Raw genomic sequence first — 143,456 nt, forward strand, 5'->3', positions numbered from 1 at the left:
GCATGAATCCAAAGACAAAGTCCCTGCTCTCATGGAGAAGTCTGTTCTGGTGGATGGGCAAACGACAAAGCAAGATAAGGGGTAGAGAGTGTTCATGAGGCTGTTCACATTCATTTAATTATCCATTCATTCCCAGGTCTCCAAAGTACTTACTAACCACCTACCACAGTCAGGCACTGTGCTGGGATGCAGTGATGAGCAACAAATGGACACAGAGTACTTATCATATAGAAGAAGCACATATGAATCAAATGGTCACCTAAATAAATGCAAAACTGTTAGCCTGTGGTGCTTGAGATAGTGCAATGGCACAGATCCCTGTGAGAGCATCCCAGGGAGACTTGACCTTGTCTGAAGCCTTGAGAAGGCCTGGGATGGATCACAAACAGCAAGCCAGAGGCAGAGTGGAAGAGAGGAGCAGCGGGGAGGCAGAGAATGGGATGGGCAGCTCTTGCATGCACTCCCAGACTCGAGAGGTCCTTATCCTCTGAACTGGAGCACCAAACAAGGGGTCTGGCAGAGGAATAACGTGGCTGGATGTGTGTGTTTCTAAGATTACACTCTGAGGTTGGCTGAATAATAGCCCCACCAAAGATGCGGATGTCTGAATTTGTGGAAGCTGTGACTGTTCCCTTACAAAGGGGACTTGGCAGATATGATTAATGAAGTATCCTGAGATGGGTGGGGGATTATCCTGGAGTGTCCAGGTGGGCACAATGTCATCACAATGGCCTTTATAAGAGGGAGGCAAACAGAGATTTGGTTATAGGAGTGTCAGAGTGATTCGGTGTGAGAAAGACTGAGTAGTTAGAAAGATGAGGAAGCAGCCATGAGCCAAGGAGCTGGAAAAGCCTTCATTTGTTCTAGCAGCAGTAGGAGATCAATACACATTAGCATCTGTGAAAAAACACCCTAGAGGTAAAGAGGAGGGGAGGCAGGGACCAGCTGGAGCTCACTGTGTTAACCATGCAAGCAATGTGAGAGTCCGAACCACAGTGGGGGGTGGCAGTGGTGCAAAGGAGTTGAAAGACCCCAGGAGAAGAGGAGTTAGCCAGTCAATGGTCTTGCTGCAACCTGGCAGATGGTACTGGAAGGCAACATCAGGTTTCTTTCAGGCTCAGGATATGGCGGGCTCATCCTGGGCAGAGCCCAGCACCCTTTGTAGAAGTAGGAAGCTGCACCAGGCTGTAAGACCACTCCTGAACTCACTTAACAGGGATCTGCCAACCCGATTTCCACAAAGGAGTCCAGCAGGTTCCAGGAACAAGCTCTAAGAAGTAGCAGCCTGGAAATTTCTAGTGGACAAAAGGTAGCAATTGTTTCTGCCAAGCATTAGGTCTTGTAGTGGACATTTTTTTCTTCCAAACAAAGAGATTTCATAATCCTAGAAATGAGCCATCCAAGTTTTAATACACACATCTCCAACTTAGGTGATGCATAACCACAATTAATCCAACATGTGGAAATGTCATAGTTAGTACAGTAATACAGAAATTAAAGAAAAAGAATAAATAAGAAACTAGGAGACCCTCTCTCAGCATCTATTCCACTCCTATTTAATGATCCAGACCACTGATCAAGTGTAATCCTGATTGGTTCTGCATAATAGGGCTACTGAGGCAAAAAAAATGATTCCACAGAATTTTAGATATATTCTGTCTATTTTACTGCAAAAGTAGAAGCGTACACCCACCAAGACCAAGTATTGTGGAGTCTACTGAGGGGTGACAAGGAAGTCTTGAGGGCACTACTCTCCCTCCCCCTAGGTGGCTTTGCATCCGGCCTCAGGGACTTAACTGATTCTAGGAGCACATACAGACCCAAAGTACCAGGCATTCAGTTCTGGCAATGTTGGAACACGATAATTAAAAAGTAGATATATGTATGAAAGTATTGTTTTTCCAGTGACAGAGTGTCATATGTTTATTATTAGAAAATACAGGTGTCCTGTAGTCCCAACCAGCCAGAGATAACTTATTTAGAAATATTTTCTTTCAATCATTTTTTCAATAATTTTAGTGTGTGTATCTACATATCTATATTTTCTTTTTAAAAATATTAGGATACTGTGTATATTTTCTTCTGCAACCGGTTAGTTTTATCTAGCAGTATATAATTTTTCCATGTCATTAAATATATATTTTTTGATAGTTGGCAGTATTCCATCATCGAAAGGTATCAATATCACTTTACTAATTTCTTATTGCTGGACAACTGAGTGATTTCTAACATTATGATAGTAGAAGTCACACTGGGAGGAATACCTCCATGTATAATAACACCCCCACTTAACATACAAGCTGTGTCTGAAAGTCTGATTAGTCCTTTGAGTCACTTTTTGCACATTTCAGTCATCCATACATCACCATTACCAGTTTGCCATAATTATATACCATCTGTACCATACTTCACATTTCTCTTTATATCAATTCATTTTTACCTTAAGTAAATGTATTTTAAAAGCAAACCTTATTTACTTTGGTAAATGAAAAACCAGCATCATATATGTCATAAATGAAGGCAATTATAGAAATAAATCTAATGGAAAACAAAACAGGGTGGTGAAAATTTAAGATACTGCTATACCGTCGCCCATTCTTTTATATCAAAAGGGAGCTTCAGAAGGTTTAGAGAGGTATTAAAGACATACCAGCACCAAGCTGAGATTTTTCTTCTTCCCTTGATCAGAAGACTGAAATTCAGGGAAGTAACCGCACCATGTGAGTCAGGTTTAGAGAGTGCCGCAAGTATGTTCCATCTGAATTATTTTGCACCATCTGAAAAAGCCTCACGTGGGAAACAGGCCCTAGGAGATATTACTTGGAAGTAGAATTATTGGGATTACAGGTATGCAAAGTTTAAAAAGCTTTTGATAAACACCATCCAAGTTAGTTTTACCATCATTTTACTATGAGAATGCTCATTTTACTTCACCCTCAAAATTGTATGATTAAACAAAATGTTAAAATGTTAAGCTGTTTTGTGTAACTGAGTCAGCAGCTACATTTTCAAAGCTATTCTCTTAGGCCTTCAGCCAGTCTCTGACTCTGGGGCAGGGCCATTACATGAACCTTCAGTGAGTGGTAAGTCTACACAAAAGTGACTGCACTTTTTAATCAAGCTAAAGTAAACTCAGTAAAACATGAGGAAGTGACTCGAGCACATGCAAATATTTCAGAATGTTTTTGTGTCAGAAGAGTCAGATGAGGACCAGAATAGCATGGATTCTAAAGTATGCTTTTGAGAAACCAGAGACCCAGAGAAGCATTACTCATGTGACACAAATCACTGCAAATTTTCATTAAGTCAGTGAAAACACTAAAAGAAACACATGTTGAAGCCTTCCTATCTGGGTATGATAGGCAACTACACAAACAGGTTATCGATTAATGTGGTTGAAAATGGAAAAAAGAAAACTATTGTGAAGCATAAAGAATTAATAACAATGGGGAGCTTCCAGATAATTGCAGTAATTCCTGGGCAGACAACCATGTGTGTCTGTGCCCATGGGAGAAAGGTAGGGGAGGAGAAGATGATTAAAAACATGCTGGAAAATTTCTTATGTTTGGAAGGAGATTAGAGATTCTGATTAACTTTGGGAATTCACAGGAAAATATAAGTTTATCTATGCTTAAGAACTTAATGAGAACTCCTAGTAAGATACAGAATTCAGTCACTAAATAAAAAGGAGGGAAGGAAGGGATGGGGACCAAGACACCTGGATGAATCCAAAAAAGAGTCACAAGAAAAAAGGACAAACTCATGATAAATATATGACAAAACAAGATAGCCGAAAGAAGGCCACACTAATCAGTGACCAAAATAGATATGAATGAATTATATCCCACTGTTAAAAAACTAAGACTTTTTATTTAAATGCCCCATAATAGAAAAATGGGTAAATGAATTACGACATTCTGTTGTAATGGAGAGACCCATGCCCTACATAGTTTAGAAAGTTGTAGAAAAATATATAAGTGTAGAAAATAGTACAGAAAAATATACCACGTTGGTAACTGTGGCTGCTTAGAAACAGTGGAAATATAGGAAAAAGGAGTGGGCTTTCCTGTCTAACTTTATGAGTGTCTACATTGTTTGAGTCTATTACAAGCACCATGTAATCAGAAAAACAAGGTGAAGTGAAATAATAAAGGAAGAACCAATGAAATAGAGAATATAGAAGACAAATAAATAAATAAAGGTGGTTAATGAAACCCAAAGTATTTCTTTGAAAATGAACAAACCTCTAGGGAGACTGATCAAGAAGAACTGACAAGATGGAAGAAAAAAAACCTCACAGAAAAAGAGGAAATTACAAATATAGCAGACATTTTAAAACATATAAAAGAATAATAGAAATAATTATATAACAATACATTTTGAAAACAAAACATAGATGTAATGCATACATTTCTAGAAAAATTTCCAAAATTGGTGCAAAAATGATAGAAAGTGTGAATAGCCATTTAAGAAATTGAAATAATTTGCCTGACCAGGTGGTGGTGTAGTGGATAGAGCATTGGCCTGGGACACAGAGGACCCTGTTGTTCGAAACCTCAAGGTTGCTGGCTTCAGCATGGGCTCATCCAGCTTGAGCGGGGCTCACCAGCTTGAGTGCAGGGTTGCTGGCTTGAGTGTGTGATCACAGACATGACTCCATAGTTACTGGCTTGAGCCCAAGGTTGCTGGCTTGAGCCTAAGGTAGCTGCTTGAGCAAGGGGTCACTCGCTCTGCTGTAGCCCCCCAGTCAAGGCACGTATGAGAAAGCAATCAATGAACAAATAAGGTGCCACAATGAAGAACTGATGCTTCTCATCTCTCTCCCTTCCTGTCTGTCCCTCCCTCTGACTCTGTCTCTGTCTCTGTCAAAAAAAAAAAAAAAAAAGAAAGAAAGAAAGAAAGGGAGGCAGGGAGAGAGGAAGGAAGGGAGGGAGGGAGAGAGGAAGGAATTGAAATAATTTTAAGAACATCTTCCCCATAAGGTCTCAGGCCCAGAATGTTTACAAATGCATTCTACCAACTTCTAAGATATAGAAAAATCTCTTATATGTGTTGCTTCACAAAACAGAAAAAAGAGAAAATATGGCCCAATTTAGGGTTACCATAATTTTGAAATTTCAAATACAGTTTCTCTTATAAACATGGATGCTAAACACCTAAATATTATCTAATCAAATTAAAAGTGTATTGAGACTATAATATGACAAAACAATAAAAGAAATGGTTCAAAGTCAGAAACTTTTTCAATGTATATCACTACATTAATGGATTATGGAAGAGGTTAGTATTGCTCACCACCTCTCTGTTCTCCTTTCCTCCTGGGAACACCATTATACTCCCCAGCCACCCTACAACTAGGTGGGACCATGTGACTAGTCCTTGCCAATGAGATACCAGTAAAAGTGATAATTGCCACGTCTTGCAACATAGGATCCATTGAAGGACACAGGTCCTAGCAGCTGGAGAAGCAACTGGCTAGAAAAAGCACGGATTCCTGAACAACTAAGTGAAGGCCCACCACCTCATCAATACCATTGGACTGTGTCATGAGTGATAAGTAGCTGTATTGGCTTAAGCCACTGAAATGCTTAAGTTGTTACAACAGCTAAAATTATATACCCTAATAATACATGGAAAATTGGGGCAGGGGAATCACATGATCATCTCACCAGATACAGAAAGAGCATTTGACAAAATTCAATGACTAATTCATGATTTAAAAAACAACAATAACAACTTTTAGAGAAGCAGAATTAGGAGCTCCTGTCTTCCCCACCACCTTCTTTTCTTCATAGCTGGATTATTCACCAGTTTAGCTACCACATTTTGTTACTATATTTTTCATTAGAAAGTGGTGCATGGGATTTTATTTATTTTTACTGGTGTCTCAGATCTTAAGGAAAGAGACTTCCTTTACTTGATGAAAACTATCATCTATAGACTTATAGCTAACATCATACTTAATAGAAAAACTATATCTATTTTCTTTAAGGAATGGAACAAAACAAAGATGTCTGCTATCACCATCACCATCACCATGTAATACAATTATAGAGGCAGTAGCCACTATTAGGAAATAATAAAAAGAATAAAACCATAAAACCAGAAGGAAAGAGACACAAGTTATCAGTGTTTGCAACTAGCGTAATTATTTACTTAGAACTCTCAAGGGAATCCACAGAAAAACAATCAATTGCATTTCTGCACACCAGCAGTAACCAACCCTCACCCCCTCCCAAAGAGAATATATATAACAGTGTAATAGGCAACAATGTAACAAAATAAGACCACTTATAATAGTAATATTGAATTTAGAAATGATCTTAATAAAGAATGCATGAGTCCTGTGCGGAATTTTATTTTATTTTTTTAAGGTGAGAGGAGGGGAGGAAGTTAGTGAAGCAGCCTCCCCCATGCCCCTGGATAGGGATCTACCTGGCAACCCTTCTAGGGAGGATGCTCGAATCAACTGAGCTACTTATAGTAATGAGCTCCAGGAGCTATCCTCAGAGCCTGGGGCCACACCCGAACCAATCCAGCCACTGGCTGCTGGAGGTGGGGCGGTGGGGGAGAAGCAAATGGTCATTTCTCCTGTGTGCCCTGACCAGGAATTGAACCTGGGACACCCAAATGCTGGGCTGACGCTCTATCCACTGAGCCACCGGCGAGGGCCACAGAAAAATTTAAAACTTGACACAGGTCATATTCATGGGTGAGATGACTTGACATTGAAATGTATCAATTCTTCCTAGATCAACCTTGAATTTCAATCAAATTCCAATCAAAATTTCATGAGAACTTTTTGTGAACTTTCCAAACAGATTTTTAAAATGTTTACAGAATAACAAGTCAATGACAAGAAGAGCTTGAAAAATAAGAAAAATATTAAGACAAATAACAAAGCCATAGTAATAAAAACAAAATCCAATTGTATTAAAGATGTAAATGTAGAAGAAACAAAGTCAGTAAAAAAAATATATAGGGAACGACATTTTTTTTTAACAATCTTTAGGTAGGCAAGGATATCTTAAATAAGATACAAATACCACAAATTAAAAATAGAAAAACAATGGATGTGAATGTATATATAAAGTTTAAAGATTTATGTTGAAAAAAAGAGGAGTAGACCATAAGCCTAAAAGTAAGAGTTAAAACTATAAAGTTCTTAGATGAAAACAGAGGTGTGGTTCTCCATGACCTCATATTAGGCAAAGATTTCTTAGATGTGACACAAAAAGCACAAGAAATAAAAGAAAAGATGGATCATTTGGACCTCAGCAAAACTGAAAAAAAATTTTTACTTCAAAGAACATCATCAAGAAAGTGAAAAGACAATTCACAGAAAGGGTGAAACTATTTACTACTTATATATGTGATAAAGGACATGTATCAAGAATATATAACCTTGGCTGGAAAATTCAGTTGGTTAAAGTGTGGTTATACTATTCCAAGATTGCAGGTTTGATCCCCAGTCAGGGCACATACGAGAATCAACCAATGCATGCATAAATAAGTGGAACAATATATTGATGTTTCTCTCTCTCCCTTCCTCTCTCTCTAATCATTTTTTTTTATTTAAAAAGACTATATAAAGAATTCTTGCAACTAATAAGTGATAAATAATCCCATTATAAAAAATAAATCTGAATAAACATTTCTCCAAAGAAGATAGATGAATGACTAATAAATATATGAAAAAATGCTCAACATCATTAACCACCGAGGAAGTGCAAATCAAAACCACAATGAGCTACAGTTTCTCACCTGCTGGGATGGCTATAACAAAAAGACAGACAAAAAGTACTGGTGAGGATGTAGAGAAATTGGAATCCTTGTGTGCTGCTGCTAGGATTGTAAAATCTTGCAGCTGCTTTGGAAAACGGTCTGAAAGTTTCTCAAAAGTTTCAACAGAGATAGCACGTGATACAGCAATTCTACTTTTAAGTATATACACAAGAGAAATGACAACATGTTCACACAAAAATTTGTACATCAACTGATGAATGAATAAACAAAGTGCTGTATGTCCATATGATAGAACATTACTGAGCAATAAAAATGAACCAATTACTGATACATGCTATAATATGGGTAAACCTCCAACATATTATGCTACCAATTACATACTGTATAATCTCATTCATATGAAATGTTCAGAAATAGGAAAATATATAGAAACAGAATGAAGTAATAAAAACATCCTAAAATTAGATTATGATTATAGTTATACACTCTCTAAATATACTAAAAACCAATGAATTGTATACTTTAAACAGGTGAATTTCATGATATGTAAGTTATATTTCAATTACCCTATTACTACTAATAAAGTGGACACCATATATGAAGTTACAGATGGGTGACAAGACTTAGGGAAGATTTACAACACCTACATTTGACAAAGGATTAGCATTTTATTATGTAAGGATATTAAAATGTAAGGAACAAAATGAAAACCAGACAGAAATATATCAAAAACCCCAAAGAAAAGAAAGGCAAATGAGATAGCGAGGCAATTTGTAAATGGCAAGATAATATGATGAGATGCTCAGTTAAGAAGAACTGGAGTACTGCTTTAACCTATCAGTTTGACAAAAGTTAGTTAGATAATAGTAAGTGGTGACAGATGCTGGAAAAAGAACTCTTCACACATTCCTGGTGGGAGGAAATGGGTGCAGTCATTCTGCAGCACAAATTAGCAGTTTTTTTTAAAAGACATCATGCTTGACCAGGCAGTGGTGCAGTGGATAGAGTGTCGGACTGGGACGCAGAAAACCCAGGTTCAGAACCCCGAGGTTGCTGGCTTGAGCACAGGTTCATTCGGCTTGAGTGCAGGCTCACTGGCTTGAGCATGGGATCCTAGACATGCCCCCATGGTCGCTGGCTCGAGCCCAAGGTTGCTGGCTTGAGCAAGGGGTCACTCGCTCTGCTGGAGCCCCCCGGGTCAAGGCACATATGAGAAATCAATCAATGAACAACTAAGGTGCCGCAATGAAGAACTGATGCTTCTCATCTCTCTCCCTTCCTGTCTGTCTGTCCCTATCTGTCCCTCTCTTTGACTCTCTCTCTCCGTCACAAAAAAAGAGAGAGAAAAGAAAAAGACATCATACAAAGGATCAGAAATCTGTCTATCTATCTATCTATCTATCTATCTATCTATCTATCTATCTATCTATCTCAGAGAAATTCTTGCACAAGACCACATGGAGACACCTGAATGGAGTTTGGTGCAGCATTGTTTACAGAAACAAGGAGTTAAGAGACCACCCAATGTCTCTTTTCAGGCAACTGGTCAAGTACTTGTGGTGTACACTTTTGATAGAAAACCATGCAACAGCCAGGAGTAATGAATTAGACATACATATAGCAATATGGTTTGATCCAAAAACATAACGCTGAAGTGAAAAAAAAGGAACAGTATGAGATTGAGCACATATTATTTATTTAAGTACAACTAAAGCAAACATTAGGTATCTTTCAATTATACACACCTTTTTTTTTTTTTTTTTTTACAGGGACAGAGAGAGAGTCAGAGAGAGGGATAGACAGGAACAGAGAGAGATGAGAAGCATCAATCATCAGTTTTTCATTGCGACACTTTAGTTGTTCATTGATGGCTTTCTCATATGTGCCTTGACTGGGAGGCTACAGCAGACCAAGTAACCTCTTGCTCGAGCCAGCGACCTTGGGTCCAAGCTTTACTCAAACCAGATGAGCCCGTGCTCAAGCTGGCGACTCGGGGTCTCGAACCTAGGTCCTTCCGCATCCCAGTCTGATGTGCTATCCACTGCGCCACTGCTAGGTCAGGCAAATATGCACACTTTTTAAGAAGATGTAATGAAAGGTAGTTTGTAAGGACAAACAACTATGCCTGCATAGCTGTCTAAGTTTGTGTGTGCCTGTGGAGGAGAATGTGGAGAAAAAAATGGAATATAAAGGGAGGAAATAACAAAATGAAACAAAACAAAAGAGACTGAGGAAAAGAAATAAAATGCCTTCCACTACTATCTAGTAAAAAATATAAGAACAAAGAAGCAAGAACCTGGGGTGGGCCCTGGCCGGATAGAGCATCATCCCAAGTCACAGATGTTGCCGGTTCAATCCCAGGTCAGGGCGCATAGAGGAACAGTCGATGTTTCTGTCTTTCTCTCTCTCTCCCTTCCTTTCTCGTTAAAACCAATAAGTAAAGATAAAAAAGGATGCATACACACACACACACACACACACACACACGAACCTGGGATGATGTCTACTGTACTACCCTCCTCTGACCTGCAGAGGGAATGTATTCAATAGAATAGGGGGTGTAAAAAAATAATTTTTCTTCCACATTTCAAAGTTCTTCTGAGTGGATTAATAATCAAATCAACATGAGACAGATTAACAGGAGCAAATGTCCAAATTTATTGCATCTGAGGGTTCCCTAAGAGTATAAGACTGAGGGTGCACTGGGCAATTGAGGCTTACGTGCCATTCTAGACTAGGGAGAGGGAGGTAGGGGTGCAGGTTCAAAGGGAAAGTAGGCAATTCACAGGTAGGTGAAAAAGAGCAAACATTTGGTCAATAAATTCTTGCTGGCCTACCCAGAAACAACAGGACACAGATGGGAGTCCAATGAACAGGCTTTGCTATATTTCTCCCAGTCTGCAACTTAGGTCATAACATACTAAGTTGAATATATGATACTAAGGTCAATATGCTTCTGTTCCCTTCCAGGAGCAGGCTTTTCTATCTGAATTCCTTCAGGCAGAAAAGGGTCAAAGGTTCTGAGTCTTTTGTTTCTTCAAAACAGTCATCTTAAAATCAATATCCCAAAACTCCTATTTTGGGGTGGCAAACTTTGGTCCCCCTAATGAGGAAAGGGAGAGGACCATCCATACAGTTAAAATGTAGTGAACAGGCGGGAGAGACCAGAGCATTAGGAAATTCAGAAGAAAGGAAAGGAATAGCTCAGGTAAGATGTCACAAAATAAAAAATCTGATTTTCTGGCTCATGATAAAGGCAGCATTTTCTAAAAGTAATGCATACTACCACCCTCCTGGGGCAGGGCAAAGGGGGAGTCCATGTTTTAAAAATTAGGGTTTTGAGCCTGACCTGTGGTGGCACAGTGGAGAAAGCGTCAACCTGGAAATGCTGAGGTCACCAGTTCGAAACCCTGGACTTGCCTGGTCAAGGCACATATGGGAGTTGATGCTTCCAGCTCCTCCCCACCTTCTCTCCCTCTCTCTCCCTCTCTGTCTCTCTCTCTCTCCCTTTCTCTCTCCTCTCTAAAAAAAAAAAAAAAAAAAAAAAAAAAAAAAAAAAAAAAGGAATAAATAAAATTAAAAAAAAATTAGGGTTTTGAGTCATCTCTTTTCAAACTCAGATGGCCATTTTCAAAGTTAAGAACATTCCAGTTTTGTTTCAGTAATGGATCTTATGATCACATCCATGTGATTGAGCCGAATTCCTTTTTGAGACAAAAGTAGAGTAGAAGGGGGCGCTTGGCTACAAAACTGGCATCACTCAAATGCAAGTCAAGTACCTGTAAATTTTGTCACTTTACTTTCAACACTTAGTGCCTCTTCCACACAACTGACCTTGTGAGCAACTTGCTGACATACCTTCTCTTGCTTAAGGAAGGGGACAACCCCAAAGGCGGAGGCTTTCTACAGCCTTGAGGTGGCGCCCAATTCTCTCATATCCTGAGTGAGCGGTAGAACTGACCAACGTCAAAGACCAGGCACTCATCTTTCACTCTTCCGCTGGCGGACGCAGTAGGCAGAAAGTTTCTTGGTCTGGCAAAGGCTGGGTCCCTGAATGCACCCATCCCTGGCCGTTTTTTGCCAGCCCTGGGGTTGGAGTCCCTGCAGAATGAGCCCCGGTTTGCACATAGGCAGGGCCTTGGGGAGGAACAGCATCCTGGCCTAGCTGCTCTCCAAGCCTATGACCAAGAGAGCAGAGCTGCCAGTCTTGGAGGACACCGCAGGGCACCCAAGTGCACCAGATCTGAGAAACGCAGAAAGCCAACGACCCGAGGGACATGGCCCAGCGGGGTAGAGGAGGGGTCTGACGGCTAAGAAGGCATGAATGATGAGCTCCGTCCTGCCCGCCGAGCTCAGGAGAGGCGCTGTGATCGGCATTTTACACGCATCCATCCTCCCACTGCTATTTTTCGAAACCCGGTTTTCCGGGGGAAAGCGGAGGGGAAAGGTAGTTCGGTGTTCTACAAAATCGAACCTGCCTTGCCGCGGTCCCGCCTCGACCCCAGGCTGTCCGGTCCTTGGCACGTCTGTCGGAGCTCCCGCCCGTCTCCCAGCCCTGCCCGGAGGACCGAGCCCCGAAAGCCCCCCGAGCCGCGTCTCGGGCCCTCCCAGCCCCGAGAAAGGACCCTGGCCGGCTGGCCCCCGTCAAACCACCGCCTGGCAGCCCGCCCACCGGTCCGCGAGGAGGAGCCCGCGAGGCGAGCGCGGAGTGCTTACCTCGCCCGGCGCGGTGCGCCCGACTCCGAGCTCGAGGCCGTCGCCGCCGCCGCGCTCTGCGCCCCTCGCCCCGACGGCAGCCGCGCCGGCCCTGGCTACGGCCGCTTTCATTTTCCTCAACTATATCGGCTGGAAAGCGAAAGCGAAAACCGCCGAGAGGCGGGCCCGGCCCGAGCGCGCGGAGAGCGCCGAGCGCGGGCCCGGAGCCAGAGGCGGGGGCCTCCGGCTGCGCGCGGCCTGGCTGGGGCCGCGTTCCGCGGGGGGCCGGAGTCGAGCGGGAGCCGCGTTCCCCGGGGGCCGGGATCGGGCGGGATGCCCGGCGGCGCGGCCACAAGCCGACGGGCCTCCGCGCCTCGGCCCGCCGGGGCTGGCTGCTTCCCCTTCAGTCGGCGCCTCCTGGGCCTGTGGCTGGCGACAGCCGGGCCCTGACTGCGGGTCCCCCTCTTCATGGGTTTCTGGCCTGAGGAGGTGCGCGCTGGCCAGGCGACCGGGAACGGGCGTCTGGGGGTCTAGGGTGGCGGCAGTTCCGCTCGGAGACCCCAGGGATCAGGCTGGCTCCCTCGCCCAGGCACGCGCCCTGGTCCTTCTGCCGAACTGGCGCGCCATCACCTCTAAGAGCCTCGGCCTGGCGTCAGGTACCGGGCTCTTCATCCTGCATCAACGGAGAGATCAAAAGTTAATGATGTGAGGGAAATGAGGGACCCCTCTTCTGATGAGAAACAGGGGAACAGCAAGCTTACGGTTTAGACCTCTAGTCTTAATGTTTATAGAGACTCCAGGTTTCAACCCCTGGCTCTGTGATTTTGGACAAAATATTTACTCCCCTTAGCCTTAGTTTCTTTCCCTGTAGGATGGTGATAATAAACATAACTTCCGCAGGGTTATAGGAATTAAATGAAACTATATAAGATAAAAAAAATATTTAGTATTTTATCTTAGGCTCTAGGTGGGTTCTTTGAAGACAAAGAGCAAGTCATTGTTTGTCAGGATGCTTGATAAACATTCTCTAAGGATGTCTCTGTGATAATAGGAAATTTTTTCTTCAAAGTTTGGAAGGAGTTACTTGATTTGGAAGGACTGAGGGGCACTGCAGTCTTTTTGGAAGGCATTTCACACTTAGCCTGACAATGAGCACCTGTAATTATGCCACTGGACAGTTTTTATTAGAGTAGAGCCACTGTTCCAAACAAAGGGGAAATCCCTATGGCTCTGTCCAGCATCTGTCTCTGAGATTTGAAAATACTTTTGTAGGCATTTCTACTTGGAAAACATTGACAAGACTCCATACTCCAAACACAATTTGTCGTGTGTTGATTTGTTCATGTTTGTCATAGAGCAACAGAAAAACAAAAACTGCTTAGTCTTCCAGTCACTTCGTTTGCCTGTTTGTAATTTGACCATGTTCCCTGCATGTTGGAGGCCTTCAGATCTGCGACTGATATTGTGGTTTTCAATGTGTCCTTGCAGTATTGTCCTCAGTAGCATGTAAGGAAGTGGGGGAGGGCCAGTGATGGTCTTAGAAAAACAGAAGCCCATGCTTCCCCTCTAGAAGATGTTTTTTTCTCTGTTGTATGAAGGAAAAAGAAAAAAAATCAAGGCAAGTCTTGGAGCCTCTTCCTTATTATAAACAATAATTTTTTACTCCAGGAAAGCAAAGTAGAGCAAAATCTGCTTCTGCATAAAAGTATTTCTGGGAGATGAGAGTCAGGAAAAGAAAGGTAGAGATGTAAGAAGATAAAGCCAAATGCTGGTGGCCTGTTATAGCCATTACACAAGTGAGCAGAGAGGAGGTGAGGCCAGCCTGGATTCCATAATCTTGCTGATTTCCTAAGGTCCAGATTTGGTCCTTGATCTTGTGGGATCAAAATTTTTATCTTTTCAGTGTTCCAGCTTTGATTAAAAGTCAATATTATAGGCCCTGGCCGGTTGGCTCAGTGGTAGAGCATCGACCTAGCGTGCAGGAGTCCCGGGTTCAATTCCCGGCCAGGGCACACAGGAGAAGCCCATCTGCTTCTCCACCCCTCCCCCTCTCCTTCCTCTCTGTCTCTCTATTCCCCTCCTGCAGCCGAGGCTCCATTGGAGCAAAGTTGGCCCAGGCGCTGAGGATAGCTCTGTGGCCTCTGCCTCAGGCGCTAAAGTGGCTCTGCTTGCAACAGAGCAACACCCCAGATGGGCAGAGCATCGCCTCCTGGTGGGCGTGCCGGGTGGATCCCGGTTGGGCACATGTGGAAGTCTGACTGCCTCCCTGTTTCCAACTTCAGAAAAATACAAAAAAAAAGAGAGTCAATATTATATAAAATTAGTGTCAACTTACTGATGTCATTAACTATTTGCAGCCCCTATGCTAAATGTAATTTTCCCAATAATCATGCGGTATACTGTGATTTTTTTTTTCAGTTGGGGGCAAAGTTGAAGGAAACTCCCAGCTGGGGTGTATGTTAGTAGTAGAGTTAGGGTTCAGATAATGGCCAACTGATTCTAAAACCTAGAGCTTAACCATTCCTGTTAGAAGCAAAACTGTCAGAAACATTGGACACTTGAGGTTACATGACGAGTGGACTCCCTTCTTGTAACTGCAATTTGTAGCCTGTCAGAGGTAGCATGGAAAACTTGAAATCAGAATCAGAAGAGTGAATTCTCTGACTTAAATGTTTCTGATATTAGTCCCTGGCTGCTGGCTCAGTGGATAGAGCATCAGCCTGGCATATGGATGTCCTGGGTTCGATTACCAGTCAGTGCACACAGGAAAAGCAACCATCTTCTTCTCCCCCCCCCCTTCCTCTTATTCTCCTGCAGCCAGTGGCTTGATTGTTTCAAGTGTGGCCCAGGGTGCTGAAGATAGCTTGGTTAATCTGAGCATCAGCCTCAGACACTAAAAACAGCTCAGTACTCGAGCATCGGCCCCAGACAAGGTTGCTGAGAATCCTGGTCCGGGGGCATGTGGGAGTCTGTCTCTCTAGCTTTCTTCCTCTAACCTAAAAAAAAAATGTTTCTGATATCAGCCTTGGGCAGCCTAGAGTGTCTTCCTCCACATTGAAGGTCAAACAACCTGCTGGGAGGACTGGTCACTCATTCCTGCTGGCCTGGCTGGTCCTTCTCCATGGGAAGATGACCGGTGGATACTCCATCTGTGTTGCCCAGCCCCTCTTTATTATGCTACCTGGGCTGCCCCTCCTCAGGTGGACACATTTCTTTTCTTAGATAAAGTAAGGCCTGACAAAGTGTAACAGTACTGTTAGGCTCCTGGAGTCCTTATTTCTCTTTATGGAAACATTTTGTATATATCTTTGCTCTGATTTGCTAGATATATAATCAAACTTTCAAAGAGCAATTTTGTATCCCAACACTTAGGAGGAAATCCACTTTCTTTTCCTTCCTACTCTCCCTCACTTTCTAGTTCTAGAATGAAATCTTGTGCAAATAGCAAGTTCTGGAACAAGCACTTTCTCCAGGCTGCAACACTCATCAATGAAGGCCCAAAATTCCAAGGCCAAGGCCAGTCCTCAAAGATGTTGTTACCATTAGGGGGCAAGGTGGGGGCAATCAGGCAACACAGCTGGAGAACAACATCAATGAAAAGAAAGAATATTCTGGTTAGAAAACACCTGGTGTGTGATTCAAATAAAAAGAAAGAAAATGTCAACCCTTTTATAGACTCCATTTATTCAACAAATATCTTGTGAAACTACAAAATGTAGCCACTCTGCTAATGCTACCATTCAGTAATGAGCAAAAATAGACATGGTCTCTATCCTCAGGAAATAATACCTCAGTGAGGCAGTCAGATAGACACACATTCAGTAAAATATAGAACACTATCCTAGATGCTACAAAGTGGAGTTCATTCTATGAGAGGGAATAACAAAGGATTTGAACTTGTCTGGGAGTCAGAGAAGTCTTCCCTGAAGTGTTTGAATTGGGAGCAAAGGAATGAGGATTAATTAACTGAGTAAAGGCACATGGGGCTGGAGAAGAGAGAAATGGTGGTGGTGGAACAGCATGTGCAAAAGTCCTCAGGCAGAAAAGAACTTGGAGCATTCGGGGACTGGAAGCAGGTTGTATTTGAACCATTATCTTCTATCTGATTCCCAAAGGTTAAATGGAGCAGAGAGAGTCCACAGGAGGCTGGAGAGTAAGGCAAAAACTGTAACAGTTGACTCTTTAAGGTCATGCTGAGGACTTAGGTCTTTATGAGCATTGATGTTATGTAGGGTTTTATCTTCTGACCTGTGTTCTGAAAAGACTGCTCTGTTTGCTGTTTGGCAAATAAATTCAAACATAGTCACCATTTGGGAGCAAGATGATTGTGGTAGTGGTGGAGGAGATGAAGAGAAATGGACAGGTGAGAGAGATTTAGAAGATAAAATGATCAGAAACATGGTAGCCTAACCTGTGGCGGCACAGTGGGATAAAGTGTCGACCTGGAACGCTGAGGTCTTCGGTTCGAAACCCTGAGCTTCCCTGGTCAAGGCACATATGGGAGCTGATGCTTCCTGCTCCTCCCCTTCTCTCTCTCTCTCCTCTATGAAAAAAAAACTGAATAAGAAACATGGTAAGGGGTTGGGTGTTAGAGATATAGGAGAAGGAGATATCAAGCACACTTGAATGGTTGTGGCAGCCATGTAGGGACTCAGCTCTCTCTTCAGCAGAACCTTCTACAAAGAGCATAGTTAGCCGCCAGCGGTCACACTTTCCCATCTCTGCAGTGTTCTCACAAGGCCACACTTTTGGGCTGCTCCCAGCCAATAAATGAGCATGGGGGAGGGCAGAGCTACATCATTTCTGCCCAAGGTGGGACTCCTCTAACAGGCAGCTTCTACTCTAGGGGTCCCATCAGTGTGGCCAGCACTTTCTCAGAACTGCTTGGTGTCTGCTCTAGGAGGACCCAAACTAACATCATGATGCCTTTTATTGAGCTCAATGATCTTAGAAAAGGACCAGGTTTTGGAGGGCTTTAATTTTGCCCATGTTGGGTAATGTATCACGTGGGTAGGGGACCTCCATATCTGCTTTCCCACTCATAAGATATGTGTTTGTGCTTTGCTATGAAACTATCAGCTATGTCCTCTGTGTGCACCAGTGTCTGGTCTTTGTGAGATGCTTGTTGCATGGATAATTTCCAAACTTCAATTTGGACCTCGATACTAGAACTATCTGCCTCTAGAAAAATATGACTTGCCAATAGCAAACATATTTTGTAACCTCCTTGAGGAGAAGGCAAAAGTAAATAAATAGAAAGGGAGTGAGCGATTATTCTTGAACAGTCAAAGGTAAATAATTTTGCTTCGGGGCTAGTTTTCTGGGAAAAGGAACAGTCTTTTAAAAGCGTTCCTAAAGAAAAGCAATTACATATTTGGCAACACAGAGGGAAACCTCTGTTATATTACGTGAGAAAAAGGAGCTAGTAGTCCAGAAGGTACTCTTGCTCTGCCATCTGTCTCCCTGAACAAGGTGCCTTTGTAGAGCTTGGTGGCATGGGATGACCCTTACACAGAGACTGCAGTCACGACCAGCCTGTCTGGGTGAATCACTGTGAGAGGGCGGAGCTGTTCAGGTCCAACGTTGGCTCATCCTATTGAAGCAGACTTGAACAAGACCATGATTGCTATATGATATTTGAACACTGAGCGCTCTCATAGGCCAGACATTTCCTTCACTAATAGCAGACCCCAGACAGCCCACGTCCATCTCACAGTGAGGTGTGGAGGCTGTCAGAAGGTGAGTTACACCTTTTGTTAGCACTTTCAGGAAGCCCAGAAACCATTAGTCTGCTTAGACTGAAAAAAGAAAGAAGTAGGTGTGTAGGTGTGGGCATCATGAGGTATGTTTCCTGGGGACTTTGTCTCTCATTGAATGATGAATGAGTCAATATGTGTGTTAAACTTTAACAAACTACCAATTTAAAGTAAATGTACTACCTAACCCTTAGGGACAGGAGACCTGTTTTTTCTCACAAAGGTAGTTACAATGTCTCTCATAGAACCAATCAGACTACAATAAGGAGGAATTATTTGTAGAGTCAATAATTACATTAGGGAGGTCAGAAGGAAGAACAACACTATTAGTGTTAACACAAATTTAGTACAGTCCTGCTAAACACTTTACATACATGATATAATTTAATCCTTTAAAAACCCAATGAGATAGGGTATCTATTTTACATGTGAGGAAACTGAGTCTCAGAGGAGAAGCCTACTTTTGGACTGCATGGATCACATATCTGCTCCTGGTGTGGGCACTTCAACAATTAGTCATAGTGCCTCCCAGAACAAATAGGTGCTTGAGGTGAACCTCGAACATGGGTAGAATTGGGATAATCTGAGACAAGGGAGGGCAATATGTGGATGGAGTCAGGAGTGTCAAGGAGAAATATAAAACGTCAGAAGTGTGTCGTATCAGGAGTTGAATGAACTACATTAAAAGTACGTGGGCCCTGGTGGGTGGCTCAGTGGATAGAGTGTCGACCTAAAGTATGGACATCTGGGTTCGATTCCTGGTCAGGGCACACAGGAGAAGTGACCACCTGCTTCTCTCCCTCTTCCCTTTCCGTGGCTCAATTGGTTCAACTATGGTCCCAGGCACTGAGGATAGCTTGGTACTCAAGCATTGGCCCCAGACAGGGTTGCCAGGTGGGTCCTGATTGGGGCACATGCAGGAGTCTGTCTATCTCTCCTCCTCTCACCTAAAAAAAAAAAAAAAAAAAAAAAATGAAGGTTTGGGAAAGGATTGGAGTTTTTAAAAATACTGAAAAGTACACAGAAGAAAATAATTCATCCTTGTCCTCATTTTGTATATTTACTTCATTATATTTTTATTTAGAAATTAGATTTAATGGATTGACATTGGTCCAGTTTTACTTTTTAATTAAAAACTACTAACCTTATGCATGCTCATTATAAGGAATGTAAACACTATAGAAAGTACAATATATGCTTTAAAAGCTCCTCCCAACTCTGACCATCTAAAAATGAGTATTATTGTTAGAAAAATATGAGATACCTTTTCCTTTGCATTTATACAGAAGAGAACGGATAGGTGAAAATGATATCTCAATATACTTCTCGTATGTATTGCTCTTATTAGGAAGGAGGTACAGGACTTTTTCATGTTTAAAAGTTACCCCTATTTCAATTACTGTATATTATTTATATCTCTTGGGGTTGTTGATTTTTTTCTTAATTATTTGTAGGAGTTTTTATTTTAGGCAAATTGGCTCTTAGTTATGAGTTGCAAATATCAATAGATTCCTTTATTAATGAGCTGTATTTCATTTTTAAATACTTTCTTTCAAAAAGGATTCATGGTTACCTTATAGCTTGAATTTAATGTTTAAGAATGTTTGTTTATTGCCCTTATACAGTACATGAACATTTTTAAAAATTAATTGTAAAGTATTCATAACATAAAACTTACAATTTAAACCATTTAAGGTACATATTTCAGTGGCAATGAGTGTGTTCAAGGTGTTGTGCAGTCAATACCCCATGGACTTCATCATCAGCTCAAACTGAAACTCTGCACCCGCTTAACACCGACTCCCATCACTTCTTCCCCTCAGCCCCTGAAAACCATTATTCTACTTGCTCTATTAATTTGACTATTCTAGGTTTCTCAGATAAATGGAATCACAGGATATTTAGCCTTTTGTGTCTGGTTTATTTCACTTAGCATGCTTTTAAGGTTCATCATGTGTGGCATGTATCAGAATTTCATTGCTTTTTAAGGTTGAATAATATTCTATTGTATTTATATACCAGAGTGTTCATCCATTCATCCATTGATGGGCACTGACTTTCTTCCACCTTTAGTCTATTGTAAATAATGCTATGAACATAGGTGTTCAAATAAGTTTGAGTCCCTGTTTTCAGTTTGTTTGGGTACGTACCTTGAAGTGGAATTGCTGGATCATATGGTAATTGATTTTTTTGAGGAAATGCCACACTGTTCCCCATAGCAGTTGTTGCACCATTGTACATTCCCACTAGCAATGTATAAGGGATCCAGTTGCTCTACATCCTTGCTAATACATGTTGTTTTTTTAATAAATATTTTCAGTAACAGTCATCTTAATGGTTGTGAAGTGGTATCTTACTGTGGTTTTGCTTTGCATTCCCTAATGATCAGCATATTTTTTCATGTGCTTATTGAGTATTTGTATATCATCTTTGGAGAAATGTCTACTCAGTCTTTGGCCCTTTTTAATTTTTTTTGAGTTGTAGGAATTCTTTATATATTGTTAATATTAACTCCTTATTAGATAGTTGCAAATACTGATACTGATGCATGTGTGTAGCAGTCTATCCCTGCCGTCCTCCACACATCCACGAGGAGGCTCTCCTGTGAGACTTCTTCTAGGGTAACAAGTGTCAGGTGCCTGGCTGCTGCCCTCTGGCTATCTCAACAGAGATGTGATGGTCCAACGTCCCTGGTAGCTTCTGGCACTACTGTCCTTTACATTAGGTCCCTTCTTCCCAAGGTGAGACCGTCTGGGGTGGATCTGCCTGAGACTTCAGTGATTTCTGCTGAGAAACATCTGCTTCTGTCATCCTGGGCATCTTTCATCAATCTCATTGGATTTTATGAAGGGCAAATGAGAAAATAGTGTTTTGTATTTTCCAAAGTACTTTTTCTATAGCAATGGCACACAACATTAGGTATTGCTAAGTTAGTATTGGATCGAGCCTCTTTGTTTCAGCCTAAATTGCATTGAGCCTCTTTGTTTCAGCCTAAAAGCCCCTCTAGGGAAAAGAATGAAATGAAACACCCATGGAGAGATGTGTTGTGCTACTTCCCAGCTGACAGAACAGGCCCTCTGCCCCACTCATTCACCATCACTTAGACTCAGTGCTGAGCAGAACAATTCTCTTTGGCAAACATCAGCCCTTCTGGAACTCATGAGTATGTTCAGGGAACTCTGATGGAGACAAAAATTAGTTCCTAAGAATAGGAAAAGATTGAGGTAAACCATTCTTTTTACTATGATGTGGTAGATTGTTAATTGTATTTAAATTCTTTTATCTTTCCTTTCCTTTCCTATTTTTAAGTGAGAGAAGGAGTGATAGTGAGACAGACTCCTGCATGCTTCCCAACCAGGATCTACCTGGCAACCCTCATCTCGGGCCGATGCTCATATCAACAGAGCTATCCTCAGCACCTGAGGCTGATGCTCGGACCAACCAAGCCACTGGCTACAAGAAGGGAAGAGAGAAGAGGGAAAGGGAGGGGTGAAGAAGGGCCACTTCTCATGTGTGCCCTGACTGGGAATCGAACCTGGACATCCATTTGCTGGGCCAGCCCTTTATCCACTGAGCCAGCCAGCTAGCCAAAGCCTGTTAATTGTATTTTAAATCTGAATTGTTTCTCCACCTCCTTTGCTTTACCCTTCTTATTTCTATGGGTATCCTGGCTTCCAATTCTTACAGGTATTAACTGAGCACCTCATTGCTTATCAGCCATTCCTGTGACTATAGGTTATGCATACTTCTCTTCCTGAGGGTGCTCCCTGGTCAGGATAACTTGGTCAGTCATCCCCAAGTCATGGCCCTGATAGAAACAAGCCACACATGAGTCCAGGTGGTGGACAGAGGCCTGGATTTCCAGACACTTGATTCATCCCAGGGAGTAGTGACTTAAGCCACTATAAGATCTCTAAGCACTCAGGTAATTATGATTTTTTGCTCCCAAAGGCCACAAATAACTGGGGTCAGTGACATTGAGAATAAGAAGGAAAACTCAGAGACTCTTTATTCATCAACAGGAGAAAGAGGAGCAGGACTGTAATCCATATTCTGAGCCACTGCATGGTTAGTGATCAGGAACCCAGCACAGGGTCAGGTCTGAGAGTGGAGAAACCAACAATGTTAGAGGCGACGAGCTTCCTTCCTTCCCACCTGAGTTTGATGCTGCTTTTGTTTTGTTACATAACACATCATCACATCTTTTGAGTTATTTATCCAACATTGGAGCTTTTTTACTGCGATCTATCCACATATCCTAGCTCAAACTGCTCTGTGACAAATTATAATATATATGTGCATGCACACCATGTCTCACCCTAGTCCTCTCAGCCCCACCCGCTGCTGTTGCAGTGACCAGTTCATAGCAGCTCTGACCACTGTAGTGCAGTCTGATGGGGCATCACCTCAGGCCTGCCATGGATTACCTACTGCTTTCTAGGGGACAGGACCTGTTGGGACTTATGCGTGTACAACCTGGAAATGTGGGAGCTGACACCTATGGGGTACCTTTGATGCATGAGGGATGGAGGCCGTAGGCCATATATAAATGCTTCCCCCTTTTTACCTATGTGCAGGTACTTTTGAGATATATTTCATAAGGTTCCTCAGACGTTCTGGCTGGATGGAGCCCTTGGTGCTGGTCAACCTGATAATACATCCCTGTGTTGGTTCTTGCTCCTTCCCTGCTTCCTCCCCTTCTCCTTTACTCCTGCTCCCTGGGATGCTGTCCCCAAACACCAATGCAGAAGTGTGGTCTCAGTCTCTGCTTTCAGGGGAACACAGGTTAGGACATTTATGTGACAGGTTGGCTCAGGCCACAGTTAATAGAGTGAAGGCTTCTAGCACATAGAGATGAAATCTTTGCCTTAGAGACTAATCACAAACCTCTGCTAGAATTAGCTCAATGTGAAATTGAGAAAAGTCAAGTGATGGTGTGGTATGGCTCACCAAATTGTGGAAAGAAAGGTTGTGGGCAGGTGCTATTATTAAAAAAATCATTTTATTTATTAAAACATCTTAATTTCCCAAGGCACTTGAGTGTCTTTCCCCTAAATGTGGTTTTTTAACCAGCTTAAGCCTATGCTATTGGAGTACCATGTTAACAATTACAAAAGACAGTAACACTGAACACAAAGGATTTCCCCATGTCACATGACTGAAGTGAGCTACCCTGAAAGACTGTGAACGTGATCGAACTTTCTTCTTTGTAATTTTCTTCCAGAATTAGGTATCACAAAAGGAATCCACACAATGATGTCATTTTGGACACTCAGAGAAGTGCTAGTGGCTACAGTTGGCAAAGCTTTGCACAAGTGACAACTGCAGACCACTGCCAGTGACTCTGGGTTGGAAAAAAAAAGACACAAATGAAGAGGCTAAGGAACCAGTCTTTTCTAAGTCTATTCTGAAGGGCAAATAACTTAAGGAGAAAAAGAAATAATAACAAATAAAAAACAAATAACACACATACAAACAAAACCCACATTATAGTTTGAAAGACACAAATTTGCTGGTCTCTTTTTCACTGATACACTTCCTTCAAACCATACTTCGAAACCACAGTAGCTAAGAGGTTTGATTCACACAGCATGAAAACAAGAATAATAGGTTCAATGATGTATTTGTTATGAGCCTGGACAAGCCCAGTGCTGTGATCAGATGTAAACAAGTCTACTTAGTAGTCACACTGAGTGGTCCAAGAGCTCACAGTCAATGCACTGGCCTGTGTTTGGTACCTGCTCGGTCCCCTTCATGTTAATCACCTGCAGGTTCCCCAGACCTGGGCTCTCCTGTGCTGGGGAAGCAACAATCTCAGTTAATAACCTTTGAAACTGAGAAAGTGTGAGAAACCAAACTCCTTGTGAAATGATTTCTTTTCCTCTAAAGTGCACCATTAGAAGGAAAGGGAAAAAAGATTTGAGGGTTGAGATTTAGACTGCCAGTTTTATCAGGGGGCCTTTTCAGAAGTCTGAAATTAATATGTAAATTTAACAGATGCCTCTCATATTCTTCCAAATCCCACTGGTTCTAGTTAACTTCTTAGGAAGTGTCCCACCCATCACTGTATTAGGACTTCTCCAAAGTTGACTGTCGGCAGCCACAGTGTCACTGGAGGGAGGGGGCGTTCTAGGACCACACACAGTCTCTTGAGTCCAGGTGCCCATCTGCGAGCAAGTCAGACAAAGGGTCAGCAGAGTGATCAGAAAAGACCTTTGTCACTGAAGGGCCTGGCGTTTACACAAACCATTTCTGATGAGACGCAATCTTTCCTTTTCACTTGCTCACTCCCAGGAGGTTGTTAGAAGGCTGTGCTCTTGAGGACTGTGGGGCTGTCTTCACTATCTTTTAACATCCTCGTGTGGCTTGGTGTTTGCCTGTATTTTATTCTATTAAAAACAAGAAAAACAAATGTTAGTAACAACTCTTAAGATGTCCACTAGTCTCTGCCTGACTGGTAGTGATGCAGTGGATAGAGCATTGACCTGGGATGCTGAGGGGCCAGGTTTGAAACCCTGAGGTTGCCGGCTTGAGCATGGGCTCACTGGCTTGAGCAAGGGGTCATTGGCTTGGCTTGAACCTCTTGGTCAAGGCACGTATGAGAAGCAATCAATGAACAATGAAAGTGAAGCAACTCTGAGTTGATGCTTCTCATCTCTCTTCTCCCCTTCTCTCCCTTTCTGTGTCTCTGTCTCTAAAAAAATAAATAAAATAAAATAAAATAAAATAAAATAAAATAAAATAAAATAAAAAGATATCCACTAGTCTCAAACCAAATAAACAAAACCTAGAACTGAGGATAGCTCACTCAAGGGGAAAACCATACAGCAAATTCTGAATGGTTTCTCCTATTCTCTGTACCATCCCAGAGTTCCTGTTGCCATGGAGATGGACATGACGACATGGTGGTCTGTGGCAGATCAGAGAGGAAAGAACATAATATCCTCACCATTTCTAACCCTCTGATGGCTAAACTAGTCCATGGCGTTTGTGAGAGTTTGAGGGGAACTCTCTGCCAGGCCCAGACCCAGTGCATCAACATGGTGAAGAAGGCCTCCTTACCCTTTGACCCTTAGCATCTGTTCAATGGTGTCTGGGAGGGGGGTGCCGAAGCTCTCTGGGAGGAATAAGGTGAGGATGGCTGTCAGGATGGTCAGACTGCCCATTAGAATGTAAGGCAGGAAGCGGTCATAGGCACCTAGGGCAAAGCAGACAGAGCCCCAAGCCGGGGGTACAGTTAGACGCTGTTTCCCTCTATCCCGTTGTGCTCTCTAAAAGGGATCACCCACTCTCTCAGCCTCAGCATGTGCCACAGTCTGAGCTGCCAGATGGGAGTCTGGCATGTAGACAGGTCTCAGATCCCAGTGGCGCCAACATGCCCAGAATTCCAGCAGTGCCTCATGGTGCAGGGGAGGGGAAGGGAGCCATAATGATTACTATTCCTGTTTCCCAATGCTGGGTTTCCACAGAACTCAAGATACCTGTCCAGGGACAAGAATAGCTCCCTCACCCCTCCAGATGTGTTACAACCCATTCGATTTGCCTACAGGCCAAGCAAAAAGGTGTTTCTGCTTGTCAGATCTATGGAGTGTGTTCACCAAGCATTCCGGGTACTCTCAAGGTGGGTGCACCCCTTCCCTGAGATGTGCCAGCGAGGGACGTGCAGGGCACAGCAGCTGTCAGGAGAAAATAACTCTGAGAAAGAGAAACAGTGCTCAGCTACAGCAGATGGCACTTCACACAGGATTAAACCAGTGTGTCACATGCTCCAAGTCACAAAAATTCTCAGTTCATCAGAACTTTTAAACGGACATCTTTCCTTCTTTCTGTTCCTTTAAATTCTGATTCCAAGAAAAGATTTCCCCAATTAAGCACACTGGCTCCCGAAGCCACTCTATAGTTTCTAGGATAGGGGAACTCTGTTCTCCAATGAGGTAGGTAAACCAGGAACAGTACTTCTTACTTTTCTTGCCAATTTCTAGGTAATCTATAGGCTGTTTTCCATTTACAAGTGGGTGCCTCCCCCACAGCACACACCCCTGGACAGAACCTTCTCCAGGCACAGATCCAGTCTCAGATGGATCCCATTTGCTGTGTGTGCTGTTTTCCTGTTACCAAGCCGCCTCCAACTCGTATTAAAGCTCACCAGTGCTTCTGCCCCATCGCTCCTGCGTGCCCTCGGCCCATGGGACTTACCAAGGTAAACGAAGTAGGGAGACAGGATGCTGCCCAGGCGGGATGCCGTGGAGCTCACTCCCACGCCCATGTTTCTGACCACGGTGGGGTACAGCTCAGCTGTGTACACATAGACCATGGAGAAGGCAGCAGTGACTCCAAACTTGCCCACCATCACCAGGACAGTCGACAAATAATACAGGTCTGGAAAAGTAAAGGGAACAAAGTATACTGATCACAAAAATTAGGGGATATTTTATTGCTTCATATTAATTTTGAAATATCCCCTAATTTTGAGCAGTATAGAAGAAGGAACCAACCCAAGGTACATTGCTATTGAGAATCTCATTTTTTTTCCCCCAAAACAAACACATTTTCTCCCTTTTGCGGGGGGCAGTTTCTGTAACTTCCTATTATTGGATAAGGGGTTACAGCCAAGACATCCCTCCAAATTGTTACTTCTGAGGAGGTTGGGACCTATAGCTGTGTGAGGACATGCTCTTCCCCTCAGCCTGACGACCACCAGAGTGAGCCCCTCAACAGCCCCACAAACCTGCTTCTAGCCAGAAGTCATCAAACACACATCTGTCAAGGGGTCAGTTGCGTCTGGAACTAAGGGCTCGTGAGGACTGGGAAGCTTGGTTCTAACCTATTTCAGGCTTTTGTTCTATTCAGACAACAAGTCACAGACCCGCAGATCCCCAGAATGGCCCTCCAACCTGTCCTGCCCATCGTGCTGACGAAGAGATGCTGTGAGGGACTGTGGTTGCCCTGAGCTCAGACATGAACCTGCACACATTTCTGGGCTCCCGCCATGCCACAGTGGGGGCTGTGCCTGTGTCACCAGCCCCAGGGTCCCACAAACGATCCCACAAGCCCCCAAATCCATGGGTACACTGACAACTCTAGGTACCATAGTGAGTCCATCAACTGTTCTATGAATTGTCGAAAATGGCTGTCTCTCTCATCTCTAGGGACACTGTCTATGACTACTCTACAGAAACTGGCTCTCCAAAGCCCTTTCTCATTATTGTAAAGGTGACAATAGCCTGCACTCTATTAAGCCTTGTTTGTTGCCAGTCTTCTCAACTAGAGTGCAAGCTGCAGAGGGGCCTGGGGCTCTGCCTGACCCTTTACTCCAGCACCTCTGGCCCCAAAACCTCAGTGCCCAACAGGCACTCCCTAGCTACTTGCTGAATAAATAAATGCCTCAAGACCATTTTAAAAGTAATGGGGAGGCTATCTTTCCTTCCTCTGATTTTTTAGAGAAAAACAAGTATGCAGAGACTATCCTAGGTAGAGAAAAAACTAACGACCAGCCCCACCTGGTTGCTCTGCTCACTCCCCCCAAGCCAGGCCATGACAAGTGTCTGGTCTCAGGAGACACTAGCTCTTGATTTTTGGGCCAAGAATGAGGCTATGCAGGTGAGCTGTGATGGCATGCTTTTATCTGCCTTATTAATTGGGGGAGACAGCTCCCAATTGTAGAGACTGAGTGACTCAACGAAGACCCTGACCCCAGATGCACATGATCCCTACCTGAGGGCACCAGCTGCACGAAGAGGAGAACGCTGCCACCCAGAAAGAGGGCGGTGGCCATGGAATAGCGCCGGGGCAGGTACTGCAGCAGCAGCCAGGCCAACACGTACGCCGGGACTTCAACCACTGCTGATAGGAAGCAGTTCAAATAGACGTCGCCATGCAAATTTGGAGTGTCAAGGGAGAGCCCGAAATAGCCCACTGAGATGGTCATCCTGAAACCGAGTGCAAGAGAAAGCTTAAAGGGCCACATCCACCTGGGTGCCTCCCAACCGGGACAACTTTTCAAATACAATTATTGCAGGAAGTTCAAAATGATCCCTACAGGAGGACAGCATATGGAACCAAGTCTTATTTCTTAGAACAGAAGGTAACTCCCCCAACCCAGTGTAAACTTGGGGCAGAGCATTTTCAGAGCGTCCCAAAGAGCAAAAGGACTTATACAATTCAGACAGATATATTTTGTTGGGGAAAAAAAACAACACTCCAACTCGAACCTGCCTACTGGCTTTAGAAATTTGAGACTGAAGCTCTCACAAAGCCCACTTCCCAACTCTCTGGACCTTCCCAAAGGCAGCAACTGCAGAGGAGCTGGACTCATTAGTCAAGAAGCAGACTGCAAGTGGGTTGGGATAAGATTGAAGGGATAAGATCAAATAAGGAACAATCAGCAGGTAAAACATTTGGAGAAAGAGCCCAAGCAGACCCTCTGTGGCAACCAGCCAGGAAGAGGCTGGTCAGAGGCAGCTGACCCCAACACCACCATGCTCGTCGAGAGGAGAGGGAGCTCCCAATGGTGGGGCCTCATCATCCCTCATCTATATGCTCCCTGGTGTCCCTGGCCTAGTCCCTGACCCTAGTAGGTATTCTCTCTGGCAGACTGGACCTTTATGGGCTAGACTGGACTCCTCTGTAGGTTGGAAGCACAGCTAGTCCAATCCAGGAACAGGGCACGTACAGAAGCCTGGGAAACCCAGGGCTGCAGGAGTGCGGGGTGAACCCCAGAGCGGTCACTGTCAAGTCTGTGGTACAGACTGTCTGAGACCAGCTACTGGGCATTGCCCTGGGGGACCCTGGGCTATTCTTTGGATATGGGTGACTCATTGTAATCTCTAGGGAACAAAATGGCTGGTTTCCCAAAGACTAGTTGACTCTAGTAGTAAGACTCTGAGGTAAAGTCCACCTTCCTCACCAGAAGGATCAGGTAGTGGCCTCTAATCCCAAGGGTCTGGCCACTGAGCAAATGCTCGTCCGGCACTCAGATGTGTTCCCTCTCTGGGCAACTCAGCTCTCCTCCTAATCCACTTGATGAAATGCCTGTGAGAAAGAACCTGACAAGGACATCCAGGCTGTGGCTCTGCTTCCGGGACAGTGTTCAAACATCATAGGAGAGATCCTGCTTCCACATATATTTCCAGAAAGTACTTAGCATCCTCTGTAACTGAAAGAACATGGTCTCTTCACTTAGAGTCTTCCTGAAGGCTTCACCTGGCTTCCTCTATCACGCCTAAGGCACAGGGGACAGGTACAACCCAACTAGGACCCAGAGTGAGCAAGGATTTGCCACAGGGCCTAGAGGAATCCCCAAAGGTCCCATATTTTCCCAAAAAGCCTTCACTGCAGTTTTTATTTTCCTTTTCTGAGATTCCATCAAGAATTGTGACATGTCCATTTCTCTGATGGCAGGACATATCCCTTTCACTTTATGATGACGTGGGCTTTCAGTTTTGGTCTGGGACACATCTGCCAACAAGAGGAACGGTAGCCACTGCTGAAGGCTCTGCATGGAAGCCTTAGGCAGTCTCACTTACGCACCACAGAATTATGGACATGATGGTGACCATTCGGATATTCCGGGTTCGGAGGAGATCCAGAATGCTGTGGGACTGCTGCTTCTTGGAACTCAGGTCTTGGAGCTGTAGACATGAAATGACAAGAGTATAGGAGGGAAAGAAAGTCAGAGACTCAGAGATCCAATATCAGCCCCCAAACTCTGGCATCTTAGCTTTCTGGTCTCTGAGTTGGAAAGTGATTTATTTCTTTCTTGAAAAGAAGAGTGAGTATAGTGACTGTACCATGGGCAATGGAAGACTTCCCCGACCCTGTCAGTAACAAATTAGTGATCAAGAATGAGGAGGAAAATAGGTGACCAGTCTTTCAGAGGTTGCAGCCAGGCTGGAGGCCCAAGCTGACTGCTCCCTCGGGGCGCTGCCCCATTAGTGGCCACCTTCCTGGGAGACCTCTACGCGTTTCTTCTCAAGGCTGGACCACTGCCCTCACTCAGAGAGAGAAACTGGCTGTGCAGTTTATTGATCTGCTATTTTAAAAGAATGAATGTTTTGAGTCTTCATACCATGTAGTTACTGGTCTACTTCCAAAAACAAAAAAACATTTCAGATAGAAAAACAGGAAAATTGACCTTAGCTTCACCCAGAGTAACTTCCTCTGAAATTCGGCACAGCCAAGGACATTAATAAACCACACGTCTAAACACACTGATGTTTCTTTCTTAAGCAAACCCAGCTTTGGAGCTTGTTTTTCCCGAGTTAGCAGTTCAACAAAAGGTCAACTTTGGACTTAATGGATCCCCTGAAATAGCCTCATTTCCTCAAGGGTGCCAGTGGGACTTAGGGTTTACCCAGACTGACCCCTCACTGAAAAACTCTCTCTGCCACCTACTCTTGCCCGACCTCTGCACCAGAGCCCTTTCCACTCCACTGGGAGGGAGTGGCTGCAAGGCTACCACTTAGCTGTGAGCCAGGCCAGGCTGGCGGCTTCTCTGCTGCGTGTCAGTGGTCTCTCTTTCCCAAGCCCCACGCCTGCATCTCGAGTCCCAAGTGTCTCTAACATGCCTTCCACACACATGACTGCCGGTGACTATTCTCACAGCCAGTCCCCTTTCTTCCTGTCAGATCAGACACACATTTCAGACTGCAGCAGCCAGCAATGACATTGTCTGACCTCTCACTGTCACAAGACTGAAGAGAGCTTCCTTCTGCAGAGGGTGGAGAGTTGGAGAGAATAGGAGAAGCAATGCCCAGAACAAGGCGGAGCTTGGAGGTCGCTCATGGCGTGAGAACAGGGTTTGCAAGGAGGGCTGGGATGGGGCAAAGGGTCTGACATGAAAAAGGACCTCGCTGCAAGATCATGCAACCACTATCCACTAGTGGTGGAAGGAGACAGAACACTTCTAACTGCAAATCTGTGTTTGCTTCAGACTTTATGTACTGCATTTTTTTACAATGAGAAACTACCTAATAGCAATTTCCAAAAATGTCAAATTCATGAAAGGCCCATTACTCATAAAAAATGCTTATTATTAAAAGTAATGGCCCTGGTCGGTTGGCTCAGCAGATAGAGCATCAGCTTGGCATATGGACATCTTGGGTTCAATTCCTGGTCAGGACACACAGGAGAAGCGACCATCTGCTTCTTTCCCCCTCCCTCATCCCCTCTTGCAGCCAGTAGCTTGACTGGTTCAAGTGCTGGCCCTGGACACAGAGGATGGCTTGGTTGGTCCCAGCATGTCAGCCTCAGGTGCTAAAAATAGCTCAGCTGATTGAGCATTGGCCCCAGATGAGAGTTGCTGGGTGGATCCTGGTCAAGACACATTGAGAGTCTGTCTTACTATCTCCTCTCTTCTTACTTAAAAAACAGTAAATAAAAAAAAAAAAAAAGTAATGGCAAAACTATATGATTGCCTAGAAGTGTATAAAGTAGAAAAACCTAAAATCCACAGAAAAGATGAAGAGATTCAGGCAATTGCACCTTTTCCTCAGCTTCTGAAATGTAACAGGGCCTGCCGGGGGCGGCTGGGGCTCAGGGGGAGAGAACTGGGCTCCTGTACAAATGGAGGGCTTCTAGCCTTTGTAGTGCTGCCCTCAAATCATGGTCACCAAGACCCTCCCAATGGCTCCCATGCAGTGCTTACCTCACTTGGTTCAAAAATGGTCGAGGGCACGACAATCCCATTGATTTCAGCAGCCCTGTGGATGATCACCTCCGCCTCTTTAAATCGTCCCTGAGAGAGGAGCCATCGGGGGGACTCGGGGATGAACCTGAAGGACAAGAAGCAATCTCACTGAGGCAGTCCTGCCAGCAGACCAGCTGTGGCATGAGTGGAGGTGGGAAATAGGATCTCAGAGCCAGAGCAGAGGTGGGCCGAACCACACCCAGTAATGCTCTGAAGTGTGTGCTTTTGAATATACTGGAGTGCACAAAATTTGGATGGGACTGCTCACCAGGATGGGAGCCACCTCCATTTCTGAGGAGCGGTGGTGCCACCTGCTGGACACTGAGGAAACCTGGCAGGACGGACTCCTGAAGCCTGGCTTCTGCAGCGGGCTCAGCCCAGCCCAGGTCCTTGCCCACTTGTACTCCCTGCTCATCTCTGGCATCTACAGAAGTTTCCACACTAGCCTCAAGTTTTCCCTCATCCCCACCAGATTCTCTACCTGTACAATTGACTTGTCAGACTCTCTACCTGTACTTATCAAGGCACCTGGTGCTTTGAGATTATGTGGCTCTTCTCTACCTCACCAGGTGGCCACTGTCCTGTGGTGGTGACCAGGACCCATGCTGTGCTCTGCATCCTCTCCCACTATGCTCTGAATGTTTGCTGTGCCATGTGGGGCAGTGCTCTTACCACCCCACCTGCAAGGGGCGATGCCGCCTCAGGCCCTCTGCTGTACCCCCTCCCTTGGTAAGGACTGGTCTTCTCTGGCCGGCCCAACTCCTGCGTCGGAGCTGGCTGCCTCTGTGGAGCCACCTGGAAACTCCCACTTCCATTGCCCTTTCTCTCCTCCCAGTGCCCGTGTCATGAGGCCTTGGTGGTAACACAGCCAGAAGCGGGGCCCATGCGGCCTTGTTCTGCTGTCTGGTAACTTCCTGGAGGTCATGGAGGACCCCATCCAATCGCAGAAACTGCTTCTTCCTCTCCCTAATTCAGATCAACCCAGCACAGGGCTGAGGACAAAGCTCCTGATGTCCTGAGATTTTGTTTTGTCTTTTGAGTGTGGAGAAAACATTCTAAAACAACTTATAAATAATGTATGCTTCCCGTCTCTGGGAGCTCAAATAGGGATTTGTGGGTTACTGCTGCCCCCTAGTGAAGACCAGGCAGAAGATACCCTGTTGGTGGTCACCCTTGGGCACAGGGCCACACTCACCACCAGAGCGCTGCGCACAGCAGCCCCGGCACCGTCAGCGCCAGCAGCAGCATCCGCCAGTCTCTGATGAAGTAAGCAAACAGTGGCAGCAGCATGTAGCCAACTGCATAAAATATGCACACTCCTAACGTAGAGAATATAATACGCACTGACTTGCCAAGAATTTCTGTTCCTGTTCAAAACAAGGGAGGAGTCACGTTAGGATTTTATTTACTTCTTTATTAATCTTCTCTCGTATAATTGTCAACATAAAGACAAAAAAGCAGCCAGAATAACCTCTAAGTTTTCTAAGCCCTTGTGAGGCATGGAATTCTGAACCCAGCCCAGTCCGACCATCCGCCAGGAGTGCCTCATTGTGGCCCCTCAGGCCCCTCACTGACACGTCTCATGAAAATTTTATCACTTCCTGAAGCCCTATGTAAAGATGCCACATTAGGGCTCAAAATTTAATCCCCACACGAATAAAAACTGATTAAAGGAGAAATCATTACTAAGGCTATGCACACTGACTTTTATCCTTTAAGGAAAAAGTATTCTGTTAAATGTGAAGAGAAGAAAATAATCCTTTCAACAATAATACCCAAGGAACCCAAGACCAGTAGCTAGAATTAGACTGCTCCAAATAGTAAGGCCGGTCACTTTTCAGTGAGAACAGGCAAAGCTCTGAATGGTGAACTCTGAATGAAAACCCAGAGGTCACACGACTAAAGCCCACTACTCTTAATTCCTTCTTGCCAGTCGATCTCACTGGCCACAATGTTTTGCAGAAGAGGCAGTTTACTTCCTTGGCTCTTGTTCCTCATGTCATACCTTCCTTTCTCCTTGGCCAGCTCAGCCCTGGGCAGAAAAAGTGGCAGGCCCCTTTTTCTTTGATGGAGGATCTTGGGTGAGCGCTAGTAAAATGGCCTTCAAGTACTAACAAGACCAAGGTGCCACATCTTGGAGGCCAGGAAAGAACTAGAATGCAGCAGTTAGGCTACTGTGCTTCTGGGGACCCAAGGCTGGGTAACTGGTAGGCTCAGTTTCTCTGGGTCCTCCAAGAAGCTCTCGTCAGTGATGCTAGAGACCACTTCCCCTTGAGGGGCATCACAGCTGTCTCTAGAAAGTGGTGGTAAGATGATGGGGAAACACGGTTCAAGTACTCAACTCCAACTTGATGGTCATACCCAGGACAAATGCTGCAACATAGTTGGAGATCTGGCCCATGCCTACAAGGACAAACAGCAGAGCAAACATCTCGAAGTTCCTGGAGAAGATCTGCAGGAAGCTGAAGCCTGTCTGCATGCCCATGGTCACAAATAGCACGTTCTTCCGACCAAACCTGGGAAGGAAAGGGGAGTGGCAGAACCAGCTGGGAGAAGGCGGATGGGCTCCACCAAGAGGGGCTTTCCCCAGGACCATTCAGGGAGGGGTCATGGACCGTGCTGCCAGAGAACCTGGTGCACAGACAGTGCCAGACTGCCGGCCCCTATGCTGCTATCCACCTTGCACTCCCCACCTCAGGACTAATATGCAGCCTGGGCACCAGAGTGGCCCAAAAGGCAGTGCCACAATTATGATAATAATTGCAAAGGATTGCAACACATTTATTATGCTTAAATCCATACATTCTTAATGCATTTAAAAAAAGAAGTCGTTTACTTTGCAGGGTGATGGAGAAAAAATTCAGTATAAATGAAAACTGGTAAATAAAGGGAAAGAAACATTTGTCTTGACTTTCCTATGTAAACTCTTTGAATAGTATCCAATCATAGATGAAGGGAAGCATTTTATAAAAGTATTCCAACTATTAAATGAAAAACAAGTGATCAAATTAGAATATCACTATTTTACAACCCCCAATCAAATGAACAGATATGGGCATTATGTTTTAACGACTGTTCACATCATAAAAAAAGACAACTAAACATTGTGAGACTCCTATAGTCTTTCTAAAAGGACTGAACCTGAATCATATCAAGTCTCTAGATCTAGCTGCCAATCTGCAAGAAATAGAAAAGAGGAATATACTGACTGCACCATATTATGCAATCAGCCAAAACCAGTCTGGGAAATTGTAGAGGTGGAACAGCCCAGGGTTCTTTGGAGGGAGAGTCTCTAGATTGAAGTGATTATTACAAATGTCAGGCTAGTGGTTAGTAATGAGGGAAGGACACATGGACAGGGCCCCTTGGTGGCCAGCAAAGTTCTATTTCTTAATTTGGTGGAAGTTATGAAGTTCTTTCCCTGAAATAATTCACCAAGCCACATATATGTTCTGTGTAGTTTTCTGTATCTGTGTGTTCACTTTAAAATTAAAAAAAATAATTTTTTTTCAGCAAGAGAGAGAGAAAGAGAAACAGGAAGGGAGAGAGATGAGAAGCATCAACATATAGTTGTGTTACTTTAGTTGTTCATTGATTGCTTCTCATACGTGCCTTGACCAGGGAGGTCAAGGTGAACCAGTGATGCCTTGCTCAAGCCAGCAGCCTTGGGCTTCAAGCCAGTGATCTTTGGTTAAGCCAATGACCATGGGATCATGTCTATGATCCCACATGCAAGCCAGGTGAGCCTGCACTCAAGCCAGTGACCTCAGGGTTTCCACCTGGGACTTCAGTGTCCCAGGCTGACACTCAATCCACTCTGCTACCACTGGTCAGGCTGGTTTGTTTGGTTTTATTTATTTATTTATTTATTTTAAATTTAATTTATTGTGTTTACATAGATTGTGTCACCCTGAATGTATCTCCCCTCCCCACTATTCCCCTCAACATCTCCCTTGCCCCCTTCCCATTATCGCCCTCCCCCCTTCCCTTCAGGTTTATCCCATCCTACCATCCCCTTTCCCTCTGTCCTCTTTTCCTCTGGTCTCTTTGATCTCTCCTCTGTCTCAATTCCATTCCTCAGTTCACATTGTTCCTTGGATTCCTCAAATGAGTGAGGTCATATGATATTTTTCTCTTTCTGCCTGGCTTATTTCACTCAACATAATAGTTTCCAGCTCCATCCATGTTGTTGCAAAAGGTAGTATTTCCTTCTTTTTCATGGCCCCATAGTACTACATTGTATATGTAATACAGCTTTTTAATCTACTCATCCACTGACGGACACTTGGGCTGTTTCCAGATCTTTGCTATTGTGAACAATGCTGCAATAAACATGGGGGTGCATTTCTTTTTTTGAGTCAGTGATATGGTGTTGTTGGGATATATTCCTAAAAGTGGGATGACTGGGTCAAAAGGCAGTTCCATTTTTAATTTTTTGAGGAATCTCCATACTGTTTTCCACAGTGGCTGCACCAGTGAAATAAAAGACAGGATAAACAAATGGGACTATATCAAACTAAAAAGCTTTTGTACAGCTAAAGACAATAAGAACAGAATAAAAAGACAAACCACACAATGGGAGAACATATTCGACAATATGTCTGATAAGGGGTTAATAACCAAAATTTATAAAGAACTTGTAAAACTCAACATCAGGAAGACAGACAATCCAATCAAAACATGGGCAAAAGAAATGAATAGACACTTCTCCAAAGAGGACATACAGATGGCCAATAGGCATATGAAAAAATGTTCAACATCAGTAATCATTAGAGAAATGCAAATTAAAACCACAATGAGATATCACCTCACACCAGTCAGAATGGTGCTCATCAACAAAACAATACACGATAGGTGCTGGCGAGGATGTGGAGAAAGGGGAACCCTCCTGCACTGCTGGTGGGAATGCAGACTGGTTTGTTTGGTTTTAAAGACAGTGCCCAACTGGGGAGGATTAAGTCACCCTGATGGGTTCATTCAACCCATCAGATTCAGCTTGAATTTGGCCAAGGCAGGCTGACACCTATTTTCATTCAATGAATGCTTATTTGAACATCTATTATATACTAGGCAGTAGGGATATATCCGAACAAAAAAGGATGCTGTTTCTGCCCTTGAAGGTGGTAACATAGACAGTAATCACATTTTAATCAAACAGCTACATTACTGACTACACAGGTGACACACTAAGACAAGCACACTGAAGGAGCAGTTCCCAGGCCCATGAGGACACAACAAAGGAACCTACGCTGGCCTGGGAATGCAGGAATTGAGGGAAGGTCTCCCTGATGATGGGACACTGAGATGAGGCCCAAAAGGAAAGTATTTGTTGACAATGAGGAGTAGGGATTGGGACCAAGCTTCCAATGCTATTCATAGGACAGCGGGAAGACCAACATTAATCACATGTGTACACCTTCCATTCAGTAACTTCGGAAGGTTGCTTGGAAGGAATGGCACATGGAACCAGTTAATGTAAATCAGGGACCCTGAGTTAGCCTGTAGGGTCAAGAAAGAGCCTGGGGTTGGGGTGAAGAATGCCTCAGACAGAGAAGCACATACAACTGTGGTTGGAAGGGGCATGACAAACACAAGGGGCCAGTGTAGCTGGAGCCAGCTCTTCACCAGGAGACTGCAGAGGTGAGCAGGGGCCATGCTGCAGAGGCCTTGCAGTCATGTTAAAGACACTGGTGCTTCTACTTACTGCAACGGTGTTGCTTTGTTGTTGTGGGTTTTTTTTTTGGGGGGGGGGGGGTTGGGTCTGCTGGCATCTAGTAGGCAGAAGCCAGAGATGTTTTAGACATCCTAAAATGCCCAGGATAGCTCCCCACCCCAACAAAGAATTCTCTGGCTCAAGATATCAATAGTGTCAAGGTGGGGAAACCCTAGCCTAGAAGACTTTGTCCCCTCTACCCTCGCCAGTGTTTCTTGTTACAGAGCACCTACATGCCAGTCCCTTATGGTATGCAGAGCCAGAACCTCTACCCTTGCCTTCCCTGCCTGGAATGGTGGGGAAGAGAATGACCTAGGAATCCCTGACATAGCAGCAGTCCCTTGGCAGTCTGGGGTCAGAGCCAGAAACACTCACTTTTAAGTGAGTCAACAAAACACCAAACACATGCATGCCTACAAACCAGGAGTTAACAGTCTACTTCCAGGTGTGCCTCTCATAAGTCATGCATAGCAAGGTAACTCAATGTCAGATAAAAGGCTTTGACAACCCAGGACTATTTTAGAGTTCTTGAATTTCAGCCTCATCCACACTGTCAGACTGAAGGCTAACCCTCTGTCCCATATACAAAGTTACTCCTGGTATCCTAGGCAACAAGTTAAGGTGATGAATTTTTTGCTCTTAGGTAATCTGTTTGACTAAGTTTTAAACTGGCTTACTTAGAGGTAACGAGAAAAACTGTCCCACAGAGCCCTGTGCCCCCCATCGGGTGCAGACAAGCCTGAGGAGTGGCGCTGGAGCTGGCAGCGGGGGCTGTCATATACTGGACTCACGAGTCATACTTAAAAGAAGTCTGCTGACAAAAAGTTTTAAAGTTTTAAAAAACACTGTCAAGGACTTCTGAAGACTAATGTAGTCTTTAACATAGCCCTTAATTTTGTTTGTTTCCTTGGGAATCCAAACACTTTCCTCAGGTGATCAGGGTGGTACAGGCTAATCAGGGTCTTAGGCTAGCCCACAAAGACCTACCTAACCCGTGACACAGCTAGCCCAGAAAAATGCACAAAACAGAGGAGCAAGCCTCTCTGGGCCCAAACCCTAGCTCTGCCACTTGCTGGCTGTGTGATACTGGGCAAGTCATTTACCTCCCCTGGGTTTCATTCTCCTCTTCTGTAACATGAGAATACTAACACTTCCTGCTTCATAGGATTATGAAGTTACTATTATTTAATTTGTACAGTGCTTATAAGAGTGTCTGGCACATATTAGGTGTCATGTGTTTGTTAAATAAATATCAGTAGTCAGCTGAGGCTTGCTGCTAGGTTGAGGATCTGGGGGAGCACAGCCTTTCCCTCAAAGGAGCGAGTGTCTATGGCTCACCTGGAATCACCAATTGGTGATCATGGCCTACTTTTTTTTTTTTCTTTGTATTTTTCTGAAGTTGGAAATGGGGAGGCAGTCAGACAGACTCCCACATGCACCCGACCAGGATCCATCCGACATGCCCACTAGGGGGCGATGCTCCGCCCATCTGGGCCGTTGCTCTGTTGCATCTAGAACCATTCTAGCACCTGAGGCAGAGGCCATAGAGCCATCCTCAGCGCCCAGGCCAACTTTGCTCCAATGGAGCCTTGGCTGCGGGAGGGGAAGAGAGAGACAGAGAGGAAGGAGAGGGGGAGGGGTGGAGAAGCAGATGGGCGCTTCTCCTGTGTGCCCTGGCCGGGAATCAAACCCGGGACTCCTGCACGCCAGGCCAATACTCTACCACTGAGCCAACTGGCCAGGGCCCATGGCCTACTTTTAATGCTCACTGGTGACTATAGGAATTTGTCCCTTTTTTTAATCACTAGATGATACTCTAGAAAAGGCAACTCTAGTGAGAAATGCGCGTATTTCTCATGAGGAAAGGCTTCTCAGGTAAGAACAATAATCCATAGATGTAAACATGCCAAAACATCACCTGAACGTGTGCTACAGGATAGAGTGGCTTTGTTCTTATGTAGTGTGACATTCCCATCCTGAACTTCTCTATTAGAGACCCCAGCCAGCTGGGACAGCACACTGGGTGACACGGGCAGCCAAGGACCTTTCTGAAAGCACTCTTCTTGCATGGGTTTCTCCGACAGACCCTGAAGCTCTGGGCTAGGGAGGTAACAATATAACAGACCCTCTGAGAGCTCCACAGACACTCAACTACTCTCCAGAAAAATGCTCACATACAATCTCTAAAATTTTGCCAATAATTTCAAGAGTATATGAACTCCCTACGTCATGAATGGACTGTGAGTTAACAGCCTTGGAATTCCATAAAGAACCTGCTTATGGGTGAAAATAGCACACTTCCTGCTTGCTGTGAAGTGAATGCCATAGTCACAGGCCTCCTAGCGAAGGGGCATCAGTGCTGTGGACACGAGTTTTGCCTATCACGCCACTGCTGGCTACTGAGATTTCCTCTAACCTTGCAGAGAGAGCAGTGGCTTTGGGAATACAGAGATAAGTGGTATATCTTAAAATCTACAACACAATGTATGTGGTGTCCATCTCACCCATGTGTGGGAACATGGAAGAGTTACACTCACCTAGGGAGGGCCAGCCAGGCTGGTATGGAAGTGAATCATGGCATATTCCCTGGTCAAATTTGGTTGATTCAGCATGGATACACTCCGCTCAGGTTGTTTTGTTCAGCAAGAGTTAGGGAGAAGGTTGTAGCTCTCTTTACTACAAACTGGGCTTCCCTTAGGCTCTGGGCTGAATGAACACTACCATTTGAAGTCACGGGCCAGGCACATACATACTCCCTGGGCAGTGATGGGGTCCCCTGCAACTGCAGGAGACAGACATCTACCTTACCTGTCTGAGAGCTGCCCCGAGATGAAGGAGCCCACCAGCACTCCCACGAAAAACAAGGAGACCGTGAGCGGGGCCTTCCAGTCATCTTCACACACCAGGTTCCACTGTAAGAAGAGCAAAGGGATGCATCACTCACTTCTTTTAAAAATGTTTTAAATTTAAGCTTTCTTGGAATATGAAATCAGAACATCCTGCATCCCTGCACTCTGGTTTGTTTAGGCAGCAATAGCTGATCCGGGCAGCAAGGCAGGGAGTGGGCTCCCCTCACAGGGAGACTGGGCTCCCTCCCTGTCCTGTTTTTTCATAGCTTTTAGCCCCCAGTGTTTCATTTTTAATTTGAGGAAAAGAGAGGCAGGAACTAAGTACTCTGCCCATGCTCCCATCCAGAAGGCAAGGCCTCTCATGGGCAGTCTGAAGAATCTGGGCAGAGCCCTGGGCTGTGGAATTCAGGTCATTGGCAGGACGGCACAAGAATGGGTCTGGAGCAGGGCTCTAAGGGTCAAGGCATTCAGCAAGGAACCGAGACCAGAGGGCCTGAGATGTGGCATCTGGATCTGTCCCAGCTCTGCGCAAGCCCCCGCCCTGGGCCATTGGCTTCTGGGTCCTTCTGGTGATGTTTAGAGCTAGGATCCCTGACACTCCATTAACACGTGGCCTGACTGCAGCCAGACCTCTGAGCTGGGAGTCAAGAAACTGGGTTTAGCTTCTATTCTATTGTTAACTGGTTAACCAACTTCAGACAAGGTCTCCTCACTGTGCCTTAATTTCTTCATTTGTAAAACACAAATTGGTGCAGGGAGTAGGCTATACAGATTGAGTTTCCTAGCACCCAAAGTGTAGTTTCATGTACGGTTATTATAAAAAGGTCTACAGGCTTGGGGAAGCAGCTGAACACCCAGATGTGAGGTCACTCAAGCCTAATAAGGAGCCAAAAGGAGAAAGAAAGACCAAACAGGAAGCTTGGTGGTTCCCAGAAAAATGTTTTCCAGAGCACAGAGATGGTGTTCTGCAAGACCCAAGAAGGCCACCCACCAGGGAAGTCAGACCCCTGCTTGCCTGGCGCCAGGCTGCTGGCCAGCCCTCCATGGAGTCTGCAGGCTCTGCAGTAACAGAGAAGCAGGGGACATGTGTGACTCTCAGGCACAAAGCACCTCTTCCAGGCCAAGTGACAGAGGGGAGCAAGTCTCCTTCTGTGCTTGCTGGGTATGTGTGCACACAGCCTCTGGGCGCCTTACCTCAGTGGGGAGAGCAGCCCTCAGGTTGAATGACAATCCTACACCCTGGCCACACAGCTGACTCTCCACTCTGGGCTTTTAGATGGGCTAAGAAAAGGGTGGTATTCTCACCCTGGGAAAGAATTGGGTGTCTCCAATTCCTACATCCAGTGGAAGTCCAGTCAAGCAGAAGGCCAGAATTTCAAGCATTATGGCCTGAATGCTCCAGCTATGGCCGCCTTCCCTCCGCGGCAGCCTCAGGCAGACAGGGCTGCTAGAGTCAGGATGGGAGCGGCAGGGGAGTCAGAGCTGAGGGCCTGGTGATGGGTGCTGGTCTCTGGATATTAGGCAGAGTGTTATGCAGAGCTTCATGGGCCAGATCATGGCACTGCTGCTTTGAATGCAAAGGGAGGTATTCCCAACTTAGCACACATTACTCTTGTAGCAATGGAGATGAAAAAAATGAATAAAGATTTGAGTAGCTGTTTCTCAACAAGTTTCTCATGAAGACTGGGCACTAATACAGCTAAGCTAGACTAGAAAAATATAAGGGCTTCCGCAGTGAGTTCTGGGGGGACAGTCCCCCCAGCCCTTGTCAGGTCTCCCAGTATAAGCTTTCAGAGAAATCTGGGCTGGCGAGGAGCCAAGGTAACTAGTGCTCATCTTGGGACAGGTCCCCAGCTTACGTCTCCAGCTCCAGCAGCTTCACTAATGCCACTTGGTCCAACCTGTTCTTACTCTGGGCAAGCGTGTAACTCCCTGGAGTAATTGGGCTCTCTATCCACCATAGACAATTCTGTTTTCTTTTTAATTTTTAAAATTTATTGATTTTTTTTAGAAAAAGAAGGGAGGGAGAGGGGGAGAGAGAGACACACAGAGAAACATCAATTTGTTGTTCCATTTATTTATGCATTCATTGGTTAATTCTTTTATGTGCCCTGACTGGTGATCGAACCCATAACCTTGATGTATCAGGACGATGCTCCAAACAACTGAGCTGCCTAGCCAGGATCACCACTGACAATTCTTGACCATTCTCGGGGCCTGGCTTTGGATCGTCCAAAAGCAAGCATGAGTTAATACTTCCTACTAGCCACAGGGGGGGCTGTGTATAGGGTTGGGAAAGGTCTCAAAAAATAAACACGCACGGATTAGGTTCCACCTAGCCAACCTGTCCACTTACCTGTCAATCACCAAATAGATTGCAGTGCGCTCTAGGACTGAGCTTGAATTATCCTTAGGAGGGGTGGGATGAGAAGCCTGTAGAATGCAGGCTATGTACCCCGGGTTTGTTGTATTTACAAAGGAATCTAGGGTTCCTGCATTGAGTTCCTAGCTCCAGACTAAAGCATAACACTAAAGCAGCTCATCAATGCCTCCACCTGGTACAGTGAATGGGTTGGGCTGGCTGAGGATAACAGGTATCAAAGCTAGAACTAATGTGTGGGTTTAAGATTCACGTCATGCTTGACCAGGTGGTGGTGCAGCGGATAGAACATTGTAATGGACACAGAGGATCCAGGTTCAAAACCCCAAGGTCGCCAGTTTGAGCACGGGCTCATCCGGTTTGAGTACAGACTCGCCAGCTTGAGTGTGGGATCATGGACATGACCCCATGGTCGCTGGCTTGAAGCCCAAGGTCCCTGGCTTGAGCCCAAGGTTGCTGGCTCAAGCAAAGGGTTATTTGCTCTGCTGGACCCCCCCACCTCCATCAAGGCACATATGAGAAAGTAATCAATGAACAACTAAGGTGCCGCAACAAAGAACTGACGCTTCTCATCTCTCTCCCTTCCTGTCTGCTCCTCTAGCTGTCTCTCTCTCTGTCTCTGTTACAAAAAAAAAAAAAAGATTCAGGTCATGAGTCTAGGCATCATGACCCCTCAGTTTGGTGAGCTGTGAAAGGGGGATTCTGAGGACTCAACCTGAAAAAATCTGGACATGATTCTAGCATGATTCTAGACTTTTTCCTTCGAAGAAATGTGCCTTTCATATCCATGAAAGTTTTTCATATTGTACATTTTAGCTATGTGCAGTTTATTTGATGTCATTTATACCTCAATATATGATAGTTGTTAAACAATTTTTTAAAAAATTATTTAAATGAAGGGAGGAGAGACAGAGAGACAGACTCCTGCATGCGCCCTGACCAGAATCCACCCTGTGACCCCCATCTGGGACTGATGCTCTGCTCATCTGGGGCTCAAGCTTGCAACCAAGCTATTTTTAGTGCCTGAGGCGGAGGCTCCACAGAGCCATCCTCAGCGCCTGGGACCAACGTGTTTGAATCCAGCAAGCCATGGCTGTGGGACCGGAAGATAGAAGAGAAAGAGAGAGAGAGAGAGAGAGAGAAGGGGGAGGTGGAAAGAAGCAGGCAGTCGCGTCTTCCGTGTGCCCCAACTGGGAATTGAACCCAGGACTTACACACGCTGAATTAACACTCTGCCATTGAGCCAACTGGCCACGCCTATTAAAGTTTTTAAGAGAGAGCAGTGTGTCTTTTGTATGTAGTACACAGTTGGTGCTGTTTCTTGGTTATGGTAAGTAGGGAGATGATGTTTCCTGGAACTGTATGTTCTTACCTGTGACTTGGCTGGAAGGGAAAAGAGATAAGATCAGTGCCCATAAGGCAGAAACTCTTCTGTAAGACATATCTAGCCTGACCGCCTCAATAGACAAGTAAACTGGTAGGCACCACTTGTTACTGAAGGCCGTGTATTCCTGCTGCAATTAAGGGCAGGTCCTTGCCCCAAAGGCTGTCAGGGCAAGGAGAAGAAGTACCTGCTACCACATCCTCTACAATGTCTGGCAGTGCCCTGTACAGGTGAGGCTCAGTAGCTGTTTGGTATATAAGTGAGTGAAGAGATGGACAAAAAAGGGCTGTGAACCTTCAACAACACAGGATGCTTCGGGCTTGGGCTTTGGGCTTGGCTGCCCAAAGCCCAGATGAACCCTGAACTTCGATCTCTAGAACAGATTTTCTTCCATTCCTCAGCCCCTTCTCTGTGTCAACCAGTTGAACTTTGACCCAGGGTGTAAGGCTCTCAGCTAGCTAGAGAGGAGCCAAATCTAGTTTTGGTGCCAGATGGGTCTGCTAGGACTGCACGTGCACAGGGGCCTTGCTACAACTGTGTGTGCACAGGGCCCTTGTAACAACTGTATGTGCACAGGGGCCTTGCTATGACTGTGTGTGCATGGGGCCTCAGAGACCCAGCAAGGGGTTTCTCTGGCCGGCCATGAGGTGCAAAGGCAGGGATAAGGGTCTGCATTCCCCTTAAGTTAGACAAGTCAGCAAGGACATAGCAGTGAGGTACAAGCTCCATGTCTGCCCTGATTCTCCACCCCAGAGTCAGCCCAGCCCCACCTCCCCAGCTGATGTAGCCTTTCTTCAGGTGATGTGGGCTAGCAGGTGACAGTGGGGACTCTCCTATCTTACAAGACTATCTATGTACGATATGGGCTGATAGAAAAGCTAGTTCAGAGAAAGAGGCTTTCTAGGACAACAGAGAATGAGTCAGAGTCCTGCCAAGGCTAAGCCAGGGGGCTTCTGGGAAGCAGAGACAGGCAGGGGGTAAGGGGACAAAGAGGACTGCCAGACCTTAGCTGAAGAGACTCCAACTCATGGGTACCAGAGCTGGAAGTTTCTAAAGGAACTTTTCTGGCTGCAGGTTGGGCTTTGGAGACACCAAAAAGTCAGTGGCCCAGGAAGCCTGAGAAATCACCCAGGTTGCCAGAGGAGGGGGCAGTCCTTACTCAAGAAGCACTCAGGGATAGGAGCAGTATAGCAAGGTGGGTGCTGATTCCCCAATACCAGGGATGACTGAGAGGCCAGAGAAGGGGCCAGCAGAGAAGCACGTGTTCCTGAAATGTGGGAGAACAACCTCTTTCATTTCATAAACAGTGTTGTCTTCTGTCTGCCAGTCCCAATGCTTTGTTATAGATCCACACAGGTGCAAGCCCCAGTCCGTGGGGTGAGAGATTACATTTCCTTTAAAATATTTCAGTCAATGCTTTTCAACCACCTTCAAGTTTCCTTTCTATGAATGAAATGGTTCTCGCTTCTTTAGTTTTCAAACTTTTGAAAAGATTTCTTAAATTATTCATTAAACCATTCAACAAGAATTTTCCTGATTACCCACCCTCTGTATCCAGCATCACATTAGGACCTGCAGGAGATGCAAAGATGTCAATCTACCACCAACTCCAGCACTTACATGTACACACTTTAATTTCAACAAAGGCAAAAATCAAACAGGAGATCTGAGGTTTTCATCTTCTGTTGAAAAACATGACTAGAAATTCAATACCAGTGTTCTTATAACACCCTTACATGTGATGTGTGACAGAGGGCAGGCCTGGGGACACTCAGCAGGCGCAGGCCTAGCTGTAGTGATTAGCACACCAAGTCTATATTGAAAGAAAACAGGCCTTCAAAAAATGGAGTCGGAATGTTAATGTAACAGCTTCTAACAGTGACTGTTCACCTGAAGGAATGAGCAGCCCTGAATGTTAAATCAGGCATTCCAGCATCCCCAAAGGCCTAAGTAAGGTATTAATTTGGCCTCCCAGCAAAGACTGACAACCTGTCAGTAGGTAAAAGGGCACACAGCTCTTACGAAACTGCTAAGACAGTGAAATAAATAGGCTAAGTATAAAAATGGAAAAGCTGACATTGGCAGCAACACAGCTCAAGGACCCTTCTGGCACAGTCAGCCTTGGGGAGCTCATCAGTGTCACCACCACTGTCAGCTGAGGGCAGGATGACAGCAGCAAGGCAAGAGCAAATAACTAGAGTAAGGTGAAGGATCCTAGGAGTCAGGGTAAAATCCAGAGATGCCATGAGCTTCTTCTGAATTCTTCCTTCCACAGGCAACTAGAAGTAAAATTTGTAGGGACGCCTGTGTTATGGAGTATAGCTTCCCTCTGTGGTCTCTGCCTGCAACTAGAGGGACAGTCTCTGCCTTCACAACTCTTACGGGCTTCTTGGATGGTGACGGACTTCTTGTGAGGCTAGGAATGAGGAACTGTGATGAGGGGAAGTTCTGATTCTCTGTGTACTCTTGGATCACAAAGCACAGCCAGCAACCTCTATTCAGTGCCTCTTTTGTCAACACCTCAGGATACCAGAATGATGTCACTAGCTGTGAGTTCCCAGTGGGGTTCCCCTTCAGCCCCCTCCCTCTTAACTCTGCCCTACTTCTAGGTTGTTTCTTGCTGTTCCAGACTTTGCATCTGCTGAGCTGACTATCCCAGACTCACCCAAAGGCATCCTATTCCAGGAAGCCTCCTCTAATCTGCAAATCCCTGGTCCTGATACTCAGTGAACCTGGATGCCCTAATGCCTAGCAAGCAGGTCTCTTTCACTGCCCTGCCTGCTTAGTTCTGCTTGGACTCCAGGGACTTAATGCCAGTGTCTGATTAAGATGCAAAGTACATCCACACTCATTCATTAACATCATGTCATACATCCAGCTCTAAATGACTAGGGGATCACCATAGGATTGACAAAGCCATCCAAAACAAAAATCCAAGGGGCTGGGGAATGAGAAAGCCTTTTCCCTACTGACTATGAACTAAGGTTGTGTGCTTTAGCTATAACATTTCAAGACAACAAGTCACCCTGAATGCATCTTCAGATGCATGAATCCTCTAACAGGTTAATAACTAATCAGGAGCAGAGTAAATAATTCCTTACATGACGTGATCAGACTGTCATTTTGCGGTGAGGGTGGGTGGGGAAGGAGTAACTGGAAAAAGGAGCAGAAATCAGTTTTAAACACACACTTCCCTTAACTTTTAAAGTTTAGTAAAGAAGTATTTCCCTTCTCTCTGAACAAGTTCCAAGAAGCATCTGTAAGAAAAATGGTGACAGTCCCTTGGCCTAAGCCCTGGTTCTGCTCCTCAACACTCGCCGACAACAAGAGGAAGTCTTTGACAACGCAGGGCCTTCATGGCTCCCTCTCCAAGATGACCATCAGGATAGATGGCCAGCTTGATACCCTGCGGTAAGAGGGCATCTCTGGTTTCGAGCCATCTGTATGTTGAATGGATGACCATCACCTGTGTGCAGTGTGTTGGAGGAATGGGAGTGACAATAATAGCATGCACCTTGCGCGGGGCGGAGTGCGTGAGTTCCAAGACTGCGAAGATCCTCCCCACACCCCGGTCCTAGGCACCGGCGCAGGACTGGTACCCACCTCGGTCACGATGGTGGACAGGTAGACGTCCTGGCTGAACTCCCAGCCATCCAGGCAGCCCTCCTGCTCCACCTGCTCCAGGTCTACGTCGCGCCCCGGCTCCAGCCCGAGCGCCGAGAAGTTGGCGATCGCCGCGAGCCGGTAGCGCCGGCAGCTGTGAGGCACCTCGCGGCCGTCCTGCAGCCGCAGCGGGACACTGTGGTTGCGCCAGGCGCTGCTCAGGTTCGCGGTGTCCGGCACCCGGCAGCGGTGCTCCGGGGTCCCCGCCAGGAACACGGCCGATAGGCCGTTGAAGCCGTTGGGGATGATGCTGGCGCTGAGCAGAAAGAAGATGAGGCGCTGGAAAGGCCCCCACTCGCCCAGGAAGGCGGTCACCTCGTCGTAGTCCCGCATGCCACCCTCGGGACCGTGGCGCGCGGCGCGGGGTCGTGGGACGCGGCGGCGCGCTCAGGTGGGGCGCGGAGGGCGTGTGCGCGTGTACACCGGACGTCCACCGCGCGGCCGAGCGAGGGACGGACCGGTGCCGGCCGCCGACCGTTCAGGCTCTGAGCTCCCGCCGCTGTGACGGCCCCGCGCAGCCCCGACCTCACATTGAGTGCGAGGACGTAGAGGGTTCTGGGCTTGGCGGCAAGGCCCGCCCCTAGGCCGCAGTGCGGCGCTGGCGGGGGCGGGGCTGGGCGGCGCGTGACGGCAGGTGGGCGGGCCCGGCCGCCGAGTGCACCTGCTGCTCGGCGCGGGGGTTCCAGCCCCAGAAGCCCTGGCTCCAGTAGGGAAGGCGGGAAGACGGGTGGTCCCCACGTGGAAGCTAAGAGCGCTGCCCACCGCGCCGGGGGGCGGAGAAGATGGGGGCCGGCACACGGTGGCTAGCGGGTAGCGAGACTCAGTTACAGTTTTAAAAATACCGCCCCCCTGGAAGGAGACTTGGCTTGGGTTAGTGACCATACAATGCAATACACCTATGATGTATTTATTATAGAACTGTACACCTGAAACCTACATAATTTTATTGACCAGTGTCACCCCAAAAAATTCAATTTAAAAATACCTCCCTCACCCTACAACTTTTTGCGGAGGCTGACAAGGGAACTGGGACTGGCCCAGGGTCTCACTGTAGTTAGCTGCTGCTGACACCCATATATGAGTGACAGGGGTTATTTTCAAACCGGAACCGTTAACTACCCAAATGGAGAGACTGGGAGCAATGACTTTGAATTCTACGTCGTGTCCTTTTCATGTTTTGGTCTGTAAAAAGTCCTTTTGTTGTCCTTTAACGTGTGGGAACAAATGTAAAAATTTATCTTCAAGGTTATTGTCTATCCTACCCTAGGATTCTTCTCAGATTAGTTGTTTCTGCACAGATGTTAACTCGGCAGTTACTGGCAATTAAAAAACACAAACAAAAAACCAAAAAACCATAAGGCAATTCTAAAACTTCACTGTCCAACAAAGTAGCTAAGTTTGTAATTTAAAATTTTCTAGTAGCCATATTAACAAAGTTACCAGATTTAGCTACTAAAAATATAAGACATAGTTAAAATTTGAATTTCAAATAAACAATAAATAATTTTATTATATTAAAATATATTAAGGAACATATAAAACTCAAATGAAACTGGGAATCCTGTATGTTTTCTGGCAACCCTACATATTAAAAAAGTAAAAAGAAATGGGTCAAATTAATTTTAATATACTTAATATGTCCACAATATTATCATTTTATCATGTAATCAATATAGAAATTATTGAGACATTTTACATTCCTATATTAAAAATATTGATCAGCCTGACCAGGCGGTGGCACAGTGGATAGAGCATTGGGCTGGGATGAGGAAGACCCAGGTTCGAGACTCCAAGGTTGCCAGCTTGAGTGCGGGCTCATCTGGTTTGAGCAAAGCTCACCATCTTGGACCCAAGGTCACTGGCTCGAGCAAGGGGTTTCTCGTCTGCTGAAGGCCCGTCTGCTGAAGGCCCGCAGTCAAGGCACATATGAGAAAGTAATCAATGAACAACTAAGGTGTTGCAACGAAAAACTAATGATTGATGCTTCTCATCTCTCCGTTCCTGTCTGTCTGTCCCTGTCTATCCCTCTCTCTGACTCTCTCTGTCTCTGTAAAAAATAAAAAATAAAAAAATCAAATATATATAGGTCAAATATATATAAATATAAATTTTATTTATATATAAATAAAATCACACACACACACATATAATGTCAAGAAACCAGTGTGTGGTTTTATAGCACATTTCAATTTGGATTAGCCACACTTTACGTGCTCAGTAGCCACATGTAGCTAGTGGCTGTCTTATTGGACAGCACTGTTCTAAAGCCTGTAAGAATTAAGGCTGCTAAATTTAAAATTGCAGCATATTCCTTTTTATAATAACAGTGGCTTAGTGATAGAAAACTAAATGTACATTTTGAAATGTAATCTGTTGGATAAACACTTCAATAGTGATTATATTCTAAATTGAAAATAAAGAGAGAATAGGAAGGTAACTTTGCCAGTGTGTTTTACACAGGAAATATTAACATTTCCATAAAGCATAGTAGATTTTTAAAAATATTAGGATAAAAAATGTTAATACAGGTTTTAGTCATTTTATTTACATTTACTGTTCAGTATTCCTGCTTCCTGAGGGTGGTTTGCTATCTCTTCAGAAATGTACTTCTTTCCAACATCTTATCTCAAGTAACAGTCTTTTTCTGGAACTAACTGAAAAGGAAAACCAAGCTACTTAAACATAAACTTGTTTCTTGTATGGACTGTCAAATTTACTTGACTATTTCAAAATAAATGAAAGCTTCTACCAGAAGGCTGCTGATCTCTGTTCAGACTAAGGGGTAGAGTGAAGAAATATGGTCAATCTGCTAAATCACTAAAAGCAAGTAGGTTGAGGCATGAGGCAATGATTCTGTTGTTGTTCTAATAGATGATGGACTTGAACATTTTGAAATTTCTAGTCCCCGAGTCAGTGCCTGGATATACATCTGGATGTATAACAGACCTTCAGAAGTCCCTCTAATTACCCCCCCCCCCCAGGACCTAACAAGACCATCTGACATCCATTATCCCGACCACCTGGCATCTGACTGAAAGCTGTCTGGGACCAGTCCTGGATCAGCGGGTAATTTGCACTACAATAAGAACTTTTAATGTTTCTTTCTTCTTTGGGTCGCTTCTGGGCTTTTTGCCTAGCTGTGTTCCTATTTGCAAACTCTAAGACCTTTGAATAAACATCATTTATTTCTAGGCAAAGCCTCCAGACTCCGAGTCTGATCAAACAAGTTGAAAAAAATCTTATTCTAAGAAATATCAGTTGGGCAACAGAAAACAATCCTGAAAGGGTCTGAAAATAATTTGATAGGCTACCAAAGAAGAGGCAGATCTTTAGAAAAGAAAAATTTGTCATTGATGGCTTGTCTACCTGCACAAAGAGCAACCTGGGAAGGTACCTTCCAGTTCTTGGTGGGGCAGTATTTGAAAGTCTTATTATTATTACTTTTTGTAAGAGAGAGAGGAAGGGACAGGAAGAAGAGAGATGAGAAGCGTCAACTTATTGTTGCTTCACTTTAGTTGTTTATTAATTGCTTCTTATTAATGCCTTGACTTGGGGTCTCATGCCAAGCCAGTGACTCCTTGCTCAAACCAGTGATCTTGGGCTCAAGCCACAGACCATGGGCTTCTAGCTAGCCAGCAACCCCATGTTCAAGCTGGCAAGCCTGCATTCAAGCCGAGGAGCTTGGGCAACCTCAGGGTTTTGAGCTGGGGCCTTGAACATCCTGGGCCAGTGCTCAATTCACTGAGCCACCACCAGTCAGGTGTGAATGCTATTATTATTTAAATTACATTTTTTAAAAGACAGATTGAATTCTGAATCTGAGAGACTCAGTTACCTGAGGCCCCTTAACCTTTAAGATTTTGAATTAGCACGTTCTTATCTTACACAGAGAGAAAATAAAACATATACAGTGTGTCTGTAAATTCATGGTGCACTTTTGACCGGTCACAGGAAAGCAACAAAAGACGATAGAAATGTGAAATCTGCACCAAATAAAAGAAAAACTCTCCTAGTTTCATACCTATTCAGTGCAGTTCAATGTGGACTCATGCACAGATTTTTTAGGGCTCCTTAGGTAGCTATCTCGTATAGCCTCTACAGACTCGTCACTGACTGATGGCCTACCAGAACGGGGTTTCTCCACCAAACTGCTGGTTTTCTTCAACTGCTTATCCCACCGAGTATTGTTATTCCTATGTGGTGGCGCTTCGTTATAAACGCGCCGATATTCACGTTGCACTTTGGTCACGGATTTGAATTTAGCGAGCCACAGAACACACTGAACTTTCCTCTGTACTGTCCACATCTTGACTGGCATGGCCCTGGGCTGCTCCGCTGTATACACGGTGTTACGTCATCATCTGCGCATGCGCACATGCTGCCACATCATCCTACAGAAACTTGGAAGGGTTTTCCTTTTATTTGGTGCAGATTTCACATTTCTATCGTCTTTTGTTGCTTTCCTGTGACCGGTCAAAAGTGCACCATGACTTTACGGACACACTGTATATGCAAAGAGCAGATTCAGGTTTAGAACTTTAGATTAAATGGATTAAAACTCCAGCAGATGTGGTAGTTGATCTTCAAGATAGCACCCAATGATTCCTGGTATTCATACCCTTGTTAGGTCCCTCCTACTTTGTACCAGGATTGGTGACCAATAGCATTAGCAGAAGTGATATTTTGTCACTTCAGTGATAATATTTTAAAAGATTTCCCCTTTCTCTCTTTCTCTTTCTTTGGGAGAAGCAAGGTGCCATATAGGCCCATGTGGTGGCAAGAAATGGAAAATCCTGCCAACAGCCAGCGAGGACCCGAGGCGTCTGACCATCACGTAGGTGAGATTGTTAGAGCCACTTCAGCACTTGAGTCTTAAATGGCTGCAGCCCAGTCAAGAGCCTGACTACAACCTCAGGAGAGACCATGAGCTGGAACCACCCAGCTAAGAGGTGCCCACATTCCTGACCTTCAGAAACTGTGAAAGATAAAAAATATTTGTTGTTTTAAGCTGCTAAATTTGAGGGGGTAATTTTTTATGCAGCAATAAATCACTAATACACAGATTATTAATACATTGAATTAAAATTAGCTATACTTATGAGTTTAATTTTGATTATTGAGCCTAAAGAAGCACCTTATGAACTGTGTTCTCCATAGATTTGGATATGTCCATAGGTTATATGGATTAGAGCAGTCAGCAGCTACTTGCCTGAGGAAGAGGAAACTTGCCAAGAAAGAACTGCTCTGGGAAAAGAGAGTAGAGATTCCAGACTAAGCCCAATATTCCAGCTTCAGCATCAGAATGGAGGATGATGCAGAAGATCTGGCTTGTCCAGCTTCTGCTGCTGATCTCAGAGTTTTTGGAAAGTGGACCTTGAGTAAAATCTGAAATATCTATTTTTTTTTGTATTTTTCTGAAGTTGGAAACAGGGAGGCAGTCAGGCAGACTCCCGCATGCGCCCGACCGGGATCCACCCGGCATGCCCACCAGGGGGCGATGCTCTGCCCATCTGTTGCAACTAGAGCCATTCTAGCTCCTGAGGCAGAGGCCATGTAGCCATCCTCAGCGCCCAGGTCAACTTTGCTCCAATGGAGCTTTGGCTGCGGGAGGGGAAGAGAGAGACAGAGAGGAAGGAGAGGGGGAGGGGTGGAGAAGCAGATGGGTGCTTCTCCTGTGTGCCCTAGTCAGGAATTGAACCCGGGACTCCTGCACGCCAGGCCAACGCTCTACCACTGAGCCAACCAGCCAGGGCTGAAATATCTATTTTTGCTAAGATCTCTCTGAGACATTGTTTGCTGCAGCCCCAGAACATTAGCGTAGGACCCAAGAATGGAGGAACAGGAGTCTGTCCACCTCATCAGACAGCATTTCTGGTGGCATGTCATCACCCATGCATGTAAACCTTAGGGGCACAGCAGAGCAGCTGCAGTGGAGCCTGCGCAGCAGGACTTCGTCATCGCTGGGTCTGCAGTACTTTTGTGCTCTTCCTCAGGTGCCCACTGCAGACTCCTCCAAAAAATTGACAGAAAAGGCTGCCCAACTGTGAGCATTCATGAGCCCGACTATGGTGGAGGTTTGACTTAGAGGGTGAGGGGGGTTGCATAAATAGAAGGGCCAGAGAAATCACCTTACTACTGTTAGTGGTCCTGCATTTTAACCCCGGACTGAATTGGTCTGGACACATAGGTAACTAATTATGATGAGAATGGGCTCATTCTGCAGATTAGAAAAGTTAGATTATCAAATACTTTGAGAAATTTTTTAAGGACTTGGATATCCAAACTTTCACGTTGAATGTGTGTAATTTCCAATGTGAAAGTCCACAATTAGGCTTCATGAGCTACAGGAGAGTTTTATAATCTCATATAAATAATTACACATTGCTACCAACTTGAGTGACAGTAGGAATCCAAACTCATTCCCTTCCAAGTATACTTACAAAAAATAAAATGTGAAATATATTGCTTGTATTTTAAGGACTGGTTATCACATTCTAGAATAGATGGAAAAGACACTCATAATGGCTAATTTTAGAAATACAAGTTTTCCGAAAAGGGTTTTCTGTATGTGTGTGTGTGTGTGTGTGTGTGTGAGAGAGAGAGAGAGAGAGAGAGAGAGAGAGAGAGAGAGACATAGAAGAAAAATTGGATCACTAATGTTATTTACTTCTTCATTCATTCAGCAAATATTTGAATAGACTGTTATGTGCCCAACACTGCTCTGGCTTATGGGAATTGAGAAAGAGACAAGATATTTGTTCTCTTGAAGCTCATATTTGAGTTGGGGGATGGGGAAGCTGACAATAAACTTGAAAAAATAAAAACACATTTCCAATACAGGTATACCTTGGAAATATTGCAGGTGCAGTTCCTAAATAAAGAAAATATTGCAGGCCCTGGCCAGTTGGCTCAGTGGTAGAGCGTCGGCCTGGTGTGTGGGGATCCCGGGTTCAATTCCCGGCCAGGGCACACAAGAGAAGCGCCCATCTGCTTCTCCACCCCTCCCCCTCTTCTTCCTTTCTGTCTCTCTCTTCCCCTCCCACAGCCAAGGTTCCACTGGAGCAGTTTGCCCGGGCGCTGAGGATGGCTCTGTGGCCTCTGCCTCAGGCGCTAGAATGGCTCTGATTGTGGCAGAGCATCGCCCCCTGGTGGGCATGCTGGGTGGATCCCGGTCGGGCACATGAGAGAGTCTGTCTGACTGCCTCCCCGTTTCCAACTTCAGAAAAATTAAAAAAAAAAAAATTTGCAGTAAAGCAAGTTGAAATATTTTTGCTTGTAGACGGTCCTGCCTTCTATTTGTAAAAATCATAACATCTGTCAAGTGCAATAAAATGAAATGCAATAAAACAAGGTCTGCCTGTGGTGGTCAGGGCAAAGAAGAAATAAAAGAGGGTGATGGCATAAAGAGTTACAGTCAGTGGGGGGCTACTTTAGATTGAATGGTGAGTGAATACTTTTCTAAGAAGGTGGTATCTGAGCTGAGATGCAAGGGATGAGAAGAAACCTATCATGTGAAGATCTGGGAAGAGAGTGTACCAAGCAGTGGGGCAGCGAGTGCAAAGGCTGTGAGGTAAGGGCATGCACTTGAGGGGTTCAAATCACAAAGGGAATACCAGCGTGGTCAGAGCATACTGATCAAAGAGAATAGCCATGCAACATGAGGTCAGAGACCTTGGCCAGAGGCCAGTACATATGGAGACCACAACATCTAGTGCCTCGTAAACAGCGGCACGGAGTTCTTTTTTGTTTGTTCTTTGATTTTTCAATTGCAAGTGGCAAGAAGTATGAATTTTATTCCAGGCACAATGAGAAACTATCAGAGTCTGTTTAAGCAGAGAAAGGATAAGATGTGATTTCTAATAAAAAAAAAAAAAAAGGAGCACTTTGGCTGCTATGTGGAGAGTTAACTGAAAAGGATTAATCAGGTTGATGAGTTAGGGAATTATTGCAGCATCATAGGCAAGAGCATGTGATGGCCTGAACCAGAGTAGTGTCAGTGGAAGCTATACATGGATTAATGTAGGATACATTTTGGAAGCAAAAGATAACATGACTTACTGTTGGATATGGGCATGAAGGAGGAAATTAAAAATGACTCCTAGATTTTTGGACTAAACTACTTGGTTGCTTTGGTGCCAGTATTTGAAAGGAAAAAATTGAGTGTTTGGGAAATTAAAATTTTCCTTTAATTAAAAAAACTTGTCTGACTTATGGTGGCACAATGGATACAATGTTGACTGGGACGCTGAGGTTCCAAATTTAAAATCTCAAGGTCGCCAGCTTGAACACAGACTCATCTGGCCTGAGTGCAGGCTCACCAGCTTGAGCACAGGGTTGCTGGCTTGAAGCCCAATGTTGCTGGCACGAGCAAGGGGTCACTGGCTTGGCTGGAGCCCCCTGGTCGAAGCATCTATGAGAACCAATTAATGAACAACTAAAGTGAAGCAACTACAAGCTGATGCTTCTCATCTCTCTCCCTTCCTGTCTGTCTCTAGCTCTTTTTTTCTGGCAAAAATATTTTTTTTATTGTGGTAAAAGACATAAAATTTATCATCTTAACCATTTTTAAATGTGCAGTTTAGTAGTATTAAGTATATTGTGTACAACCATTACCCACCATCCATCTCTAGAACTCTTCATCTTGAAAAACTGAAACGTACCTACTGAACAATAATTCTGCATTTTCCATCCTCTTCCAGCCCTTAGCAATCATCCTTCTGCTTTCTGTCTCAATGAATTTGACCACTCTAGGTACCTTATATAAATGGGATCATACAGTATTTGTTCTTTTGTGACTGGTTTATTTCACTCAGCATACTGCCTTTAAGGTTCCTTTGTGCTATAGTATATGTCAGAATTTCCTTCCTTTTAAACACTGAATAATATTCCACTGTGTCTATATGCCACAGTTTGTTTTTCCATCCACCTGTTGATGGACACTGGTTGTGAATAATGTTGCTGTGAACATGAGTGTATAAATAGCTCTTCAAGACCCTGCTTTCAATTCTTTTGGGTATGTGCCCAGAAGAATTTCTGGATTATATGGTAATTTTGTGTTTCATTTTTTGAGGAACTGCCACACCATTTTCTATTGGGACTGTGCTATTTTATAGGTCTAACAACAGTGCACAAAGTTTCTAGTTTCTATACATTCTCACTAATATTTATTATTTTCTATGCTTTTATAGTAGCCATCCTAATGAGTGTGAGGTTCTATCTCATTATAGTTTTGATTTATATTTCCTTAATGATAGTGATGTTGAAGATCATTTCATGTGCTTGTTGGCAATTTGTATATCTCCTTTGGAGAAATGTTTATTCAAGTCATCTGCTCATTTTAAACTCAGGTTGTTTGCTTGTTGTTGAGTGTAGGAGTTCTTTATTCTGAATATTAACCCTCTCAGCTATATGAATTGCAAATGTTTTCTCCCATTCCATAAGTTGCTTTTTTACTTTCTTGACTATGTCCTTTTATGTGCAGAAATTTTAAATTTTTATGGAGTTCAATTTATCTATCTTTTCTTTCTTTGCTTGTGCAAGAGTTTTATTTAAAACATAAAAAATAGGCCCTAGGTTGGCTCAGTGGATATAGAGTGTCAGCCCAGCATGTAGATATCCCAGGTTCAATCCCTGGTCAGAGCACACATGAGAAGCGACCATCTGTTTCTCTTCCCCTCCCTCTCTCCGTTCTCTCTCTTCTTTTCTCTCAGCCAGTGGCTTGATTGGTGCAAGCATCGGACCTAGGTGCTGAGGATAGCTTGGTTGACTCAAGCATTGGCCCTAGATGGGGGTTGCCAGGTGGATCCCAGTAGGGGCGCATGTGGGAATCTATCTCCCCTCCTCTCACTTAAAAAAACATAAAAATAAACTTATATTTAATATATTAATATTTTTTACTTATTTTAAAATATAATTTGGAGACAGCTGAATATATGAGACCGAAGGTCATAGAAGAGGTTAGCATGAACTGTAAATTAGGGAGTTATCCACATGTGGACAAAAAAGGGGCCACACACTAAACCTGACAGGCTCAGGGGAGGCCTTAAACAGTCAGAGACCGAAAGTAACTACATAGGGTGGTCTGAACATAAATATTCCTCACTCAAAGCAGGTCCTAGGCCTGTAGCTTCCTTGATAAAGGTCGATCTTTACCTTAATGAGCCTATTATCTTTTTGCATCTAAGATAATATACCTTTGAAGTGTCACAGTAATCTTCTTTCCAGACCCCTCAGAGCACAGTCTCCCGCCAGAACAGGAGACCGCAGAACTCCCACTGTTACCTTGTTCCTTACATAACATCTCTGTGTGCTGTGAATGATGACTGTTAAGTATTCTGTACCCATCAATGTAAAAGAAGTATGAATCTCTCCATTTCACTTTTTATTCAGCCCTAGAGATTTTCCTGTTTTGCTTTTTCTCCCCTCCCTAATCTACCACCAGTGTATCCCATGTAACCCTCCTTATCTCTCTTCCTTTGATTCTAATGTAGAAAATGAGGGCAAAACTGCCATCCTTCAGAGCATTTTCTGAGTCTGTTGAGATTTTGCTTCTCAGCCCTTGTCAGTTTGGCTCAATTAAACTCATAAAAATTTTCTATAGGTTTGGACGTTTCTTGCAGCGATACACATGTTGATGGTATTTAAAGCCACAGTGTGGACAAAATCACCCAAGAGAGAAGAGACATAGGAATTAGGTCTCCTTATCGGATAGAGTCATCTTTGAGTAAGATTCCATAGGAAGGTATCAAGAAGCTTTTACTCAGTTAAATTTGGATAATATAAATTGATGATCTTAATATGCTCTTCTGAGCTAGATGCCAGGTTAGGGTGGAAGTTAGAAAGCCCTGGGCAAGTATGAAACCTGCTTGCTGTTGTATTATTACAATAATAACATTAAAAATAGCCCAAATTAGAACACTGGTTGGTCTGCCTCCAAGCCTACACTCTTAATTATTAATCCTACATACATCTCAATATACTAAAAAAATGGAGTCTAGCCCTCAGCCCTTACCAACTTACTACATTTGGTCTCCTTGGGTTTCATTCATATCACCACTGTCACATCTTTGTGGTGATGAATGGTCCAAGACAGATGGCACTGAACCTGTCACCTTAGTTAGGCTGACTTTCAGTCTCTTGTTTGTAACACACTGGATCTAAACTTAACACTGAGCCAAGTTCTCATACACACCAAATAAAAGAAAAGAAGGTAGATGGACAAAGCATATTAGGACCAACAGAAATTGTCATACTTTTTATTCCATTTTCTCTTCAATCTAGATACTATGGTCTTTTGCTTTAGTTAATCTCAGTTCCTCCATTGTCTTGTCGTCCTCACCTGGACTGCAAAGCCTCTGATCCAACCATTAATGCATATCACTCCAACCCTGGGACACTGGGGGAAATCACACAACCATGTGAATTGGTGTCTCTACAAATTTACATTTCCAATCACAGCTGGACCCTCAACACACTTGAGCCTCTGCCAACCTATATGGTTCTCCAACCCATAATGATGGCCCTTCTCTCCTGTACCTTAATTCGGCAGCTTTGATTGAGAGTAAAAGTCAAATAGTTTGGCTTATCATGGGCTTAGATTTTGCAAGATGAGTAAACAAAAGGACTAGGATATCATGTGAATGAATTGAGGGGATCATAAGGTATAGAGTGGAAGGGAAAGGAAAGGATGTCAAGGTCAGAGCTGAAGGGTCAGGAGGAAAATAAAAGGTCCTGGAATGAGGTGGTTATTGTGACTGATAGGGTCATCTAAGGTGTGCCCTTGGCAGGGAGGCATTGAGGTACAGGTAAAGATCAAGAGCTATGAGGTTGAGGTGCAGGATTACTCAGCCTTCTAAGCACGAAATGCATCACCACTCCTGGATGGGTTCCAGAAAGCTCACAGAATGTGGACAAGAAACTGGGCAGATTGTTGGTAACAGCAACCAGAAGGCACAGTGCAAACCTTGAAGGAGGCATTTTATAGATGTGAAGGTGAAGAAGTTATGGTTTGGAAATGGCAGTGGGGAACAAGCAAAATGCTGAGACCTTAACCGGCTCTGAAGTCTCAGGAAGTGGAAAATGAACAGCCTCCATTTGAGAGGAAGAACCCTGAGGGAAGTGGAGTGATCAGGGGAAGGCAGGTCTCTGTCAAGGCCAGGACATAGAACAACAAGGGATGCACTTGCCGGAGGAGACCTGTTTGTCCACAACGGAATGTGGGTTTCACAGTAGCAGGGAAAGCAACAGTTGGAGGGTGAGATGTGTGTGAGTACAAGAGAGTATTTGACAAGAAGGATTATATTTGCCATTATGGAGAAAGATGATTTCAAGGTTCTCAAATTTGGGCTTAATGCCTGACTGGTGGCAATGCAGTGTATAGAGCTTTGACTCAGAACTCTGAGATTCCGGGTTTGAAACACCAAGATTGCCAGTTTAAGTGTAGGATTATCATAATCCCAAGGTTGCTGGTTTGAGCAAGGGGTCACTGACTTAGCTTGAGCACCCTCTACCCCTACCCCTGCCCAGTTAAAAAGCACGTATGAGAAGCAATCAATGAACATCTAGTAAAGCAACTACAAGCTGATGCTTCTCATCTCTCTCATTCTTCTCTTTCCCTTCCTGTCTCTATCTCTAAAAAAAAAAAAAAAAAAAAAAAGAACCCACCAATGAATGCATAAATAAGTGGAACAATAAATTGATGTTTTTCTCTCTCTTGCTCTCTCTTTTTTTAAAAAAAAAAATCAAAACATTAAAAAAAAATCAGGTTTAAGACTTCTGGCCAGGGCCAGAATAATCTTTCCCAATGTTCCAAGGCAGTGGGTAATAGTTCAAATCCTCATAACATTTTATAATCCATTCAGTGGCCTGTTAAATATAACCTCAGTGATAAGGTAATTTGCCTCAACGGAACAAGTTTGGCTGGGTCCAAATCAGGGGAGAGGTGACTGCTGCTCACATTGAGTGGAGAAAAGATATAAAAATGTCCAGGCCTTGGAGGGAGAAAGGACTTTGACTTGTGTTTCAGTTCTACAGAGCTCTGCCCCAAGTGGGGCACTGGGCTAGTTGCTGGGGCCACAAAGGATTTACCATCTGGCTGGACGGAGCCCACTAAGATCAGGAACTTTGCATTTTTCATGGTCTTCATTTTTGCTTCCTAAAACCTCACACTTAGTTGAAACTCAATAAAAGTTTTTATTTTTATTTATTTATTTTTGACAGAGACAGAGTCAGAGAGAGGGACAGATAGAGACAGATAGGAAGGGAGAGAGATGAGAAGCATCAATTCTTTGTTGTGGCACCTTAGTTGTTCACTGATTGCTTTCTCATATGTGCCTTGAACGGGAGGCTACAGCAGAGCGAGTGACCCCTTGCTCAAGCCAGCGAACTTGGGTTCAAGCCAGCGACCTCTGGGCTCAAGCTAGCGACCATGAGATCACATCTATGATCCCATGCTCAAGCCAGTGACCCCGCGCTCAAGCTGGTGAGCCCATGCTCAAGCCAGCAACCTTTGGGTTTCAAACCTGGGTCCTCCACATCCCAGTCTGATGCTATATATCCATTGTGCCACTGCCTGGTCAGGCAAAAATTTTTTTTTTTTAAACATCTTTATGATTATAAAAATAATTTGTTATTTGTAAAACACTTAAAAATTTTAAAATTATTTATTTATTCATTTTAGAGAGGAGAGAGAGAAAGGGGGAGGAATAGGGAACATCCACTTTCATATGTGCCTTGACCAGGAAAGCCCAGGGTCTCAAACCAGTGACCTCAGCATTCCAGGTCAACGCTTTATCAACTGTGCCAACCCAGATCAGGCAAAATAATTCTTAAACACTGCTGTTTTTAAAGGGTGAATAATCTTTCTTTCTTTCTTTTTTTTTTTTTTAACTCAGTGAGAGGAGGGGAGGCAGAGACAAACTGTTGCACACACCCCAACCAGGATCCACCTGACAAGCCCACTAGGGGGTGACGCTGTACCCATATGGGGTGTTGCTCCATTGCTCAGCAACCAAGCTGTTCTCAACACCTGAGGCAGAGACCATGAAGCCATCCTCAGTGCCTGGGGCCAACTCGCTCCAATCAAACCATGGCTGCAGGAGGGGAAGAGAGAGGGAGAGAGAGAGAAGTGAGAGTAGGAGGGGTGGAGAAGCAGATGGACGCTTCTCCTGTGTGCCCTGACCAGGAATCAAACTTGGGACATCCACATGCTGGGCAGATGCTCTATCTACCACTAAGCCAATCAGCCAGGGCCAGAATACTCTTTCCTAGGGACACACCATTATTTATTTAACATTATCATACTTGTTTTTTATTGAGGTAAAAAAAACCATGTAACATTACATTTTACCATCTTAAGCATTTTCAGTATACAGTTCAATAATGTTAAGTATATTTACATTGTTGTACACAGATCTCTAGGACTCTTTCATCTTGTAAAACTGACACCCACTAGTGCCCCCTCCTCCCTTTCCCACCAGCCCTTGGTAACCATTTTCTACTTTCTGTTCCTACAATTTTCAGTATTTTGGATACTTCGCATGAATGGACTCATACAGTATCTGTCCTTTTGTGATTTGTTCAGCATAATGTCCTTGGGGTTTATCCATGTTATATAGCATGTGACAGGATTTCCTTCTTTTTTAAAGACTACATAATATTTCACTGGATGTATCTACCACATTTTCTTTGTAAACATATGGGTTGCTACCAGCTTTTGGCTATTATGAAAAGTGCTTTGATAGACATAGGGGTGCAACTAGCTGAGATCCTGTTTGAATTATTTTGATATATACCCAGAAGTGGGGTTGCTGATCAGATAATACTTCTATTTTTAATATTTTGAGCAACCGCTATACTGTTTTCCACAGTAACTGCACCATTTTACATTTCTACAATGGTGCACAAAGATTTTACTTTCTTTAAGTCCGAATGAACATTTATTTTCTGTTCTTTTGATAGAAGCCATCTTAATAAGTGTAAAGTGGTATCTCGTTGTGGTTATGATTTGCATTTCCTTGACGATTAGTGATGCTGAGCAGTGTTTCACATGCTTGCTGACCATTTGTCTTCTTTTGAGAAATGTCTATTCAAATCCTTAGTTCATTTAAAACCAGGTTGTCTGTTGTTGAGTTGTAAAAGTTCCTTTTACATTCTGAATAGTAACCCTATGTCAGATATATGATTTGCAAATATTTTCTCTAGGTTGCCTTTTCACTCTGTTGTTTCCTGGGGCACTGAGAAATGTTTAAGTTTGATGCACTCCTATTTGCCCTTGTTTGTGTTTATTGCCAGTGCTTTTGGTGACATATCCAGAAGTCATGGTCAAACTCAATGTCCTGAAGTGTTTCTTTTCATAGTTTTATAGTTGTAGGTTTTACATTTGGGTCTTTAATTTCTGAGTTAATTTTTATACATGGTGTAAGGTGTGAGTCTAAACTCATTCTTTTGCATGTGCATATCCAGTTTTAACAAAACCATTTGTTGAAGAGACTATCCTTTCCCCATTGTGTAGTCTTGGCACCCTGTTGAAAATCATTAGGACATATATGCAGTTTATTTCTGGGTTCTTTATTCTCTTCCATTGGTCTCTAGATCTCTCTTTATGCTAGTACCACATTATCTTAATTACTACTGCTTTGTAGTATGTTTGAAACCATAAAGCAGGGGTCGGGAAACTTTTTGGCTGAGAGAGCCATAAACACCACATATTTTAAAATGTAATTCCATGAGAGACATACAATGACTCGTGTACAGTACGCATTATCCAATAAAAATTTGGTGTCTCAAAGGACAGCTGTGATTGGCTCCAGCCACCCGCAACTACAAACATGAGCGGTAGGAAATGAATGGATTGTAATACATGAGAATGTTTTATATTTTTAACATTATTATTTTTTTTATTAAAGATTTGTCTCCCTGGCCGGATGGATTGGTTGGTTGGATCATCATCTGGAAGCGCAGAGGTTGTGGGTTTGATCCCTGGTTGGGGCACATACAGGAACAGATCGTTGATCCTATCCCTCTCTCTCTCCCTTTCTCTCTCTCTTAAATCAATAAAATAAAATAAACATTAAAAATAAAAGATTTGTCTGCGAGTGAGATGAAGCCATCAAAAGAGCCACATCTGGCTCGCGAGCCACAGGTTCCTGACCCCTGCCAAAAGTATAACGTCGCCAACTCTGTTCTTCTTTCTTAAGATTGTTTTGGCTATTTGGGATCCCTTGAATAACATATGAATTTTAGGATGGATTTTTCCTAGTTCTGCAAAAATGTCATTGGGATTTTGATAGAGATTGCACTGAATCTGTAGATCACTTTGGTTAGCATGGACATTTTAATGACACCTGAGTCTTCCAATCCATGAACATGGGAGGTCTTTCCATTTATTACTATCTTGTTTGGTTTCTTTTAGCAATGGTTTGTATTTTCAGTGTACAAATCTTTCACCTCCTTTTTAAGATGAGACTTAGTTTTTAAAGATTGCCAATAATTCTGTGATAAACATCTATGTGCATAATTATTTCGTATCTCTCTGATTATTTCCTAATTGTAGAGTTAATACCTCAAAAAAAAAAAATCCAAGCATTTTAAGGCTATAAAAACACTTAGGCAATTTGTTTTCTAGAAAAATAAATCTACATTTCCACCAGAAGAATATGGGAATGTATTTAATTATATTCTCATCAATCTCAAACACTGTCATTCTGTTACCTTTGCCATTTGCTAGTTGAGAAACCGCATCACATTGTCACTTCAATCAGCATTCTTTTGGTTACTTATGAAGCAGAACACTATTTGTATGTTTATTGACCAATGTTTTCTTGTTTGAAAACTAATAATTAGTTTTGCTTCTTTAACTATAATAATTATACATTTATTCATTTTTCAACAAATATTTATTGAGCATCGACTCTGTGCCAAGCACTGTCCTAAGTATTGGGGATGTAGAGCGGTCCTCATGGAATGTAAGGGAGCACTTCATGCGGAAGGAGAAGGACAAGAATCAAAATGAAGCAAACTAGTTAGGATGTCAGAGGGTAACAAGCACTATGGAAGAAAATGAAGCAGGGATGGGTACAGTGAGGACAGAGAACAAAATACAATTTAAAATAGAGTGGCCAGGTAAAGATTAAGCAGATGACATTGGAACAAAGACAGAGGAAGTAAGGGAGCAAGTTATGCAGATTCCTGGGAAAAGCATTCCCAGTAAGAGGGAACTTATAAAAGCATATCTAGAGTGTTCAAAGAAGAACAAGGCCTGGGTAGCTGGAATAAAGAAAGCAACTGAGAGAGTAAAAGGAGATGCAGTCAGAGAGCTAGAGTGGGCCCAGTGCTCGCTTCGGCAGCACATATACTGAAGAGTGGGGCACACAGAGGGGGGCCCTGGAAGCTGGGTGACCGTCCCATTCTACCCACTCAGGGTCATGGCATGCTGCTGTTCAAGGCTTAATAAAATGGAATAACTTCTTCACTTAGGTTTTATACTTTTCTTATTAATATTATTTCTAGGTGTTTTATGTTTTTATGATTATGAATGGAAGCTGTTTCTTCCAGTATATTTTCTAGCTGGCCTATTTCTAGCACATAAAAAGTGGATAATTCTTATATGCCTCTACTTAAACTGAACCTATCATGTGTAAGAATTTTTAGTTAATTCTCTTGAATTTTAAAAAGAGTGTCATTATATGCTCCTCAATATTGCTAATTTTGTCTATTTTCTATCAGTTTAACTTCTTATCTACATTTTATACTATGACTAGTTACTAAATTTTATTCAAAAATGTTGAAAAGGTGCTAAAAATGTATATCCACAAAATTCCTGTTAATTAGATGCCTCTAGTGTTTCATTCCAAAATGCAATGTGATATTGGCTGTCAGTCTGAGATGGATATTCATGAGCAAGTTCAGGAACTTTACAGACCAAACTTTAAAAGTAGTTTTTAAAGACCAGAAATATATCCTGAATTTAACTAAATACTATTTTGTCATGTATTGATCCATGTGGTCTTTGGATTACCAAAGAGATGATCAATTGGGTGCTTGTTGCCTTTTTATAAACAGATTTTAAAAAGTCATGTCTTCCTATTATAAAATACAAAGCACCCATACAAACAGCAATAAACAATAATTATCACGATTGCTTTTTATATTTAGAAAGAGCTTTAAGAGCATTTTATATTTAGGTGTTTAAATATTCAAACATCTATGTATCAAACATAACATTTTTACCAACCTAGAGTTATAAAGTATTTTAATTAAAATAAATATTCATCAAAAGATGGCCTCCCAGAGGCAAATGGCCACATGGGGTGGGGATGAGAGAGAACAAGATAAGGGCCCAACTGAGTGAGGGTAGCAAGAACTAGAACACAGCAGAGCTTCTTGGGAATCAGCATGACTTCCTCTCTGCGGGACAGGCTACCTGGTGCCCTGCAGGGCAGGCGGAATTGCAGTCAGACAGACTGCATCATTGGGGGAGATAAAAGCACTAGCTGTGTCAAGCTGCTCACCTGTATTCCCAGTGATACAGCATAAACTATCTAAGATATTCTAGTGGGTGTCAGTAACAATCAAAATGAAGGATCAATGTGTCAGTAGGATATAAAATATGTGTTAGAAATATGGCAGTATAGAGAAAAAATTCTCAGCTAATCAGAAAAGTTCCAGAGAAAGATTTCAAAATAATGAGTGTATCAGGATGTTACATCAAAGGCTCCTTGGAAAATTTTTAGAGAATGAAAGACATCATTTGGGGATAATTATTTTGAAGAGATGATGTCACCAAGCAGCATATTAAAAACCAGTGGCTGCCTATTTCTATGAGCACAACATAGCCCTGGATGTGTTAAAGGGTCATTCAGTAGCTTGTCACGCTGCTGCTCTCAGAAACTATCAATGAACGCATGCTGCCCTAAGTCTCCACAATTAATTTCTTGCTATGTTATCATCTCGGCCTGCCTAAAACATGGTGCAATATAGAGCTGACATCTATTTTCTGAGCTTATGGTAGCTTTTATCTTTTATGCTGCTCATTCATGGAACAGAGATATTGTTGAACAGATGCGCCCCTCGTTGGACAGGCTACAGCTGCATACTGTGCTTAGGAAGGTGTATTAGTGAAAAGAACTGTTTTTATAAGGCTCCCCAGACCTGACTTGGCTGTGGGGCACACAAACCATCCTTACCAATCTGTTTGGCTGTTTTCCTGATTCTCTGTTTACCAGTAAAATATCTCTTAAACCAGCCTTGGGGAACAGGTTTAGTCATGTGCTCAAAAAAGAGCACAACAAAGGTGGGTCATTTAATAGGCTGTGAGCTATAGCCCCTGACACTGTAGCTAAGAACTGCATTGGTTCCCTTCTTAAAGGCCAACAGGCCATAGGAGCCAGGCTACTTGACCTCTTGCAAAATGCTATTAACATTTGCCATCAATTCCTCTCAAAGGAGTGTATAACAATTTCTGGCTAGGAATGCTGCCTATAGTCATTTGATTAGAGCAGTATATGAGTTCATTTCAGAAATGACTATAATTTCGAAAGTGCTAGTTCATTTACACACACACACACACACACACTGCTGTCACCTGATAGTTGTGTTAATACAATGACATCATTTTTATTTGGATAGCAGCTGTATGTTTGGAAATGAGTGTTAATCTTTATATGGATTGACCACTTCTTAACCAACACATTTTTAAACAAACAAACTCATTTCATGGAATTAATTAGTAAGGAGGACTCTACAAGTGGTTAGTTTAAAAAAAAAACAACACAACAGATTATCTGGGAGAGTGTTCCAGAATTTGCTATATGACAAGCATTCCTTAGCAGCAGGGCCCGTTAGTGGTAGCAGTCGGTCTGTTTCATCAGGAAAGGCTTTGGCTCCTTCAGTCTAATGTATCTGTTTTCAGTTCACCAAATGGAGTGGAAATTTTTATCAGAATGAAGTTATTAGGACTTTGGGATTTTCTTCATTGTCCATTGAATCTCTTGTTTTTTTCCCAAACCTGAACCTGAAAATAAGATCAGTGCTAAAGAAAATTAAATATTCAAGACTATCTTCCTTAGAATGCTGAACTGACACTGAAAACCATTTCTTCAGCCAAGGAGCAAGTAATCGTTGTAACTCCAATAGGAACCTCCGAAGTCTAGAGGTTTAATATTTAATATTTCATTTTAAATATTTGGAGTCATTTTCTTAATTAAAAACAAAACTCGGAACTTACACTCATTTAATTTCCCCAAGGAAAGGCTAGATTGGTAAGAATGAAGTTCTTGGTGAGTTAAACTTAATATTGCAGTGGTTGTATCATTACAAGAAAACAACTTAATAAAAAATGGGCACCTTTTGCTGTGCATGTTCTGTCAGGGATCAGACTCCATTCACATGATAAAGACTTATCTTTGCAATGGCCAGGCACTAAAAACACATTATCTTATATAACCTTCCAATAACCATAGGAACTATTCCCATATAACAGATGTGAACACTGAAGTTTAGTGAAAAATAAATCTCCCCAAATTTATGCAGTGGATTTGGGACTTGAAGTCAGGCAGTTTCATTCTAGAATCTAAATATCTCCTACCACTACTTGTCTTTTAAATGTGTGCCAATCTGTGATGTCATAGAAAGACATTTGCTTTTGGTCCCCATTCCCAATATAGAGCTCTTAAATCCCTTGTAATTTCCTGAGAGATGGGGGGCAGTAGGAGCATATTGTCTTTTGCTCAAATGAGGCGACTTTTGGCTGGGCCCCCTGAAATAACTTTTCTGGAGGAGCTGGTCACCAGCAAAAGGAAGCCTTGATTAGGAGCCTGGAACTTTCACCCCATTCCCCAACCTCCACGGAGAGAAGAGGGGCTGGAGATTGATGAAACCTCCATAAAACCCCCTAAACACTGGGTTTGGAGAGCTTCTGCATTGGCGACACATCCATGTGCTGGGCTGGTGGCACTCTCCAACTCCACAGGGACAGAGGCTCCTGCCCTCTGGACCCTCTGGACCTCACCCGTGTACCCCTTCATCTGGCTGTTCATTTGTGTCCTTGGCAATAAACCAGGAATAGTAAGGAAAGTGTTTTCTGGAATTCTGTGAGTTGTTCTAGCAAATGACCAAGCTTGGCTCAGGAGGAGGGTTGTGGATACACCTGACTTTGTAGCCAAGATGGACGGAAGAGCTGACACTTGTGACTGGCATCTGACACAAGGACAGTCTTGGGGGCCTGAACCTTTAAACCTGTGGAGTCTGATGCAGACTCCAGGCAGTTAGTGTTAGACTTGAATTAAATGATATTCAGTTGGTGTCAGAATTAGTTGGCATCAAGAGGAAAAACCCTCACAATCTCATGGGCCAAAAAAATGACACTGAATTGTTTTATGCATTTTTATTAATGTGGCCGATTGTTTTTTTCAGATATATATACAGTAGATATATCTATATATATGTCACTGAAATGTCTTTTTCTGTAAACTGCTTGTTAATGACCTTTGCTAGTTTTCCTACTGAGCTGTCTTTTCCCCACTAATCACTAAGCCCCTTGTTCACTAGGTGCACCAGCCCTGGGTTTATGTTGTGTGTCGCAAATGTTTTCCTCCTGGCTTGTTGACCTTTGTCTTTATTTATGGTTTCTATTTTGCTGTGCCAACAATTTCTAAAATTACATAATCAGATATATCAATCTTTTCCTTTATGGCTCTTGGCTTTTCATATCATGTTCAGAAAGGTCTTCTCAAAAGTTCTAAAAATATTTATGTTCTCTTCTGGTATATTTAGGATTTTACATTTTTAACTTTTCTGGAATTTATATGGTTGCATTTAAAGTAGGATTTGAGTTTTTATTTATCCAAAATGGCTGGCTAAAGATTCTAACACCTTATACTAAATAATCTAACTCTTCCCCCACCGATTTTGAATTGCTACTTTTTATCATATACTGATATCTCATATTTTCTTGGGTTTAATTCTGAATTTTACTCCAGTGATTTCTATTCCTATAGCATTAGCACATCGTTGTCACTACTATTGCTTAATAATATGCTTTATTATATGATAGAGCTACTCTCCACTGATTACTCTTCTTTTTGAGAAACTTCCGAGCCATTCTTGAATGTTTATTCTTTCTGAAAAATTCTGATATCATTTTTTTTTTTATTTTACTTACCATTTCACTTTCTGCATCTCCTCCAAGGTCTCTGGAAGAGTCATTCCAAAACTTTCTGGGAAAAACAGGGTGATGATTCCGATCAGGACAGTCAGGCTGCCCATGAGGATGTAGGGCAGGACTCTGTTGTAAGCGCCTGTGAGGCACAGGACACAGTGTTACAGGGGTTCTCCAGGTGCTCATGAGAAGCACTTTGTAAAGGTGGCACACAGTATTTGACAGCAGTTTTGAATTAGAACATTTTCAGAAGTTAAAAAGTATGCAAAATACACCATTTGTTTTTGGCAGATGTCATTGCCTCTGCATTTCCATAATAATTTACCTACTCAGTTTGGCATTATCAGAAGGTCTTCCATGTCAGCTGGTATTCTCTAAGCTGCTATTTAATCATGTGTGACAGATGTTCCTTTGATAGAAATCTTTGTCTAGCGAAGATCTCCTCTCAAGGTGGAGGTCATTGGAGATGGGGGGCATGGGAGGACATCAAGGGGAAAGATATTGACTAGGATATTGCAGGGAGAGGTACTATGACCTCTGCTTTGGCTCAAACCAGTAGGTTGCAGTGGAAAGCTAGGTCCACAGAGTCATGAGACTATTAAAAATAAATAAGTCTAAGTAATATGTTCAACCTGATATAAGTCAACAAATGCCAGGCACTGTGAAAGCCGTGCCTTGGTTTCTTTCTGCAGCATTTTTAAGTCTTGGTTTCGTACATAACTAGAAGAACCATTCCACGTCTCCTTTATATGGAGTCACTCAGGAGAATAATAAATCCTCATTTTGTTTCCTACCCCTATACAGAGATACAGAGGAACAAAACACTCAAGAATTGTATTTGACAAAAAAGAACATTAATCTTGAAACTTTTCTGAGGCCTATGTGTCACAAACAGGAGTAGCAACTGTGGGGGCGGCTGTGCAGAGGATGTTTAAGACAGGAAAATGTTTCTCTGAAGGAGTGAGTGTACCTTTTCTGAGAATTCATATATTCTTTGGGGATGTATATTTGTGTGTGTTCGAACTACAGTGTGTCCGTAAAGTCATGGTGCACTTTTGACAGGTCACAGGAAAGCAACAAAAGACAATAGAAATGTGAAATAAAAAGAAAACCCTCCCAGTTTCCGTAGGATGATGTGGCAGCATGTGCACATGCGCAGATGATGATGTAACACCGTGTATACAGCGGAGTAGCCCACGGCCATGCCAGTTGAGATGTGGACGGTACAGAGGAAAGTTCAGTGTGTTCTGTGGCTCGCTAAATTCAAATCTGTGACCAAAGTGTAACATGAATATTGGCACGTTTATAAGGAAGCGCCACCACATAGGAATAACATTACTCGGTGGGATAAGCAGTTGAAGGAAACCGGCAGTTTGGTGGAGAAACTCCGTTCTGGTAGGCCATCAGTCAGTGACGAGTCTGTAGAGGGTATACGGGATAGCTACCTAAGGAGCCCTAAGAAATCTGTGCGTGAGTCCACATCGAACTGCACTGAATAGGTATGAAACTGGGAGGGTTTTCCTTTTATTTGGTGCAGATTTCACATTTCTATCATCTTTTGTTGCTTTCCTGTGACTGGTCAAAAGTGCACCATGACTTTACGGACACACTGTAGTAGGTAACCAGTGGATGACCAGGAAGAATAAGGAGGAGGGTCTACTACTCTCATCAGTGGGGTCCTTAATGAGGACTAGGCTCAGCATGCCAGATCTTGCATCTATTGAGCATCCATCCCACAAAAGCCCCTCTGGGGTGTTATTTTAGCTTGATAAATTTGATTATATAAAAGCTAAACTTTCCTACTTTGCAAAAAATATAAAGTCAAAATGTAAATGATAAACTAGAAAAAATATTTACAACATATATATATAAAGAGCTAATTATTTTTTCAATTACAAAGACCTCTCACAAATCAAAGATAAAAAGTTGAAAAAAAGACCTATTAGAAAGATAGGCAAGACCCTAGCTGGTTTGCTCCGTGTATACAGCATTTGTCCAGTGTGGGGACATCCTGGGTTCAATTCCCGGTCAGGGCACACGTGAGAAGCAACCATCTGCTTCTCTTTCCCACCCTCTCCCCCTTCTCCCTCTTTTCCCATCTTGCGGCCAGTGGTTAGATTGGTTCAAGAATCAGCCCCAGGCATTGAAGATAGCTCGGTTGATTCAAGCTTCATCCCCAGCCAGGGCTTGCTGGGTGGATCCAGGTTGTGGTGCATGTGGGAGTCTGTCTCTCTACCTCCCCTCCTCTCACTTAAAAACAAAACAAAACAAAATAAAAAAACAAAGGCAAAAGAAATGGACAGTCAGATCACTGAAAAATAAATAGAATGCCAATAAATATATTTTTAAAATGCTCAACCTCACTATAATTAAAGAAATGCAAATGAAAGCCTAATAATATCCATTTTTCACATAATAAATTATTGATGATTAAAAAATTGGGATAATCCCCATTGTTGATGAGGATACAGAGAAATAGGCATGCTCATGTACTGAGAGCTGAATTGTGAATTGGAACAATATTTAGAGATCAATTAGGCAATATCTAAGAAAATTTTAAATTGCTCCAGTAATCCATGAATTCAAATATACACAAAAAACAAACAAAAGGTATAGGGGCATAGGGAAATGTTCCTTGTAGTATCATTTATAACAGGGGTCAGGAACTTTTTTGGCTGAGAGAGCCATGAACGGTACATATTTTAAAATGTAATCCCGTGAGAGCCATACAACAACCCGTGTACATTATGCATTATCCAATAAAAATTGGTGTTGTCTCGGAGGACAGCTGTGATTGGCTCCAGCCACCCGCAACCATGAACATGAGTGGTAGGAAATGAATGGATTGTAACACGTGAGAATGTTTTATATTTTTAACGTTATTATTTTTTTTAATTAAAGATTTGTCTGCGAGCCAGATGCAGCTATCAGAAGAGCCATGTCTGGCTTGCGAGCCATCGGTTCCTGATCCCTACTTTATAATAACACAAACCTGAACATGGCCTAAAATGTCCATCCACTGAACCTAGTTAAATAAATTGTGTTTATACATACATTGGAAGAGTAAGTACTAACTAAAAAGAAGGTAAACGACTATATATAACAATATACATAGTCTGATACAATGTTAAGTTAAAAAAGTGAAACAATATATATAATTGTGTGTTTTAATATATATATTTATTAAAACAAAATGTCTGAAGGACTACTCACCAAACTGTTAATATTAATTACTTTTAGGGCTGCAATTTAGGAAGCTGAGAAAGATAAACTTTTTCCAGTATTTTCTATGCTGTTTGAATTTTTCACAATGGGAATATATTACTTTTATATTTAAAAAAGAGCAAATGGCCTGACCAGGTAGGTGGTGAAGCAGTGGATGGAGCATGGGCCTTGGCCACAGAGGACCGAGGTTGGAAACCCCGAGGTTGCTGCTTGAGCATAGGGTCGCTGGCTTGAGCGTGAGATCGTAGAAATGACCCCATGGTCACTGGCTTGAGCTCAAAGACTGCTGGCTTGAAGCCCAAGGTCGCTGGCTCAAGCAAGGGGTCACTTGGTCTGCTGTAGCCCCCCCGGTCAAGGCACATATGAGAAAGCAATCAATGAACAAAAAGAATTGACGCTTCTCATCTCTCTCCCTTCTTGTCTGTCTGATCCTGCTGTCCCTCCTCCCGCCCCATCACACACACACACACGCACACACAAAGAGCAAACCAATAAGTTGTATCTCACCAAGGTACACAAAGTAGGGTGCGATGATGCTGCCCACTCTGGAGGCCATGGACGTGAGCCCCACGGCCATGTTTCTGACCAGCGTTGGGTAGAGCTCTGCAGTGAAGACATACAGCATGGAGAAAGCGGAGGTGATCCCAAATTTTCCTAGCATCACCAGACCAATGGACAAGAAGCTGTAGTCTGGAAAAGAGACGCAATGTAAACAGAGGTGCTTTCAGAAGTGATACGTCTCAACTCAGTTGCTTTTATTGTTCTGTTTGCTCGAATGAGCATGTTTTTGTTTTTTGTTTTTTTACAATGTAAAGGTATTCTCCAAATAACACTTTCTCTTCAAATGTCTTAATAATCGACATGGACAAAGACGGAGAGTGAGGGGTTGCTTTATGATTCCCTCTGCTGTTATTCTAAAATTTATGCATTCAGTGACCTTTGTCCACTTTTATTTGTTACAACACTTTCATGGTAAATTGTTAGCATGTTAATATAGTTAAGTTTCACCTTCAAAGAGAAGAACCAATCCGTTCTATTCTGTTTATTCTTATTAAGAAATACATGTTTCTATGTATAATACTATGCATCAATAATCTATCGCCTTAACATTTTAATAATATGAGAAGGGGAAGAGGGAAACCTGTGTCCTTTTGTGTACCCTTTAACCGAAACATTACAGACCCTAAAAGTCACTGAATTTATACTGGAACTGGCATGTACTACCAACTCTAACATTTGAGTATATGCCTCAAGAAAATGTGACTTCAAGAAAGAGCTTTGAGGGTTTAGGTCAGTGTTTCTGTGAAGGGGTAACAGGGAGCATTATTCTTCCTCTTTAGGCAGTGATTTCCAGTTCTCCAGACTGACTCATCTGTGTGAGGTCTGCTGTTTCGAACATAGAACGTCACATAGCTAGCTATCATTTGTCTAACTGACTTATGAGTGGTATGTGATGTATAAGGCTACATAAACAAGGAGCAGTGACTAATAATTAGCCTAAGTCAGGTGAAGATCTTTTCCGTTAAGTTCTTAATATTGGTTAACTTCTTACCTGCAGGTACCAATTGAATTAAGAGAAGCACACCTCCTCCCAAAAACAGCACTCCAGCTATGATATAACGCCTGGGCAGGGTTCGCAGGAGCAGCCATGCTGTAATGTAAGCTGGAACTTCAATCAAGGCAGAGAGGAAACAGTTCAGGTAGGCATCTCCATGTAAATTAGGAGAGTTGAGAGACAGAGCAAAGTAACCCACTGAGGTTAGCATCCTGAAAGACAAAACAAAAAACAAAAATGACAAAAGGATGGCATGAATCACTTTAAACTTTCATAGTGGTCAAGAAGTTGTCTAGATTCTGTTTTTCTATAAGTAGCCACTAACGACACATGGCTATTTAAAAGTAAATATATTAAAAGTAAATAAAATCAAAGAATCAGTTTCTCGATTGCACTAGCCACACTTCAATTGCTTAATAGCCACATGGTGGCTAGTGGCTACTATAATGGACAACAGATTAAAACATTTTCATTATTGCAGAAACTTCTATTGGGCAGCACGAATCTATATATACCATACCTATCTGGTCTAGTTAATTTTACATTTCAATATTTTCTGAACAGTTTGTACATCCTTATTCCCTTAGAGCTATTATTTGAAAAAAGGTGTGTCAGTCACGTCAGTGAACATAAAATCCAGACTTCATTCTCACAAAAAAAAAAAACAAGAAGAAGGAGGAGAAAAAAAGAGGGGGAGGAGGTGGGAGAGGAGAGGGAGAAGAAGGAGAAGGAGAAGGAGAAGGAGAAGTATAGGTAATACTGTGGGATCCACTTACAACCCTCTTCTGGGAAAAGAATGAAAATACCACAAAGTGCATACCACATATCCTGTCATTATAGTTAATTATCACGTAAAAGTTTCTCTGTGGAAAGATTACTGCCCTATGCTTATTATTAACATGACTGAAAAGCAGAGGTTATCCGAAAAATCTTTTCAGGACATTTGGATATTTTTATACATAATTTACGAGGTAGGGTAGCATAAGGGCCAATTCAAAACACAGCAAAAATGTTAACTTCATTGCTTTAGGAATCTCAGTGATTTTCACATTTGGTAATAAGAGCGGCTTAGATAAAAAACCAGTGCCTTGCCTGACCAGGCAATGGCGCAGTGGATAGAGCGTCGGACTGGGATACGGAAGGACCCAGGCTCGAGACCCCGAGGTCGCCAGCTTGAGCATAGGCTCATCTGGTTTGAGCAAAGCTCACCAGCTTGGACCCAAGGTCGCTGGCTTGAGCAAGGGGTTACTTGGTCTGTTACTTGGTCTGTTACTTGACCGTAGCCCCACGGTCAAGGCACATATGAGAAAGCAATTGATGAACAACTAAGGTGCCACAACGAAAAACTGATGATTGATGCTTCTCATCTCTCTCTGTTCCTGTCTGTCCCTATCTATCCCTCTCTCTGACTCTTTGTCTCTGTAAAAAAACAACAACAACAAAAAAAACCCCAGTGCCTTGCTGACAGGTGAGAGCTGAGGGGGCTGCAGTGAGGGAAGAAAGCCAGGTTCCTGGACATATTTGCTTAATTCAATCATAAGCACTGTCGTTGATTTTCTCCAACTGCAAAGCAGGATGGCACTAAAAGTAGACTAGCGGCAGTCTGAACCCACTAGTTCTAATGATCATCTTTTTTTCTGTTGCCATCATGGAATAGGCAGGTTCTTTTTTTTCTCCTTCCTTGTTTCTTGACAGATTCATTATTCAATTTGGTCCACAAAGTCAATTCATCATTCCGATGCCTTAAAATCAGTTTGCAATTGGCAAGTATGATAAGCTTGTCAAAATTCCGATCCAGGCCATCAGGGTTCAGGTTATTCTGATGTCACTGTTCCAATGCCAGTTCAGCTTCAGGGAGCAGGAGCTAAATTAGCATCTTAGCTTCAGGCACCAGGACATCATTAGCCTCCATCCCAGTAACTTTAGGAGGGTAGGGTCTCTTTCCCCATGGGCCACAGTGCTGCAAGACTTAAATATTGTTCCCTGTGGCTTTTTTTTTCTCGGTACCTAGTTCCATGAATTCAATTGAGGCATCTCCAAATAACTTATGAGTTTATCATTTTATTTTGTCTCAGAAAGGACCGGGCCTTGTCCTGTTGTTCCCTTGAATTAAACAATATTAGTCGTATACTTAAGGTGCTGTATACTTCACTTCTGGATGACTTCCTACTTACCATAGCAGCAAAAACATAATGGTTATTGTGGCAATATTCCTAGTCCTGAACAGGTCCAGAATGAAAACTTTCTGCTGCTTCAGGGGTTTTAGTTCCTGTAGCTAAAATAATACAAAAATCATGAGATTAAGAGGTAGTGAGGAAGTATCTTTGACCATGACAGCGTGGGAAAGACTTATGCATGTAACTCTTACTTTACATTGAATATGTTTAGAAGTCTGGAATTAGAGAGGAATAAGGGCATCTACATATGTGAAGCTTTATTCTAACAAAGAATGTAGCCCAGTCTTTGATGGAAGCCTTTTAAATATATAACATTGGTTCCACTGTCTCTATAGAAAGCCTAGCTGCTACAGAGCCTTTCCTTGGCTCATGCTCATCACTATGGGCATCTGAATCACACTGAGCTATGACCTTAAGGGCCTGTTGTGTGGGTAGAGCCACATGGACCCAAACTGCCCTTAGGTCCCTGTCTTTTTATGCTCTTCTTGGTGATGACTGCATATCAGGAATGACTTGGGTAAACTGTGAGACCTTGGGAAAGTTACTATTTATCCTCCCTGAACCCCATTTACTTCTCTGTAAAATGGGTATAATAATTAGGAGTTAAGAACATTAATGAGATCATATATATATATATATATATATATATATATATATATATATATATATATATATAAAGCTTAGCAAGTACTTGAACTACATAAATGCCCAACACATTTTAACTGTTAACAGTATGACCGTACCACTGAGAAAACGCTGGCTGTCAGTGGTGAGTGGCAATACCTTCCTGCTGTCCGTGGGTCAGTGGGCTCCTGCCTTTACTCTTTTTTTTTTTTCTGAAGTGAGAAGCAGGGAGGCAGATAGACAGACTTTTGCATGCGCCCGACCGGGATTCACCCGGCATGCCCACCAGGGGGCGATGCTCTGCCCATCTGGGGTGTTGTTCTGTTGCAACAGGAGCTATTCTAGCGCCTAAGGTGGAGGCCATGGAGCCATCCTCAGTGCCCGGGCCAACTTTGCTCCAATGGAGCCTTGCCTGCAGGAGGGGAAGAGAGAGACAGAGAGAAAGGAGAGGGGGAAGAGTGGAGAAGCAGATGGGCACTTCTCCTGGTGCCCTGGCCGGGAATCAAACCTGGGACTTACATACACTGGGCTGACGCTCTACCACTGAGCCAACTGGCCAGGGTGCCTTTACTCTTAATTTACAGATGTTAATTTGCCATGTGTTAGTTATCTAGATAACCAAGCTTATTAACATTGAAACTAAAAAGTTATAAGGCTCTGAGGTGGGGAATCTCTTTATAATCAAGTGCAAGGTCTTTGTGGCCTTATGGTATGTGTGCAGTGAGGCTGAGGAAGGAGATGCTATGAGGAAAGAAGTGAGGGGACCACCATGTTATGTAGATATTGGCACCCTTCTTTCAGAAATAACCAGACACCTCCTCATGCAGCTCAGATGCACAGTATCTCATTTATACACTATTTGGAGCATGCTGCTCTCTGTTATGACAAAAAAGCAAAGCGCCTGCATAGCTGGAGGGAACATGGCGGGGGTGGGGGCGCTCTAGGAGTGGTGCCATGCACAGATGGGACACATAGGTCAGGCCTATGCTAACACTTGGTGCTTCCACAGAGCCCCTGTGAAAACGCAGGTTGCCAGGTCCCACCCTGAACCTGGGGCCTGGGAATCTATATTTTTAAAGCCCCCTTAGGTGACTGTGATAAGCAGTCATTTTTGGAAATCTCGGGACAATAACATTTTTGTAGTCCATGCTCGTGCTTGGCCTGTGAGGAGCCACCACAATGCCTCTGGACTAGGTGCCACAAGCAGGCTAAAGGTGCTTCCGAAAGGACGTCAGCAAAGCTTGAGACTTTCCAAGAGGACACTTCTTGATAGCCTTTCCTGGCCAAGTCAATGCACTGCCCCTCACGTCAGGTAAGAAAACCCACTTAAGTGATACTTCTAGCTGTGTGATCCTAGGCAAATTACCTAACTTTTCAGAACCTCAGTTTCCTCTCCGGAGAAGGGGGCCTATGGCTAGCATAAGCATCAGACGAGCTGAACACAGTGCCTGGCATCTGGCAGGTCCTCCATTTGCTGGCACAGGGCTCTGCAGAGCTTCCTAAAGAGAAGCCTGCAAGGGAGGTGAGTGGGGCAGAGGGCTGGCCCTCAGGAAAGCAGAGCTCCCTCTCTCTCCGTGCACTTGTTCAGTTCAGGTTCAGTGTGCCTCACAGATGAGAAAAGGTACTGTCAGACTTGATTCTTCTTTTTCTGTAACTCTGTGTCCCTTATATGTCTCATGATTGCTTTTATCCGTGGAGTTCTGATCGCTACTACTAGACTGTAAATTCCACAGGATAGGAATCAGACTGCATAGCCAATAAACACCAGTAAATACCCTGCAGCCCTGGGGGCAGGGTGCTAGACACTCCCAGTGTTGTTTTCGCATCCAGTTAAACTGACTAAAGCTGAGAATGGAATTTTTGGTCGAAGAGGGAAGGATTAAGAGATGTTTGTCCTGGCAACCCTCTGAGAGCTTGGGTTCATGGTCACTGTAACTAATCCTCCAGCCTTCACCACAGTAGCTGATTCTGCCAAAGGTCCTGGAGGCCAGGGGTGGAGGAAGCCTCAGAGTGGAGCACTAGCATGCCTGCCACCTTCCACGGAGCCCTGCAGACTTGCATACTGTCACTGTAGCCACCTTAGATTCTCATGATGTTCTGAGCAGCCCCTGACCCTTCTCCTAGCCTGGAACACCCTGCCCCATCCTCGCCTTGGCTTGGACCTGACTCCTCAGCCCTGAGTCACTTGGCTTTTGCACCCTCTCCTGGCACACTGTGTCACTCCTTGGGTACTTAACATTTTCTCCCTCATGTCATCATGTGTCTTTCAGCTAATAATCTTGACAGTCTTAGTTACATTCCGCGCTCCCTAGATGTAGGGACTGTGTCCGGTTTCTCTGGTTTTATTTAGGACCAGCACAGGACACAGCAGAGAATGTTGCGAGTCCTCACTGACTGTTAGGAAGGGTGGCGCCTCTGCAGGGATCCACTTTTCCTCATGGTGTGGACTCCCCCTGCGGGAGGAGTCCTCAGCCTGCGCTCTCAGGCTTGAAGGTTCTCGACACAGCACAGCAAGACAAGAGACATGTGCAGCTTGCTCAGCAGCTTTGGAAAGACTCAGGGTTTAAGGGGGAGCCCGTCATGGAATATCCCTCCAACATACTGTTTCCATTAAACCTGGACATTCAAACATCAGTAAGTAGCTGCATCAGTGGGATGGAGCAATACCAATAGAGTTGGAGATGCACTTGCAAAAGGGAAGGGAATGGATATTTATATAACATTTGCTCCATGCTAAGCAGTTTATATATATTACTGCACTTAATTCACACACAGCTTTTTGAGGTGGGTTTTATCTCAGAATTTAATCCTCACTGTGTCTCTAAGGCCTCAGACAGAGTCTGGTACATGGTGGGCATGCAAAACATACTGAATTAAGTTAAATTCCAGCATGGCCTGTGGTTGTGCAGTGGATAGAATGTTGACCTGGAGTGCTAAGGTCCCTGGTTCAAAGCCCTGGGCTTGCTTGGTCAAGGCACATCTGACAAGCACGCAATGAACTACTAAAGTGAAGCAACTATGAGTTGATACTTCTTGCTCCCCACCCCTTCTCCTCTCTCTGTAAAATCCATAAATAAAATATTTTTAAAAATTAAATTTCATAAAACCAAGAATGCATGGCTGACTTCAAGAAGAAACATCATATGCTTACCTCCACGGAGTCAAAAATCGCCCCTGGGACAGCTACGTTGTTCATTTTTGCAGCTTTTTGGATGATATCTTCAGCCTCTCTAAATCTTTTCTGGGATATCAGCCATCGGGGAGATTCAGGAATAAACCTAGAATTCATTTTTAATGGTTTATAATTTTTCACAATGGCAGGGTTTGATACAGTTAACCATAAGTTTCCCCCTAAAGAGCTTTTATTTTGTAAAATTCTAGTGTTTTTTTTTTTAAAGAAAATCAGGGGGTGGAGGCCTCATAAGATTTCTATTGATTATAGGAGTAAATAAAAGCACCTTCAAGTTTCAAAGTTCTGATTAAATCATAAGACTGATCATCAGTTGCAGCTGAAACCAGGAGCAGATCATAAGGGGAATGCAAACTGCGTGTTTAAGCCAGGGCAGCTGGACAGCCCGTCCAGGATTCCGGAGCGGGTGGCTCATGAAGGAAACAGCCTGGTGTCTTTCAGTGTGTCTATCCCTAGGAGACTTCCTGGCACCCCAGCTGCAGGGGCTTGCAGGTTTACTCTGTCAAGGACAGCCAGGGCCTCTGTACTTCGGCTCCTTGTGGTCCGAGGAGAAGGAGAGTGCACTGACACCTCCTGTGGGCTGTCCTCCTGAACGTCAGCAGGTTCCCAGGTTAGTGAGTTCCCAAACCAGTTTTTGGGACACAGCCAAAGTTGTCTTTTTTTTTTAATGTCTAAAAAGTTAATTTTTAAATTACACAATCTTTCTTTTTTTTTTTGTATTTTTCTGAAGCTGGAAACGGGGAGAGACAGTCAGACAGACTCCCGCATGCGCCCGACCGGGATCCACCCAGCACGCCCACCAGGGGCGACGCTCTGCCCACCAGGGGGCGATGCTCTGCCCCTCCGGGGGGGGGGGGGTCGCTCTGCCGAGACCAGAGCCACTCTAGCACCTGGGGCAGAGGCCAAGGAGCCATCCCCAGCGCCTGGGCCATCTTTGCTCCAATGGAGCCTTGGCTGAGGGAAGAGAGAGACAGAGAGGAAGGAGGGGGGGTGGAGAAGCAAATGGGCGCTTCTCCTATGTGCCCTGGCCGGGAATCAAACCCGGGTCCCCTGCACGCCAGGCCGACGCTCTACCACTGAGCCAACCGGCCAGGGCTTAAATTACACAATCTTTCAACATGTTAACTGATAGTCAAACACAATTGACTTCTTTCCTCATTTTTCTATTACTTTTTTTATTTATTTTTATCATGTATACATTTATTTACATCTTTAAAGTCTTTCCTAATTTTTATTTCTTAGAGTCTTTTAGTCATTCTTCTGCCAGTGTTTATTTCTTACTTATTCGTCAGTACTTGGTTATCTTAGAAGTACAGTACTGTATTTCCCCATGTATAAGATGCTCCTTAATTTTGGGGCCCGCAATTTGAAAAAAAAAAAGTATTACATAAAGTTATTGAACTTAAGTTTTATTCATCATAAAATTCATACAACTCCTCATCACTGTCAAAACTCCCATCCATTAGCTTGTCCTCATCTGTGTCTGATGACGAATGACTGTCTTCATATACTGCCTCATCCTCAGTTCTATGGCATTTGAAATGTCACAACCACTGTATAAAATGCACCCAGGTTTTAGACCCCAAATTTTTTGGAAAAGGGTGCATCTTATACATGGGGAAATATGGTACATGTAGCAGACACAGAGGCCTCCTATAATTAAATGGGCCCCTCCAAAGCTTCATTTAGTAGGAATGATTTCAGAGCAAAACACAATTTATCAAATGGCCACCCCCCACTCCCTGCCCCAGCCTACTAGCACAGTAGTACTTTTCAGAAATGCCCTTACTTGGTTCCTGTAGCAACTGTGATGATGCTAGGTCACTGACCTGCAGTAACTAGAGCTGGGCTGTCCAATACAGTAGCCACTAACCACACATGGCTATTGAGCTAGTACAACTAGTGTGACTGAAGAAATGAATTTTTAATGTTATTTACTTTTAATTAATTTTAATATAAAAAGCAGCATGTGTCTAGATACTATGATCAGAGTGCAGAATTAGAGGTCTTACTACACAGCCACTGTGTATGTCATGGGCACGTCCACCTCTGAGCAGTATCTTTGCCTAACCAAGTTGTTCTTAAAAATATTCTATTTTTCTTACTGCAAGCCCTGTGGTACATGATTGCCTCAGGTTCCTGATGGCCAGGCAGCTAGATACTGGAAAGCTTTCCCCATGTTGCACCTATGGGCTCCTTCCCCACCCCTAACACATTCCATTTATACTTGTGGTCACTCACTGCCAAGACTTTTAAAGGGAACTTGGGTGGTAAAAATCCCCAGCCTACCTGCAGTGACGCTGGTAGGCTCCCCTCCCATTTCTAGCCCACATACTGAGGCTGGCTGCAATCTCTGCTAGTGAACTGCCATGGCTTTTTTGTGCACGAAGAATCAAGTCTACCTGATCATTTCAAAAGGTAGTGGAGTGCCAAACGAGTTGTACACGATAGCCTCTCTGCAGCTTTTAATTCAGACTGAACAGGAGAGGGATGTTACGGGAGAGTCTATGTAACACACTGAGCAGGCATCAGGGAGCCCAGTGGCCCAAAGCAGCCCCTATGTCACCTCAGTCCACTGGATGGATCAGCCTCACTTCAGGAAGGCCCACCCACAAGGACGAGATGTTCAGAATAAAACTATTGTGTTTTTATAGGAAAATGATAAGACTGTTGTTTTGACCTTTCAGAACAAGCATGCTTGTTAGTGCTGGCCTCAAGCTGCCTCTATCTGGGGTGGTGCTGCCCCTGGAACACTATGCCCATGGCCAGGGGCACTCTCAGACCAGTGTGTGCAGCACAAGAAAGAACTCTCCTTAGGGCAAGAGTGAGGCCACTTCCTATAGGATGGGTCTTCTCAGCTGGAAACTCAAGGGGCTGACCTATCAGAGTTATTCCTCACTGTGTTATTTGTCCTGAGGCAAAGATCCAAGCCCCACAAATTAAAATCCCTACTAATTTCTTAGAGTCGGTCAATCAGAACCTCCTAATTTTATTCTCTTTCTCTCTCTCTGATAGAATTATACAGTTATAAGTTTGACTAGAACATATTTTAAAAGTACTGGTCTCTTATGCAAAAAGACAACTAGAGGCAGGGAACATTAATAATTAAAATCATCATCTGGTCCTGTCCAATAGCTCATTTGGTTAGAGCTTCATCCTGAAGTGCAGAAGTTGCCGATTCGATCCCCGGTCAGGGCACATCCAGGAACAGATAGATGTTCCCGTCTCTCTCTCTCCCCCTTCCTCTCTCACTGAAATCAATAAATAAAAAATTTAAAAACATAAAACCATCATCTGAAGAGGCAGAAAATAACTGATGAGTAGTAATCTTGTATTGTGTCTTAGAGAACCTTGGGTCACCGTTATTTACACTAGATTCAGTTAGCAAGGAGGTTGTGGAGACAGGAACAGTGGGTGTGATGATGGTGTTGATGATGATGATGATGATGATGATGATAACTGCTATTCCAGAAAACTGCCCTGCTTTTGTAAATCTGGAGTGCTTGCTTTCCTTGGAGGCAGAGCTGTATAGATAATGGCCTGCCCTTGTTCACTAAAAGCTTTCCTGAACTCCAGGTTGGGTTCCAGAGGAATCTTCCAAATCAGAGTACTAGCTAACTTTTAATACACTGTCTTTAAAATTCTAGGAAAGTAAGAAAAAATAAAAGTGCTCTCCCCCCGTCCCCCCCCCCCCCCACCACACACCAATGCCAGAAATTTACACTGGTAAACCATAAAAAGATAGTAGCAGCTTGCAGTGGGTCCAACCTAAGCCATCTGGTCCAGCAAGGCCAAGATGTGCTACCTGTCAGCCTCTCCGGCTGCCAAACAATTGCAACAAGATGAAGTACCTTTTAGTCAACTTCCCAGGCAGCATGTCCATAGGACAGGGCAACCATGAGCTAGTCTAAACTGTGCCTTCAAAAAAATGATCGAAGAAACATTTATTGTGGGTAAACAGGTAGAGATTAAACAGTTCAGTAAACCAGTCACTGCTGGAAGATTTGATTTTGATATCATGAAACCAAACCAAAAAGTTAATGAGAGAGAGAATGTGCCAGACCCGGCGAGGGTCTTACACATGAAAATCCAAAGAAATGGAAAATCCTCCAAAAGAGGGTATGGCTAGAACCTTAGTTATTCCTTTTTTCTTAATCTGTTCTCTCACCTGAAATCTCCCATATAACAATATCGAGTAAAACCGGGGCCTGTATTTCCAGTCCCTGTGATTCCCATACTGGTATGTCCAAACGAGGTTGGAGGGTTGAGGGAGGAGATATGAAATCACTTCTCTGAAAACTCGTTAAACGAAAGTAATCCTCTCCCCCTTCTGGACAAAGCAGATAAATAGGAACATATTAGATGTTCAAGGGAAGAAACTACATTAGTTGAGACTGTAAGAGGAAAGAGATTTCCTAGAGAGAGGAACGTTTCAAAAGAGCAGGGGGTGGATTTGAAAACAGCAAAACCCAAAAGGACCATCTCCATAAATAAAAGCAACCATAAATAGCAGACAAGATGGGGAGAACTGGGTTGGGGGGTGCGTGGGTCTGGATTTCTGGAGAAGGGTGATTTGTGGGACAGTGGAGAATTAAAGCCCAGCACACAAGCCCACTCAGCCAGGCGCACAGTCGCTGGGCTTTGAGGCCGGCATCAGCCAGCTCTGGTGAGATCACACTAGGATCATCAGCGCAGGCTCTCGGCTCCAGGCTGTGCTGGCCTGCAGCAGGGGGCTGTCTGGGGCCTGGGGCTGAGCCACACTCACCACCACAGCGGGACGCACAGCAGCCCCGGCACCGTCAGCGCCAGCAGCAGCATCCGCCAGTCTCTGATGAAGTAAGCAAACAGTGGCAGCAGCATGTAGCCAACTGCAAAAAATGTGCACACTCCTAACGTAGAGAATATAATACGCACTGACTTGCCAAGAATTTCTGTTCCTGTTCAAAACAAGGGAGGAATATTAGCATTTTAACTCAGTTTAATATTTGCTTTTTACATCATTACCTGGCAGTTAGAATTCAAACTACAGTCACTTACAAAAGAGAAAAGGCATTTGTCTCATGGCCCAGGGCAGGAGTGGTCAGGGTGGAAGAAGTGACTCAAGACTTACCACCTAATGGAAGGTAAGTTTTCATGAGATTTTAAAGGAGCCATAGTTTTTGTTTTTGTTTTTTTCTTAAAGATCATGCCATGTCACAGAAATAACAAGTCCAGCCCCAAGAGGTAATCTCTTCTGGGAATGCCACATTTCCAAAATCAGAGAGAGGGTGTTCTGGGAGACAGTGGGGGCTCTTCTGTGGGGCTCTGTGGGATCACAGTGCATTTAGCCTTTCCCATAATTCTCCACTGGACATACACAGACACCAGCCTCTTGGGAAACAGCGGAGAGTTCCCAGTTACTGAGTGGTGTTAGGCCACTCTTCGCCACCCTTGAGCACTGAGAAGTGGTAAATGGAATCCAGCTGGCTCTTGAGGTGAACAGAGAAGGTCCCCAGAGCCAGGGGCTGAATTTCCCTGCAGCCACACTGTGCACAGAGATCAGCTCCAGGCTGACACAGTCCATTCAGACCGAGGAGAGAAAAGAAGGTGCTGTTCTGCTGGCCCAGCAGGCAGCAGCCCTGGAATTGCCCACACACCCAGGGAAGTTCACAGAGCTCTCCCAGAACATCACAAAGGCCCAGGACTGCTTGGTATTGGGCCCTGTTTTGGGAAAGGACATGCAGGTGGCTGTTGGGTCCTGCTCTGCTCAGCGCCACATGGCTGGCTGGGCACCCGTTCTTCTAGAGATGCTGCCTACCCTTCAGAATCCAAGAACAGCTTCTTCTGTTGTCACAGAGCTCCAGGCCCTTTCCAGAGTCCACTCGTGGTCCCCAAGGGCAAAGTGCTGGCCAATGGCAACTGCTTCGCCTTTTGCTGAAGTCTTTCCATCATTACAGAAAAATAGCCCAGAAATCACAAAATGAATCATTCAAATGCCATCCAGGCTTGGCTTTCAATAGAGATTTTCTCAACCATGTTTACATGTCCTAAGCAGAGGCTAAGGAATAAAGGGCTAATACCACAGAAGCATAAAATTCCTTTTTTGCTGGGTTTCTCATGCTCCCTGCTGACCTGTTCCTATCCCCACCCTACTTCTTCCTCACTCAGCACCAATGAGCCCTGGGCCTCAGTGGCTCCCTCTGGAACAGCCATTTCTAAAACCAGACTGACATAAATGGCTAGTACTGCGTGCCTCTTCCATCCTCGACTGTGGACCACCCACGGCATTTCTCAGCCTCTAACTTCATTTTCAAGGATTGGGCCTGACCTCTTTGAGGATTGTGAATGTTATTTCCAGACTTTCTCTTATTTCATTAATGACCTTCTTACTACTCCATAGGAAGGCTGTCCATGCTATGGTTTCTAAACACTTTGCCTGTGATTATCACGATATGGGGATGAATAGGGGCACTTTATTCCTAAGCAGAGGCTCAGAAGTGAAGCAGCAGAGAATGATTGTGGGAAACAGAAAGCGCACAGGACCATGTGAGAATCTTGTAGAATTGTGAGCAAGGGAGCAACTCCATAGTTCCATGACCGTGATAAGAGAGAGAAGTTGTACCAGTGGGCTCCTGGAGCCAGGCCAGAGCAGAGTTATTCTTACTTTGTGGAACAACCATGGAGGACAGAAGCTTCATAAATCTACCTCTCTACCTTTCTGTGTGTGGAGCAACATGGATGGCATGAACCTGAATAGTTCCTTGTTAGAATGACTTTCATTCCCTGACTTTTAGATGGTTTCTTCTCCTTCTCCTCCTCCTCCTCCTCCTTCTTCTTCTTCTTCTTCTTCTTCATCATCATCATCATCATCATCATCATCATCGCTAGCATTTTGCTGAGTGAGCACTTTATTTCAGGTTCCAGACTAAGAGTTTATCTGTATTATCTCTTTGAATCTTCACAACAATTATAGACAAATATTACTTCTATTTTATATGTAATCAGCTGAAAGTTATAATACTGGAATAAATTGCCTAAATTCACACCTGTGTAGGCCCTGGTCAGGTGGCTCAGTGGATAAAGTGTCATCCCAGCACACTGAGGTCATGGTTCAATCCCTGGTCAGGACACATACGAGAAGCAACCAATGAGAGCATAACTAAGTGGAACAACTGGGTGGAACAATGAGTTGATGCTTCTCTCCTTCTCTTTCTTGCCCTTACCCTCCTTCTTTCCCTTCTGTTCTCTGTCTCTCTCTCTCTTATCAATGGAAAAGTTAAAAAAAATTTCACATCTATGCAATAAATGGGGCAGCCAGGATTTAAGTCTGATCTGTTTGATCTATGGATAATGCCTAGGAAAAACCACTAGGGGCAAAGCCTTGGCCCTGTCAAGCAGTCCTTCAACTGAGATTCTAATGGAGACATGCACGGGAGATGAAGGAGGCCATATCCCCCTTTCAGAAGTGAGGATTTGCATTTTCTTTGCCTAGGTTGGTCTCTGAACCAACTGGGGACCAACCAGCCCCTTTTGAGGAACACTAAGAGAGGATTCAGACCTCAAGGCAACTTCGGACCCTGCCAGCTGGGGATTCCTGTCCTGGTCTCTTTGACTCCCTAGGTGTTTGCTCCCAGGGCAAAGCTCAGTTGGTTTTGAGTCTGCTTGGGCAACTGAGTATCTTTTGGGAGTCACACTCTGACATCTAAGCCAAAGGGGCATGTCCTAGCCAGAGTGTTCACCCACTGCCTGTCACTGCTGACTGCATCTGAGCATTTCTCTCCTCAAGGGAGTGACTCAGAGAGAGCCAGGCTCACTTCCACACTGAGCGGGCCCTTTCTGCGGTAGCCAACCATGGATTCGGTCAGGAACCAGTGAGTCCATTCAACATGGAGGCAAGACCAACAGAGTCCTGCAGCAGACCCCAGGCAAGAAACAAAACCATGGTTCAGTTGCCAGGTTATGGTGTAGGATCCAGAGAACCCTGGGCTGGGAGTGGTCTCCATCAGGCATGTGCAGATAGCCTGGACTTCGGGAGAGACTTTGATAGTCTTATTTTATGAAGTGATTACTATGGGAACTGAGATAATGTATGCAAAACGACTTGGAGAGAGTCTGGCACATGGTAGGTGCTCAAGAACAGATAATTCCTTTATTCTGGTCAAACTGATGTGAGGGGAATGATGGAAAGTATAATGCCTTTGATAAACAAACAAACACAAAAAAACACCAATGGGAGACAGCAAAATCTCTCTTTGCTACCTAGAAAATACTCAGAATTCTCTTCAGTTTAACAGATGCTCCCCTGCTCAGTGCCTTCTAGGTCTTGCATGAACCTTCACAGATCATTCTAGTTAAAAGTAGCCTTTCCTATCTCTGCATATACCCAGAAAAGTGATCTGTGCTCCCCCTACTCCTGCCCCACCCATGATGACCCTTGTCCATAGTAAAAACTGCACTGGCTGCCTCTGCCAACCAGATATGAGCTCCTTGAAAACACACAGGTGTGAGTCCTTGCTTCTTCCTTCACACAGTGCCTGCAAACAAGGGGTGTCCGCAAATTTCTGCATCTTTTAAAATGTATTTCTACCTTATTTTATCCCTTGAAGATTTTGAGATAGCTTATAGTTTTAATATAATAAAATGATGGCAGCATTAAAATAAAATATAAAAAAAGGTTAAAAGTTATGTCTTGGAGAAAAGAATAAAAATATGTAACTGATCACTTTGGAAAAACAGTCTGGCAGTTTCTTAAACGTACATTAGCAAATGACCCAGCAGTTCTGCTCCTTGGTGCTTACCCAAGAGTACTGAAAACATATACACAAAAATCTTGTACTTGAATGTTCATAGCACATATTCATAATAGCCAAAAAGTGGAAACAACCCAGATGTCCATCCACTGATGAATGAATGAACAAGATATGGTGTGACCATACAATGGAATATTGATTCTTGCTCTGACATGGACCAATCTTGAAAACATTAAGTGAAGGAAGTGAATCACAAAGGCCATATATTGTATGATTCCATTTGTCAGAAATACAATGTCCAGAATAGACCAATCCATATAGACAGAAAGTACATCACTGGTTGCCAGAGGCTAGGGAAAGAGGGGAATGGGGAAGGACTGCTAATGGGTACAGGGTATCTTTTGGAAGTGATGAAACAAACATCCTGGAGTTCAATAGAGTTGATAATTGCACCACTTTGTGAGTATATCAATAACCACTGAGTGATTAACTTTAAAAGAGTATAATGGTATGTAAATTATATCTCTGTTTAAAAACATTTTTAAAATATGTGGCTAAAGCCCTGGCTAGTTGGCTCAGTATTAGAACATTGACCCGGCATGTGGAAGTCCTGAGTTCGATTCCTGGTCAGGGCACATAGGAGAGGCAATCATCTGCTTCTTCCCTCTCCCCCTTCTCTCTCTCTCTTTTCTGCTCCCACAGTCATGGTTTGATTGATTCAAGCATGTCAGCCCTGGCTGCTGAAGATGGCTCTGTGGAGCCTCCGCCTCAGATGCTAACAATAGCTTGGTCACAAGCATGGGCCCAGAGGGATAGACCATTGGCCCCAGATGGGAGTTGCCAGGTAGATTCCAGTAGGGGCACATGTGGGAGTCTGTCTCTGTATCTCCCCTAACTTCATTTTAAAAAATAAAATAAATAAATAAATATCTATCTATCTATCTATATGTATATAAAGGCTGCATAATTGATAGAGTTAAATTTCAATTTTTCTTGAGCTTCCTGGCATCCAAAGTAATATAGAAAGATGCAATCAGTTGCATACTTATCAAAAGGAAAAACACATCTAGACATCAGAGGAATAGAACTTTAAGGAACAAATACTGCATAGGATGTCAATGCTATGAGTATTGGTAAAATACTGAGTGAGTGGATCAGTCAAGATAAAAGGCAGTTAAGTGTGCAAAATAAATTTAAGCAGCTAGTTATGAGGGAGGCCACTGGCATTTTACCCCAAAGGCTGTGGACAGGTTGAAGGCAATATTTCTGGGAAACAGGAGATTGTGATGGCAGCTGGAGTGTGGGGAGGGTCAGTGTCCTTGGTCCTGAGTGGTCATTTCCTTCTAAAACCGTGTCATTCAACAGGTCCCTCACTTCCAGGTGCAGCCACTTTATGTTCCTTTGGGTAGCACTGCTTCTCTGTCCTTTTCTTGTCTCCTATGATTCTGGAAGGCTTTTTAAAAAGCAGAGCAAGGAGAGGATCCATTTTTGTACTGCTTAAAGAATAGGAGTAATTCTGCTTCTTGAATTAAGGTGAAGACTCTTAAAACTGAAGATTATGTGGTGTCTTGCTAACTCTTCCCTAGAGCCAGAGGGAAAAGTGAAGGCGTGGACACAACTTGTCAGCCCAGACCCCAGTGGCTGATTTTAGTCAAAACCAGAAATTCACTATTTTAGCCCTGAAACACCAGAGAGAGCTGCTGTGCTGCAGGAAGCAGCCCCATAGTGCCCTTGTTGGGTCCATCACCTCACCACACCCTAGGTTCTAATAAGGGAGCCTGGCTCTTCCAGGGGGCGGGTTGGTTTTCAGTGACTCTCTTAAGAAGGTTCAGACCTGAGAACTGAACACAGAGAGTCCCACACCAGGACAGCAGCTTCCCACAGAGCATGGTAGAGTAAGACCACAGTCAGGGTGGCTCCCAGAGCACCCTATGACAGCCCCGGCTCAGGCTGATGAAGAGCCTGCTGCACCCAGCATCTGCTCAGTAACCCTGGTTTGTACATCTAGGCTCTGGCTGACCTTCCGTGATCTTATTTTCCATTTGCCCCTCTCCCTCTTCTCAGCATGGACAGCAGGAAGGGGAGTGGACTGTAGTTCAGGGCCAGCTGGGCAGGACTCTCCTGCAGGAGGCTCTCCTGCAGGTGGGATATCTCAGCCTCATCCGCTCACACAGGAAGGCTCCATGGTCCCAGGAGCACCCTGTGCCACTACAAAGGCAGGTCTCAATGCCAGTCATTCAGTCACTCAGCAGCACCTGAGCAATACTGTCTCTGACACAAACCGTACTTGGATTCCAATTATAAGCCAATTCCAGTAATAAGGCTTCTCTGGCTTCCCCATGATTCTCTGCCTTCTACTTTAGATAGCCCTTTATGCTCTCCTAAAAGGGTGTGCTGGCCTCTGGCAGAGCCCTCTGTTTTGAGGAGGCCTGTTTAGTCTCTGGTTTGTCTCTGGTCCAAGCCAAGCCATACATTGGGCTTTTTGAGTATCAGGAGGGTTGCCACAAGGGAGACAGATTTTGGGGGATTTAGACCATGAGAACTATAGGCTTTGCTGTGCCCTAAAACCCTGTGTCCTTGGAGCCATCGGGTATTAGGAGGTTGAAATTTCTGCCTTAAATACCTCTACTCCTCAGTTTCCAGCACCACTGTCCTGAAGCTCTCTGTGACAAATGACCTTCTTTAAAAAGAAGCTTGCTCCCCTCTTTCCCTCTACAGTAAGGAGAGACGCCCCTCCTTCTGGAGCCTGTGAAGAGGGTGCTATCTGCCAGGCCCATGTGGGTTCAACATATTCTTCCCTCCACCCTCCTCAGTCATGGAGGCTGGCCCATGGTAAGGGCTCTTCAAAAATGATTAAAAGAGTGGAATTTGAATAATTCGATTCTGGCAACCTGCAAAAGGTGTATATATCCTCAACTAAGAAAACACAGTATCTCCAAATCCAATGAGTGATCCAGACTTAAAAGTTATCAGAATCATCTTACCAGATCCAGACTTTTGAGACAATAATATCATTAGACTTTCATTAAAGAGGCACTGCTAATAATTACACAGTGACAACAGCACCAAGCCTACAAGGCTTGGGATAGTACCAAGCCTACAAGTTACAAAAATTAGGGGATATTTTTTTTGCTTCATATTCATTTTGAAATATCCCCTAATTATCACACTCACACTAAATAGTATGGGATATGGTGTCTATTGTCCCAGAGGTGCCCTTCATCTCCTCTTCTGTCACCTGTTCCGAGAAAGCAGGTAGGCTCAGAGAGCATGTTGGGGACTCTCACTCCTGTGGACTCCCTGACCAACCTGCCTGGAGCTCACTTTACTTCCTCCCAGGAGAAGCCGGTGAGTGCCCTGGCAGCCTTCTCATGGCCTTTAGCTTGTGAGTCCCTTTCATGCAGCCTGATATTCCACAAGCAAGGCTGTTACTAGGAGACTGGGCTATCAGCGATGGGGCTGGTTCTGCATGCAGCTGATACGCTCTAGGGGTGGGCTCCGACTCAGGGAGAGAGCAGTTATGCTCAACAACAGTGGGCTGGCACTGAACTCCTGTCTGACCTATGCCTCTTCCACCTGTGTACTGGCCACGCCAACTAGCCTAAGTCCTTCCAGGGCCATGCACAGCTACTGGGAACACTCTCTTGCCCTGTCCCAGGCAGAAGTCTCGAGCTTTCACAGTAACCAGACATCCCTAGGCCATCCCCTTCACAAGACTCCCACTCTTGCCTTTGTCAAGCCCTGTACTCCTGAAACGTGTCTCAGTTATTAGATGGCTGGTTCTCACGAGTTTGAGCTTGTATTCACCACCACATTCCCAGCACAGAGCTGAGCCACCACATTCCTAGCAGAGCTGACTTGCTGTAAGTGCTGCCTTGCCCCATGGCTGCTGCCCCCTCCGCCCCACGCATGTCCAACGCTGATCCCAGTTTGGAAGCACAGCTCCTGGTTTGAGGTGATTTATTCTGTGTCCTTTTCAGTGGCCCCCTCTTCCTGGGCCTCTCAGAGGGCTGGAAGGAGAAGCCGCAAGGGTCAGAAGCCATTCTTACCTAGTATGAAGGCCACCACATAGTTGGAGATCTGGCCCATGCCTACAATGACAAACAGCACGGTGAACATCTCCCAGTTGACAGAGAAAATCTGCAGGAAGCTGAAGCCAGTCTGCACAGCCATGGTTGCAAAGAGGATGCTCTTCCTGCCAAACCTGTGAGGTACAGACAGCACAGAACATGGCACATGCCCTCACAGCAGCTCTGAGACCTGGGGCGTGTGGGAAGTGCCAAGCCAGGCATCACTGTAGACCTCGTTTTTGGGGGGCATGATAGACTTTTCTCCCTGTCATTCACATCCTCCCAGGTTCCTCCTTAGTGAGGCCTCAGGCATCCACCTGCCCAGGAGTTACCTTTTGAGATTCTAAGCCTCCTGTGGAAGTGCTATATCTTGAAAGCACAGAGCAACTTATGCAAGGACCACATGACTATCTCTTTAGAACAAGCCACAGGTAGAAGCTACCGCCACATTTGTAGAAGGTAGACACAGTGGCACATCTGATATCAGCAACATGGGAATTCTGTCAATCCAGAACAAAGACTCCCTCCATAGCAGTGGTCTTCAACCTTAGCTGCACTTCGAATCACCTTCAAAAAATACAGGTGCCCACATCAGCCTCCTGAGATTCTTATGGTCTGGAATGCAGTTTGGCCATTGAAATTTGAGCATTTTTTCCAGGTAAGTCTGATGTGCAACCAAAATTGCAAACCACTGCTCTATGGGAAGTGTAACTTCCAGCAATGTCCATTAGTGACCCTGTAGTTGACTTAAGTCTTAATTTCACATCCGGATAGTGACGGATGGGAGGAATGGAGCACAGGTGTGAGCAGAACAGTCTCCTGCCCCATTTTCTAAATTCAGGTGTCAGGCTGTTGAGCTTGGGGTCCCACTGGGCTTTGTAACAAGAGAAGGGACAGCCAACCTGCTGGGAGGTCTTCCCCAACACTGCCATTTAGCACTCCCACCTTCCTGCCCTGGTGCGCACAGAATATTCAGGGGTCAGTGGGTACTTCTCCTGTAGCTGTGATGCTGTCCCCTCCAGACTGTGAGCTCCAGGTCAGCTCTGTGGCCCCCGAGCCCAGCCAGAGGCCCGACCCAGAGCAGAGGTGGGTGCAGTTAGCGAGCATGTGCTTGCTATCTGGCCCTGGCTCTGGCTGATGGCTGTTTGTGGACAGATCACACATCATCCATGAGTTAGGGGTGGGGTGGGAGGCAGTGGTGATGGCAGTGTGCCTTTCTGAGGGTTTTGGTGTGTTGAGGACTCCACTTCCTAGTGGGTCCTGGAAAGGGGCTGAGGTTGGGAAAAACAGGACAGACATCATGGCTCCTCCTGCTACTGACTTGTTGGCCTGAGGTGCCTCCCTTTCTCTGGGTGCAAATATTTTGAATTCAGTCCAACCCCAAGACAGGCAGGGAACTGACAAGGGGCCCTACCCCGCTTTTCCTCCCTCTTAGGCTCCTTACCTGTCTGACAGCTGCCCCGACACGAAGGAACCAAGGAGCACGCCTACAAAGAACAGGGAGGAGGTGAGGGGCGTCTTCCAGTCTTCTTCACACACCAGGCTCCACTGCCAGGGAAAACAACGTGAAGCGTGAGCTCGGCTCCCCAGAGGCCCAGCCTCAGCCCAACTCCGAGGGAATACTAGTCAGCAGCCACGGCAGGCTCACCTTTGGATGAAGGGCATAAGCCTCACAGCTCTGGGGTCGACTACTGACTACCTTGTCCGGGGGCAAGTCACTGTCCTCCTCGAGACCCCTTCCTCTTCTGAAAGGGAAGGCGATGCCTCTGGCCCTGCTCACGTCACACAGCGAGAAGCAAGCTGAGGCCATGCTAGTGACAGTGACCCTCAGCTGCAAAGTAGTGTGAAGCCAAGATGGCATGTCTGCTTCAGAAGGCATTAGAGAACAGAAGGACGGTGTTACCAACTCCAGAGGGGCAGGACAGAGGGCATGGTCACTTGGTCCAGGTGTGAAAGTTTATTCTTCCTTGCTGAGAAGTGCAAGTGATCACATGCTCTGGGTACACCTCTGGAGCATCCTGTGTCCCTGGTCCATTCATACCAGAAGCCAAGCTTGATTGGGCCCCCTGAACTGGAGGGTGAGTACCTTATCTCCTATCTGCACTCTTCTACCCTCCTTCCTGTCCAGCCTTCCCAGAAGCGTGGGCCAGCCCCTCCCCAGGGTCACGGGCTGCTATGGATCTAGCAAGTCCCTGCTGGTTGGTTCATAAACTGAGGGTTTATGATTAGAGTCCTAGTTCCTCCCAGCTCTTGACTTAAGTCAATTTGGCAAAATATCAAGGGAAGTTGCAAATGTGTGTTCAATTAACTTTCATTTATTTAAAAAAAATAAGCAGGTGTCAATGAGTATTTTGGGCTGTGGGTTGTGTGTGGTCAGATGGTCCATCTAGAGCAGTGATTTTCAACCGATGTGCCGTGGTACACCAGGGTGCTGTGAGAATTTTTAAAGCATGCAGCGCCTGACTATTTAGTCTGGGGCACTGACCTATTTTCCCTTAGATTGTCAACTAAAAAATGACAACAGGCAACACAACAATGGCCATCAGTGTGAGGTGTGAGTGAATCATACTTATACCTATTCTTTTTGTCAGACCGGCAAAAAAATATCATATATTTTTTTAATGTGCTGCAGAATTATAGTAATTAGCCTATGTGTGGCAGGAGATGAAAAAGGCTGAAAATTGTGGGTCTGGAGGAAACACCTCTACCCCCACCCCCGCCATCCCAGTTCCACTTGCTGGTGGTGCTGCTTCCATGGCATTTGCAAAGCAATTCAGTTCTTTTTTGGTTTTTTTCTCAATCCTTTTTTTTTTTTTTTTTTAGAGACAGAGAGAGAGTCAGAGAGAGGGATAGACAGGGACAGACAGACAGGAACAGGGAGAGATGAGAAGCATCAATCATTAGTTTTTTGTTGCGACACCTTAGTTGTTCATTGATTACTTTCTCATATGTGCCTTGACCATGGGCCTTCAGCAGACCGAGTAACCCCTTGCTCAAGCCAGCGACCTTGGGTCCAAGCTGGTGAGCTTTGCTCAAACCAGATAAGCCTGTGCTCAAGCTGGCGTCCTCAGGGTCTCGAACCTGGGTCCTCCACATCCCAGTCCGATGCCCTATCCACTGCGCCACCACCTGGTCAGGCGCAATTCAGTTCTTAATCCTTCCAACTTCCCTGAAACAGATTTAAAAATGAATTCACATACAGGGGTCCTCAGGTTATGACAGTTTCAACATATGACGTTTCGAGTTTACAACGTTCACTTCCATAAAAACTTTAAAACTTGAAATGTGAGTGTTTCGGCTTACACTGTTAGCATCGTACTTAAGGACTACGTGGGCGAACTAGGTTGGTTGGGCATGGTAGAAGAATACGCAGTACCGTGGCGTATGAGTCAAGGAGTTGGCGTCCCCCAGTATGCTTACCTATGCCATTCTGGACTGTTAAAAGTGCAAGTGTTCTGTTTGTCTTAGGCTGGGGTGTGTTTTGACTTACAGCAAAATTCAGGGTACATCACTGTTGTCGGAACAGAACTGTGTTGTAACCCGAGGACTCTCTGTATTTGGATCACAACTCATCCTGCAGCCGACAGAGGTGTGTATGAGAACATGGTTGAGAGAAATGAGTGAAACAGAAGGCCTCGGGAATTGGGGCAAACAGAAAGCACAGGGGTGGGGGGAAGGGCTGCAGCTGAACCAAGCCAAGGGGAGATTGACCACTGGCACCCTGCCCAGGGGGTGGCCCTGACATTGGGCTTTGCGGGTCCCCGCCGCTCAACGCTCAATGACAAACTCGTTCTGCAGAGCGCAGTCTTCCTGAGTACCACAACCTGACAACTTTCTCCTAGGCACTTTCTTCCACAAAGGGTCACTCTGTGATGTGAAGGGTAATGTCCTCAAGAACAGTCCTGCCTTAGAGACGATAGCAGGATTCATGAGCCTGCCTCTCCTGATGCACATGATGCTGGCCACCAGGAGGATGTCCAAGCCAGCTCTGCAGAAGAAAAACAATGTGTCCCAGGATCTCGGCTCTCTACCCTTCAGGCACAATCCAAGGAGAAACCTGAAACCAAGCCTAGAGTAGGACTGCTTCACTGGAGGTCTCTGAATGGGTTTCAGGGGAAAGGTCACAAACTGTCCAAAATTATATGGCCAGATTCATGGGCCTGGCCAGCCCATGGATTGAGAAAGGTAGATAGGACATGTGCCTGAATTAATGGCCACCCTCTCCCAAAACTCACTGGCCAAAGTGTCAGAAAAGAGCTTGAGATCTGTTACAACACACAGCAAGATTAGCAATTGAACCTGACCAGGTGGTGGCACAGTGGACAGAGCGTCAGACTGGGATGCGGAGGCCCGGAGGTCACCAGCTTGAGCATGGGCTCATCTGGTTTGAGCAAGGCTCACCAGCTTGAGCCCAAGGTCATTGGCTTGAGCAAGGGGTCACTCAGTCTGCTGTAGCCCTTCGGTCAAGGCACATATGAGAAATCAATCAATGAACAAATAAGGTGCTGCAAGGAAGAATTGATGCTTCTCATCTCTCTCCCTTCCTGTCTCTCTGTCCTTAATCTGTCCCTCTCTCTGACTCTCTCTGTCTCTGTCACAATAAAAACTAAAATAAAAAAATTAGCAATTGAGACTCACATACACAGGCTCATGATGTGGAGTGTGACCCATTTTGCAGAAGAGTAAACTGAGGCTCTGAGGTATTAACTGGGGTCTGTCTTAAGTCGTAGCAAGTAAAATGGTATGTAAGTTACCAACTCAGGCCTCTGAACTCACCCTTGCACGCATCTCTTGCTTTGGACACGAACACTAAAGGCCGGACAAAATGAACTTATTAAATTCCACCCCCTATACTTTGTCAAGGAATGTGACAGCAGGAGGAGGGGCAGGAGGCCTTGGACAGAGCCAAGATCTCAAGCTTAGTAGGAGTATTCATGTGTCAACCATCTGCAGTGGAGCAGAAGGGTTCTTCCAAAGATAAGGTGCTCTCCTTCATAGTTTTTAAATGTTTTCTGTCAGGACTCTGTCTTGGAGGAGGCTAGATAAGACTTAGAGACTAAAAGGAAAGAGGAAGGCTGTCAAGTGTGGAGCCAAGCATCACATGAGCAAAGGACACGGGCAGGACGGCTCCTTAATTTGCAGGCCATGTGCAAACTGAAAATGCAGGAACCCCCTTGTTCAAAAATTATTAAGAATTTCAAGATGTTAATATCAGAACATTAAAACCAAGCATGGCTCCCTTGTGACTGCACAAGTTGCATGCCTATGAGGTCAGCTCTAGTAGTGGGTCGAGCTTGGTCTCTTTAGGGAAGGGATCAGAGGAAGGATCTCTGAATTGGGGTGCTTGTAAGGGTGAGGTGAGATCCAGCTCTTCATCCTTCTCTTATTGGAGGCCATGCAGCCATGGCTCTAAGTTCCCTCTCTTTCTGTGAAGAAGGGCTCAAGAAGCCCTTTCAATATTATGCTACACAGGAGCTGGCCATGTGCGCACAGTAGCCACCTGCCCCAGGCCCATGCAGGCTGCCATCTACCTGTAGAGATCCTGCTCCTACCCAGCAGTGGTAGGCAGCTGGACCTCATGGCCGCCCATGGTTGGCTCCAGGGATGGCCCTCTCTTGGGGAGTTGCTGTGCCCATGGAGAATTTTGGAAAGCTGAAAAGGGCCTAGTAATGGAACACAGGGTTGGCAAATTTCCAGCTGGGGCTTATGGGGTTTCAGTCTAGTAAATCAGCTGACAGCCTGCAGAGGGGCTCTTTTCACCAGGGGGGTATTCTTGGGGAGTCCAGGTCTTGCCTGCCCCCAACCTCTTGAGGTTTGAGGGGTATGTCCTGGGGACCCACTAACTGGGGCCTCAGGAACTCTGTGTTTATTAACAGTGACATGATAGGCTCAGAAGGAGACAGTCTTTTCCTTGATGGGATAGGTCTGTGCCTTAGGTCTCTGCGCATGTGTGTACACACACACACACCTCTACTCATCCAGCTCAGAGGCTAATGGCGGGTGCCTGGGGAGTAGGTAGCTGGCATTCCTCTGAGCCTCTGCTTTCAGGTCAAACACTAACATTTCTGAAACATAACCTACCCACACCCCACACAAAGCCTGGACAGAGAGAGAAATATGGGAACCTACTGGCCCAAGCTGTGCAGGGTGAAGGCACTGGTTGTGCCCTTCCAAGGTTACTGTGTCCTTCTCATCCTCAGGGTCTCAGACCGAGATTTCCCCAACAGCACAGAGTGAGTTCCATGTAGCTGGACCATCTAGTGTTCAGTTCTACTTGAAGAAATAAAAGCCCAGGTCATCAGGTAAAAGGGGATGGAAGGTCATTCTTGCCATAGAAGGATGTGCCTCTCTTCCCTCCCAACAGTAATAATGGGAATGACGACTACAGTGTACTGAGTGCTCACTGTGTGCACCGTATTGTGTCATGGGATCTCAAAGTTGCCATGTGAAATGGGTACTCTCTTTATCCCCATTTATAAATGAGGAAATGAAGGCCCAGAGCATTGAAGTGACCAGACCACATTCTAGTGGATTGGTGAAAGGAATTGCTTAATCATTTATGCAACTGTCATTGAGCACCTGCACTGTGCAAACTCTGTGTAGGGCACAAAACAGACATGGTTGCTGTTTCCACAAAGCTCAAGGGCAAGCATACTTTATAGGACAGATCAGTTATGCACATGTGCGTGCATGAGGCCAGCAGTCCTGGGCAGGGCAGGCTCTGTCCTGGGCCACCGTGCCCTTGCTCTCTGGTTAAAGCAGGAAAGAGGCACCCCTTCCTCATTCTCCTCCAGATGACAGAGTTCTACAACCTGAACCTATTCATATAATTATTTAAGATAACTAATACTTGCACAAGGCTAGGCACATGGTGGATGCTTAACAAATTGTTAATGAACAAATGTTGAGCCCTGACTGGTTGGCTCAGTGGTAGACCGTTGGCCAGCATGTGGATGTCCCAGGTTCGATTCCTGGTCAGGGCACACAGGAGAAGTGATCAACTGCTTCTCCACCACCCCTACCCCCAACCCCTACCCCTGTCTTCCCCTCCCGCAGTCATAGCTTGATTGAAGCGAGTTGTCCCAGGACGCTGAGGATGGCTCTGTGGCCTCTGCCTCAGGTGCTAAGATAGCTTAGTTGCTGAGCAATGGAGCAACACCCTAGATGCACAGAGCATTGCCCGGTAGGGGGCTTGCCAGGTGGATCCTTGTCAGGGAGCATGCAGGAGTCTGTCTCTGCCTCCCCTCCTCTCACTCAATAATAATAATTTTAAAAAACTGAACAATTAGAAGTAATGAAAAATAAGTTTGGAAAATGTGTGGTATCACACACTATCCTTTAAAAGTCACCCTTAACCTTGATCTCTTCAAGTAGCCCAAATTTTAGCCTTTACTAAAGCCATAAAGGACCATAAAGAACTGCATAGAACTGAGAACTCTGGAAGATAGCCCAACACTAAACAAAGAGAACAGGTTGTCTTGGGTTCTGCCACTTATGGCTATGTGACTTTGGGCTGCTCATTCACTCCTACTAGCCTGCTTTTTCATCTTCAAAGAGGAGACACTACTACTCCTTCATGGGCATGCTGTGAGCACTGGACAGGAAATGTTAAGTAGAGTGCCTGACATAGTTCTGACACATTACAGGCCTCATTAAATGGCAGTACCCTTTCTATTAACCTCACACTTTTGTCCTAAGCAAAACCATGACTTAGAACAAACAGCATGAATGAATAAGCAAAGCAGGTTGTTACACTTAAACCTGACTAAGCAAAGACATTCTTAGAAACAAGAACTTTGTATTCAATGACCAAAAAGCTTTTACCATAAGGCATAAAATCCCTTTATAAATGGACTTCAATCTCAGAAATGTGTGTAAATGAAAAATTAACATTAATCCATTTAAGAATGAAAAATGGATTTCATACACATTCTCTTATAGTTATTTTTCATTCGGGGGGGGGGGATAAGAAGTAGTAGGTAGCTAATAATGAATATATATCACCCCAATTTCTTTATAACTTAGTTGCAATTTTTTTTAAGTGAGGTGGGGAGGCAGACAAACAGGCTCCCGCGTGTGCTTTGACCAAGATCCACCCAGCAAGCCCCCTACAGGGCGATGCTCTGACCATCTGAAGCCACTGCTCTGTTGCTCAGCAACTGAGTTATTTTAGCACCTGAGGTGAGGCCATGAAGTCATCCTCAGTGCCCGGGGCCAACTTGCTTGAATCAATCGAGCCATAGCTGCAGGAAAGGAAAAGAGACAGAGTAAAAGAGAGAAGAGGGAGGGGTGGAGAAGCAGATAGTCACTTCTCCTGTGTGCCCTGACTAGGAATCGAACCTGGGATTCTCACATGCCGAGCTAATGCTCTACTGCTGAGCAACCAGCCAGGGCCCTTAGTTGCAATTTAAATCTGGAAATTTCTTGATCTTTGGGTTAAAAGAAGATGGTTGTTTATTTATTTGTTTGTTTTGTATTTTTCTGAAGTGAGAAGTGAGGAGGCAGAGAGACTCCTGCATGTACCCAACCAAGATCCACCTGGCATGCCCACTAGGGGGCGATGCTCTGCCCAGCTGGGCCATTGCTCCATTGCAACTAGAGCCATTTTAGTGCCTGAGGTGGAGGCCATGGAGCCATCCTCAATGCCTGGGCCAACTTTGCTCTAATGGAGTCTTGGCTATGGGAGGGGAAGAGAGAGATAGAAAGAAAGGAGAGGCGGAAGGGTGGAGAAGCAGATGGGCACTTCTCCTGGCCGGGAATTGAACCTGGAACTTCCACACACTGGGCCGAAACTCTACTGCTGAGCCAACTGGCCAGGGCACAAGAAGCTGATTATTTAATTCTTTTTGTTTATAACAGCTATATTGAGATATAATTTACATGTCATATAATTCACTCTTTTAATATGTGCATTTCAGTGGTTTTTAGTGTATTCATCGAGTTGTGCAATCATCAGCACTAATTTTAGAATGTTTTTACCACTCCTGAAAGAAACTTTATACCCATTAGCAGTCAGTTCCTATTCTCTTCCCCCAGGACCTGGCAACCACTAATATATTATCTGTCTTCATGGATTTTCCTTTGCTGGACATCTACAATCTGTGGTCTTTCATGACTACCTTTTTTCACTTAGTATAATGTTTTGAAGATTCATACATGTGTCAGTGCTTCATCCCTTTTTATGGATGAATCATATACCATTGTATGGAAATACCACATTTTATTTAACCATTCATAGGTTGATAGACATTTAGGTTGTTTCTACTTTTTGGCTATTGTGAATAATGGTGTTATGAACTTTTGTGTACAAGATTTTGCATAGACATATGTTTTTATTTCTTTTTGGTATACATGTAGTGGAATTGCTGAGTCATGTGGTAAATCTATGTTTAACCTTTTGAGGAACTCTCAAACTGTTATCTATAGTGGCTGCACCATTTTATGATCCCAATAGCAATGAATAAGGGTTTCAATTTCTCCCTTTTCCTACCAACATTTGCTATTGTATGTCTTTTTAATTTTAACCATCCCAGTGAGTATTAGGAAGTATCTCATTTTGGTTTTGATTTGCATTTCCCTAATGACTAATAATATTGAGCATCTTTTGTGTTGAATCTGTAGATTAACTTGGACAGTGTTACCATTATAACAATATTAAGTCTTCTATTTCATGGGCAGAACATGAGATATCTTTCCACTTAATTAGGACTTAACTTTTTCTCAAACCTGCTTTGTAGTTTTCAGAGCATGTTTTGCATAAAAAAATTATTCCTGAAGAACCTCCTTTAGTATTATTTTAAGGAAATACTGCTAGAAAAAAATTCTCTCAGGTTTTGCATATGTGGGCATATCTTTATTTCATTTTCAAAAAATAATGATGCTAGAGATAAGATTCCTGTTTGACATCTTTTTCCTTTCAGCACTGTGAATATGTTATTCCACTGTCTTCAGGCCTCCATTGTTTCTGATGATTAGACAAATGTAAATATTATTGGGGTTCCCTTGTACATTATATGACAAATCATCATTTTCTTGCTGCTTTAAAATTTTTCCCTTTGTGTTTACCTTTCAGCTGTTTTACTATGTTGCATCTGTGTGTGGAACTCTTTTTGTTTCTTCTACTTGGAGTTTGCTGAGCTCTCACCTGTGTAGATAAATGTTTCTCATCAAATTTGGAAAGTCTTCAGCCATTATTTCTTTGACTAGAGTTTTTTCTGTTTTCCTCTTTTCTCCTTCTAGTATTCCCATTATGCATATGTTGGTGTGCTTCATGGTGTTCCCCATTTCTCTAAGGCCCTGTTCATTTTTTATCCATTTTTCTCTCTTTTTTTCTTTTAGATTGTGTAATTGCTATTGCTCTATCTTCAAGTTTGCTTATTCTTTCTCCTACCTGTTCAAATATACCATTAAGGTTCTCTAGTGAATTTTAATTTCAATTACTATATATTTCAACTCCAGAACTTCTATTTAACTTTTATATATCAAGTTAATTTTATCTCTTAATTGGTATTCTATATTTGATGAGACATTGTCATTATACCTTCTTTTACTTTTTTAAGTATGCTACTTTAAAGTCTTTGTTATTATGATATCTGGGCTCTTTCATTCAGTTTCTGTTGCCTGCTTTATCTGCTGTGTATGAGTCATATTTTCCTGTTTCTTTGCACATTTTGTATTTTTCTTGTTTAAATCTAGACATATTAGGAAATATATTGTGGAAACTCTGAGCATTGAACCCCACCTACACCCTAGGGAGGCTTATTTTTATTTGCTTGTTGATTTGTTTGGCTGAACTCCTAGTGATGTCTGGTTCCCCTTCAGTGTGAAGCCTCTGATGTTCCTCCTCAGGGAGCACAGTGTTGAGCCAGGGCACAGACAGTCACTCTCAGATGACAATGGTTTTAGCAGGGCTCTCTTTGACTCTCTCTTTCCCTGATTTTTCTATTAAGCTGCCTGCCTCTGCTAATATCACACCCATCTGAGAGTTTTACTATTTTAAACAATGCCCTAGCATATACATCATCCCACAGTCTAGTTCAATTCATTCAGGTTCCCTTGCAGTTTCTGAGGCAAGTCTTTGAGGTTTGTTCTGACTCCAGGAGGGCTGCTCTGAGCTGGTTCTTTTTCTGGTTGCCACTAGTAAACTAGCTGACCTGTGAGTTAGCTTGTTGCTCTAAAGGAGCTCCCATCCTCTTCTTATTTATCACCACAGTCTACATTGTTTTCAATGGCCCTCTTAGTCTTCAACTTCTTCTGCACACTCTTTCAAATGAAGTTATTGCTTGTAGGAACAGTTTCAGAGCTCTTTGTTCTAATGGGACTCCCTGCCCACCACTCCCCCCCCCCCCCCCACACACACACACAAAGTCTCTGAGCTCCTGCTCCAGAGCTGGGAGAGAAAGCCGCCCTGAGTAACAACTTTACTTTATGAGTTGGATGCTGGGTGGGGGTGGTAATCTCTGTCTTTTTGGCTTGTGTTGCTTACGCTGGAAACTCCACCCTACAAATGAGCTGGGACAAGAGCAACGAGCCCCACCCTACAGACAAGTTGGGACAAGGGTCCCAATATTCTTGGCTTATGAAACCTGGGGTAGAGCTGCCACTATATGGGAAGGGGCTGATTGGAGTGTGGGATTACATAATCTCCTGGCTGCATTTACCAGGAATTAAGTCTCTGCAACTTGGTGCTCAGGGGATTTAGATGGGCTAAACTTTCAAGTGTTCTTAGTATCTTTCTTTCTTCATATTAAATGTTAAAAAAAAAAGGCAACCCCAGGTAGAAAGGTTTCAGGGTTCTGTGGTCATCAGAGGCTTAACCAAAGCAAAAGGCCCCAGGAGTTTGAGTGGGATGGTAGGGATAGGAGTGCAGACCTGAGGGAAGGAGAGGGGCACTCAGGGACCTGGCTCTTCTCTTGCATCCTGGCATTGAATCCATCGCAGCTCTACCAGCTCCACTCTGGGAACGTGAGCAAATGGAATGGATGTTGTTCTGCTGTGACCCTTCCCTACACTCCAGCAAACACAGAGCTGGAACCTCTAGCCTTGGCCTGTCTACACCAATTGCTGGAGCGTTTGAGTCAAACAAGGCTCTCTCCAGAGCCTCCATTCTCTCTGCACCATCTCTGCTCCTAATGGGGATCCTTGCCTTTCTTTGGGGCTCCAGAAATATGCTTAAAACTACACCAAGTTTTCAGATAACAGGGCAGGCTGGCACTAGCCTTGAATATAAGTCAATTTGGCCTGTCACAAAGGAGAAATTATAGTCCTTTCAGAGGCCCAAGGCATCTGCAACTCCTCTGATCAGCCTTGCCAGAGCCTTGTTTTTGACTACACGCTACCCTATCTCCTGGACTCCATGTGAGGGTTCTGCTGCCCACCAGGAGGGATGGACAAAGTCTATTTATCCAGAAACTTGGCAGGAGGTGTAGGTGAAGCAGCCTCTGGACAAAGGAACATTCTGAGATCCTGGTGACCATTGTCAGAGGAACATAGCTGAGAGGCCACAGGCAAACTGTTTGGGGTGAGACCGCTGGTAAACAAACAGGGAAGCACATTCAGGCCAGAGGAGGGAATGCCCTACTCTCTTTTATTAGTTCTCTGGCAAGCTCTTTCTGAAACACTGACTGGAAATAAAAGTCTTGCTGCTGTTGGCTGGAGGCAGAAGTCCCCACACCTTACTCCCTTGGGAATCTGCCAGAGGGCAGGTCTGAGTGTGAACTTGGTTAATATTCAGGCTATCATAATAACTAAACTGTCAGTCCCACACTGGCCAGCAGTATCCAGGCCCATGACAGCCTGCAGGCCTGATGGAGAGAAAACAGCCCAAGCCTTCCCATTGCTCCAAGTCTTCACCTTTACCAGGGCCCACTAGGCCCCGCCAGGCCCCAGGGGAGGCACATCCCTGTGTGCTGGCGTACGTACCCCTATGCAGTAACCAGCCAGATGCCAGACTCAGTCTGTCTTACTATTCCCTCCTTTGCTGCTCCCAATGCCCTTAAATGTTCTGTTGGCAGAAATGAGGCCCCTTATTTAGGGCTGTGGGTGGAAATCAGTGTGTCCTGCTCTGTCCATGCCCTGATCCCAGGTCCCAGGAAAGATGCACACGGATAGTGTCTCCAAAGGTCCAGGTCCTTTGTTGGAGACTCTATCATGCTTAAAGGCATAACTACTAGCAGTTCCACTCAGGCAGGCATCCCCAAACTATGGCCCGCGGGCCACATGCGGCCCCCTGAGGCCATTTATCCGGCCCCCTGCCACACTTCCGAAAGGGGCACCTCTTTCATTGGTGGTCAGTGAGAGGAGCATTGTATGTGGTGGCCCTCCAATGGTCTGAGGGACAGTGAACTGCCCCCTGTGTAAAAAGTTTGGGGACCCCTGACTAGAGGATCCTAGAAACATCCAGCTGCTAGACAGGCTACAGGTCTGTCTAGTGAGGAAGCAGCCCTGCCTCACGCCACTGGTGGCTTGCCACAGAAGGTTGGTCCTTACCAAAACCAGGCTCTCTCAGGGCCTCTGGAGCATGGGGCCTACAAGTGGCACCTGGCTCAGAGGTAACTGCTTAGTTGTCCTCCAGTGGTCAGCAAAGTCATTAGTCAACAGAGCCAAATGTCAACAGTACAACGATTGAAATTTCTTTTGAGAGTCAAAAATTTTAAACTTAAACTATATAGGTAGGTACATTCCTTATTGAGGTAGCACCCGCACGTGGTATTTTGTGGAACAGCCACACTCAAGGGGCCAAAGAGCTGCATGTGGCTCGTGAGCCGCAGTTTGCCGACCAGGGCCCTAGCCCATTGACTGAAGGCAGTGAAGGCTACCTGATGATATATCATGGGAAAAGAGGACATGTCTGAGGCAGAGGCCAGCCTATGCTTAGACCCTGGCCGCAGCTAGGCTCACCCTACTGCTCAGCCTATGGTCTTTCTCATGAATATAAGCCCCCTGGAGAGCAGGGCATGTGTGTCCTCCCTGCTCCTTCAGCCTCAGGGCTGGGGGCCTCTGAGCTTCCTCACACACAGGGCCTTTGCTCTCTGGGGTCCACAACACGGAAGGGCTATACAGAGGGCCATGCTCATGGAGACTGGTCTCACCATGAAGTAGGTCTCAGTGAAAAGGACTCCATCATCAGATGGTCTGAGCTGCTCAGGGTCCCTTCCTTCCTCAACAGAAACTTGAGTCTCAACCTGTTGGGCCAGATTCCACCGTTCCTGCTCCCATTCCTGTGGTGACTGGCACACCCCACCCTGGGTCAAGCACAGGTTCCTCTAGCCCTGACTCCAGAAACAGAGGAAGGAGCTTACCCTACTTTTACATTCTTCATCCTTAAAATGAAAAGTAATTTGGTTCAGGCTGGCACAACTGAAACAACAGAATAAATAAAGATACTATTATGTTATAACTCATGCAACAAAGTAAATATGTATGAGTCTGTACCAATATAAAGTAATAATTGTATAAATAAATAAATGGAGTGAAGGAGAAGCTCTTTTTTGCAGAATTTCGATTGGTAAATTGGAAGGAATATGGAAGATGCAAAAATCAGCACTAGGCAACTTGCCACAGAAACAGTTGTTTTAGTTAAGGCCCTGTGATGGATGCTATATTTGGTGGGTGTAGGGCCGGTGGCTGTGGCCAGGCAGGTTCACATTGGATTTGGGCAGATGGTAGAAAAACTGCGGAGCCGGAAAGGGTTTGGCCATTCCATTTAACAGAGTCTCACAATGGCCGGACAAGCACACAGGCAGGGGAAACCACCACTCAGGCAAACAAACAGCAAAATGGCCCCTCACAGTGGTGGGCAGGCAACCTGCACATCCACAATCCCCAATCTCTCTCAAGAGCAAGCACTCATAGCCTTATATAGGCTATACACACGTGCCTCTGCCACGCGCTCACGCACTAATCAAGCAAAGTGCTTGCAGCTGGTAAACCCCGCAAGCAAGCCTAACACAGCTGCCCCACAGTGGGCCATTCCATTTATTAGAATCTCATAACAGTGGATAAGCAAGCAGGCAGGAAAAAACTGTTTCCCTCTCTCTCAGGGCTCCTGAGCAAACAGGCCAGGGAAAAAACCCCTTCTCTGGCAAACAATAATAGCAAACAATGGTCCCTCCCAATGGCAGCAGGCAATCTGCAATTTGCAATCTGCTGCCCTGAGGGCAAGCACCTGCAGCCTTACAAAGACTAGACACACATAGTGCTGCCCCGTGCTCATGCACCAATCAGGCAAAGTATAAGTGAGCAAGCCTAACACACTTAATTGCCCAATAGTGGGTAAAAGTTTGAGGAGAAACAGAATATTCATATAATCTCAAAGTATCTTCCCCAATATATTCATTATTTATAAAGGGAAAAAAGTAAGAGCTTTACAGTGAAGAAACCCAGCAGATAACCAACTTAAACACATGATCAAGGTTAACATTACCAGTAATAAGTCATACAGATCTCACGTACCCACTGGTACGTGGGGACACATCCCTCCTCTGGTGTTCTTGCCAAAAATCTCACAAACTCAGTCTCATTGTGAAACAAATCCCACAAATCCAAATTGAGGGACTTTCATCAGGATAACTGATAGACTCGTAAGAAGTGTCAAGATCATGAAAGATAAGGAGAGACTGAGGAAGTATCACAGATTGGAGGAGACTAAGGAGACATGACACCCAAATACAGTATAAAATCCTGGACTGAATACTAACAGAGAAAAAGGACATTACAGTACAAGTGGGAAAATCTGGTGAAATTTGAACAAGGTCTGAAATTCAGTTAATAGTATTGTAACCAATGTTAATGTCCTGGTTTTAATAAATGGACTATAGTTATGTAAATCATGAACATTAGGGGAACCTGGGTGAAAGGTATATGTGAATCTCTATGCTATTTTCACAACTTGTCTCTAAATCAAAATTTATTTCAAAATAAAGTTTAATAAAAAGCAATTCTTAGTGCACAGGACAAATAAATTGGACTTCACAAACAGACTCTGAGGAAGGAAACTTCCATATACATGAATATACACAGAGACAGATACAGCCATTGTACGTAGAAACCACATCTCATCTACTCACTCATCCACTGACAGACACCTGGATTACCCCTGCTTTTTCGCTATTAAAAATAATGCTGCAGTGAACATGGGTGTACAAATATGTCTTCAAGACCCTGCTTTCAATTCTTTTGTATAAATACCAAGAAGTGAGATTGCTTGATCATTCTGTAATTCTATTTTTAAGTTTTTGAGGAACTGCTATCCTGTTTTTCATAGTGCCTGCACCATTTTACATTTTCACTAACAGTGCACAAGGATTCCAAATTCTCCACATCATTGCCAACATTTATTTTCTGTTCTTTTTTTCCTTTTTGAAATAACAGCCATCCTTCTAATGGGCATGAGGTAATATCTCATTGTGATTTTAATTTGCATTTGTATTCCACTAATGATGTTGAGCACCTTTTCAGACACTCACATCCCCTTTTATAGATAAGGAAAGTGAGGTTTTGAGCAGTCATGTAATGGTGGTGGTTCCCCGTGGAGTCAGAACTGATGCTCCAGTCAGACTGCAGAACTCCTGCTGTGCTCCAACTCTCTGGGGAGACCCACCCCATTCTAGTCACCTGGGGCTTCTCCTACTTTCCTCCCAACCACCAGTGCCCATTTGCCTTTTACTTTACTCCCACCACTCAAAAAGGAGGCAAGGAAGGGAAAGGCTGCTGACAAAAACATATCGTGTGTGTGTGTGTGTGTGTGTGTGTGTGTGTGTGTGTGTGTGTGTGTGTGATATACAGTGCATCTCCAGAGGTGCCCACAGGCCCACAGAGCCCCTCCTTGAGAGCATGGCACAGCAGGGAAGCTATGGATTTGGTGGCCAGCAGCTACATCCCTGATACCTGAGGTGACCAAAACAAAAACAGCAAGGAAGAGAAAAGAGACTGGTCAACGCAGCTGTCAGGGAGGGCTGCAGGCAGGGGGCCAACTCCAGCTTAGCTGCTGATGTCATTTCCAGAAACTGAGGTGGGATGAGCTGGCCCCCAGTTTTAGGTGCCCGTGGGCCAGGCTGTGGCCAGGGCGTGTACAAGCACTACGAGGCCCTTCCAGGGAACCAAGCCAGAGAAGCATGGTCACCTCAGGGCTCAAAGTAGGCATGGCACCAATGCCAGTGGGAGCCTGAGGTGGTCAACAGGCTGAGCCCACTTTCCACAGGTCCTACAGACCCTGCAGCCACCACTCCTGGTTGGCCACTAGTCTCTGCCAAGGCAACTCCTTCAGCTTCCTCACTAATCTTCTTGCTTTTCATAGCAGCCTTCTAAAAGCCCAGATCTGCCCATGCTACCCCTGCTGTTCTCAGAATAAAGTTATCTCCTCTGCATCCCTACAAGACCCACTGTGAACTGGCATCTTTAGGCATTTTTAGCCTCACCTGTCATCCTGTGAGCTCTGGCCACCCTGATCTGTGGAATTCCATTCCCAGTATCTGCCTTTTTCTTTGCCTGGATAAGTCCTGCTCATATTTCCAGACTTAGCTCAAATTTTATCACTCCTTGGAGTATTTCTTCACCCTGTTATCTCCACAGAAAGGGTAATATATTTGCCCTAGGTCACACAGCAAGTCAGTCAGTATTTAAATTCAGGCTCTAGAACCCTGTTATGAACCACGGTTGATGTTAGCCCTCTAACATGGCCAGTGTGCCCCATGGGCGGCTGAGGTTTGAGATGTTGATAGCCCAGCACAAAGTGGGCCAAGGTGTTTTGATGGTTGCCATATTGCGCAAAGGGATAGCAGAGGTCACCCTCAGGTTTTTCTTGGGAGGAACACAGAGCAAAGGAGGGACCAGAAGCTGGGGAATCCCACCTGCCCAATAAATAGCAGGAAACTAGATGGTGAGGATACCCTTCTCAGAAGGAAGTGTACAAAGGGCCAGTGGCATAAGATGGAACCTTTGTCCACCACTGGGCTCTATGCTCAGTGGGGTCTCTGTGCAGTTGTCTCTTCATAAGTGGGTTGGGGCCATGACTATGCCTTTGTTTCCCTGCATCTTTTCCAGAGAAATTTGAGCCTCAGGACAGGACCCCAAGCTTCACCTTAGGCATATGGCAGAGCAGTAGGTCTGCTGATGCTTCTAGAAATCTGTGGCCAGGAATAGGCAGACCTGCCCATTTGTGTCTCACTTGGGCTCAGCAGTGTCCCTTACACCCCTCCTCCTGCCTGTACCAGAACTTGACTAAGTCTGTCCATCTGGGAAGCCTGAGGCTGGGCCAACCTAGCATCTAAGCTCTTGAGAAATAACTTCATCTGTTATGAAACTCTGAAAGGAAAGACCGTTGGTAATAACACTCCCCTCTTCCTTCACACTGGACAGAAAGATAAAGAATGAGCTTCATGTGAGTTCTGCTCTCTCGGGCTGCACACGTGTGTTAGTAACCCAGTGGCGGGCCGGCCAGAGAAGGGAGTCTCGAAGGGGACTGACACAGAGAGAGGGTTGCTCACACACCCACCTCGGTCACGATGGTGGACAGGTAGACGTCCTGGCTGAACTCCCAGCCATCCAGGCAGCCCTCCTGCTCCACCTGCTCCAGGTCTACGTCGCGCCCCGGCTCCAGCCCGAGCGCCGAGAAGTTGGCGATCGCCGCGAGCCGGTAGCGCCGGCAGCTGTGAGGCACCTCGCGGCCGTCCTGCAGCCGCAGCGGGACACTGTGGTTGCGCCAGGCGCTGCTCAGGTTCGCGGTGTCCGGCACCCGGCAGCGGTGCTCCGGGGTCCCCGCCAGGAACACGACTGACATACCGTTGAAGCCGTTGGGGATGATGCTGGCGCTGAGCAGAAAGAAGATGAGGCGCTGGAAGGGCCCCCACTCGCCCAGGAAGGCGGTCACCTCGTCGTAGTCTCGCATGCTTCCCGCCGCTGCTCGGCAGCTTGCAACAGGAGGTGATGATAAGAGCGGTCCCCGGAGTGTGCCGCGCTGTCGAGGGCGTTGCCCGAGGGTGTTGGGACGTCCTAGCGGAGGAAGGCTGCGGAAACAGGGACGCGTGGCCCGGGCCGGTTCCCGGGAAACCTGCTGCTGGTGTTGGAACGTTCGTGGGATCTGGACGCGAAGCTGGAAGCCACCGTAGAAACTCGGGACCACACCCCCATCCCGGTTGGGGCTGGGTGGGGGAGGGCGGGGGGCCGGCTGGGGTGGGGCTCCCCGGCGGGCTCCGCCTAGTGTCCCGCTCTACGGCCCGAAACCCCGCGGTTGACTCTGCCGGGGATCGGAGCACAGTGGGGCCGCTTGCGTGCGGGGGAGGCAGCTGAGACCACTCCGAGTCCCCCGCGACCCCGCGGCCCTGAGCAACTGGACCCGGGCCTTCACTTGGGCTCCACCAGGCAGAGTCGGCGACTGGGAGGAGCCCAGGCTGGAGAGCAAAGTCTTTGAGAGGTCGGCCCTCGGCTCTTTCTGCTGGTGTCTACCCCTCGCCCCGAGCAGGGCGTCTCTCCGCGGTCTCTTCCAGGCCAGACTCGGCTCAGGTGGCCTCGGGCAGGCGGAAGTCAGTGGAATCCGTGCTCCGGTAAACGCTGCGGACGCTGCGGTGACAGCGCGCCCCCCTCCCCTGGCACGCACGCCGCGCAAGTGGCGAGCACCAGCTGACAGGGCGCTCACTCCCACCAGACCCTAGGAAGGCTGGATTTGGTCACCAGCTGGCGGCGCCCAGAAAAGCGCCTTCGGGACAGCCAGGAGCCTCACCTAGAAAAGAGGGGAACAGGCCCAGAGCCCGGAAGGGCTGGGCAAGGTCATACTGCGTTAGAGATAGGCTGGAACATAGGGAGGTGGTGGGCAGGGGTCACCCAGGGTCTTTCCTGGGCCTCTAGAGAATTCAACACGGAACTTGGCCCACTGTGAGAGCACTTAATAGGGGCGCTGCTATCGCCTCTCTTAAATTCTGATTTTGATCCCTGTGCTGTCTGCCCGCTTATGGGGCGCTGCCAGAGCCTTCTGGGACTGGAATGCCTCATGTTGACAGAAGGGACCGCCCCCAGTCCAGGAACTGGTAGGAAGGAAGGGAGGGAGGGAAGTGGAGAAGATCCAGTTTGGCGCTCAAAACTAGGGTAACCAGAACAGGGACCACTGTCTGCTCAGTGTCCAGGCCCAGGTCACCTCTGCTGTGTGTGAGCTGGCCTGGGGCTCATGAGGCAAATGAGATTGACAGGCTGAAGAGCCCGCCTCTTTGAAGATTTTGTAGAACTGTGTTTGCTTCTCCAGGCCTTGGCTAAGAGGCCAAGGGACATTTCTGCCTCGTTTTTTGTATCTTCCAGTCTTACCCCTCTTCTTAGCCTGGCTTTCCACCTTCTTGGCACCTCAGTTTCCATGTCTATAGTAAGACCATATGTCCTGATGCGCCAGGACAACTCTGATTTATGCCTAGTGTCAACAAAAAAACACTTCCAAACCTTTGGAAATTTTTATGAGTTTATTTGAGCCAAACTGTCAATCGCCAGGAAGCAGTTTCAACGAAGTGAGACTGCTCTGGGAAATAGCAGTTTCACCACTTATTTTATACATCAGAATCAAACGGGAAGATTTAAGGTGATTACATGAAATTGATTGGTGATAGATTAGGGAGGTGGGAGAAAGCATAGCGGGGAAATCTCTGGGATTGGGTAAAAAGTAAAAGTGTATATGTTGAAACTTCTTTACTAGTGGGAACAAATCAGTTAACAGTTAATGGTTCACAAAACAGTAACAATGAGGGGTCTATTGGCTTCTGCTCTGGTGGGATGTCTGACCCTTTTACATTCCAAAGGCATGTTATCAGGTACATTATCAGAGATACAAAAGACAGTAGACGGATTTGAGTGAAAGCAAACATTACCTTTGTTTAGAGAAAATTTTTCCCTAGGACAGTACTATCCACCATGAACTGCTTTTCGTTAGATAGGTTTGATATTAGACCATCCTTAGTTTTTACCTTACTGCGGTGGTTCTCAAAGTGTGTGCCATCCTTAGTTTTTACCTTATTGCGGTGGTTCTCAAAGTGTGTGCCAGGGCGCACTGGTGCGCCCTAGATTTCCAGGTGCGCCCTCTGGTATTCCAGAGAAATTGTGCCTGTTGGGGACCAAAAAACCAACGGGGTTTTTGGAGTTTAGATTTTGGGGGGACAGAAGTGTGGAGAATTGGCTGTAAGCTGACAGTCTGCCCAACCCCCCACCTCACTTGCCTGATTAGGTTGCAAAAGGCTGTTAAGCTGTGGTGATGGATTGTTTACACTACCCCCCATGTTCCCCAGAAAGACTGGAGGCAAGTTTCTTCTATCCTTTGTTTGGTGTAAAGTTAAGATGATATGTATGGTGGGGTTTTTCTGCACTCAACACTGTAAGTTCGGTGGATAATGGGGGATGGTCACTTGGGGAACTCAGACCTGCGAACTTTGGCTAGGACCATCCACAACCAAGCGCACCAAAAGAGGCCTCACAGGAACCGTTTGGAAAAAAGCGACTGTCTACCAGCCATTGGGATTTCACCACGTCATGTTAGCTCAACTTCCCTAGAGGGACCTCTTTAAATATCTCCCATGCGGTTTAATCCGTGCAAATTCCCTGGCCTCCATCTTACCTTGGGGCCAGGGAACCTTGCCGGGCAGGATGCGTGCTCTGTACTGAATGAAGCCTTTTTGTTATTCCACACTTGGTGGCTCTGAGCCCTCTTCCTTCCTTCTCTGAGGGGGAAAAATACCTTACATTTTGGTGCCAAAAACCCGGAAGGAGTTAGAAGTCCACAAGGACCGCTCCTCTCCGAGAAAGAACCAGGATATCCGACCTTCCACCCACTTCGTCCCTTGCCTCCACCTTCCTCTCAGTTCTTTCCTCCGAGACTCCCTGTCCGAAACCGTAGCTATGTCAAGGAAGTCTTTTCTGTCCATCCAAGTGCGTGTGCTTGTCCCCAAGCACATCCACTTTACCATTTCCATCCGTGGCCAGACCTTGAGTTTTTAGGACGCTAATACTAAAATCTGACCACTCCGAGGACTGAGGGTGGCTGTGGGGGCACAGGAATCTCCCTCCCTAAAGAAGAAACTGTTCTTCTCCGCTGTGGCCAGGCCACAGAACCCACTCAATTAGCCTCCTGAAGGGACTTTCGGTGTTAACACCCTCACCAACTTAACTATCGCCAAAAAAGCTGGGAACTGATTGGAAATCTCTTACATACACGGCTTCTAATTATTCGCGCACCCGTCCTTAATCTCTGTGCCGCCTGTTCCACCACACAGGTCTTTTTCTGGCCAGAGAAACCTCACCTAAAACCTCCACTCCTGATCTTTCCTTCTCCACGGACTCCCGACTCTCTCTCCCTCCTGTCTGACCCCCGGGGGCGCCCCTCTCTTGGGACTTTTCTCTGGTCCCTCTGCGGACCTCTTTTGTGCTCGGGTCTCTTCCCTCTGAGAACCCCCTCCCCTCCCTTCTCAAAAACCTGTTTCTTGTTCACCACTACCATCTCTCTTTCTCCTCCCCTGCTGGCCAGGGGCCCCTCCCTTCACTGTGTTCTTAAGTCCCTCCTCTGTCAGGCCATTCTCAGCCTGGCATTGGCTCTTATACCGGTTTTCAGGACGTCCAACCCCAATTTTCTTGCAGGAAGTTCCTGCCCTGTCCTGCCTTTGGCTCCAGGGTTTCCTGCAGGATCTGGGTGCCGGCCTCCACATGAGCCCTCCTCCTCTTATTCTCAACCCCCCTAAACCCTTATCTGAAACCTGTGAACACGGCATTTAAAGTTTTTAACGGTCCCAACTAGTAGAAACAGGCCAAGGCTGTTCGCCAGGCCCGCATGCAGCAGAAGGTAACGCTCCAAACCCCGGCTCTTGTGGCAACCCTGAGACCAGCAGAGCCACCAGCAGCTTGCTTTAAGTGTGGCAAGCAGGACCCTGGTCCCGTCAGAGCCCCTGCCGGCGGCTGCCCACTGAGCCCTGCCCTGACTGCAAGCAGCCCGGTCACTGGTGGAGCAATTGCTCCTTTGGGCAACAGGCTTTTTTTCGGTGCCTCTACGTGGAGGACAAGCCGCCCGAATGGGAGGCCAATCCAGCCAGGTGGGTGCATCGCTCAAACTCCTAGGACACAGCCTGGACTTGGAGAACCCAGGTTATGCTGCAATGAGTGGGTAAGTCTATCTCATTTCTTGTGGACACGGGGGCTACCTTCTCTGTTTTGCCATCACACTCTGGACCTCTAGTTCCCTCACAGGTCTCGGTTATGGGAACGGATGGGACCCCTTCCCTTTCCCCTTTTTATGCCACTCCTGACATGCAGTTTTGCCTCAAGCTTGCCTCCTTACAGGACCACTGGCAGTCGGAATCACTGGACTCCATCCATCTCCAGCTCACCAAAAGGCCGGACCCTGCAAATTCCCCTATTACTCCTCTTTTTAAAAAAAATCCTTACAGGACCACATCCACGAAGTTTCTCCAGTCACAGCCACACAGATGTTCCTCCTGACACCCCTCAAAGCCACCACCTTCCGATCTCCTCCTCCCCACGATGCCCCTAATCAGCAGGAAGTAGCCAGATGAATAAACGGTGCCCCTTTTTCTATTTAACATAGAAGGTCAGAATGTAAGGTCGGTGGATAATGGGGGATGATCACTTGGGGAACTCAGACCTGCGAACTTTGGCTAGGACCACCCACAACCAAGCGCGCCAAAAGAGGCTTCACAGGAACCATTTGGAAAAAAGCGACCGTCTACCAGCCAGTGGGATTTCACCACGTCATGTTAGCTTGACTTCCCTAGAGAGACCCCTTTAAATATCTCCCACGCGATTTAATCCGTGCAACTTCCCTGGCCTCCATCTTTCCTCAGGGCCAGGGAACCTTGCCGGGCGGGATGCGCGCTCTGTACTCAATAAAGCCTTTTGTATTCCACAGTTTGCAGCTCCGAGCCCCGTTCCTTCCTTCTCAGCGGGGAAAAATACCTTACAAACACAATTAAGAGTAAAAAGAGAGGAATTCTTCAATATATTGACGAGAAAATGAGAGTTTGCTTTCAAATATATGCCCAAACATTGAAGAAATTGCTAGGACACATCAGGCTCATGTTTCACATAAACACAAGAATGAAAAAACATAACACATTCGCCTGGGACCTGCCAAATTTACTAAATCTTACTAAGAATGTATCTATATATATAAAAAGATAACTTTTATTTTTTTATTTTTTAACCCTTCTCTTTTATGAATTCTAAAAAGCATAACTCAAAAAATGTAACGTAAAATGTTTTTTAATGTCAAAATAAATTTAATTTTGTCGTATTCATTTAATTACCATAAAAGCACGCTTGGACTTTATATATATTTTTCTTTAATATTTGACTTAATTATTATATTTCTCAGAAATTTGTACATAATGTGCCTACAATTATTTGTAGAATTTTAAATGTGCCTCGACTTCAAAAGGTTTGGAAACCACTGCCTTAGTGTTTACCTTAGTTCCCTGAGTTCACAAGGTCATTGTGTAGGCTTTCCTGAGCTTGTCAGGTTAAGTTAGTGGACACATCTTGATTTATTAAAAAAAAAAATTTTTTTCATCCACACTAGTAATCCAGTAAAATTATTAATAGCACTTCCCTTTACTTTTAAAAGTATCCCTTTTGAAATATGAATATATGTCAGGTCCTAAATAACATTTCATTTAATGTCATTGATGAGGGAAAAAAGTTGATTCCCAGCCTGGACCATTATCTGTGTGGTGTTTTCATGTCTCTCCGTGTCTGTGTGACTTTCCTCCAGGTTGTCTGGTTCCTCTCACATCCCTGTGCATGTAAGGTCAATCAGTCCAGTTTTAGTGAGTGACTGTGTGTGGGTGTGAGTGGTCCTGCCATGGAAGTGTGACCTGTCCAGGGCAGATTCTGCCCTTGCATCCTGAGTTTCTGGAATAGTCTCTGGCCACCCATGACCCTGAACTGAAAGAAACTGGTTGGAAGATAATGCTCTTACCTATTTGTGTTAATTTTTTTAAAGTGTATGTATAACTCATATTTACTTCGATGTTTACTATTAGAAGTATTTTGGACCTTTATTTAGAAGTTTGGTAATGTATTTTGTGGCCAGAAACATGCCATGGGAACTTAACTCTTGTTTATATAAATTAGTCCATGGAAAAATTGGTTTCTTTATATGTTGTTTTGCTGAAAGTTGAAGTTTCTAAGAACCCATCAATAAGGCTGAGTACTTACTGTAATGCGGTCATTATCACACTTAGCTTGGATTTCATCCCTCCCCTCTTCCCTAGTAAAAAATCAAAGCCTGAGACAAGAACTTATGTGGAGATAGTTTGTTTTTAGTAGTAATCTTGGGGAAAGGAATAAGGGACTGGAGAGAGTGAATAGGAAATGAAGAAAGGCCAACACAACACTATATAATAGAGCTAGTCATTGGCCATGACCAGGATCAGTGACAGTGCTGTGCTGAGACATATTGGAGCCAGAGACCAAAGAAAAAAATTAGCAATATTGATCCTATCTTTACTTACATTTTTAATTTTTTCTTCATATGGATTTTCATACTAATTTTGATTTTTAAAATATTTTAAATCATGATTATTGAATTTCTCAGTCCCCCCTTAAATTCTGCACGTAAGGCAAGTGCCTCACTCATTTCACTTGCCTTAGTCTTTTCCCAGTCCTCATTGCTATGGGTGACTGGGATTCAAGTCCACTGGGACCTTACAAGAACTATATTGAATGAGGTGGTATTTGCTTCCTAGTCCTGGCTTCACTGGCCAACTCCACTGCACTTCCAGGTTGCATATGTGTGAGAGCTGAATAGGATCATTCAACTAAACTATTTGTCATTGCCTATGAGTATATGTAAATCCATATCTTGAACTATTTCGCCCTCCATACAAAATGAGTGCCCAAGTGTACCACTTACAGCAGAACCACTGGGAGGATTTCCCTCATCATTGTCCTTTAGGGCCACCCTAGTGGGGCTGTGTTGCATTAATAATCCATTTTTTAGACTAGTATCAAATTAACCCATGTATGAGTTAGGCCTGAGTATATTTCTTTCCTCCACCAGTTGGTTACAGAGAATCATCCCACAAGACCAAAGTTTTGAGTTAAGTGTTGGTATAAAGTAGGTGTTATAGGAGTTTGAGCCACCTGTTCATTAACTTACATGAGCCTATGGCCCTGCTCAGTCCTGATCCTGACTCTATCATTTCTATTATAGCATATGCCTGCTTGCCTGACTCGGCAGTGGTGTACAGCATTGACCTGGGACACTGAGGACCCAGGTTTAGAAACCCCAAGGTTGCCGGCTTGAGCACAGGCTCACCAGCTTGAGCGTGGGATCATCAACATGATGCTGTAGTTCCTGGCTTGAACCCAAGGGTCGCTGGCTCGAAGCCCAAGGTTTAGTGAAGCCCAAGGGGTCACTGGCTCTGCTGGAGCCCCCTGATCAAGGCATCTATGAGAAGCAATCAGTGAACAATGAAAATTGCCACAACTATGAATTGATGACTCTCATCTCTCTCCCTTCCTCCTGTCTGTCTGTCTGCCTCTCTCTCTCTCTCAAAAAAAAAAAAAAAAGAAAAAAAAAAAGAAAAAGATGTGCTTGCTTAATCTTAAGATTTGATAGAATCTGACAATCCCCAACTCATACTGGACATTTCTAGTTTCATAGACCCTAGCTGCTTTTCTGAAACTCTTTCTTAGGGTTTGTCAGAGATTCTACCCAGAAGACTTACTACCACAAACATCTCTAGTACCATTCTTCTGTGAGGTCATATGGACCAAATGACAGGAAACCTTGGACTATATTTGGACACCCTGTAGAGCTCTCTTGCTCTGGACTTCACTAGCACCCAATAAATAGGTCATAGTAATATTCTCACCAAACATTAAGTCTTTTTATTAGTGGTGGAGAGTACAGGATAAAACAACTTGTCTTTACCTTATAGGGGATGACCTAGTATGCTCCAGACTACTGGATACCTACTAACTTAACCAATTTTCTTCAAAATAATAAGATATGGAAGAAGTGAGTGAGGATATAGATAAGATTGACTATGATGGCGGTTCTAGGGATTCATTTTACCAGTTTGTCTACTTTTATATAATTTAACTCATTACAGAACAAAAAGGTAAGAACAAACTTTCACCAGCATAGCAGGCCCCGAATCTTCATACTTTTTAGCCTCCAACTTCTTGCATATATGCATCTTATAAGGACACCTAAAGAAATTGGTCAAATTAGTATTATGCCATCAATACAGTGAGCCATCATGATGTTCTATGGAATATCAAGACAATCAAAGTCATTACATACTATATTGTGAAAGAGAATAGAAGAATTTACATGGTTGGGAGCAAAAAAGTAAATATGTGCTGCTATTCATCCCACATAAAAGCAAACAGCTTTTGATCTCCCTCAATAAAGGCTGTTGAGAAGAAAGTCTTTGATGTTGGTGCTAATCTCTGCAGTTCTTCCCAGGATGTGATCTTATTTCTGAGTTAATGAATTGGTAAAGAGTGTGAAGATGTTAGAGGCTTCCATTTGGCCCTTTCTACAATAATGGCTCTTATTGAATGAGACACGGGGTAAATGTTAGGGTCATGCCAGCTGCTAAGAGTATCTATCCTAGTTGTGCACTTAGGGATCAGGAAACTACATTGTGAATTTTTAGATCCATTAGACCTGCTTGCATGAGAACTCATTTACCACTTGGCTTACATGAGCCTCCAATCTAACTGGGGGGCCATGATGGTGTTTCCCATCCTCTGGCACCAATGCCAGCTCATATCCTGAACCCAACAAGCCCTTGAAAAGTCTCGGTATTTCCCTTTCTTCAGGACACAGTTATTCTGGTAAAAAGGCCAGGGCTGGGGACTGAATTGTGTTCTCCAAATTCATATGTTGAAGCCCTAACCCTCAATGTAAGGGCATTTGCAGGTAGCTATCTATAAGCCAAGAAGAAATCTCTCTCCAGGAACTGAATCAGCCAGCAACTTGATCTTAGACTGTCTGGCCTGCAAAATTGTGAGAAATAAATCTAATTGTTTAAGCCACCCAGTCTGTGGTGTCTTGTTATGGCAACCAGAGCAGACTAAGATAGTTGCAGGTACCTTATGGGAAAATAATTATCATACATACTTTGGGCAGTCCAGGAGGGTTCTTTCTTATGGAGACTTGGCCTACTTTTCAATCAATAGGCTCAGGGCCTGGATTTGGGAAGATTATGAAGAAATTCTATTTTCTAGTGGAGCTGCTGACATCAAGCTTCTCACTAGTTTTTGAATCGGGGTGAAGTTGTTATATAAGTAACACACAGTCATCTGCCCATTTATTTAACTCCTAGGAACACCATGATCTATTAGCCATCACTATTGATCCCATGGATCAAAGCAGTCTGGTTGTCACTTTGGTCTTATAATTATATCCACCCTACCTCTGTTGATTCAGTGTCCACATCAGTTTCCACTATTCTAGAGTCCTGTCATCCCACTAACACTAAACGTCCTTTACCTGTGCATTGTGTATTGCCTGAGAGAAGGGACTATTCTCTGGACTTTCCTTGGGAATCTAAGTTGGAGTATACAATCTAACTTTCCCACTTCCCTGAGCCTTCAGACTCCTCAGACACTCTGTCAAGTACGTTCTGGCATCACCACTTCATTTCTGTAGGCCATACTGTAGCCAAGCTTCAAAGGATCATCTCAGAAGCATATGATGATGGTTTTCTGCATCCTTGCTTGAATGTTTAACCTAGAATAAGGAGAGAGTGCTCCAGGTTAATAAATTCCCCTATGTCACCCCTGTTTCTACCAGAACATAGGTCCCGTCACTTTTTCAATACCTTTGCTATTTCCTTGTAGGTCAGCAACTATATTTCTGTATTTAGGCTGTACCTAACCCCAGGTAATGGTCTGGAGGCAATGAGGGGAGATAGGGGAGGATCTTAGGAGGATAAAAAGTGTCTTTGGAGCCACTTGCCTCAGGAGGAGTCTTGGCAGGAATTCCAGGCAAGGAGAGGCTGCTCTCCTTTAACAAAGGGGAGAGATCTGCTGCTACTAGCCTTGAAGGTTTAGAGGAATTCTCATAATCTACCCAAATCCTAACAATTTACCCAAATGTCCCTATTCCATGTTCTAGGGTTCTATGCAGGGCCATGACTTTGTCATAGTAGAACTGTCAAAGCTGTTGGTGCACACAGATGTTTTTGGTGGCTCTCCTACTCTTTCAATTAAATCAGTTAAATCCTGGGCTTGATTTCTAGCACAGTCTTCACTGTGGCTGTGGGAGAGGGAGGATGGAGGCCTCCTGTCTCACAGTGTGACTTGAGTTTATAATTGACTGATCTGGTCTATCATTTTCTTTTTAAGCCTTCTAAAACCCTTAACAAAAGCTACTCAACTCCATGATCCTTATCATCTCCATTGTCCTTATAGTCCTTATAATCACTGTGTTCTAAGAGCCAAAACTGAAGTTTTTCATCCTTGGCATTATTGAAGTTTTGCCAGATAATTCTTTGCTGTGGGGGTTGTTCTGTGCATCTGAGAAGCAGCTCTGGCCTCTATCTACCAAATGCCAGTTGCACTCTCCCATACTTGTAATAAAAATGTCCCCTGGGGAGTAAAATCATCCCTGATTTAAAAACACTGACACAGGCAATGTTTTAGTTTCTATTTGCATCACATTCTAATCTAGCATCAGCCAGAGTTTTTGTAACTGCGTGCCAAAGATTATTATCATCCCAGTTACCAAAAGCAATGGGGATCTTATATGTGTTAGAAAGGTTAATGTTCCCATTCTAGAATACCTTCCAAGTCTGGCTTCTAGATTGCTTCTATTTGGAAATAAATCTAAGGGAACAGAAGTAAAGGACTATGGAGAAAAGCAACTACAAGGGTACAGCTTAGGGTTGTTTACAGCTGTGGGAAACTGAGGGGATGTGTCTGGGAAATATCTGTCTAAGGTCCAGAAGTAGGTAACATTAGTCTACAGGTGCCTATGCCTCACTGGTTCAGGTATGGCCCTTTGGGTGTTAACTCCCCTACATGTCCAGACATACATGAATGTTGAGCAGTAATTTATCTGTAGGTGTCCCATGCCTCAGTGTCCAAGGTGTCTTGGAGCAGAAAGTAAGAAGTAGACAGCACAAGGCCCTGGCTGGTTGGCTCAGCGGTACAGCATCAGCCCGGCATGTGAAAATCTTGGGTTCAATTCCCGGCCAGGGCACACAGGAGAAGCGCTCATCTGCTTCTCCACCCTTTCCCCTCTCCTTTCTCTCTATCTCTCTCTTCCCCTCCTGCAGCCAAGGCTCCATTGGAGCAAAGTTGGCCCGGGTGCTGAGGATGGCTCCATGGCCACTGCCTCAGGCGCTAGAATGGCTCCAGTTGCAAGGGAGCAACCCCCCAGATGGGCAGAACATCACTCCCTAGTGGGCATGCCAGTTGGATCCCGGTTGGGTGCATGCGGGAGTCTGTCTCTCTGCCTCCCTGCTTCTCACTTCAGAAAAATACAGGAAAGAAAAAGAAGAAGAAGAAGAAAAAGTAGATAGTGAAGCTGAGATTGGGACACCTCGTAGTCACTGGTTGCCACAGCAGTGGCTGGAGTAAACAGTACACCTGGAGACTAAAGCTACATCATCTTACTCATAAAGGACCCAGGAGGGCACAAGCTGTGCTACCCCTCTGAGTGCTGCCCTGGCAGCCTCATTCATACATTCAACTCCTGCCTCTGTTTGTTCTAGCCAAGAGGGCCTGGAGTCAACTGTATGGGGCAGGTGGGTTCACAGGCCACCTTCTGGCACTGGAACAATCAGATCCAGCCTTGACACTTGCCAAGTGAGCCCTAAAGCAGTGGTGGGGAAAGACAGAGGGATGAGGCTGAAAAGGTTGAAAGAGGCAAAACCATACCTAATCTTAAAATTCTTAATTGTTAGTGGCTTTAGATTTCCTTCTGAGCAGATGAAAGTCAGAGGGAAAACCTGATGCGATTTCTGTTTTTAGAAAGATCCCTCTGGTGGCCAAGTTGAGATTGCAAAGGAAGAAGATGGGGTGGAAACAGAGACGCCAGGGAGGAGTTTGATTCCAAAGGGTGGTGGTGGTAGTGGCCAAGAAAGAGATGGATTCCAAAGCTGTTAAGGAGGTGGCAAGGACAGGTCTTGATGACCAACTAGATGTGGGCTGAGGGAGGGGGAGAAGGCAGGGAAGATGCCAAATTTGGGTAACTAAATGGATGAGTGGCTGGTGATGGAAGAATAGGAGTAAGAGTAAGTTGGAGCGATGATGAGGTGGGTCCGGGATGTTTTGACATTAAGGTGTATTTGGGACATCCAGGTAGAGATGCCCAGCCAGTGGTTTGGGTTGGAGATGTATATTTAGAAGTGGTCATGACTACAGAGTTCCTGAGGCTTGGGTATAGTTCTTTGAGGTTGAGGCCACCAGAGAGCAGAGCCATCAGGGGTTCTGGGTACAAGCAGGCTCCAGACATTGGTGGGAAAGCTGTACACCCTGCAGTGATTAGCAGGAATCTGCTGTGGGGTAGCTGTGGGTACTGGAAAGTTGACAAACCAAAGTGGATTCCTAGCATGAACTAGCAGTCTGCTTAAGATTGAGCCTGTAGGACAGGATCCACCCCTTGGCTAGGCCAGGGTGGCCTCTGATCTCTGTCTTCCCAGACCAAATCCAGTGGGACTGGATGAGATGACAAAAGGAGGGTAGGGGCAGTTTGGGAAGCATCCCAAATAACCCAAGTCACTAGAGAATGGGCATATGAAGAGGACAGGAGGAGCTGGGCCAGAGTCCTAAGCCTCAGGGACAGTCAGGAGAGTGGACAGGAACACAGGCTGAGAAGGCACAGCATAATGTGGGAGGACAGGGCTGAGGGGTAAGTGACTACCCCAACCAGGGCAGGTCCTAGTAATCAGAAACAGAGAGAGTTCTGGGGGATGGGTGGGGGGCACACCAGGCAGGTTCTTTCTGGTTATATCATCTCTTCCTATTTCTATTTCTTTCTTTCTTTTTTTTTTCCTGAAGTTGGAAACGGGGAGGCAGTCAGATTCCCGCATGCGCCCGACCGGGATCCACCCAGCACGCCCACCAGGGGGCGATGCTCTGCCCATCTGGGGCGTCGCTCTGTTGCAACCAGAGCCATTCTAGCACCTGAGGCAGAGGCCATGGAGCCATCCTCAGTGCCCGGGGCCAACTTTGCTCCAATGGAGCCTTAGCTGCGGGAGGGGAAGAGAGAGACAGAGAGGAAGGAGAGGGGGAGGGGTGGAGAAGCAAATGGGCGCTTCTCCTGTGTGCCCTGGCCGGGAATCGAATCTGGGACTCCTGCATGCCAGGCCGACGCTCTACCACTGAGCCAACCAGCCAGGGCCTCTATTTCTATCTTATCTCTATCTCTGTTTCTATCTCTATCATCTCATCTCTATCTGTAATCATCTCTATCTCTACCTCACCATCTCAGCAGCTCCAGAAACCAGAGGAACTAGTGAGCAGCTAGAATAGTTATTTAGCAGAGATTCTGACCTGACCTCAGGAATAAGTCAAGCAGACATGGGGGTGTGTTCATGTATGCTAGAGTTTATGATCAGGTATTGTGGGCACCAGACTTGTCTATACTCTGACCCTAAGCTTCAAGGGTCATCTTGACTCAGCCCAACTTCTCCCACTGCATTCCCCATAGAGGACTGAGAGCCCAGCCCCGTGTGAGGGGCTGCACTCTGGCCTGTTCTGGGGACCTTGCCGAGCAGACACAGGTTAGCACCCTTCAGAAGTGGCCTGATCAGAGTCACCGGACCATTGGTAGAACAAGCAATGTTCTCCAGGGAAGACACTATTTGAGGTGGCCCTGGGTGCCCCTGCCATCGAGATTAGCTAACCAGTGTGTGACTTTGGCAAGTTTTTCAACCTTTCTAAGCTCATCCATGAAATGGGGATAATAATTGTATTTTCTCAGGTTGATGTGAGGATTAATATCAGTAATATTAGTTCACCAAGACTTAGAGATGAATGCCTGGGACACATCAGTTCCTGTTATCGTTACTATCCAACCTGTGTCCCTTCCTTTGCTCCGGCTTCCCATGGAAATGTCCACGAATGCCCTGGAGAGCCGCCAAGTGTCAGGCCACTGCTGCTTCTGTTGGTGAACAGGCTGCTGAGTGTGCTTAGACCTCTGAGCTTGGCTAAAACTGGGTCTGACTGGGGAGACAGACCTGCTCACAGGGCTGGTCAGTAGGGTTTCTGAGCCCTCATGGCTGAGGCCACCCCAGGCACAGGTAAGGTCTCTGGAGGCCTTTTCTGGGATTTCAGCCACAAGTGGTCCGTGTCAAACAGGAGCAAAGATGAAATTTGGTTTCTGTAAGTATCCAAATAGTTTCCCACCTGTGGTAGTTGGGGCATGGGAGGACAGTCCTTGCTTGTTAGAGAGACTCCTTTATTACCCTCAATCCTTTTTAAACTTCTACCTACATTTGGGATCCTGAGGAAGATTGTGTGGGAAAATGGTAAATCAAGAAATTACTAAGAGTTGTGAAGAGTCAGGGACCCGAGGATAAGAAGCCGTTATCTTGGGTAAGAACAAGCTGTCCAGAATGGAGCTGGAGTGCAGGTGAGCTGGGCAGGGAGACCCAGAGGTGGAGGAGCAGGCCTGGCGCTCCCCAGGGGGGCGGAGGGATTCTCTGGGCAGGCAGGTAGCCAAGGATCCGGGCCTCACAGTGCAGCTCACAAGCCCTCCTCCCCAACTTGGCTGTTCACAGCTGTGAGCACAGGGCCAGAATACTGGGACCCCTAGAGGGGCTGGGTCTCTGGCCAGGAAGGGAGGAGGGCTGGCATGAAGTAGCCTCTAGCCTCTCCTGCCCTCACTCTTTTTCTTGGTTCTCAAAGAGGAAGGTGGGGCAAAAAGATGTAACAGAGAGAACTAAAAGGAAGGACTTAGCTTTCATTTAAGGCTCCTTGGAAGATAGGCTGCAAGTATCTGGAAGAGAGCTTGATAAAGCTGAACTTGCAAGTCAGTGTGATTTGCAATTGGGACCTGAGACAAGGCTGTCAGCAGAGGTCAGCAGGGGCTGCATGTCATGGGGCCTGTGGGAGGGGACTGGGGATTTAGACTTTGTCCTGAGAGCAATGGAGAGCCAGGAGTTTTAATAGACAGGAGTGACATAATCAGAATTGCATGTTAAAAAGCTCCCTTTGCTGGTGTGTGGAAATGGGACTGAGGGGCCAGACATATGACAGGGAGGAGAGGCAGGAGGCTATTACAGCACCCAGACAGGCCTGGAGCCTGGACTGGGGCTGGAGCTCTGGAAGCCGAGGAAAGTGGGCTAGTTAGGGATTAGTGAGGGATGAATGCAGTCATGCCTACTAACTGGTCCCCTGCTTCCACCTTTGCCCCTTACAGTCTATTCACCATACAGCACCCCGAGCAATCCTGGTTAAAACATAAAAGTCCAGGTCATGCCACTCCTCTGTCTTTTCATCTCAGAGTAAAATCCAAAGTCCTTCCTGTGGCTTACTAGGTTAACATGGTCAGCCTTTCTGTCCCCACATTGTTCTGACCTCATCTACTACTCCGAGCCACCTCACTTACACCACTGCAGCCATTTCTTCACTGTTCTTAGGATGAACAAACACATGCCTCCTCCTCTCCCTGCTCTACCCAAGGCCTTAGTATTTCCTACTCCTTCTGCCTGGACTGCACAGAGGCTTCCTCACCACCTCAGGTCTTCGCTCAAATGTCACTGTATCTGTGAAGGGATCATTTATTCTCTTCCATGATGGCCTATTTATTTCCTTTAGGGCACTGCTTGTAATTGTACTTATATGTTTGTTCAAAATGTTTTCCTAGTAGGTAGCACAATACCTGGAACATTGTAGATTCTTAGTAATTAATTACTTGAATGATTGAGTTGAGGTTGAGGATGCCTGTGGGAGGCAGTTGCCCTCAAGGCCTTACTGCCCCTTAAGGGTTTAGGCAGTATGCCCGCTGAAACCAGGAGAGCGAAGTGAGAAAGAAGGTGGTGGGAGGCAAGGAGAGAGGGGTGTGTGTGTGTGTGTGTGTGTGTGTGTGTGTGCGCGCGCGCGCTGATCCCAGGGCTCCTGCACCTCTCAGTGATGGGCCTGGGGCCTGGGGCTTGGGCAAGATGGAGGTAGGTCTTGGCCAGGCTTTGTCCAAGCTGATAACAGGGATGGAGGGGATGGAGTGGAGGGTATGTGGATGGGAACTAGTAACTGCCTGGGGATGGGCAGGCCAAGGCTTTGCTGTAGGTAAGAGAACAATGGAGATGGGTCTTGACAAGTGAGTAGGAGTTTGCTGGATGGAGAAGAAATAAAAAAGGCATTTTGAGCTTGAGAGAAGGTCTGAGGTAAATGAAAAGAATGGTGAACTGTCTGGTGCATTAGAGGAAGTGAGACCAAGAAGTCAGCAACCCTGAGTTCAGAGAGGTTTCAAATGCTAGGCCCATAACTGATGAATTGGGGACTGTCGTCAGTGCCCTGGGGCTATGGAGGGATCCATGAAGCAAGGGAGAGAATCCTCCAATTCTCCAGCTGCCCTGAAATGGGCCCCAGAAGTGCTTAGGAGGCAGAACCCCAGAGTGATAGATAGTTAGGATGGGATGGTTGGCAAGCATCCCCAAACTACGGCCCGCGGGCCACACGCAGCCCCCTGAGGCCATTTATTTCCCCCCCTACTTCCAGAAGGGGTACCCTTTCATTGGTGGTCAGTGAGAGGAGCACTGTATGTGGTGGCCCTCCAACGGTCTGAGGGACAGTGAACTGGCCCCTGTGTGAAAAGTTTGGGGACCCCTGGCTGTAGAGGATGTCCAAGTCTCTGGTTTGAAGGCTCCAGAGGTGAGGACCTGAGAGAGGGGCAGGTTTGGGGACAATAATGAGAGTTCAGCCTGGGCCAGGTAGGCTGGGGGACTCTGAGTTGGGGATTTTGGATCTGTCTTTCCTCCTGTCTCATCCCAGAACCAGGATGCTGGGTCACAGTGATATTTATTGTCCCAATGGGACCCTGTCCCAAGATCTTCATATCCACCATATTTGGGCTCAATCAGGGCCCCTGGGCAGAAAAGGGGTTTGGAGCACTGGGCAGAGGCTGGGTCGTGAACACAGGGAGAGGACAAATCAGCCTGGCTGCTCCAGGCGCCAGTCCTTTTAGCTCCTGTCTCCCTAGCCTTTGCCAGGATGCCTGTGTAGGCAAGGGCTGCTCTGGTTGCTGCAGCCCTGTGAAGGTAGAACTGTTGGTTTTGGGGGTGCTGATGGTGCCAAGGAAGCTCAAGGACTCCTCAATTTGGGTGGTAGTCCCTGTGGGGTGAGGGGTGACTGTGTTCCGGGATAAACGGGAGCACCAGTGGCTGTGGATCTAAAGCAGCAGGTGAGAGTGGAGCGGTGGGTGAAGTGGGGTTTGAGTCTGAGAGTTTCCACCCGTTTCCTGCACCTAATGGCTTCCCTGACTGCCCATTATCCCTCCATTCCTGTCTGTGACCCTGAACGGCTTGGACCATGTCTGCAGGCACGAAAGGGGTGAGGGGACGGGGCAGACTCTTCGCGTGCGGCCGCCAGGGTGCGCGGTGGTGGTTAGTCAGTGTGCGTGCGTGCGTTTGTGCGCGCGCGTGCGCGCCCGGCGCTGGGGCGGGGCCTCGCTGCATACTCTAGTTCCTAGGAGCAAAACCAGGCGAAGTTCCGGCGGGACGCGGTCCTCCTCAGGACCAGGACCTGGGGCTCCTGTCCCCTCTTCTTACCTCACTTCCTAGGAGCACTTGCCCAATACCCTGTTCTGTACTCCCTCGGGGAGGGGAGGGGGCGGCGGGAGGAGCTTTTGGAAGGAATCCTAGGAACAAATCAAAGCGGGAACACAAGATCTACAAGGAGAAAACGGAAATACACATTTACGAGAATGCGTACCCGGCACCTGAATAAATGAGACAGTAAGCACAGGTCACAGTATTCCCCGGGAAGAAAGGACTCGTCGCCAGTTATTAGCAAGTGAGTCTCTGGATTCAGGGCAACCCCAGTCACAGTTCAGAGGTTTGTTTGCTTGTTTTTCCAGAGCCTGACATACTAAATCTAACTCTTTGACAATTGAAAGATGTGCAAGGATAGCCTTTAAATGTTTGTAAAGGAAGGACAAGAAGGAGAGACTGGCATATTAAACTCTAAAACGGTAGTAATTAAGCCAATGTGATATTGTCACAGGAATAGGAAAATAGATCAGTGAGAGTAACAAAGATTCTTACCAAAATATGAATAGTTCCTACCTGTAATAAAGTTAAATAACCCTTAGAAAAAAAGAGTGAAAGGTTTGGAGCATTTCACACAAGAACTCTTGGGAAGACCATTCTGTTCCCGGTTCACTCAGTGTCTACCAACAAACACAATATATTGTTGAGTGAATGCTCATCACTGGTAATCAGAGAAATGCATCTTAAAGCAACTACATATCGCGTTTTACTTAGACTGTCAAAAGTGGGGGGAAATGATAATGTCCTGTTGGCAAGTGAGGAAATGAGTACTGTTGTGTGCTGATGGGGAGAGCGTGAATTAATGTCTTTTGTGGTTTGCAATAGTACAAAATGGACAATAGCACGAACGTATATTATTCGGGCTCACTAAATAAACCGGGACCAAATAAACGAGGCTGCTTCAGTCCGGTGTAAGCTAACGAGAGGGGAATTGCACATGACCCGGAATCCAGGAGCGTTCATAGTTCACCAGCTCTGGCAACATTAATATTTTTAAAAAGTGCGAGTCTGTAGCGGCGTGCATGCCGTCAAAAGCTCGAGGCTGCTCCACACTTCGGTGGAGTTTACTTCTCAGCTTTGAAGACTGAGCATCTTTAAGGGTGCGGCCCTTAGCGAGTGTCCTTTCTAATAAAAACTTCCTATTCTCTCTCTGCGGTCCGCGCCTCAGCCCCACACATCCGCACTAAGCGCGCCCCCTGGTGGTGACAGCGGGCAAGGGGAAAGAAAAAGGGGAAAAACACCAGAAGGGAGAATTCAGCGCAGGTAGACAGATATCGCCAACATGGTCCCGAGAGATCTCTCCGCGGGCCATTCCTACCTGTGGCTGCTAGGGGCTGCCCACGCTCGTTCTGGTGGCCAGATGGAGCCCTTCTGGCTGTGCTCACGCTTGCCACACATTTGCACCACAGTTCCTCACTCTATACAGCTCTTCCCTTTTCACCTCTTAGTTCTCAGCTGACATCTCTGACTCCACCGAGGTCAGACCCCTTGGCGTGATGTGCCTCACAGCACCCCAGACCTCACCTCCCTTTGAATATAGCTACGCCTTGTGATTCACGTCTTCCATCAACCCAGGCTGTGGCTTTCTTTGACTCACTATGCCTGTCTTGCTTTCCATCGCACCCAGTGCCCAGGGTTTGCTTGGAATCTGAACAGAGGTAGCATTCTGGAGCTATAGCCTGCTCTGGAGGGAGACAGGCCAAGGCACTGAGGTATGTGGTTGAGACCCAGCAGAGAGAGTTTATTAGAGAGGCAGGGGGCAAACACATATTTACACGGGCCGCGCGGGGTATTAAAAGAAGCAGAGGCTAGGAGGGAGGTGGGTTCCGGGGGCAGCTCAGACGAGTTCCACCTTGGCATTGGGGTACACCGCCACCACGTCATAGCCCTCAGGTGGCTTTACCCGCGCCTTGGCGTGGTTCTCGCAGTACAGACGCTCGTCCAGAAAGAAGTAGCCCCGCTGCTTGAGGTTTAGCCCGCAGTCACTGCACATGAAGCACTCGGTGTGGTACAGCTTGTCCCGTGCTTTGACGATGGTGCCCCTGATGGGAGACCGGCAGAGGACAGTGTTCAGTGACAGATTCGCGAGCACGCCTGGTCCAGGACGTCGGGAGTGTTAGGGGAGAACTGGGGTCAAGGTGGGAAAGGCAGGGACCGGTACTCACACGATGCCATGGCCGCAGCGCGTGCACTCGGGCAACCCCTGCAGGCCACTCAGCGGGGCTCCCAGCTTGCTGGCCATGGGCTTGAAGTTCCGGGGGCTGCTAGGCCCGGGCCGCTCCCCTGAAAGCCGGAGCAGGGATGGGCGGGGGTCAAAGAGGGGAAAACTTCACTTCTGCGAGGTGTGCGGTTGAGCCCAGCTTCTGGGAACACCAGCACTCAGACTGGGGCGAGGGTTTGGAGGGTGTGGGACAAGGGGCCTCGACCCGGATGGCGCAGCGAGGGGTGTGGTTCCATGTCTAGGATACAAGGGCGGGGCAGATCGCTGGGAGGCAAGAGGTGGGTTTGCGATGAGCTGGGAGTAGGAAGGTGGATGGCCCCAGGACCCTCCAGGAGTGGAAAAGCAGGTGGGGAAGGGGGCAGGCGTCTTACCACCCTCGCTAGCCTCCAGCATGCCCTGCAAGTAGCGGAAGGAGCCTGACTGCTTGGGTTCAGCAGCCGAGGGCTCGGTGGGCTCCCGAAGCATCCGGTACACCTCAGATCCCATGTCCATTACGCAGTCGCGGCTCTGTGGAAGGCCTCTGGCTGGGTCAGTGCTGGGCCAAAGAAATGCAGGAGGTGACAAGGTTACAGGACCAGCCTTCACTCTGCCCACTCAGGGGTCTGGTGCAAGTTTCATGGGTCACAATACAAGAAGCTGAGACGCAAGGATCAAGTGTCAGGGTCAGGATGGGACCTGATGAGACTTGAGGGATCAGGGTTTAAGATGGGATAAGTACCACGTTTCTGGTACTACCTGTGGGGTGGAGACACATGCAGGGTGCTCATCTGGGCCAGTAAGGTGGCCGCACTGCTGCTGCCATTGTGGACTGGGAGGCGAGGTGACTGCCCATATGAAGATCCCAGGCCTGACCTGCCATCTTCTGGGCCAATCCCTGTGGCTGAGGGCCGCCTGCTGGTTGTTGGACTGCCATCCTATGAGAAAGAGAGGCCTGAGGTACTGGGAGACCCTCTGGGGTAGGGGCTCTGGCCATGCTTAGTACACCTTCCCCCTACCCTGCTATGTCAGGCCTTCTTGGGTGCTGGCTAGCTACCCCTGCTCTGGCATCTCTGAGTGATGGTGCCCAGCCAGGGAGGAGGTTGGTGCAGAAGGGCTAAGCCTTGGGCTTGGTTCAGCACGGCCATCCCCTACCATGAGAAAGGCCCGGGGAAAGTCAGTTGCAAAAATCTGGATGCCCGAGACAGCCCTGGCTCCCGAGCCCTGTGATGGCTCTGCCCACCAGTGCCCATGAGAGATGGTGTTGGGGCAGGGGCACTTTAAGGACAGCATGGTTGGAGCAGAGTGTGTGGTTTCCTTATAGAGGTGATCCTGGTGCCAAACCTTCCTACCTGCCAGAACTGTCCTGGGGGCTGGATGGGTCCATGGCTAACAGCAAAAAAGGAACTCTTATCCTGCAGCCAGAAAGGGTCATCCATCATTGTGTGCCCAAGGACCTTTGGTGGTGGTGGGGGGGAAGCTGAGGTTCAAGTGTGTCATTGGAAGATCAGCCCCCTCTTGGCTTGTACCTCTGCTCCCATTTCCTGCTTTCCAGGCCTAAATGGTGGCCTTCTGTAGGCATAGCAGGTGAGGGGCAGAGGCAGGGCCAGGGGTGAAAGCTCCCCAGTCCACTACCCCATGGTCGGTCTGATGCCCATGGCTGAAACATTTTGGGGAGGGGTGCCTATATATGTTTCCTCAGCCTGCAAGAAGAGGAGTATCTTGGTGGGTGTGGGTCTGAAAGGGGACTGGGGATCTCTGTCCCTGTGGAGTCCAGAGCTGTGCTTCCCCACCTGTGGCACATGTCCATAGCAATGTAAACACAGGCATGCACAAGTATGTTTACAGACATACACATGCATGAAGACAACACACAGCAGCCAATTCACCTACATAACCCAGTCACACATACATACACATTTACATATATGCTTGGAGCCAGTGTTGGTCACCCTGGGGATGACCATGGTGACTTCTCTGGCTGGAATGAGGTTGGTGGCCAGAGCGGCCTGATTGTGGGGTGGGTCCAATTGTCCAGGCCATGAAGATGGTCTCAGCATAGCCTGGAAGGTGACAGCTAAACTTCCCCTTTTCCCCTTTGCTCTACAGTGTAGACAGGGACACTAGGTGGGGAGGAAAGGACACCTAACTTAGGGGGAATGAGCCTGGCTTGCACTCAGGTTGCCTCCAGCCCTGGGGCACAGTTGGGCCTACAGGGTTTTGTCCCCCTGCCCTTGCTTTCTGCAGGCTCTGAGCTGGATAGGGCTTGGGTAATGAATGGGTGGACCAGCAGCTAAATGGGGGTGATAGCATCACATCCCCCACCCCAGCAGACAAAGGAGAGGGTCTCTCACTGCCCAGGTGGGCCCCCATCAAGGAGGCAACAACAGCAGGAGAACCCTTATCCTCACTGGGCCCAATAAGAGCTCCAGTGAAACCCGAGCACTCCTGTGTGTGTGTGTGTGTGGGGGGGGGGCAAGCAGGCAGGTGATGCTGGCCTGGCCTCTCTAATGGGGACCAGATGGGCCATTGGGGCAGGGTTGGGTCCCTTACCAAGAGGGCTTCAACAGGAAGGGGAAGTCGAGAGGGACCTGGAAGAAGGAGGCCCTTACCACCCAGCAGAGTGTGAGTCTTTTGCAGGATCTTCAGAGCCACAGCCCCTCCCACAACCACCCATGCAGCAGCCTCTCTAGGCCTGAACTGTGGTTAGGGCACACATGGTGACCTCAGTCTTGATTTGAGTCCCAGCTCTATCCCTTATTAACTGAGCAAGTCACTTCACCTTTGAACCTGTTTCTTCACCTGTGAGACGGCACATGTGATGATCTCTGTAACATAAGTTCCTTGTGAGACAGTTGCATACGAAGCACTTAGCACCATGCCTGCCACATAGCAAATGCTAGTTGGATAAATAGCCATCGTGGGCATTGCTGAGCCCCATTCCTGGATTTCGCTCTCTGTGTGGGGTGCACCTGGTACCTCGTGCTCGCACTCTGAGTACCTGCTAGCTGCTGATTTGGCTGTAGAAGCCTTAGCTGTGTCAGTGAGCACATGGGGCTTACTGACTCTGTGCTCATCAGCTCCCACATGACTGTGGGCAGAATGCAGGACACTCAGCTTGGATGGTGGTGGGTGCTGAGTCCAGATGAATAGATGGCATGTTCCAGAAGCCAGGTTCCAGCTCTCCGCTAGTCTGGAGAGAACAAGCCAAGTGTGCAAGGGCTGCCTACTCCACTGGCTTGTCTTAACCCATCACCTGGTTCCGAGCTTAAATGCCACCCTCCCGGAAACCCTTCCTTATCACCATTCTTCCTCTACCGTGGGTTGTGTCGAGTGCCTCCTGTGTTCCCACGTGAGGTCAGAGAGGAAAATCTCCTATAACCCTACATGGAAGGTGGGCCTGAAGCTCCTGCTGGCCCAGTCGTATTCCGCGTGGGGTTGCATGCCAGGGTATCTTATGCTGGTCTTAGGGCCAACTGTGGTTTTCTCCTCCCTGATGGCTCCAGCTGGGCCCACCCTCCACCCCCTTGCAGGCAGAGGGTGGGAACAGTGTGGGACAATGGGCCCTGTGTCTGTGTTACTGAGGATACAGCCCTGCAGGGGCTCCGTGAGGGTGTTTCTTGCGCCACCCATGGAGCTCATGGCTTTTTAAGTACAAAAGGCAGGCAGCAGCTGAGGGGCTGCCCTGTTTCTTATGGGAAATCGCTTTGCTTCCAGCCTTAGGAGTCTGGTCCTAGAAGAGGTTAGTGCGGGAAAGTGTGGGGGAAGGGGGTGTTGCTCCACAGCCCTCAGCCCCCCAGGTCCACTGGCCCTGAGTCTCTCCTGGAGACCAAACAGAGCAAGCTTGGGCCCCTATGTCCTATCCATCCTGGCACGAGCCTCACACATGAGCTGGGGGCTTGTGCTATGCTGCTCTCCTCTCCCTAGCCCATGTCAAATGTGGCTGATTTGTCTATGTGTCCCCCCCCCCACAGGCCTCAGGTTTGTGGAACTACCAGAGCAAGCTTCTGAAACACACGTGTGGCCACGAGTCTCTGCATGAACAGCTGAGGTCCTGGATAGAGGAAACCAAGAGCCTCTTTGTGACCCTGCCCCATCATCTTACCCCTCACCTCTCCCCTTCCACCCCCTGGGGCCTTTCTTTCCTCTGAACCTATAGTGTACACACACACCTTTGGGTCTTTGTATATGCTTCCTGGCACACTTCCTTTTTCCATGCTTTTTCCTGCCTTATTCTTCTGCCTTCAGCTCTTGGCTTGGATACCCTCTCCTCCAGGAAGCCCTCCTTTATCCCTTCATAGAGACATGAGGACTTCTTAGACTCCTGGCTTCTGCCATCCCAGAACTGCTAAATATTTTTCCCCTTCCAAAACAGGCACTCGCTGGCATGTGGTAAGCATCTGGCCTCAGGGATGCCAGCAAAGGCAAGGTAGAGAAAAATGTCAGAGGAAGATGGGGACGGATATAGATGGTGAGGGAGAGACCACAACAGATCCTTTCCTCTGATACAGCGAAGCCTCTATGGCAAGAGTGGACACAGCAGGAACAGGAGGCTATGGCCCCACATGCTGGGGTTCATGGTTCTGGCTCCATCACACGCCAGTCCAACCTCTACCTCGCCCAAACTATGTGGCACAGAGATACTGAGCTGACTCTGGATTCCCCAAACTTGTCAACTGCCTGTCCTTCAAGGCCATGGCAAAAGAGGCCTCACTCTCCTTGAGGACAGCCCCATAGCTGACTCTTATCAGATATGAAGAGGTGACTGAGTAGGTAGGCCTCTAGCCTGAGATCTGCCAGGTACATCATAGGATGACCAGGAGAGAACTTCAGCCTTAAATAGGGCAACAACATGCCTTACATGCTAAGGTTAACCCTGTGGCCTGAGGTTGGCTCCAGCCAGGGGATATCCCAGGCTAGGATGAAATAGAACAGTGCCCCATTGCCTGAAGTCACTCCACAGCCCGAGGTGGCCCCCTACTCTGCCCCCAAGCCTGATGACTTCCTCCTGGTCTAGCATCACTGAGCACCAGAGTGAAACCCATTCAGTGGGTGGTAGCCCTGATTCAAGGCCTGGCGCAGTCCCTCCCAACCATAGAAACCTTAGTCTCAGAGTCCAGGATTGCCTGGAGTACAAACAGAGCCCCTAACAGGTGCACATTAACTGGGGGAGCATGGCATGGGGTGTGGGCATGCCCCAGAAAAACCTGCTTCAATCTAGCCTGGGCATCCAAGAGCCTTGGTGACAACATCCAATGCATTTAAACCTTTGGATCAGGTCTGGACCCTCTGCCCTGGGCTTGCTCTGAGTCTTACATACCTGGGCCTCAGGATCGATGTGGATCCTGTGTGCCTGAGCCTTGCTGTCCTCTGCAGCACTGGTCCAGCTCCTGCCTTCAGGCCTGTGGCAGGAATTAGGATGGTCAGATATATCTGCTCACTATGCCTGGGCCCAGAGCCACCCAGAACCAGGCCTAGCTTCCTGTATAGAGAAGGACATCACCCCAGTGCTTTCCCCTGCACCAGAGTAGTGGCTGTTGTAGCAAAGAGACATGACTCTGTGCCACCCACCTGAGATGAGGCTGTGTGTCCCTTCCCTACCAGCTGCTCCATCCGTCTCTGGTCTGATGCCTAGAGAGGGAGGTGCAGCTTCTCTACTCTTCTACCTTCTCTGTGGCCTACATAAACTCAGCAGAAAGAGGGCCACCTCACAGCAGGGTGAGCCAGGCCCCACACACCAATCAGCTAGGAGCTCATCCATGCAGCCCCCTTCTGTCCACAGTCTCTGGCTGGGTCTGGGAGTCAGGCATCCAGGGGCTCTGGGGGAGGTGAGATGGAGGGTCAGAGGGGTGTGCCTCCCTCCTGCTGATGCCGCAGAGTCATCACCAATGTCTGCCCAGCCCAGATGGGAAACAGGCCATTAGGAAATTCCTGCTTCACCATAGAAACCAAAAACCAAACACCACTCAGGAGGGAGAAAAACATCATAAACCTGACATAAGCAGGGCAGACTGGCTGAGAGGCTACAGGCCTGGGGCCCAGTCCTGCTACTCAGTAGCCCCATGGGAAGGCAGGCCAGGAGGCTGCACGGACTTAAGACTGGCCAGTGGGTGTGAAAAGAGGCTGCTTAGACCACGGAGGAATAATATCCTCACTCTACCCCAAAGGGCCTCCTGGGGTTTCTTGAGGTCACATCACTGGGCCAGAGGCTCAACCCTACCTCTCTCCTCTACTCAGCAGAGGGTTTTAACACTCCGTCTACACCTGTGGTCCACACCCGTCTGCACTTCCTCACCTTTGCCCATTCCTTGCCCCCTGCAGGCTGCCTCTCTCCCCCACAGCCTCTGGAGGCCTGCCCAAGGCAACACCATGACTACTGGCATTTGGCTCCAGGACTCTCAACCAGGCTACCAGCAACTGCCCCACTCACAGCTCTCACTGTGGCTTCCACCCACTGGGAACTCCGCCAGGATAAACCTAGGACATCTTGTGTGGCTTTTTGGTGTAAACTTCCCAAAAGTTCTGCCTCAAAGAGGACAGGTCTGAGGTTTGAAGGTCAGAGGGCACAGTCTCTAGAGCCATATGGGTGTTCAAGGTATCAGATGAGAATGAAAGGCTTATTCATGTGTCGGCATGCATCTCCAGGCCTTCACTTCAGGCTGCTTACAGGTGGCTCCCTCGGCCATCTTTAAGCAAAATGACAGCAAAGGGTGGCTGTGCAAAATGGGCACATAATGGGGCACAGAGGCCCTACCAGAGGCCCCAGGGTTGGAGCTGACGCTGGGAAAGTCCTGGACCTACAGATCATGCTCAGCAAGTGTGGGTTAGCTTGAATTGTTGGACACCTGGCTTTGAGTTTTAGACAAAATAAGCATAGCAGGAAAGCTGGGCCTTCATTCCACTTTTCATCCTATGGAGAAGTGTGCAGAGGCTAAAGCCTTCTGTACACAAGTGGCCAGGTAGGGAAGCTGGTCTGGGTAGAGCCCATGTTGAGGGGTCCTCAGAGCCCAAGCATAGCATAAGTCCTGGCAGGATAGAGAGAAGAGTCGGGGGCCTTGCAGGTGAGAACGGCCCAGGAGAAAAGATGATAGCCCAGAGGGTCAACGTAGGCCCTGTGTCTGATCCCCCAGAATCTGCATGTGTGGTAAATGGAGATAGGAGCCTGGAGGACCAGACTCCAGGCACTCCAGTCCTAAGGAGTAACACTTTCACGGGGGCCTGGCAGGCGCCAGATATGGGGGTGGCTTAAGAAGGGAAGAAGGCCCCTTTGAACTCAGGGCTGCGAGTGTGTTTGGGGACTTATGGCAGGGGGGTAAGCAGCCCAAAACCAGGGCTGAAATAAGACTGTCTGGAGGGATGACTTCAGTTCTTTCCCCAACCCTCGGTGACCAGCTTGATGACAATTTCAGAAAAGTTTCTTGTCCAACACCTTGTTTAACCTGCAAACCAGTTTTTTCCCAGGTGAAAAAACTGATCCACTCAATTGACCCACTGAATCCCGGGATCACAAGACCGTTCCCACTTGGAAGCTGAGGAAACTAAGGGCTGAGATGAGATGACTTGCTGGAGGACAGCCATTTCCAAGTGCGGAGCTGGAATGGGACTGTGACAGCACAGAATGTGTGCGCACCTGCTCCATGGCCGGGCAGCATCTGGGGGCTGAAACACCCACAGCGGAACAGGTCAGAGGCCCCCTGGCTCCATCCATGCCGGGCTTGGAACAAATGACCAGGCAAGGAAGGAAGGAAGGAAGGGAGGGAGCCCTCCACCCTGCCCCTCCCACCACCCTGTCCTAACATCACTGGGAGCCTCTTAGGTCTGTAAGCCTTCCCCAACACCCCTCCACCCTCAGCCCCCAAACCACCAGGGCTTCCCTTATTCAGCCATGAGAGTGGAGGCCAGGTCTGAGTCAGGGCCCAGGAACCCAGACAAGAGGGGTGGCCTCAGAGGCCACTTGTGGGCAGAGCAGTGCTGATGTTTCCCCAAGCCAGCCTGTACCTCAGTCTGGGAGAGGGTGAGGAATGTGATCCTGCTTTATGGAAACCCAAGCTCACAGAGGTCATCTGGGGTACCTAAGATCCTGGAGTCCGGATGAGGACCAGCTCTGCTGAACTCCCAGGCTGGAGCCTCTTCACTATGCACCAGGTGTAGTACACAAGGTTTGGACTTATAGCTGGAACCACTTAGCACCCAGAGCACTGGTAGGGGCCCTGACCCAATCTGGACCCAGACCTGGGCCAGACACAAATGGGGGCTGCTTCAGAAGCCTTCCCACCATGTTAAATGACTCCAAACTGAAGGCTCACTCCCCCTCCCTGCCATCTCTAAAGTATGGTTAGCTGCATTGTGGTTTGGGAAGGCTTCTCCCACACATGTCCACAGGGGGTTGAGGAAAGTCCCTGTTAGCACTGAACATGGTAGAGCTCAGAAGTTATGTCTGAATTCTCTGGATCCAGGCAAGACAGGGGGTTAGGGAGATCCCACATAGCCACAACCCAGCCGACTGCCATCAGAGCTGAGCAAAGACCAAGCACCTGAACAAGGCTGGGAATGCCCCAGGTGGACTGTCCATCCTAGATCACCTGTAGGGCAAACATGGGGCTTGGTGACTCCTAGTCCTCCTCTTCATGATGGGCTGCATAACATTACATAGTCCCTGGCATCCAAATGTAACCAGGGCAGAGGCATGGGCCATAGTAGGGACAGCTGAGGCACAGTACCTATGGGGCTGGGAGGAATGGCCAGCAGCCAAGCAGAAAGAGTGGAATCTTTTGGAAGTAAGAAAGACCTGAAGCTAAATTTTCTTCCCAACTCCCCTGTTGTGTGATTTTAAGCACTCTTGAATCTTTCTGAGCCTCAGTTGTCTCATCTGTAGAATGGGGACTATATTAGGTTTTATTTTATCAAGTTAGTTTGCAGGTTAAACAAGGTGTTGGACAAGAAACTTTTCTGAAATTGTCATCAAGCTGGTCACCGAGGGTTGGGGAAAGAACTGAAGTCATCCCTCCAGACAGTCTTATTTCAGCCCTGGTTTTGGGCTGCTTACCCCCCTGCCGTAAGTCCTCAAACACACTCGCAGCCCTGAGTTCAAAGGGGTCTTCTTCCCTTCTTAAGCCACCCCCATATCTGGTGCCTGCCAGGCCCCCGTGAAAGTGTTATTCCTTAGGACTGAAGTGCCTGGGAGCTAAGGCTATGAGGCCCAGCTCATCCGGATGCCTGCCACCTTAACTTATCCTCCCCTTGACTCGCCCCTTCCCCACTGTCATGGTGCAGCCTGCCCTGTGCCTACCTGCTCACAGAGAGCGTCAGGTGGTCGTGGCAGCCCTTGATGCGATTCTGTGCTTCCAGGTGTGTCATGAGCTCCGTGCTCTCACCATTGATGGCTTGGATCAGGTCTCCAGGGCATAGGGCAGCCAGTGCAGCCTTGCTGCCAGCATGGACCTGTGGGTGGACAAGCCAGATGGCTGAGCATTGGTCACTATGTGGCCTTGCTGCAGGCTTTGCCAAGACCCCTTTCAACCTCAGAACCAAGTCAGGATGTTCTTGCTGCCAACATGAGCTGTGGGTGGGCAAGTCAAGACACTGGCTGAGTTCTCATGTGGCCTTGCTGCAGCCTCTGCTCTAAAGACCCCACTCCAGCACCCAAAGGCCTGGTGGCATGTGAGGACATATGAGAAGGGCTCCTCTGCGCTAGGACAAGTGGGATGTTACTCCTGCAGCCTGCATATGTACCCTAGGATATGCTAGGGACACACAGGGATACTTGTGCTCCTATATATTGATACATACAAAGCATGGACATGTCACAGACAGCCTGCATAGACAGAGCCCCACTCAGTCAGATCACCTAACAGCCCCTTGACTGACATTCAAACGCTAGTGACCTTGGCTCCCTGCCTGTTTCCTCTCATCCTCAACCCATATTCACTTCTACCCACCCACGTTCTATCTAGATCATCTGAATGTCCAGGGGGTGCTCACGGACACCAGATCTTGCTCACCTTCCCATTTCTGCAGATGCTGTTCTCTCTGCCTGAGCATTCTTTCCTTTGACCCCCAAATCCTAATTACCAGCTTACTCCTTATCTTCCAGGTCTCAGCAGAGGTGGTTCCCCTGGGAGCCTCTCGTCGGGGTCTCACAGTACCCTGTGCATCCCCTGTACTACTCTGTTCCCTTAACATCATCAGTGCCTCACTCTAGGTCTGGTCAGCACCTTCCAGGCACGTCCAGGGCCATCTACTTCCAGTTGTCAGCCTGCATTCCTCGGTCACAATTTCACCTCCACTTCCTCTGTAGGACAGGCACTCACACAGGCCACCCCAGTGTCACTACTGACCCCAGAGGGTCAAGTAGTGTCCACAGCTGGAGCCTCTTACAATGCTGGCCCTCTGATGAAAGCAACTTGCGGCTGAGCATTGGCTCACAGGGAGGTCTGAGTGGGCAGCCCAGGAAACCCTGCACCTGTCCCCGGTCCTGGCACAGCCTTTGGAAATGAATGTTAGGCTCCCTCGTTCTTAGCCAGTCTCTCCAGCAGTGGCCATCTGTGGCTCAAGGGCTGCCAGTCACCCTGTTCATACTGGTGGGTGGAAGCTTCTGGAAACTCAGCCAGGTTCAGCTTAGCTAGTGCTCAGTAGTGAGTGGACAAAGCTAAGGTGCTGGCAGAAATTTGGCTGAGGTCCTGGTATGGGCACTGCCCGGGCTGACTTGCCCTGAAATAGGCTGCCTGGAGGAATGTTCTGGAGCATGACACCCGCAGTCACCTGCCACCATTAATATTTACTCCTAGGGCCTGGGTACCTGCACAGGCTTGTCCTCCTGGGAGAGACACCTACTTGGCTCCATCCCACCCTCCCCTCAGGGCCCTGCTCCAGGCCCCCTCTCCTTCATGGACACCTGCTCTGTGACATGGCCTGGGCTCAGTGCTTTACCCATAACTAGCTCGTGGCAACCTC

The 143,456-nt window shown here is 45.8% G+C and overlaps 3 protein-coding genes across 7 annotated transcripts in view; all 3 read right to left on the reverse strand.

Moving 5' to 3' along the window:
* Positions 1-22,214: 22,214 nt before the first annotated feature.
* Positions 22,215-48,446, reverse strand: LOC136375920 (organic cation/carnitine transporter 2). Of its 3 annotated transcripts, none has more exons than XM_066341684.1 (10): positions 47,814-48,446; positions 40,406-40,509; positions 34,227-34,400; positions 33,080-33,142; positions 31,843-31,969; positions 29,727-29,827; positions 27,912-28,126; positions 26,394-26,576; positions 25,260-25,395; positions 22,215-24,586 (listed from the first exon to the last, which is right to left on the reverse strand). In XM_066341684.1, the coding sequence occupies exons 1-10, from the start codon at positions 48,204-48,206 to the stop codon at positions 24,499-24,501; spliced, it is 1,584 nt and encodes a 527-aa protein (XP_066197781.1). In that variant the 5' UTR covers positions 48,207-48,446; the 3' UTR covers positions 22,215-24,498. The 3 variants fall into 3 exon arrangements, with proteins under 3 accessions (XP_066197781.1, XP_066197782.1, XP_066197780.1); XM_066341683.1 differs by having other exon boundaries at positions 22,216-24,586; positions 33,080-33,251; positions 34,246-34,400; positions 47,814-48,445; XM_066341685.1 differs by lacking the exons at positions 33,080-33,142; positions 34,227-34,400 and having other exon boundaries at positions 47,814-48,445.
* A 13,285-nt stretch (positions 48,447-61,731) lies between these two features.
* Positions 61,732-112,706, reverse strand: SLC22A4 (solute carrier family 22 member 4). Of its 2 annotated transcripts, none has more exons than XM_066388232.1 (10): positions 112,093-112,706; positions 95,044-95,147; positions 93,579-93,733; positions 85,566-85,737; positions 80,762-80,888; positions 76,984-77,084; positions 74,807-75,021; positions 73,762-73,944; positions 70,033-70,168; positions 61,732-61,963 (listed from the first exon to the last, which is right to left on the reverse strand). In XM_066388232.1, exons 1-10 carry the CDS (start codon positions 112,483-112,485, stop codon positions 61,762-61,764), a joined length of 1,788 nt encoding a protein of 595 aa, XP_066244329.1. In that variant the 5' UTR covers positions 112,486-112,706; the 3' UTR covers positions 61,732-61,761. The 2 variants fall into 2 exon arrangements, with proteins under 2 accessions (XP_066244329.1, XP_066244330.1); XM_066388233.1 differs by lacking the exon at positions 61,732-61,963 and adding an exon at positions 65,656-67,884 and having other exon boundaries at positions 112,093-112,700.
* Positions 112,707-132,021: 19,315 nt separating this feature from the next.
* The window catches only part of PDLIM4 (PDZ and LIM domain 4), a 14,862-nt gene continuing 3,427 nt past the window's right edge, over positions 132,022-143,456 (reverse strand). The window contains exons 2-7 of one of the 2 annotated variants that reach the window (XM_066341457.1): positions 141,793-141,944; positions 137,824-137,905; positions 133,263-133,441; positions 132,899-133,062; positions 132,472-132,589; positions 132,022-132,348 (exon numbers count right to left, since the gene is read on the reverse strand). In XM_066341457.1, the coding sequence (XP_066197554.1) occupies positions 132,144-132,348; positions 132,472-132,589; positions 132,899-133,062; positions 133,263-133,441; positions 137,824-137,905; positions 141,793-141,944 (900 nt within the window). In that variant the 3' untranslated portion in view covers positions 132,022-132,143. The remainder of the gene's footprint in view (positions 132,349-132,471; positions 132,590-132,898; positions 133,063-133,262; positions 133,442-137,823; positions 137,906-141,792; positions 141,945-143,456) is intronic. The other variant, XM_066341458.1, reaches the window with a different exon arrangement.

This window comes from Saccopteryx leptura, chromosome 6 (assembly GCF_036850995.1).
Source record: "Saccopteryx leptura isolate mSacLep1 chromosome 6, mSacLep1_pri_phased_curated, whole genome shotgun sequence".
NCBI lineage: Eukaryota > Metazoa > Chordata > Mammalia > Chiroptera > Emballonuridae > Saccopteryx > Saccopteryx leptura.

Excerpts from the sequence above, each read along its gene's own strand:
- LOC136375920 (XM_066341683.1), bottom strand. The coding sequence starts at position 48,206 with ATGCGGGACTACGACGAGGTGACCGCCTTCCTGGGCGAGTGGGGGCCT. Across the intron at positions 29,828-31,842 it reads CCATTTTTGAACCAAGTGAG|CTCCAAGACCTGAGTTCCAA; the intron begins GTAAGCACTGCA and ends TCATGTCTACAG. Across the intron at positions 26,577-27,911 it reads CGTGCAGCTGGTGCCCTCAG|ACCTGTATTATTTGTCGACT; the intron begins GTAGGGATCATG and ends TTACTTTTCCAG.
- SLC22A4 (XM_066388232.1), bottom strand. The coding sequence starts at position 112,485 with ATGCGAGACTACGACGAGGTGACCGCCTTCCTGGGCGAGTGGGGGCCC. Across the intron at positions 95,148-112,092 it reads TGTCCACCATCGTGACCGAG|TGGAGCCTGGTGTGTGAAGA; the intron begins GTGGGTGTGTGA and ends TTTCCCTGGCAG. Across the intron at positions 75,022-76,983 it reads ATTATGTTTTTGCTGCTATG|GATGCTAACCTCAGTGGGTT; the intron begins GTAAGTAGGAAG and ends TTTGTCTTTCAG.